We start from the raw sequence: 111,863 nt of genomic DNA, 5'->3' as shown, positions 1-111,863 counted from the left end.
CATAGTCAATAAAGCAGAAATAGATGCTTTTCTGGAACTCTCTTGCTTTTTCCATGATCCAGCAGATGTTGGCAGTTTGATCTCTGGTTCCTCTGCCTTTTCTAAAACCAGCTTGAATATCAAGAAGTTCACGGTTCACATATGCTGAAGCCTGGCTTGGAGAATTTTGAGCATTACTGTACTAGCGTGTGAGATGAGTGCAATTGTGCGGTAGTTTGAGCATCTGCTCTCATGGGTCTAGTTCAAGTTTTTTGAGTGAGGATAATTTAAAAAGCTGATATTTTCTTTGAGTGAAGGGAAGTGAAGTGAAGTCGCTCAGTCATGTCTGACTCTTTGTGACCCCATGGACTGTAGCCTACTACGCTCCTCTGTCCATGGGATTTTCCAGGCAAGAGTACTGGAGTGGGTTGCCATTTCCTTCTCCAGAGGATCTTCCTGACCCAGAGATCGAACCCAGGTCTCCCACACTGTAGGCAGATGCTTTACCATTTGAGCCACCAGGGAAGTCCCATTTTTTTTGAGTATTCACTACATATCAGACATTGATAAGTAATTTACATGCATCATCTTATTTAATCCTCACAGCAATCCTGTGAGATAAACACTGTGTTATCTTTTGCACATGAAGAATCTGAGGCTCAGAGAGGTTAAGTCACGTATTGAACAGAACCCAACAGTTTGGCTCCAGAGGCCAAGAGGTTAACCTGCAAATCTCTTCCTGGAGTGTCAATTTTATTAGGATGTTTAGGGGAAGGCCAAAGGAACATTTCATGCAAAGAGTGGCGCAGTAAAGGACAGAAATGGTATGGACCTAACAGAAGCAGAAGATATTAAGAAGAGGTGGCAAGAATACACAGAAGAACTGTGCAAAAAAGATCTTCACGACCCAGATAATCACGATGGTGTGATCACTGACCTAGAGCCAGACATCCTAGAATGTGAAGTCAAGTGGGCCCTAGAAAGCATCACTACGAACAAAGCTAGTGGAGGTGATGGAATTCCAGTTGAGCTATTCCAAATCCTGAAAGATGATGCTGTGAAAGTGCTGCACTCAATATGCCAGCAACTTTGGAAAACTCAGCAGTGGCCACAGGACTGGAAAAGGTCAGTTTTCATTCCAATCCCAAAGAAAGGCAATGCCAAAGAATGCTCAAACTACCGCACAAGTGCACTCATCTCACACGCTAGTACAGTAATGCTCAAAATTCTCCAAGCCAGGCTTCAGCAATATGTGAACCGTGAACTTCCTGATGTTCAAGCTGGTTTTAGAAAAGGCAGAGGAACCAGAGATCAAACTGCCAACATCCGCTGGATCATGGAAAAAACAAGAGAGTTCCAGAAAAGCATCTATTTCTGCTTTATTGACTATGTCAAAGCCTTTGACTGTGTGGATCACAATAAACTGTGGGAAATTCTGAAAGAGATGGGAATACCAGACCACCTGACCTGCCTCTTGAGAAATCTGTATGCAGGTCAGGAAGCAACAGTTAGAACTGGACATGGAACAACAGACTGGTTCCAAATAGGAAAAGGAGTTCATCAAGGCTGTATATTGTCACCCTGTTTATTTAACTTATATGCAGAGTACATCATGAGAAACGCTGGACTGGAAGAAACACAAGCTGGAATCAAGATTGCTGGGAGAAATATCAATAACCTCAGATATGCAGATGACACCACCCTTATGGCAGAAAGTGAAGAGGAACTAAAAAGCCTCTTGATGAAAGTGAAAGTGGAGAGTGAAAAAGTTGGCTTAAAGCTCAACATTCAGAAAACGAAGATCATGGCATCCGGTCCCATCACTTCATGGGAAATAGATGGGGAAACAGTGTCAGACTTTATTTTTCTGGGCTCCAAAATCACTGCAGATGGTGACTGCAGCCATGAAATTAAAAGACGCTTACTCCTTGGAAGGAAAGTTATGACCAACCTAGATAGCATATTCAAAAGCAGAGACATTACTTTGTCAACAAAGGTTCGTCTAGTCAAGGCTATGGTTTTTCCTGTGGTCATGTATGGATGTGAGAGTTGGACTGTGAAGAAGGCTGAGCACTGAAGAATTGATGCTTTTGAACTGTGGTGTTGGAGAAGACTCTTGAGAGTCCCTTGGACTGCAAGGAGATCCAACCAGTCCATTCTGAAGGAGATCAGCCCTGGGATTTCTTTGGAAGGAATGATGCTAAAGCTGAAACTCCAGTACTTTGGCCACCTCATGCGAAGAGTTGACCCATTGGAAAAGACTCTGATGCTGGAAGGGATTGGGGGCAGGAGGAGAAGGGGATGACAGAGAATGAGATGGCTGGATGACATCATTGACTCGATGGACGTGAGTCTGGGTGAACTCCGGGAGTTGGTGATGGACTCGGAGGCCTGGCGTGCTGCGATTCATGGGGTTGCAAAGAGTCGGACACGACTGAGCGACTGATCTGATCTGATCTTAGGGGAAGACATTGTATATGAAAACATATACTTTATAGTGGGTCGAATGCAAGTTTTATACTAAGATAAATTAGAAGTTTCCAGGTGTTTTAGGCTTTGCCCCAGAACCCTGGCAGACCCTCTCACGCTCCCCGTTGATGGCAAAACTGGACAGGCTAAGCAACAAGTACTGTTTTACAAGTAGACTGTTCTTGGCACCCAAGTTCTCAAAAGCCCCCCAAAACTGACAATAGAGTTGTCGAGTTCAGCTTTACAAATAAGCAATATGAGGTAGGAAGAATTTAACAAATTGCCCAAGTTCACATGGCTACTAAGTGACCCAGTCACATTAAAAGTAGCTGTTTTGACATCATGTAGCCTTTCCCCGCCTACCTACAAGGTTCCAGCATCTGAATCTTATTTTACTTACACAGTCCGTTTTACACCCAACCAGCATTTTGCACCGCCCCCAAACATGCCGCTACTTTCAGATCCACACCTTTGCTCCAGCCCTGCCCTTTTACCTTTTCCAAGCCCCGCCCTTTCCCTTCAGCCTCGCGTGTTTTTTCCCAGTTCTATCCTCTCCCCAGCCCAGCTCCAAGTTCCAGGCCCATCCAAAGCCCCGCCCTTTCTTTTCTGAGGCCCCCTCTTCTGTTTAGTCCCACCCCTCACCCCCGGTTGAGTCCCTATTCTCCTTACTGGGGCCTGCTTTACAGATAGCCCCGCCCACTCCCCGCAAACCCCGCCCCATAGATTGGATTATTCTCTTCCAGCCCCGCCCCGCCACTACCCATAACTCCCAGTGCCCCTTAGGCTGCAGTCCGCGTCCCTCTTGCTCCTGGCCCTGCCCCCAGCCCCGCCCCGAGGCTCCGGCCCCGCCTCGCCGCCTTCCTCGGAGACCAAGGCCAGGTCCCTACCGCAGCCGCGGCGCCAGCAGGAGGGAGGGAGGCGGGGGGAGAGGCAGAGGGGGAAGGGAGAAGGGCGGGCTCCTTACGCCCAGTCCCGCGCTCATCGTCCGTGTCGGCAGATTCGCTACAAACGGCCCGACAACTCCGGATCCCGAGTATCATAACTTCTGTATCCAGAAACCCAACTCTAGATGGAGGCGCTAGAAAAGCCCTGTAAGGTGTCCAGGGGCCCTTCCGAATCCCAGAGAATGGCCTCTAGAGCCTCAGCGGGCGGGCGGGGATCTGTGGCGAAAGTGCAGCTCGGCAGTGCCGCGGCGCCGAGTTTACCCTGCGCAGACGCCGTCGCCGCTGCTGCTGCCGCCGCCGCTGCCACTGCCTTTGCCGCCACCGTCTCCGCCGCCGCCGTCCCCGCGCTGCCTCCAGGAGCCTCCATTGTTCCGGTGGCGCCGGGTCCCGAGACTCGGCAACCTAGGGGCCTTCGAAAGGGGCGGCGGCCGCCGGAATTGAGACGCTCGGGCGCCGGCGGGACTGGGAGCGGCAGGGGTCAGCGCGGGAATCCCAGGGAGCCGGGCCAGAGCGTGGGGCGGCAGGGGGTCGGGGTGGCGTGGTCTGCAGTCTCCGGAATTGGGGCTCTCCCTCCCCGACCCGTCTTTCCCCGCCGGCCTCCCTAAGTGGGGTCGGAGCCCCGGCGGGCGTCCCCGGCGATGAGCCCGGACTCGAGGTGGCCGGTGAGTGCGGGCCAGGGACCAGGGCGGGAGTGGCAAGCCGGGAAGGGGTAGGCTAGTTTCGTGGGGCACGCACTGAAACTGCCCGGCCCGAGGGTCGGGCCACCCCAGCCGGAAGAACTGACAGTGCATTCGCCCCCAGCCCGCATCCCTGGGCTACAGTGTATCCCTTCGGGGCTGCCTGGGTCAATGGCAGGAGGAGAGCCTTGTTCAACTTGTACACTTTGATCAAGGGGAAACGTCGCCGCATCCGGGAGAGGGCTGCGGGCACCGCCTGGGCCTGGCCTGATCCCTCTGGCCTCCGCCCCCTACTTCCTCCAGTCCCCTGAGAGCCTTGGGCAGATGCGGTCGTCATACCCCAGGGCCTGGGGCCCTCCCCACGGACTTTCAGGTCTAAGTTTCCGTGTCTCTTCTCTGTGCATCTGCTGCTGAGTCCCAGCGGAACATTTGCCGGGGGCTCTGTGCTGCTTAGGGAGCTAGGGCAGCAGAGCTGCAGCCTTCACCAGGGACTCATTGAAACAGAGTTTGTGCTTCTGATTGGTTTGTTTAAAGATAGCCACAGGTAGGAAGTAAGGGCAGTTTAAGTAGTTTTAATGAAATGGCAATCTGGGGCTTGGACAGAGTGGCTGGAGCAGTTCACTGGCTGGGTTAAGTCACAGGAGAAGAACTCTTGTTAGTTAGGGAGCTCAGGGTGGCTTTGCTTGGAATGGTGCCCAGCCCATAGTTAAATTGTTGAATCCAGCTAGGCCTGGAGAAATTGGGGCAGTCTCTGACCAAGCTGGGCTTCCTGGGGGCTGGTGCCATCTGCTGTCTCCACTCACCCAGGAACACTGGAGAGAAGGAAGGGAGGGCTCTAAGGACCAGCATGGAGCTGAGTGTGCTGCACTGCCATGTTCCTGTTTATACTCTTAAGGCCTGGTGGCATCCCCAGAGCCAGGGCATAGGCTTACCCCAGAGGCCTTAGAAAGTCACCGATTTTTTCTGTCATCCATTTATTTCTGCTGGAGTCCAGGACCAAATCATTTTGGCCACCGATTCAAACTTCTGCATGGGCTGACATTAGCCTTCATCCGTCTCAGTCCCTAATCTTCTTTTAGCTATTATTCAACAAATTATGTATTCATTTGCCAAAACAATATTGCATGCCAGGTTCTGGGGCTATGGAAGTGGGTAGGCTCTGGTGTCTGCACTGTACAGCTCCCAGTCTAGTGGAAGGAGACAGAGAACTTTCAGTGTGGTGAGTGCTGTGGTGGAGGTGAGGATGAAATGCTGTGGAAACACAGCTTTCTGTGAGATAGACGGAGAAATCATAACAGAAGTGACATTTGAGCCATGTTTTGAAGAATGAGTAGGAGCTCACTAATCAGGGAGGGTGGAAGGCATTCTAAATAGAGATCATTTTGCGGGAATGAGAGTTGGTAACATTCAGGGAATGGCAAGTTGCCCTGGTTAGACAGAAATATAGCTATAATTGGTGAAAAGAAGGATCTAGAAAGGAAGACTAAGGCCACAGAATGAAAGGAACACCATGACTGTCATCATAAGGAATGTGGATATTATCCTGAAATCAGTGGGGGGCATCAGGAGGGTTCCAATCAAAACACTGATATGAATAATTCTACTTGGTAGAAAGATCATTCTGGACACATTTATATGAGAAAAAGCTAGAACTGAGACATAGGGCAGGATGATCAGACAAGAGGTAATAATACCAAGACCATGGCCATGGTGTGGAGGAGATGGCATTTGGATCTGCTGTAGAGGTTGGCTGGCCAGGACCCTTGGGGAGAGGGAGGGCTGGAGAGAGTGGAGTGGGTGGCCCGGGCCTACGCTAACTGATCTGTACATTCTAGATGTGACAGCATGGGGGTGGACTTTGACGTGAAGACTTTCTGCCACAACCTGCGGGCAACTAAGCCACCCTATGAGTGCCCCGTGGAGACCTGCCGCAAGGTCTACAAGAGTTACAGTGGTATCGAGTACCATCTGTACCACTATGACCATGACAACCCACCGCCCCCACAGCAGACTCCACTCCGAAAGCACAAGAAGAAGGGGCGCCAGTCACGCCCAGCCAACAAGCAGTCACCCAGCCCCTCAGAGGTATCCCAGTCACCCAGCCGTGAGGTGATGAGTTACGCACAGGCCCAGCGCATGGTGGAAGTGGACTTGCACGGCCGCGTGCACCGCATCAGCATCTTTGACAACCTGGATGTGGTGTCTGAGGATGAGGAGGCCCCCGAGGAGGCGCCTGAGAACGGCAGCAATAAGGAGAACACTGAGACACCGGCCGCTACTCCCAAGTCAGGCAAGCATAAGAACAAGGAGAAACGCAAGGACTCCAACCATCACCACCACCACAATGCTTCTGCGAGCACCACTCCCAAGCTGCCAGAGGTGGTCTACCGGGAGTTGGAGCAAGATACCCCTGATGCCCCGCCCCGGCCGACCTCCTATTACCGGTAAGGCCACCTCCGCCTCCCAACTCTGGAAAACTGGTCAAGCAGGGCTTAGGAGCCAAAAACAGGTGACAAGCAACAGATAGGAAATGGCAGAGGTAAAGCATAGCAGCAACACACTGGCCCTGCCAAGGCAGACGTGTCCCAGCTAGCGGTGATGGCAGTTCCTGTACACTGCCACATGCCGGACCCTCACTGGCGCTTTATAGCCATTCCCTTGTCTTATTCTCACAACTCGCTCAGGTAGGTTTTGTTCATGGGTGAGGAAACCACAGTCCAGAAGAAGGACCAGACTTATGAGCAGTCACATGCCAGTAGATAGCTGAACTGGGATTCAAACCCATATTCCTCTGACTCCAAAGCGGCACTATTTCTACAGTATCAAAGGGTCCCATCTGTTGATCTTGACCCTTTCTACTCCATCACCGTGACCTTGGGAAAGGCATCTGTCTGGCTTTTGGTGTTCCAGTGACCCCATCTGCAGTGCAGATATAATATTCCTCTGCTAGCCTCAATGTGGAAGACTAGGGACACTGACTTCATAGAGTCCTAAAAGCTGTTTGTAAATCTGCATAAGTAATTTCCCCATTGCTTATCCAGTTACTGTCACCCATCCTTTGGCATGCAGAAGCAGTGTTTTCATCACCAATGTTTCATACTCCTCTGAGAACCCTTTTATTTGATTTAACTGTTTCTTAGTATCTGCTTCCTTCCAAAAATTTGTCACAGTGGCTCCTAATAAAAATCACAGTCAAAAGGCTAAATTCCTTCAACATGAGGTAAAAAAATGGAGTGGGGGAAGTATGGTGGTAACCACATTCAGAAACCCAAGCTAAAGGATGAAACAAACACCAAGCGTGAGACTTCTTTCTGAGAGTCTTGGCATCCAAGTCAAAGAGGGCACTTGGGTGAGTTAGTTAAGGAGCTATCTTTGGTATCAGCTAATCAGAAGGCCTGATCTCCGACAAGGACTTCTTAGAAAGGTTTTTATGTGAAAGGTAGTTTTTACCAAAAGTGCAATAGTAGGTACTAAATCTCAGTTCTTTACAAGCAAATTTGGGGAACTCAAGTGATTTTCGTTCCTCTCACCCCTGTTGACATGCCAGCCTGTCTTTTCCTCCTCTCTTCCATCCTTCCATCTGTCCAGTCCAGCTCCATGTCCTTCTGGCTTTTCACTGTCTCTCTTATCTGTTAGTGCTCACTGCCATGCCCACCTCCCAACACATAGACCCCTCTTCGGGCCCGCCCTCTCCCCTCATGATTCTTCAGCACTCTCTGCTCCCTTAGGTAGCACAGCTTAGCTCCTGCTCATTTTCTTCATCCTTCCACTCAGAGTCACTCTTTGCTCCTGTGGATCAGATCTGTTCTCCAGGCAGCAGCTCTCAGCTGGTCCCCTGCAATCAGTTGGGAGGTGTGTTGCATGTAATTTGTTACTACTCTTAGCAGAACTGCCTGTTTTGGAAATGATTTACTTTTTATGTAAATGTGAGAAGATTCGAGGTCATCTCTTTAACAACAGCACTGGCTCTTGCTCCCATCTGATAAACTTTCTTGAGGGGGAGAGGGAGGGTGGAGTGTCAGCTGGCGTGTCAGGAATCGCACATGACACGCAGCCTACCTTATCTGCACCACAGCCTGTAATCTGAGTGTGCTGTGGGAGTGTGCTGCGCACCATCACATAATGTTACGCGTGTCATGGCAGAAAAAGGTTGAGAGCTGGTGCCAAGGCCTGGAATGGGCCAGATGGTTCACACTAGCCCTGAGCCACACCCTTTTTCAAGGATGAAGATGTTGCAGTCACCCTGGGGACAAGGTGAAGGGCTAAGCAAGAAGCTGCTTCTGACAGACACAGTACTTTAGTCTCTCCTCCCTTCCACTCTCAAAATGTCTTTCAGATGAACAACACTGACTGCCTCTTTCTGTGTGGTTAATCAGATATGGTCCTTGCCTCTATCCACGTAGTGCAGGGGTTAAGACACGAAAACAGTTATAATGCAAGACATGGTCGGGCAGAGCTATACCAAAGCTAATAATCAAGCTAACATTTATTGAGTTACTTGCTCCAGGTGCTGTTCTGAGCACTTTACCTATATTAACTCATCTAATGTTTCCAACAGCTGTGTGAAAGAGGTTCAAGTTAGGATCACCACTTTACACATGTGGAAACCAAGGCCCTGAGAGGTTCGCTCACTTGCCTGCTGTCACCCAGAGCACAGCTCCAGAGCCTATGCTTGCCTGGCCTGCTGCAGCTCGCAGAGTCGCATTTTCCTTGTGGAGAGCAGAGTGGAGGCCCAGGAACTAACATATATCTAGGGCCTGCTATGTACCACTTGATTTAGCCCATTCATTTTTAATTAATTGCATTTAATCCTGACGTCTTAGAAAATGAAAGGTATTATCCTCATTCTCTCATCCATAAACCTGAAGTTTAGAAAAGAGCAGGGATGTCCTGGATATCCCACAGTAACAGAGCCAGGACCTAACTGGCTGTTAGGTGTGTGTCCAGGTGTGTTAGAGGCCAAAGCCGTGTGCTTTTCCGTCGTTGCTCCCTGTAGCTTTACAATAGCAGAGTCAGGCCACCTGGAGTGTGCACGTCAGGGGAGTGGGGAGCCTGCTCTGTACCCCAGGCGCCTAGAGCCGCCCCTGGCTGCAGTCATGCGGGCCCAGTGAGTGCTGTGGAGTGGAGTTTGAATCCTAGCTCTGCCACTTCCTGGTTGTGTGAACCACCTGTGTGGGGCACTTAACTTCCCAAAGCATCCGGTTTCCTCCTCTATAAAGTGAGGGCAAGAAGAACATTGACCCAAGGACTGTGAGGAAGATAACTGTGATAACTTAGCACAATGCCCGGTCATAGTAAATGCTCAGTAAATATTAGCTATCCTGACTGTTATCTCCCAAGGCTTTCCAGAGAGCAAAGAGTACCTAGATTCTGAGGGAGCCCTGAGCTGCTGCTGCACCAGCTGAGAGAAGACCTACAGCAGCTCCGTTCAGGATACAGCCGGCTGGTACTCAAACAAATGTAAATTGGCAAGTGAAAACTGAGGACCTTCCTGCCCCCGACTCTTTGTACCATCACCCAGACCACTGCAATCAGGGGTCCTAGCCGCCCCATCCTTCTCCCTTCAGGATCTTGCTGAGCCTCTGCATCTCAAAGGAGGCAGTGTGGCAGCTAGGACGTGAGCTTTGAGCTCGGCATGCCTGGGTTCATATCCCAGCTCTTCCACTTTCTCACAAGAGAGCCGGCCCAGGTGAATTCACTGCCCCAAACGTTAGGTTTCCTTTTCGGCACAACAAGAATGATGACAGGCCTTACGGTGCCTGGAGTAAAGGTGAGGCTAGAATGAGACCACGTATACATCAAGGCACGGGCCTGGAACAGGGTGAGTGCTCCACAGATGTAACCCACGTTCTTTAAGGGAGGGAAATCTCAACCTTCTGATGCCGAGCTGCCTGTGTGCACTGCAGGTATATTGAGAAGTCGGCGGAGGAGCTGGATGAGGAGGTTGAGTACGACATGGATGAGGAGGACTACATCTGGCTAGATATCATGAACGAGCGGCGGAAGACGGAGGGTGTGAGTCCCATTCCGCAGGAGATCTTTGAGTACTTAATGGACCGGCTGGAGAAGGAGTCGTACTTTGAGAGCCACAATAAAGGCGACCCCAATGCTCTAGTAGATGAGGATGCTGTGTGCTGTATTTGCAATGACGGCGAGTGCCAGAACAGCAATGTCATCCTTTTCTGTGACATGTGCAACCTGGCTGTGCACCAGGAGTGCTACGGTGTCCCCTACATCCCTGAGGGCCAGTGGCTGTGCCGCCGCTGCCTGCAGTCACCCTCCCGCGCTGTGGACTGCGCCCTGTGCCCCAACAAGGGTGGTGCCTTCAAGCAGACAGATGATGGGCGCTGGGCCCATGTGGTGTGTGCCCTCTGGATCCCCGAGGTCTGCTTTGCCAACACAGTCTTCCTGGAGCCCATTGACAGCATTGAGCACATCCCGCCCGCACGCTGGAAGCTGACCTGCTACATTTGCAAACAGCGGGGCTCAGGGGCCTGCATCCAGTGCCATAAGGCCAACTGCTACACAGCCTTCCACGTGACGTGTGCCCAACAGGCTGGCCTTTACATGAAGATGGAGCCTGTGCGGGAGACAGGGGCCAATGGCACCTCCTTCAGCGTCCGCAAGACTGCCTACTGCGACATCCACACACCCCCAGGTTCAGCGCGCCGCCTGCCTGCCCTGTCCCACAGTGAAGGCGAGGAGGATGAGGAGGAGGAGGAAGATGAGGGTAAGAGTTGGAGCTCAGAGAAGGTCAAGAAGGCCAAGGCCAAGTCCCGGATCAAGATGAAGAAGGCGCGGAAGATCCTGGCAGAGAAACGGGCAGCGGCCCCTGTGGTGTCTGTGCCTTGCATTCCACCACACAGGTACGGGGGAGCAGATGGGCGGGCCAGGGAGGGAAGAAGCCCTGTTGGAGACTGACAGTCCCCTGAGTGGAGTGACAGGCTTGGGTTTTCTTCTTCCTATCAGGAGCTACCTAGAGGTGGTGATGGTTTTTAATATCAAAAGAGATTAGCTCTAGCAGGTCACCTGACTTTTATGTTAGGAACCAGAGACTTCAGCTCTTCTCTGGCCAACTTGGCAGGTGTATTTGAAACTGCCCTTCATGTTGCTGGGGTGGTGTAAGTTAGGAAGTAAGACAATGGAGTAGCCACCAGCCACAGTGGAAGAAACAGTCTGACTCTGAAGGGAGAACAGAATGGAAAAGAGGGAAGGAAATGCTCAAGGAATTGTGTTATGGCCACAGATGAGGGCTGTGAGGATCAGTTACTTTTTACTCTTGTGCTACCTAGACAATTTCCAGTAGTTGACTGCTATGTTGTAGTACTTCATCTTAAAACCTTCCCAGACTCAGTCCAAGTTGGGTGTCCCAGGGTCAGTTAGTACTCAGGGCTGCAGTGACAATAAGCAGTCTTAGGGGCCAGGCTCACTCACCCCCCTGGTGAACAGAGTTAGCACTCGGAGCTTGGCTTCCTGTCTCCTGAGGTGCCCTTGACAGCCAGCTGTGTTTGCTCTTCTTTGCCCTAGCCCAGTGTCACAGGCCTTCTTGACAATAGATTTATTCCCTATTCAGCCCCACTCGGAAACTCATGGACCAAAGACCCCTGTTCTCTGTGAGAAAATCAAGGCCCACGAGGTTTTTCCTCTCTTTGCTCTCCTGTTTCCCAGGCTCAGTAAAATCACTAACCGCCTGACCATCCAAAGGAAGAGCCAATTCATGCAGAGGCTGCACAGCTATTGGACGCTGAAGAGGCAGTCACGGAATGGGGTCCCGCTGCTGCGTCGCCTGCAGACCCACCTGCAATCTCAGAGGAACTGTGACCAAGTCGGGGTACTATGTCAGATTCCCTGTGGGCTCTGGGAACTAATGCCAGGGGGATGAGGACAGAGACTTATCATTGGCTTGTTTTTCTGTACCACCCAGCATGTGGGATCTTAGTTCCCCAACCAGGGATCGAACCCATGCTCCCTGCACTGGAAGCATGAAGTCTTAACCACTGGACCACCAGGGAGGTCCCAAGAACAGATTTGTGACTGCAGTTTCCAATGCCTGAGGGCTTGGGCTGTTTGTTCCTTTAAACTAGACCTCAAATCAGGCTAAGGATGAAATCCTTACACATTATCCTTCATGCATTATTCCTTGTGTTCATCCTTTCATTCACAACAAGCATATACCGAGCACCAACTCTACTGGGCTCAACAGCCACAGTGGGTTGCAGAGCTTCCACTTTAGCTGGCAAGCCTACCAAGAGATCACTGCTCCCAGCTTTGGTTTTCCTGCCTTTGACCCAAGTTTCCTGGGCTCTCGTTCCCTCTGGCTCTCTCATCATCTCCTGATCCCCCTTTTGCCTCTTCAGAGAGATTCCGAGGATAAGAACTGGGCCCTCAAAGAACAGCTTAAGTCCTGGCAGCGGCTTCGGCATGACCTGGAGCGAGCACGGCTGCTGGTGGAGCTGATTCGCAAGCGGGAGAAACTCAAAAGGGAGACGGTGAGTGCTCCCAGACCAGCTTTTTTTTATAGTGGAGAAAACAGACCCAGGAAAACAGAAAACCCAGAAAAGTGTGCGTCCCCTGGCCGGGAAGCGGCAAAGCTAATTGAGAGTCAGGTAACCTGGAGCTCAGTTTGCTGTCAGGCTCCTCAGAAGCAGAATGTCACAGGAGCGTTTTATGAATGGACTCCTGAATGATGTGATGCAGGTAGCTGGTGCTAGGAGTTCAAGGAAGGGGCAGTCCACAGTAGTGAAGTGCACCCAGCAGTGTGGGGTAGGAAGGAAGGCGAGTTCCCACACCAGCTACAGCCACCTCCCCAGACCTCTCCTCAAGGGACCAGCCTAGGCCTGGCTGATGGAGCCTTTATGTGTGGCAGATCAAGGTCCAGCAGATCGCCATGGAGATGCAGCTGACCCCCTTCCTCATCCTCCTTCGAAAAACCTTGGAGCAGCTCCAAGAGAAGGACACAGGCAACATCTTCAGCGAGCCGGTCCCTCTGTCTGAGGTAACCGAATTGGACGAAGTAAGAATCCCTTCCCCTCACTCCACCTTCTTTCTGTTCCTCTCCCAGATGGACCCTTGCCGCAGGTCTGGGCCAGGGGCTAGGAGGGGACCATGAAGAGAGGGGCTGGTGGCTCTGGGGCTCCGGGATGAACCGGAACCACAGGCATCACCTGGACTCTGTCTTGTCCCTGTCGTACCTCAAGGGCCCAGAATGGGAGGCAGTCTGCACTCCTTCCCCAGAGGCAGGGACTGAGTCTGCCAAGTGAATAAGCCCAGGGCAGGAAGACACTTTCCGGGTGCTGAACCCTAGAACGGAGAATTTAGAAGGCTCAGCACCTAAAGAACCATCTCTGAAGCCCTAGGTCCTGACTGGCAGACTCTTCTCTCTAAAAGGTATAAAATGAGAGACCTGAGGCAGCAGCCTCCTTACATGGCTTACTGATAAGTAAAAAGAGCTATAGGAATGCAGGGTGGTGTTACTTCCAGAGGCTCCCCCTAGCCATTTGCTTATTAAAACCTCATGTGGCTCTAGGATTCGGCTGTAATTGCATTACTGTTTTCCAAGCAAGGAAAAGAAAGCCCAGAGAGGCTAAGAGGCTTGCCAAGGTCACACAGCTTGTGACTAGAAAAGTCCAGACTAGAATCCAGCTTTCTTTTCCCCTGTGCTGTATGCCTGCCTCTGACTGTAGGAGCAGGAGATTGCTGGATGCATTTCAAGGGAGGTTGTTAGGAACAGGGGTTCAGGGGGGATGGGGAACATACCTCCACTGAGCTACACCTCCCGTGTTCTCCCAGGTACCCGACTACCTCGACCACATCAAAAAGCCTATGGACTTTTTCACCATGAAGCAGAACTTGGAGGCTTACCGCTACCTGAACTTTGATGATTTTGAGGAGGACTTCAACCTCATCGTCAGCAACTGCCTCAAGTATAATGCCAAGGATACCATCTTCTACCGGGCAGCAGTGCGGCTCCGTGAGCAGGGTGGCGCGGTGCTCCGCCAGGCCCGGCGCCAGGCAGAAAAAATGGGCATTGACTTTGAGACGGGCATGCATATTCCCCCCAGCGTGACTGGAGACGAGGCCCCACACCACACCGAAGATGGTGGGTGATAAGTCACACATACACGTAGAGGCCAATGCCAGGGATGAACAGCTTTCCAAAAGTCCCCTCCTGGGAGCAGGCAGTGTAGGCAGGAAGCAGCTAGTCTGAGCAGTGGCACGCTAGCCCCAGGAATGCTCTCGAAGCCAGACTGGGTGAATGGAGAGCAATCCCCGCCTTTCTGCATCTCGGTGCTACTATTTTACAGCTGCTCCTGGTGAGAAGTGGAAGGGAAAAGAGTGACTTTCTGGTTGCCTGCCCAGGTTCACGGGGCCCAGAGGGCTGCCCTGAGACTGACCTCTCATCCCCTGTTCCCACCCCCTGCAGCAGAGGAAGAGCGGCTGGTCCTGCTAGAGAACCAGAAGCACCTGCCAGTGGAAGAGCAGCTCAAGTTGCTGCTTGAACGGCTGGATGAGGTGAACGCCAGCAAGCAGAGCGTGGGCCGCTCTCGGCGCGCCAAGATGATCAAGAAAGAGATGACGGCACTGCGGAGGAAGCTTGCCCACCAGCGGGAGACTGGACGGGATGGGCCTGAACGACACGGCCCCTCCAGCCGGGGCGGCATGACACCCCACCCAGCAGCCTGTGACAAGGACGGGCAGACAGACAGTGCCGCCGAGGAGAGCAGCAGCCAGGAGACAAGCAAAGGTCTGAACCCCATGGCATGATGGACCCCAAGGCCAGCCAGACTGAGACTCTGCTGCACACACTCAGCCCCTGCCAGACCCCCAGGCAGAGGTCCCTCCTGCTCAGCTAGCTGCACTTTCTCCCTCCTTCCCCCTTCAGGGGCCTCTTAGCTGCCTCTCTCTGGCTATTTGTGTGAGAGACAGTGTTCCCAACTCCCTGCCCCCAAAACTATCTCCCCTACTCTAGCTGAAGTTATGTCCTATATCCCCAGGGTCTACCGTAGACAGACTCCCTTCCCACTTCAGGCCCCTCACCGACTCTCCTTCTCTCTTTCTCTGCTCCAGGCCTGGGTCCCAACATGTCCTCAACCCCCGCACTTGAGGTGGGCAGGAGAACCTCAGTTCTGTTCTCCAAAAAGAACCCGAAGACAGCTGGACCGCCCAAGAGGCCGGGCCGGCCCCCCAAAAACCGGGAGAGCCAGATGACCCCCAGCCACGGAGGCAGTCCTGTGGGGCCCCCCCAGCTCCCCATCATGGGCTCCCTACGTCAGCGCAAGCGGGGTAGGAGCCCTCGGCCCAGTTCGAGTTCAGACAGCGACAGTGATAAATCCACAGAAGACCCCCCAATGGGTGAGCCTCACCATCACCCAGCCCCTCCAATAGAGTGAGCGAAGCTGCCATCCTTCCCAGTATAACTCCCACCTAGCCCTTCATTTGCCCGTAATATATCAGAGCTAGAAGGGCCCTTAGGAAGCCTGTCATTCAATCCCCTCACTTTATAGATGGGGAAACTGAAGCCCAGAGCCACTAACCCAACCAGATTCCCATCCAGGGTGCCCTTCATTTTATCACTTCACCTTTTCTCTTCTCATTCTCCTTGGGGAATCTCCTTTAAGCCACTGTGTCCTAAGGCTAGTAACTGCCAAGGGAAGTGCAAGGGGTGGGGCAGGGCTGTGGCCAGCTGTGGTGGACACTGCCCAGAGCTGGCTCTGCTGGCTGAGGTTGGAGGAATTTTCCAGCACAGAACGTAAAGCCAAGCTCTGAGTCCCTCTTACCCCCAGTAGATCTCTGATCTGCATCTTACTGACTGATTCCTTCCTTCCCCCCACCACCCCCAACCAAGACTTACCAGCCAATGGCTTCAGCGGTGGAAACCAGCCAGTAAAGAAGAGTTTCTTGGTGTATCGTAATGACTGCAGCCTTCCTCGGAGCAGCTCAGACTCGGAATCCAGCAGCAGTAGCAGCAGCAGTGCTGCCTCCGACCGGACCAGGTACCAGCCCTCTTGGTTTAAACCTGCCTCCAGGATGGCCTTCCAAATTTCCCTGTGGGGAGTGTGGTGGCAGCCATCTCCACCTAGATTAAGAGGGCTCAGACCAAAGGTTCTCTGCAAAATAAATAGAATGGATGAGACTGTCACCATAATGAATTAGAGGGGACCATCCTTGGTTAAGTTCATGTTTTAGAACAGAGGGCTTCCCTGGTAGCTCAGATGGTAAAGAATCCACCTGCAATGTGAGAGACCTGGGTTCGATCCCTGGGTCAGAAAGATCCCCTGGAGAAGGAAATGGCAACCCACTCCAGTATTCTTGTGTAGGAAATCCCATTGACAGAGAAGCCTGGCAGACTACAGTCGGTGGGGTTGCAAAGAATTGGACATGATTGAGCAACTAACACTTTCACTTTTCACGTAGAACAGAGTACATAAACTGATTCATGGTGACCTGGATTTGGCCTACAGACATATTTTGTTTGGCCAGCATGATATTTAAAAAAACAAACCCAGAAGTGCCACATAAAATTCCCAGTTTCTGTATTCCCTTTAAAAATCAGACCTAGCAGTTCTGACCACTGTTGCCTTAAGATAGGGCATACACTCATCACTACTGCTGTATCCAGCCCACTTCAGTCAGATCACCCCCAAATCCCTAAGGGCACTTGAGTCTGAAATTATTCAATTAGCCTCTGCTTTCCAAAAGTCTTAGACCTTAGGGGCCAAAAGAAGACACCCACCATGCCATTTCCCACTCTCGCCCTCCTCTTGAGTTGAGCATCCCTTTTGTCCACAGCACAACGCCTTCAAAACAAGGCCGGGGCAAGCCCTCCTTCTCTCGGGGCACATTCCCAGAGGACAGCAGCGAAGATACCTCAGGCACTGAGAATGAGGCCTACTCCGTGGGCACTGGCCGCGGCGTGGGCCACAGCAGTAAGTACGCCCGCCCAAAGCCAGGGATGCTGGGGGCCTGGTGTCAGGGCCTTGCCAGACCCCTGGCTGCTGATCCGTCCCCTCTCTCCCATTCCTGTGAAGTTGTAAGGAAGAGTCTGGGCCGGGGAGCTGGCTGGCTATCAGAGGATGAGGACTCCCCCCTGGACGCTCTGGACCTGGTGTGGGCCAAATGCCGAGGGTATCCATCGTACCCAGCTCTGGTAGGCTTCTGCTTTTCTCGTCATACCCCTTGTCTTCCAGCCCCAAGACATACACTCAAAAGCAGCAGACCTCCTACTGTCTGCTGAGCTGCAGAGCACACGAGTCTTTAGCAGATAGTCACTTAGAGGTCCCTCATTAGTTTCTCCATCTGTCCCTTTCTCTTCCCTTTACCTCTTGGGCTCTGAAATAGTTCAGCATGGGAAGAAGCTGAGGGTCAGGATTGCAACCCTAGTTAGACGATTATGTTTTTCTGTCCCCACTTTAGAGGTAGTCTCCAAATTTTTGGATAGGGTAAGCCTGGGCGAAGGAGGAGACTGAACTAACCAAGATCTTATTACACCCTTAGATCATTGATCCAAAGATGCCCCGGGAAGGTATGTTCCACCATGGGGTTCCCATCCCTGTGCCCCCATTGGAGGTGCTGAAACTTGGGGAACAGATGACCCAAGAAGCCCGAGAGCATCTCTACCTCGTCCTCTTCTTTGACAACAAGAGAACCTGGTAAGGGAGGAGGGGAGCAGTCGATGTGACTCAGAGCCACAGACGCAGCCCCAGCCACTGGGGGCAGGCTGCCAGGAAACTCCAGCACTGCCGCCTGGGCGATCATAAATCAGTGGGGGAGGGACTTAGATCGCTGAGCAAAAGGGTTGTGTTGACCAAGAGTCTGAGAGACTGAGTGGGTAGCAGCTGACAAACAGCTGTAGCTAGAAAACAGGACCACAAGTGACTGTGAAAAATGTAGGGGCGGCTCTGCACCCAGACTAAGGTGGCTTCTAGATTTAGTTTTCCCACCTCTGCCTCCATGGTAACAAGATGTGGGGGATAAAGCAGACATAATCATTGGGTCTCTGAACCCCTGTTCTGTCACACTTACAAGCGTAGTCGATTGTTGTTGTTAATTGTCTGCGGAAGATATCTAATGTCAGTTAAGTCTGCCTGTAGCCCATGGGACAAGGTATCTATTTCAGGCTAGGTCAGGGCTCCTTTTTGCACTCATAAATGCCCTGTAGTTATCCCCTGGTGTGACTGTCAACTGGGCTATTTTCATCACTAGCCTGTGAGCAGTTCCTGGAGGGCAGGGACTGCATCTCTCGGTTTCTGTAACTCCCACCAGAGCCTGGCCCAGAATGGGCACTTAGGAGTTTCAGAAGGAAGCAACAAGTAAGGGAGGCTGGTGCTTGTTGCCCTCCCAGAGATAAGAGATGACTTACTTGATCCTCGTCTCATCCTACAGGCAGTGGCTACCCAGGACTAAGCTAGTTCCTCTGGGCGTGAACCAGGACCTTGACAAGGAGAAGATGCTGGAGGGCCGGAAATCTAACATCCGCAAGTCAGTACAGATAGCCTACCACAGGGCCCTGCAGCACCGCAGCAAGGTGCAGGGCGAGCAGAGCAGCGAGACCAGCGACAGCGACTGACGCTGCCCAGCACGGCCCAGCCTTCAGTGCCCTGCCGCCTCTCTCCTCCCCTTGGCTCACTGTCCTGGAGTGGCACCGGCCTCTGCACTGACTCATTCCTGGTCTTGGGGCCAGTCTCAGGGGAAGCTGGGTGGGGGAGGTCCCTCCCGCCCTGAGTGCAGCTGGACTGTACAGAACACTCCAAGGGCCCCTGGGGGCTCTGCGCAATGAGAGGGGAGGTCCCACAGGCCAGAAAGCTCCAGAGACCTCACGGCATTGTAGCGCAGGGTGGTGGGCCAAGGTTAGGACACTGTGTAAAACAGGCCATCCCACCACCTCTGCCTACTCGTGCCGGGAGAATCCCTAACTGCCTAGTGGCCTAAGGCCTCTGAGGTGGTGTGGTGAGCGGGCATCCGCCCAGCCTAGCAGTGGGACTGATGTCTGTCCAGCCCGGAAGAGGGGCACTAGGTGACCCCCTCCCCTGCTGTTGTAAATACTGTAATTAGCGGAGAATTTAAATTATTCTCATTTGTAACTGCGTTTCCGGGTCGCGCCAGAGTCATTTGGTACTAAAAAAAAAAGACTGGGGCCTGTCCCCACTTCCCTTCTTCCCATAGATTCCCCGACCTTTCAAACTGGTTTGTATTTATTTCAAAGGAAGAAAATATATTGATTCTTAGAAAATAAATGGTCTGTTTGGAATTCTTGGTTCTTGCCTTCTGCCAGGGCAAAGGGATGAAAAGGGAGGCTCTATCCCTCAGGGATGGGAAATAATTGGGCTCAAGTGGTTGCTGGCTGTTGCATTTGTAAGACAAAGATAATATGACAGCTCCCATTCCCCATGTATTTCACTGAGTGGTAGACTCTGTGCTGAAACACCTTTAGATCCACACTTTTGTATAACCCTTACAATAACTATGGGGAAAGTTAATAGGATAGTTAATTCCATAAAGACACCAAAGTTTAGAAAAATTAAGTAACTTGCCTAAGTTCCCACAACTAGGAAGTTGCAGAGCTAGACTCTGAATAAAAGCCTGTCTGCAAAGCAAGTTCTGTAACCAGTATGCCAAACTGCTGGAAGGGAAGAGTTTAGTGCCCATGCCTTCTTGAACTGCAGATGCTTCAAGTCCTCTGCCAGTTGGATGGTCCAAGTACTTCTTCAGAGTCACTATAGCTGTGACCTTCCCCTGTTTAGCTAGGGACTGAGCAGGAGTACAGAGTGACTCTTCATTCATTCCCCACTTTGACACCTTCTCTTCTGATTGAAACATTTACTGGAGGAATGCCCTTTTAGGTGCTAGGCGTCTGAGGGCTGGTGTCCTACAGAAGAGACAAGCACAGGAAGCAGCCCCAGGGTCTTTCGACTACTGAGCTGTGGGCTGAGATGCTACCAGGTTTCCAGCCCTCTGCTAGATACTGTGTGGGAGAGACAGATAAATCAGCTGCCAGTCTGTCCCTTAAGGAATCTGCTGGCTGATCATTCAGATACAGTAACCGAGAGTCACTATGCTAGAAGGGGAGAAACCGTCCAAATACAGTTCTTGTCTCTGTGGTTTTGGTGTCTTTCTCCAGGAGGGAGGTTTGGCTGCATCTTCCCTGGACTAGACAGCCGGCCCTGGCAACGGGGGTGCCCTGGGGCCACAGAGTTGGTGGTCCTGAGGCCTCTCTGGGTCGCTGGGCGCAGTCCTGGAGGGGGCCTACAGAGGCCCCTTTCGGTAGGGTTTTCAATTGGCGGGTGACGCCAGATGGGGCAGTCCGCGCAGAATCCCAGGAGGCAGGCCTCTGATGAGGAAGTCAGTGAGGCCTAAGGTTGCTCGGTGTCGAACTCTGGGACAAGCCCTTGGAGGGCAGAAACTCAGAGAGCGAGGGAGTAGGCAGATTCCTCGGGATCCAGACGCTGTAGAGACGTTTCGGTTTCGGCTGGCCCGGAGTTGCGATCCGGGCACGATTCTCGGTGAGGGGGGTTCAGGGTAGCCAGACTGATAAAGGCGAAGATCAGCCCGAAGAGGCTCGTTGAGAAAGGCCCCAAGGATGCCGGGGGACAGCACTTGGTTCTGCGGGCGGGCAGGCCCTGAGGCATCACAGGGCTCTGAGGAAATCAGGCGGTGAGGACTGTGGCTTGAGGGCGCCCTGTGCGTCTTGGCCGCTGAGCGCGGGGATGGGACGCGCCGGCGTGCGGAGTGCAGACAAATCCCACAGAGGAAAGGCCAACAGCGGGCACCGAGCCCAGCGCGCGCCAACCGCTGCGGCGCCTAGAAAGGCCCGCCCACTCGCCGCCACGCCCGATTCTCATTGGCGCCTCCTAACTCTCCGCGGATTGGTTACCTCTGGGTCCAATCAGCCTGGCCTGAGCCCTCCTTCCGGTGAGAGAGAGGTCGGCCCCCAGAGAAAGCGGAAGAGCGCGTTAGCGCGCGCTTCACAAAGTCCCGGTAGCTTGAGGGACTAGTTTGCGTGCCCAAAGGCTGTGAAGGGCGGGAGGGTCAAGACAGAGTGAAAGGGCAGAAGCGTTGAGAGAGCAGGGCCTGCGGGGAGTGGAGAAATTAAATAAAACTGCGGATCCAAATTAAGAGGCTAGGATCTGGTGGGTGAGGCCTTGAGGGGCGTGGTCTTTGGGGCCAGGTCTTTTGACAGGTAGAGCCCCTTCCGAGTGGGCAGGACCATCGCCGGGCGGGGTCTGAATGGAAATGTCAGTGGTCTCCCTTCTTCGGGGTAGCATGGGGCATCGCACTCTAGCCTCCTTCCCGGCCCTATGGGCCTCCATCCCCTGTCCACGATCTGAACTGCGCCTGGACCTGGTTCTGGCTTCTGGACAGTCTTTCCGGTGAGTGACCCTGAGTCTTGGCTCCTCAGCACCGCAGGCCCTGGGTGCAAAGGAACGTTGGGGGTGAAGGAAGGGTACAAAAGAGACCGAAGCACCAGTAGTGACCTTGTTAACTCCTTTATAAGGTGGAAAAGCCTGCGCGGTGCTGTTGCGAGGATTACATTGTATAATTGATGTAAAAGAAAGCACTTGTGTTTTGCAGTTCGTGAGTTAGTTTTGTATGTGAAGCAGTTATAGGATAGGAGGGCCCCAAAGGGTGTAGAAAGGGGCACTGAGTGCTAGGGCTGCCATATGCCTGGAAGCGCAGGTGGAGGGAGCAAAGCCCTGCGCACTGGAGTGGCGTGCTGGCCGACCAGGTATGGACCCTGACCCAGACTGAGGAGCATCTTTACTGCACTGTGTACCGAGGGGACAAGGGCAGGGTTGGCAGGCCCACACTGGAAGAGCTAAAGGCCGTGCAACAGTACTTCCAGCTGGATGTCAGCCTTGCTCCACTGTATCACCATTGGAGTTCCGTGGACCCCCACTTTCAAGAGGTGGCTCAGAAATTCAAGGGTGAGTACAGAGCCTGAGGCAGAGGTTGGGTTGCTTGTGATTTGGTTAAGTTACTCGGTTTCACCATATGTAAAATGGGGATTATATCTATCTCAGAATTTTATGAGGATTAAAGAAGCTAATACAAATAAAGTGCCTAGAATAGTGCCTGACACACAGTAGTTATTATTACTGTTAATGACATTACTACTGTTAATGTCCTGCTGACCACCGTAGTGAAGTGACAGGGATATTGAGCCAAATCCTGGCTGTGTGATCTGGGGCTGGTGACATCGTTCATTCTGTAAATGTTGCAGAGCATCATCTATGTGACTGGGAATACCACAGTGAACAAAACAAATCCCCAACCTCGTAGTGGTTACACCGTGCGTTCTTTGTGGAATGGGATGATAACATGGACCTCACAAGATGCTACAAAGAATGAGAGCTCCAGGGTTACTGTCTTTAACAACGCTGTCCCTCATTCCCTTAGGATCCCCTTGGAGCCTAGGATCTGAGGGTAAGAAGAGGTCACTACCAACAGCAGGTGATTTCTCATTTCCCTACCTTTCTGGTCCCCAGGTGTGCGACTCCTGCAACTGGACCCCATCGAATGCCTTTTCTCTTTCATCTGTTCCTCCAACAACAACATTGCGCGCATCACTGGCATGGTGGAAAGGCTCTGCCAGACCTTTGGACCTCGGCTCATCCAGCTTGATGATGTCACCTACCATGGCTTCCCCAGCTTGCAGGCCCTGGCTGGTGAGTAGCTGGGTCCCTGCCTCCAGGCCTTACGACAGCTTTCAGGGCCTGTTGAGTTCTCCTCTGATGCCTTTCTTCCATCCCAAAGCTACCTGCCTTTTTAAATACTGCCCTCATCCAGAACCACCCTGCCTGGTCTGGTCAGCCCCAGTTATACGTCATCTTCCTTGTCCCTGAAATGTCAGCACTTCAGTGGTCTGTGCTTTTTGCCCAGAGTTCAATGGCTCATCAGAAGACATTTGTGTACAGTGTACAGTAGTTTGGGCTTAAGATGCATGTTCTAGAGATAGCCTGCCTGGGTCTGAATTTCAACTCTGGCACTTGACTTCTGTCTATATGATCTTGAGCTCATTATGTAGCCTCTCTGTGCCTCAGGTTCTTAATCCATTGAATGGGATAACAATAGCTCCAATGGGATAACAATAGCTCCAATAGGCCCTGTCAGAGTTTCAAGAGGGTTGAGTAAAGGAATGCACATAGCTCACCTTGCATAGTGTTTGGCATATATGAAGTAAGCAGCAAATTCAAATTGCTATCTCTGCTGTGAACCCAACAATTCTGCATCCAAAAACACACATGTTCTTCATGGGAGCACTGTGAGGGAAGTATTTACAGAGGCAAGTACCTCAGTTGGCAGATGTGAGAACCAAGCTGGAGGAAGTGCTTCGTGCCTGCATAGCAAAGACACAGCCCTCGCTGGAGAAAACAGAATGTTTTGGGTGCTTAGAAAACCCGTCTTGGGTCTCAGCTCCCAGCTTAGTAGTCATAATACCTCTGGGAATTCATTCACTTCTCCAAGCTTCTCTTGTTTGTGGAATAGGAATGACAATTTCTATCCAGAAGGGTTTGAGGCATGAATAAGGCAGTCATGAGGTAGCGCAGTGCAATGGGTTAAGAGCACCGGCTTGGTGTCCTAGACCTCAGTGCAAGGTCCCACCTCTGTCATGTCCTTTCTTGAGCGAGTTACTTAACCTCCTCTAAGCACTCATTTTCTTCATCTGTAAAGTGGGAAGAACAGTAGTATTGTCATCAAGGTCCTTGAGAAAAGCATGATAATAGAAACTGCTACTGTTATTATGACTATTATTTATTTTTTAGATTATTTATCTTTGTCTGCTCTGGGTCTTCATTGCTGTGCATGGGCTTTCTCTAGTTGTGGCAAGCAGGACCTACTCTTCATTGGGGTGGTTGGGCTTCTCATTGCTGTGGCTTCTCTTGTGGAGCACAGCCTGTAGGACTTGTGGGCTTCGGTAGCTGCAGCTCTAGAGCACAGGCTCAGTAGTGTGGCACACAGGTTTAGTTGCTCTGCGGCATGTGGGATCTTTCAGGACCAGGGATTGAACCCATGTCCCCTGCATTGGCAGGTAGACTCTCAACCACTAGACCACCAGGAAAGCCCTGTGTATTATTTTAGATCATAAATGTGAATTCATGAATTCACACCCTTTGGGAAGGTTAAAGAACTCAACTGAGGAGTTCCTCCATGACAGCAAGTCCTTCTCAATCTCTGCTCCAGTGCACAGCACATAGTGCTCAGAAAACATTTGTAGAGGGGCAGAACCCAGGCTTAACCCTTTCCTTTGTATGTGCAAGTGTCCTGGGGTCTCCCAGAGAACGGCAAGGTAGGAGAAGGGTACTTAGGAAAAGCATACGTGTCGTATGCAGGGCTCACGCACTAGCCTGATGACAGGAAGGATTTGAGAATGTCTGACCCCTGTTCTCCTCCTCACTCCCCCACAGGGCCAGAGGTGGAAGCTCAGCTTAGGAATCTGGGCCTGGGGTACCGTGCCCGCTTTGTGAGTGCCAGTGCCCGAGCCATCCTAGAAGAACGGGGCGGACTTCCCTGGCTGCAGCAGCTGCGCAAGGCCCCCTATGAGGAGGCTCACAAGGCCCTCTGCACCCTGCCTGGAGTAGGCACCAAGGTGAGGCCCGGGGTTGAAGGGAAGGAAGGAAGCAGGAAGAAGCTACTCTCACTTTTCATGCAGAGAATAGCAGAGGAGGAGACAAGGCAGTCAGAGAGCTGGGTGTGGGCTTGGCTTCTGGAGGCAGAGTGGGAGGGAGAAAGGATACCAGCAGATGTTTTATTAGAGAATATGTAGAATGCAGAAAGGGTATAAAAGACATTGCTCTTTGAATGCATTTTTAGAAAAACCATTTGTTCAGGTACATACATACACTGCCGTATGTGTGCAGAAACTTCTGGAAGGAATCATAGGAAACTCAATAGTGGTTACCTTTGGGAAGACAAATAAGATGTTTCCAACTTTTTTTTTTTTAAAACACTGTCAATGTGACATGCAAGATCTTAATTCCCTGACCAGGATTGAACCCATTCCCCCTGGATTGGGAGCTCAGAGTCTTAACCACTGGATCACCAGGGAAGCCTTCCACTTTTCATTTTGTTCTTCCCTTAAAATTATATATACTTACAGAACTTTTTAAAAAATTTTCTTATTAAAGGATAATTGCTTTACAGAATTTAAAAATTTTTTTTATTAAAGGCTAATAGACCTCTTGTTCAATATCAAGAATGGTTAGGTATCAGAAAGATGACTGGGAATTTGGTATTTATTGTTTTCTTTTTTATATTTCTCTGTACTTTAAAAATGAGTTTTTATTTAAATTACCCTTTTTAATGGGCTCTGAACTCTAGCCTAACATTAAATCTTGATTCTGAGTCTCCCTATCTGTGTAACTTCAGCCAAATCACTTCACCTTCAGGACCTGTTTTCTTGTCTACAATAAACCTTCTTTTCAGGTTATGATGAAACTGGCACACATAAGATGTTTACCCAGTAGCACTCTCGTCACAGCTGTTTTTTAAATTATTAATAGAAAATACAGTAAGAGTGTCCTCAGAGTGGAGAAGGAAGCATCTGGCTTTGGAACTAGAAGCAGGTTGCTGACTAGACCCTGCCATTCCTCTGTGGCTTACTCTCTGTCTGTCAAAGGTGGCTGACTGCATCTGCCTGATGGCGCTAGACAAACCCCAGGCTGTGCCCGTGGACGTCCATGTGTGGCAGATTGCCCAACGTGACTACAGCTGGCACCCCACCACCAGCCAGGCCAAGGGCCCGAGCCCCCAGGCCAACAAGGAACTGGGTAAGGAGAGAGAGTGGGATGTCAGGGCTGGGATGTGTGGGCTGAGGTGGTAGAAATACACCTCTCCCTAAAACCCCACCCTTGTGGACAGGGAGCACAAGGGGCCATTTAACGTCACCTCACCACTTCTGGTTTAGGTAATTTTTTTTTTTTTTGGTTTAGGTAACTTTTTCCGGAACCTGTGGGGACCTTATGCTGGCTGGGCCCAAGCAGTGAGTGTACCTAGGCTTCCCCTCCATCTCCAGCCCAGACCCCATAGGACTTCTCCCTGGCCCTGACCTATTTTCTTCTACCTCCATTGCTGTCCCATTTGAGCCTAAAGGACTCTCTATCCACCCCAGCCCTGCCACCCATGAGCCCTTCCAGCTCCCCACACTGCCCCACCAGTCCTGACTGCCATGTGCCCTCTCCCCACTCAGACTCCCACCCCTCTTGCCCCAGGTGCTGTTCAGTGCTGACTTGCGCCAACTCCAGCAAGCTCAGGAGCCACCAGCAAAGCGCAGAAAGAGGTGCACAGGGCCGGAAGGCTAGGTGGGGGCATGGAAAAAGGGATTCCCCAAACACCCCTCCCTACTGCTCCCTCCTACTCTCCCCCATCCAGTCTCATGTTGGAAAGGGGACTTCCTGCAGCTAACTCAAGGACCAGGCACCCTCAAATCAAGCAGTTTGCACAACCATGTTGGGTATAGGTTGTCTGAGGAGACAGAGCTGCCTGTGGGTTTAATCTCTTCCCTTTATTATAAGAAGGAACAATAAAATAGAAATATTTGTATGGAAAATGCAGTGGAGGGGTGATACAGAAAGGGGTGTGGAGGGAGTGGGGCAGGGTACCTCCCCAGTTCAGGGAGGGAGGGGGAGTAGGCCATCCCCAACCCTTCCTGCATAGCAGATCCTGACCCTGGATCCAGGCCCCTAGAGCTGGGGGTGCAGAGAGGGGGACAGTTTCGGGCTGGGCTCCACACAGCAGTCGCGACAGCAGCAGCCAGCCACCGGCCCTACATAGGAAGAGAGAGCAGAGCTGATCACAGGAGCAGACTCTCCACTCCAGCCTGGGCCGCTCTCCACGGACCTCCCATGCCCTGGCACAGAGCCCTGTTCTCACCCCCTGCTGCTGGTGCCAGGAGCTCCCCACGACTCGCTGTCTGTCCCTGCCCCTCCTGGCTGGTGCCCAGCTGTAGCTTCCTCATGTGCCGCACCACGGCTGTAGCATTGAAGGCTTGCTGTGGAGAAAGGCAGAAGGGACTTTTGAGAGAGTAGGAGATCGTGGGGCAGGGTCTGGCAGTAGAATTCTTAATAGCAGTTCTGTTATTTTCATTCAAGTGATATTGGTTGATCCCCAAAACTCCCTGAAACCTCTACAAGACTTCATTAAATTATGTTCAGTCATATTATACAGTTAAACACACATACACACACATGTATATAATATATGTAGACATGTATAATTTCTCATATAATTCACATTCACATAATAGTAAACACTTTGTATAGCATTGTGTGTACTTATCGTAATAGATCATTTAATCTTCCTGAAAGTCTTTGAGGTGGGCACTATTTCAGCCTTGTTAAAGGAGGAAAACAGGCACAGAGAGGTTAAATGCCTTGTGCAACTGTGTGTGTATCATTCTCTACTCAACCTGTCCACTGAAATGTCCCTCGAATTTACCATGTCCTAAATCAAAACCTCCCCAAAAACAAGTTTCTGGCCCCAGGATCTCCATCTAAGTGATGGTACCATCACCCAGCTTGTCCCCAACCAAAATCTTGGGTGAGCCCTGGACATCTCCTCCTCTCTCTTCCAGTATCCATTCTAACATCACTTCTTGTCAGTTCTGCCTCCCAAACAACTCCTGGTCCAGTGTCCTCTGTTCCCACTGTCACTATTCTGATTCAAGCCCTCACTGTCTCCTGACCACATCTCTGCCACAGTCCCCTAGAGGGCCTCCCAGCCTTCACTCTGCCTTTCAGCATCTTGAGAGCCCCTTGTAAAGGTCAGGTTTCAGCTGAAAATCCTTCCGGAGCTCCTCAGCATCAAGTCAGCCCTCTACTGTGGGACCCAAGCCGCCAGGCAGCCTGGCCCCGACCTGTCTTCAGCCTGGTTTCCTTCCTGCAGCCCCTTCAGTCCTGCCAGGCACTGCCCAAACGGCTATACTCTCTTCTCCTGGCCCTTTGCACCCTAGTTCCCTCTGCCTCAGACCTTATCCTGCTGTGCTAGGCTAATTCCTACTTGGCTCTCAGGCCTGACCAGTCTGTCAGGCCATGACCACTTTAGGCCCCTTCCAGGACCCCATAACTTGGATTATGTCTCCTTGAAAAGCATACACTGTTATACCTCTAGTCTTGAAGATCAGAGACCATCACTGGAATACAGTGGGTATCACAGCATTGCATGAATGAATGAGACCCTTCAGTACGCATCCCTGAGCATTTACTGTGTGCCCCACTTGGTGTGAGCTGGAGGCTAGATGGGGGTCGTGGGCTCACCTTCCACTTGCTTTTGGCGAAGTTCTTCTTGATCTGCTCACTCACCGACTGGTGAATATTCTTATCTAGGGCAGTATCTCCTGCAATCCTAGGATAGGTGTGTATCGAGGGCTGTCGGTGAAGGGAGAGGCAGGCCTAGGGGCCCCAGACCCCATCGTAGCCCGAGGCTTGTGGGAGCTCTCACCAGGGGTGCTGCAAGGCCTGCTCACAGGTGAACCTCTTCTCTGGATCCTTCTCCATCAAGTGCCGGATGAAGTCTTTGGCTGAGCCCCCCAGACAAGAGCAAAGACAGCATGGTGGTGCCTGAGAACACCCCCAAGATAGAACCCACCCCCTCAGGTCTCACCTGGCATCAAAGCCAGATCTGTCCATGCACTGCCCCACCCCACCTGTACTCTTTCTCTAAGCCCCCCGACCCAACCTAGCTCTCCAGCTTTCTCCCTTAATAATAACTTGTTCTTAGAGAAGATTCACACTGACATGTAAATGATCAATAATGCCTTCACAAGCTTTGCCGCCTAACTGGAGGCACAAAAGGACAGATGAAAACATTAATGGTGTTGTTTTAGGTACTAGGAAGTCAGTGTGGGGAGGTAGTCTGAAATATACTATGTCTGACCAGGGGCCAGGCAGAGAAAAGCACCCAGGGTGAGGTGTCTGGTCTAAAGACAGTGCTTAATCTGGGGCTGGGGAACCTGGTGAAGTGAGGAGACCTTCCCCCACCCCCAACCCAAGCAGATGAAGCAGGGACTGGAGGTAGGATCAGGGGAAGAAAGGAAAGCCCCAAATACCAGAGTCAGAGATGTCGTCCCAGTAAGGAGAGTCAAACTCGTACTCGGCTTTCAAAATCTGTTCAAAGAGTTTGGCATCATTCTCGTCATAGAAGGGAGGATAACCACAGAGCCTGGGCAGGGAGAAACTCATTCTCATTTCTACCGTCAGTGTACACACTGGCTCCCAGATGCAGCTTTGGTGCGATGCTGAGGTTCAGACAGGACCCCCAGGAAGGAGTTCCCCTTCTACAAAGTGGGGAAATCTAGCTCTCTGCCTTGCTCACTCCTGTCCGACTCCACCAGCGTTCAATTCCGTATTGTGCCACCATCTGTCCTTCCTCAGGGCCTTTGCGCTTGCTCTGTGCTCTAAGTCACTCTCCCCGAACACTTTTGAGTGTCTGGCTCCCTCACTTCATGCTGGATGCCACTCATGTGCCACCTCCTCAGAGAGGCTCCTGACCTGCTTATCTAAAACAGCATCCATCCCATCTCCCTACCCTGCTTGATTTTTCTTCATACATGTCTCACTGCCTGCCATTATTGTACAGGTTTATTTACTTGTTTATTTTCTGTGTCCCCTACTACTAGCATGTCTGCTCCCTGAGGGCAAGCACTTTGTCGTTTTTATCCTCTGCTAAATCCCCAGTGCTTGGCCACAGTGGCCAGAAACATAGTCTCTATTGAGTGAAATAATACAGTCATTAACTGGTAGAGATAAATATGGATGGCAGGAAGGAAGAAATAGCACAGAGGAAGAAGAGAGCAAAGTAGGGGAGAGGAGAAGTCTGGAGTCACATCTGTAACAGCCAGGCCCCACTCACAGGATATAGGCGATGACCCCAATGGACCAGCAATCCACAGCCTTGCTGTAGGGCTTCTGGGCCAGCACTTCAGGGGCTGTGGAGGGAATGGGACATGGTGTTGACAAATCTCTGCCCTGCAGCTCCCACTTCTTCCCTGCCCACAGCTCCAGACCAGGGCCCTCCGCACCCACGTATCCTGGGGTCCCACAGGCCGTGGAGAGCACACTGCTGGGGTCTTCCATCTTGGAGAGGCCAAAGTCGGAGATCATGATCTTAGAGTCTTCATCCAGGCTGTAGTACAGCAGATTCTCTGGCTTGGAGGGCGGGAGGGAGGGAAAGGAGAATTGGAAATAGCCAGAGGCTAGCAGAAGCTTCTGCCTCTGCAAACACCCCAATGAGCCCCACTTCCCCAAAGCTACTGTAGTTTTACAGCTGCCATCTTGGTTGGAGGCACAAGAAACTCAAGCAGTTCTCAAGAAGTCAGAAGTTCCCAAAAGGACAAGGACCTCAGGGTATGGGGGCGGAATTTCCTATAAACCTCAGGTGTGTATTGTGAAGCCCTGAAGAATTTTTGAGCACCTACTGTGTGCCAGATCCTGTGCTGTGCTTCATTTCAGTTCATCCTTACCACATCCCTGCCAGGCCACTGTGAATAATCGCTCTTTACAGATGAGTAAACGGATGCCTTGAGAGGCAAAGTGACTTGCAGTTGGGGATCTATAGTCAGGGAGTGGCTAGGCCAGAATTCAGAGTCAGCTCTGTTTCACCCTGGTGCTCTCCTCCTACAGCAGAGTGTGATGGACCACCAAACATGCGCCTCATCATCATCTCTGAGGTGGAGGGCTTTGGGGATTTCTGGCTGTCTTCTTTGTGTTTTGCTGTCATCCAAGTTTTCTACAAAGAGCAAGTGGGAGTTTTATTATCAGAAAAAACCTAAGATGTTACTGGGATAATCACCTTTGTGTTCGAGTTTCAGAACTGGAATGGGGAGGAAGCAGTTTAGGGCTTACAAGGTCAGACAGAAAGGCAAGGCTCAGCAAGTGGGTGAGAGGTACCCAAGGTCACAGTGGGGAGTTTGCGGAGGCCCCACCCTTGGATGCCCTAGCTTCCCACACACCCACCTTGAGGTCTCGGTGTACGATGCCCAGGTCATGCAGGTACTTGACGGCATCCAGGACCTGGAAGATGAGGCGGCTGGCATCCCGTTCTGTGTAGAAGCCTTTTTCCACAATTCGGTCAAACAGCTCACCGCCTGACACCCTGCAGCCAGGGACAGGGCAGTCTGGCCAAGACAGCATTGGATGCAGAGAGACCAGGGAGGGGGAAGCAGGGACGGGTGTGAGAAAGGGGTTGACACAGGGCCACTCACAGCTGCATGATAAGATAGAGGTGTCCCCCACTCTCGTAGATGTCATCCAGGGCTACGATGTTGGGGTGCTTGATCCTGAAAGGAGAAATGAGGTGGTTCAGAGTCGAGGACAGTTCAGCCACCTCCCTACCCTCATCTTAAGGAGCCACTGCCTGCAAACCTGGGTAGGATGAGCCAAAGATCTGGGTCCCAAAGGGAACAGCTGCTTTACCATGATGTGTTATAGTGTCACGGAGGTTAACACTGGGCTCTGGCATTGCACAGACCTGAGTCCTCATCTGCCTCTGCCACGTGCTGTTGAGGGCATGTCTTCTCACCTCACAGTGCTGACTGCTATAGGATTTTAACACTTGTCTGGGTTTATAAATTTGCCAGCCTCTCCCACCAGCATATCATCTCTACAAGACCAGCAGCTTTATCTTGCTGACCACTGTGCCTCCACACCTGGTGCAGACTGAGTGCTCACTAATATTCATTGAATTGAGTATAACCTCTCCGGGCCTGTTTTTTTAAATCTGTAACATGAAGCCAGTGATAGTACTTCCCTCCAAGTATTGAGGTGAGGATCACGTGAAGAAATGCAGGGAAGAATCTTGGCACAGTGCCTGGCACACATTAAACACTCCAGAAATGAACCAATGATGGCGAGTGAGTTTGATGGAAGGCTTGGCTCTGCCACAGACTTGCTGTGTGACCTTAGGCAAGTCCTTTGTCCTCTCTGGGCCTCAGTATTCCCGACCCAGTGGTAGAAATGATTATTTCATCCCTGCTCAGGGTGATGGGAAAGCTCAGGTGGGAGGCTGGAAGTGGAGATTCTATATGAGCTTTCCAGTGAGAACAGCAGGTTTCCCATCAGCATTAGCAGTTCAGAGACCATCTCGTTGTTGTCAGGGTATCAGCAGATGGGTGTTTTTAAACTTGTGAGGTGGTGTAATACGTAGGGCAACTTGAGGTAGGTCTAGAGATAGCATCAGCAGAGGTACATGGGTTCAAGACATGTTCAAGGATTGACCTTTAGATATGACTGGACATTAAACCATTGTAAAGAAGCAGTGGCATCTTAATCACATCAGTCATGTTTGCTCTCGTGCCAGGCACTTGAAGTAAAGGATGTCTGATGCTCCCCACATCCTACCAAGTGGAGATAATTACCCCCATTTACAAATGAGCAGTTTGAGGCTCAGAGAGGTTAGGTGATTTGCCCAAAGCAGAGAGAGGAGGGGCATGGGACAGGTCAAGGCAGGGTTGACCCAGAGCAGGGACAGAATCTGCTCCACGCACTTGTGTAGGACAGCAATCTCATTCTCCATGCTACCCTCCTTGCCCTCCAGAGCCTTCTTGGCGATACATTTGATGGCCACCATCTTCTGAGTCCTCTTATCTTCTGCCAGGATGACCTCAGAGAAGGCTCCTCTGCAGGGAGAGGGGATTCATGAGACGGAGAACCAGAACCTCAGCTTCCCTCCAGCCTCTCCTCCATCCCACTATGGGTTACATGACCATCCCCAGGACAAGGAAGTGGAATGAGCCTCCCTCTATCACCCATTCACCTCTTTGGTGCCAGAGGTGCCCCAGCCTAGCCAATAAGAGTCGTCTATCCCCTGGCCACGGTAACTGGGTCCTGTGATGTAAGCCAGGTTACTGGCACTTTGAGAATGAGGTGTTCTTTCCTGCTAAGTTGGTAGGATGTAAGCCTGGAGCTAATGGTGGTCATCTTTGCCACCACTTGGGGAGAGCCTGCTTGAGAATGAAGCCAACACAAAGGAAATCAGAGCTGAGAAACAAAGACAGTTTCCTAATAACATCATGTGAGCCCCTGTATCCCACACCTGAAGTTTACCCCCTAGGCTTTTTGATTATGTGCATGACTGATTCATTCCTTTTTCTGCAAAAGCCAATTTGAGTCATGGCTTATTTAACACCCTTTAGAACCATGAAGAACATCAGCATCACTTGGTAGCTCTTCAGAACTGTGGAATCTTGGGCCCCACCTTAGACCTACTAAAATCAGAAGCTGCATTTTAACCAGATCCAATACTTAGGCCACCTAATGCGCAGAGCCAACTCTCTGGAAAAGACCCTGATGCTGGGAAAGGATTGAAGGCAAAAGGAGAAGGGGGCAGTGGAGGATGAGATGGTTCGACAACATCACCAACTCAATGGAGGTGAATTTGAGCAAACTCCAGGAGATAGTGGAGGACAGAGGAGCCTGGCAGGCTACATACAGTCCATAGGGTCACAAAGAATCGGACATGACTTAGAAACTGAACAACCAGTGATATGTATGCTCACTGGAGAAGCAGTGCTTTCGAACAGTCTTAGAAAGGAGCATACTCATTTTCACTAAAGTTCACTGGTTAAGGAATGAGTGTTGACTAGTGCTCTCTAGAACTATTTGCTTTTCCTGGGATCATAAGTCATAGTCAATGAACAGCATCTCATGGTGAAATCTCAATCATCAGACTAACTAGTGACTATGATAGCCCATTGCTGGCTTCCAGTCTTGTCCCTCTTCAATGTACCCTCTATACCGTGGCCAGAATGACCATCCTGAATTGCACATCTGCCAAAAAGTCTTAAATGTTATCCTGTGGCTCATGAGATTACTTCCAGCCTCTATAGCTTGGCTTCGAGGCCTTACCTGACCTGTTCCTCTCTTTCCTCAGTGTCTTCCACTCTTCTCCCCAGCCTCTGATTATAAGCTCTACCAGACTCTGTCTCTTTCCACACATAACATATCTCTGAGCCTTTGTTTATGCTATTCCTCCTGCCTAGAATGCCTTCTCCCCGTCTGACAAGTACTCTCCTGCCCATCCTTCAATCCCCAGCTCTAATGCCCCCTTCTCCAGAAAGTTATTCCCCATACAGAAGCCGCTGCTCTCTGGGCTCAACAAAGTCCTCATTCGCGAAATTAGCTAGAGCACCATACACGCCCGGTTGTCATTTTCCGTGGGTCTGTCTCCCTCACATGTTTGGGATCAACTTGAGGGGCAGAGATCAGGTTTGAGTTATTTCTGGATTCTCACCATGGAGAACAGAGCCATGCCCAGCTTCAGTTCCAAAACCTAGGCCAGAACCCCCAGTTCTTGGCAGTCAGTTTAAAAAACTGGCTCCTTCATTCTCGCCTACTTTCTTCTTGTCACAGGAACCCAGAGCAAGAGCAGCCTCTGTTCCACCCCCTGTCAGCCAGAAGTGAAAACTCCCGGCCACTCGGGCCATACAAGGCCACCACAGGGCCTGGGATGTAGGAAACAGGAAGCAGTGATCAACTGGCCAGAGGAAGCACCACCCTGGACCCAGCCTCCCCAGCCAGCCAGGCCCACGAGTGAGGACCCTCCCCACCCTTCCCCCCAGCTCAGGGACAGCTCCCCCTTCTCTCCTGCCACGGAGACTCACGTTCCCAGAACATCTCGGAAGTCGTAAATGTCTCTAATGTCCTCTGCCTGCTTCCAGCTGGGGCGTTCCACTGCCCCCGGCATGGCCCACTGCCCCCTGGCCACAGCCAGGGCTCCTGGGAAAGGGAATGGAAGAAGACTCAGCAGGGCTCAGACTTCCTTGTGGGAACTTAGTGAGGGCCCCACTGAGCATGCATTTATTCATCCTTGATTCATTCATTTGACAAAATCATCCAACATTCATTCACAGGCCATTTGTTCATTCAGCAACATCCATTCATTATATCCTTAAGCCTAGAGGAAAATCCTTCAGGTGGCAGCAAAATTCTTTATTCAATAAAGTCACTCATTCATTCATTCAGCTCACCTCCCAATTTCTCCCTCTCTAAATCCAAACACACGAGGGGACACTGAACTCTAGGAGGACAGCAAAGAAGACCCCAGAACAATCTGTAGAAACACACAGCCCCAGAGAATCACCCTGTCCCCAGAACCAGCGATGTTGCTGCCCGACCCTGGGAATCGCTGGGGTGTCTCCTCTCCCTCCTCCTCCTCCCTTGCCAAGCCTCTCGGAAATCAGGTTTCCGGCAGCCTGGGCTTCCAGCAATATCTCAGCCACGTTTTTAAATAGCTCCTTCTGCACTGTTACCACAGCAACAGCAGGCACAGCTGGAACTGCCCAGGCCTCCTGTTACCCCTCTCAGTCCTGACTCCCCATTTGGGTCCCAGCAGCTTGAGAAAGGGTCCCCCCCGCCAACCTGTCCCCTACTGGCTTCATCTCACCCTGATCCAGCCTATACTTTTACTCTGTTGAGCCCTCTGTCGCAACCAGCAGTAGCAGGTGAGCACTCTCTCCCCAGTTATCAGATGGGGAATGGGGAGCTGAAGTTGGAGATGGATACGATTTGGTTGGAGATGGATAGCTGCCCAATGAGGCCCCAGCTAAGCTTGCTGAAAGCAAAGGCCTTGGAGGGCACTGCAGCCAGACTAGGACCCATCCAGAAAACACAGCCTCTCAATGCCATCATAAGCCCACGGAAAGGGAGGTCAAAACACAGCCCAGTGTGCTGTGTGACCTCAGGGAGGGCACTTTCCTTCTCTGTTTCTTCTGCTGGAAAAAGGGGGGAAGGTGCCCTAACTAGAGCCCATGGCGTGAGAATCCACTCTTTGGATGGGACTTTGTTCCTGGGAGGCCTGACCACCCATCCCAGGGGCAGAAACTTCTAGGAAAAGAGAATTGATGGTAAGCTCCAGAGGGCAGAATTTTAAAATCCATCTGGGGCCTGGCAAAAAAAAAAAAACAAACTCACAGTTCCATACATATCCCTGCACCAAGACCCACACACAACCCTGAAACCAGACGCCTGCCCCCAGATCTGCACACTCCATCTCCAGATGAGTCTCTGATCTCACATGTACACCCAGACATCAGCCCACATCAACTCACCCCCCAGACACCCTCACACCCAGACATCTCTCCCACACCCCAAAACAAATCCACACACACCAGGACAAGATGACACCTAGACAGAACAGATACACACACACACACCTACCTCACCTGTGTACCAGACATCCTGGATTCCTCACACCTGTCACCCTGCAGCTCCTGCACACCCTGTTCAGTGGCTCAAATCATGTCTGACTCTTGTGACCCCATGGACTGTAGCCCACCCGGCTCCTCTCTCCATGGGATTTCCCATCCAAGAATACTTGAGTGGGTTGCCATTTCCTTCTCAGGGGATCTTTCCCACCCAGGGATCGATCCTGTGTCTCCTGCTTGGCAGGTGAATTCTTTACCACTAAGCCACCACAGAAGCCCTCCTATACACCCTAGAAGCTCTTAAACTCCAAATCCTTATATCTAACTCCAAACATCCTCAGGACACAATTATATACCCCCCAACTCTGACTTACTACCCTTTGAGCCAGACCCCAGCACACACACTTGGATACAGTCTGCAACAAAAACACGGATTCCCAGACATCGCCACCCAGACGGATACCCTTACACACCAACATACCTGCAACTTCACATTTGATCCACTTGCCTGTGCTAAGACATTCGCACACCTCAATACGGCCGCCACACAGCTATACCTCCAAATGCCCAGTCCTTCCACACTCAGGCCCAGCTGAAGGCAGACACATACACACACATCCCTCCTCACCTTCCTCTTTTACCCGCTCAGTTTCCCACTGGCCACCTGGCACCTGCTGGGCCTGGGGCAGAGCTGGGGGAGAAAGGCCCTACCCTGCTCAAGTAGAGTCCAGCACGCCCAGGCACCCCCTCCCATCTTTGGGAGAGGGTACCTAGCGGATGGGGGGTCCCGCCGCCCTCCGGCGCCCAGGGTCGTGGGCGGGGCGGCTCCCGGGCGGTACCTGCGGCTGCCCCGCCGCGGGGCTGGCTGGGAGGCCCGACTTGGCTGGGGCCGAGCTCCGGCCGCCGTCCGCCGCTGCTGCGCTCCTGGCCCGCCAGCCCGCTCTCTCGCTGGGGCTCGGTTCGGGCTCCTCTGGCTCCCTCCGCCCGCCTGCGGCTCTGATGTCAGTGGAGGAGGAGCCTGCGGCGGAGGGACTGGGGAGGTGAGGCCCCGCTCCGGGGCTGGGGAAGGGGCGCCCGGGACGGGGTGGGTGCGCGGAGGAACCCCTCTGTTCAGTCAGAGCATTCGCTGGACTCGTTCTATCTTTCGTTTCCCGCCGGGGTCCCCGTTTCGCAAAAGGAACCACTGAGGCATAGAGAGACGAAGGGTTCAGAATCAGCAATTGGTCAGAAGCAGAGTTGAATTCGAACCCAAGTCTGTCCGATGCCGGAAGCTGACCTTTTTCACCCTATCTCTAGAAGTTTCTTTCAGACCAGTTCTGTGAGCTTCCTTAGGGTTGAGCTCTGTCCACCTCCCCTCCCCGCCCCTCCCCACCCCGCCCCGGGAATTTAGTCCCTGGGAAGGGCTTTGGAGACTGATGGGGGTGGAGGAATGGGGCCGTAGGGAAAGGCCAACGCAAAAGTAAGCAATGAAGGGAATAGAGGCAATCGTAGGGTGGGGGCCGCATTCTACTGGCGGGAAAACTAAAAGGTCCTTCTCTGAGGAAGAGCAGATGCTCTAATTCCCTACACCTGCCAGGCAGAACAGGTGTGGTGCCCGAAGGGCCTGGGGTAGGGAGGGAAGCGGGAGGAGGGAGAGTTAAATCAGGATCCTGGGGGAAGTCGGCCAAAGAGGATCACGTGACGGGGCCGGCGCCTGGGGCCCGTGGATCAGGGCCAGGTTGGGGAGGGGAAGCCCGAAACCGCTCCGGGCCGGCAGGCTGGGGGCCAAAGGACCTGACTGACGTCATCTTGTGCCAGGCCTTCCTTGGGAAGATGGTGGGGCGGGGAGGAGCAACTCCCAGGAAGTAGGGGTGGGCCTGGACTGGAGCCAGCCAGAGGAGCCAGCCTGAAGGCCCCCGACTCCACCTCCATCACGACCGAGTACTGCCCCCAACTTTTGAATTCCCACTTTTTCCACGTGGAAATGGGGAGTTGTGCTTTTTCCATGTGGAAATGGGGAGTTAGTCACTCAGTCAGTCGTGTCCGACTCTTTTTGACTGTAGCCCGCTAGGCCCCTCTGTCCATGGAATTCTCCAAAGAATACTGAAGTTGGTAGTCATTCCCTTCTCCAGGGGATCTTTGCCACCCAGAGATGGAAGCCAGGTCTCCCGCATTGCAGGCAGATTCTTTACTGTCTCAACCATGGGGAGAGGATGAGGCTTAACCCCAAGTCAGTTTCAACTGGCTTTTCCCTCTCTTATCCTCAAGACTGTGTTCTAGGGTAGTCAGTTTGTTATGCCTATTTTACAGGTGAGAGAGGAAGATGGCTGAGGTTTCTAGGACGACTTAACCTGGGTCACACTTTGTCTCCCTGAGTCTCAGTTTCTTCATTTGGAATATGGGAATAGTGATGACTGACTCAGAGTTCTCCCGAGAATTCTATGAGCTGATGAATGTGAAGTGCCTGGAATACCATTGGGATTTAAAATATGACAGCTAAAATTTACTTTTACTTTAGTATAAACAGAAGTATAAAAGAAGAAGGCTGAGTGCCGAAGAATTGATGCTTTTGAACTGTGGTGTTGGAGAAGACTCTTGAGAGTCCCTTAGACTGCAAGGAGATCCGACCAGTCCATTCTGAAGGAGATCAGCCCTGGAATTTCTTTGGAAGGAATGATGCTAAAGCTGAAACTCCAGTATTTTGGCCACCTCATGCGAAGAGTTGACTTATTGGAAAAGACTCTGATGCTGGGAGGGATTGGGGGCAGGAGGAGAAGGGGACGACAGAGGATGAGATGGCTGGATGGCATCACTGACTTGATGGATGTGAGTCTGGGTGAACTCCGGGAGTTGGTGATGGACAGGGAGGCCTGGCATGCTGCGATTCATGGGGTCGCAGAGTCGGACACGACTGAGTGACTGATCTGAACTGAAGTGAACTTAGTATAAACAGAGGCTCAGAGAAGGGACCTGATTTGTCTGTGAATAGGGGGCTAAGCGGCAATTTCCTTCCCCCACACCTCCTTTCCACTGGTTAGATTCTTTTACTTGTCAAGTGACAGAATACCCAATTAAGCCAGCTTCACCAGAGAGAAACCTAGGGCTTAACATAGCTGAAGCAAGACAGAAGGAAGAACACCATGGCTCAGCGTCTGAGACTGGAACTGGAGACACAGTACTTGTAGAATTTGCTTCCTCTCATCTCTCCTTGTCTTGATTTTTCTTTACACTTCAGTTTCCTTTCCTCTGCAGAGTGATCTCCTCTACCTGGCAGCAAGCATGGTGTGAGAGCCCCAGCTTTCCAACTGAACCCAGCAAAAGAGGAGCTACACCCGGTTTCGTACATCAGTCTCAGGGAAGGACTATGATGGGCTCTGCTGAACTGACACGCCTATGCCTTTACCCCTGTACCTGTTGGCAGAGGATTAAGGTATTATAAAGGGCAAATGTACTGTCACGGGCAACCCCACCAGAGCCACAAGGAGTGAAGACGGCTGTATTGCCCAAAGGAATAGCAGTGCTGGGCAGGCACAACCAAAATCCATCCCAGTCCTGCTCCCATCAGAAAAAAAAAATCAGTTAATATGTTTTGTTTCTTACTCTTCCAGACTTTTTATAATGTGTATACATATACCCATTTCCTCCTATAGCCCCCTTCTCCAATGAGCCCCCATCTTCAATGAGCATATTTCAAGGTACTAAAAAAGTAAGTCAAGGAAAGTCAAAATACATGGAAACAAGAAAAGAAAAAAGTAAAGGAAGTAATTCCCTTTTCTCCTTTGTAATTAAAAAAGGACTAAACAGCTCAGACATCGCTATCAGTTCTTGAATCCAACAGAAAATTAACCATTAGATGTGTGGTCTTCTGAGATTAGAGAAAAATGGAAGAAATCACAAGGAAAAGATGGACAGGCTTATATACAAACATAAAAACCTTTTTTATTGAGGTATAGTTGATTTACAGTGTGTTCATTTCTGCTGTACAGCAAAGTGATTCAGTTCCGTTCAGCTGCTCAGTCATGTCCAACTCTTTGCAACCCCATGGATTGCAGCACACCAGGCTTCCCTGTCCATCACCAACTCCTGGAGCTTACTCAAACTCATGTTCATCGAGTCGGTGATGCCATCCAACCATCTCATCCTCTGTTGTCTCCTTCTCCTCCCGCCTTCAATCTATCCCAGCATCAGGGTCTTTTCCAGTGAGTCAGTTCTTTGCATCAGGTGGCCAAAGTATTGGAGTTTCAGCTTCAGTGTCAGTCCTTCCAATGAATATTCAGGACTGATTTTTCCTTTAGGATGGACTGGTTGGATCTCCTTGCAGTCCAAGGGACTCTCAAGAGTCTTCTCCAACACTATAGTTCAAAAGCATCAATTCTTCAGCACTCAGCTTTCTTTGTAGTCTAACTCTCACATACACACATGACTACTGGGAAAACTGTATATATATATATATATTCTTTTTATATCCTTTTCCATCGTTCTTTTTATATTCTTACCATTTTATCATAGGATACTAAATACAGTTCTCTGTGCTATACAGTAGGACCTTGCTGTTTATCCATTCCATATATAATAACTTACATCTGCTAACCCCAGCCTCCACTCCACCCCTCCCCTCCCTGCCTCCCACTTGGCAATCACGTCTGTACCCTGTGTCCGTGAATCTGTTTCTTAGACAGGTTCATTTGTGCCATATTTTATTTATTTATTTATTTATTGGCTGTGCTGTGGCACAGTTTGCATGACTTTAGTCCCGGACCAGGGTTTGAACCTGAGCCACAGCAGTGAAAGTGCCAGTTCCTAACCACTGGACCAGGGAATGACCAGGAAATAAAGGACAGAAATGGTATGGACCTAACAGAACCAGAAGATATTAAGAAGAGGTGGCAAGAAAACACAGAAGAACTGTACAAAAAGATCTTCACGACCCAGATAATCACGATGGTGTGATCACTGACCTAGAGCCAGACATCCTAGAATGTGAAGTCAAGTGGGCCTTAGAAAGCATCACTACGAACAAAGCTAGTGGAGGTGATGGAATTCCAGTTGAGCTATTCCAAATCCTGAAAGATGATGCTGTGAAAGTGCTGCACTCAATATGCCAGCAACTTTGGAAAACTCAGCAGTGGCCACAGGACTGGAAAAGGTCAGTTTTCATTCCAATCCCAAAGAAAGGCAATGCCAAAGAATGCTCAAACTACCGCACAATTGCACTCATCTCACACACTAGTAAAGTAATGCTCAAAATTCTCCAAGCCAGGCTTCAGCAATATGTGAACTGTGAACTTCCTGATGTTCAAGCTGGTTTTAGAAAAGGCAGAAGAACCAGAGATCAAATTGCCAACATCCGCTGGATCATAGAAAAAGCAAGAGAGTTCCAGAAAAGCATCTATTTCTGCTTTATTGACTATGCCAAAGCTTTTGACTGTGTGGATCACAATAAACTGTGGGAAATTCTGAAAGAGATGGGAATACCAGACCACCTGACCTGCCTCTTGAGAAATTTGTATGCAGGTCAGGAAGCAACAGTTAGAACTGGACATGGAACAACAGACTGGTTCCACATAGGAAAAGGAGTTCGTCAAGGCTGTATATTGTCACCCTGTTTATTTAACTTATATGCAGAGTACATCATGAGAAACGCTGGACTGGAAGAAACACAAACTGGAATCAAGATTGCCTGGAGAAATATCAATAACCTCAGATATGCAGATGACACCACCCTTATGGCAGAAAGTGAAGAGGAACTAAAAAGCCTCTTGATGAAAGTGAAAGTGGAGAGTGGAAAAGTTGGATTAAAGCTCAACATTCAGAAAACGAAGATCATGGCATCCGGTCCCACCACTTCATGGGAAATAGATGGGGAAACAGTGGAAACAGTGTCAGACTTTATTTTTCTGGGCTCCAAAATCACTGCAGATGGTGACTGCAGCCATGAAATTAAAAGACGCTTACTCCTTGGAAGGAAAGTTATGACCAACCTAGATAGCATATTCAAAAGCAGAGACATTACTTTGCCAACAAAGGTTCGTCTAGTCAAGGCTATGGTTTTTCCTGTGGTCATGTATGGATGTGAGAGTTGGACTGTGAAGAAGGCTGAGCGCCGAAGAATTGATGCTTTTGAACTGTGGTGTTGGAGAAGACTCTTGAGAGTTCCTTGGACTGCACGGAGATCCAACTAGTCCATTCTGAAGGAGATCAGCCCTGGGATTTCTTTGGAAGGAATGATGCTAAAGCTGAAACTCCAGTACTTTGGCCACCTCATGTGAAGAGTTGACTTATTGGAAAAGACTCTGATGCTGGGAGGGATTGGGGGCAGGAGGAGAAGGGGATGACAGAGGATGAGATGGCTGGATGGCATCACTGACTCGATGTATGTGAGTCTGGGTGAACTCTGGGAGTTGGTGATGGACAGGGAGGCCTGGCATGCTGCGATTCATGGGGTCACAAAGAGTCAGACACGACTGAGCGACTGATCTGATCTGATGGCTAAATAGTATTCCATTGTATATATGTACCATGTCTTCTTTATCCGTTCATCTGTAGTTGGACATTTAGATTGTTTTCATGTCTTGGCTATTGTGAATGGTGACATAGGAGTGCATGTGTCTTTTTGGATTAGCTTTTCATCTGGGTATATGCTCAGGAGTGGGATTTCTGCATCTTATGGTAATTCTATTTTTAGTTATTCTGAGGACCTTCCATATTTTTTTCCATAGTGGCTGTACCAACTTATTTTGGAGGTTCACTCTTGTCCACATCCTCTCCAAAATTTGTTATTTGTAGAGTTTTAATGATGGACATTCTGACCAGAATGAGGTGGTACCTTGTAGTTTTGATTGTATTTCTCCAATAATAAGAGATGTTGAGCATCTTTTCATGTGCCTGTTGACCATTTGAATTTCTTTTTTGGGAAAATGTCTATTTAGGCCTTCTGCTCATTTTTTGATTGGATTGTTTTCTGTTGTTGAGTTGCATGAGCTGTTTGTATATTTTGGAAATTAAGCCCTTGTCGGTTGCATCACAATTACAAAAACATTCTTAACCTCTGTTGTTGGAAACAAACAGACAAACCCAAAACTCTACCTTATTCCAAGATCATAGCTAACAGTAAAAGGCAAACTTCTGACTGAGGAAATGTTTTAGTGACAATGGGTTAATATTTCTATTATGTAAAGAATACATAAAATTGATAACTAAGAACCAATAAATGGTCAAAGGAGACAGACAAAACACAATGAACATGGAATATTCTCTACCTTGAAAGTAGTCAAGGAAGTACAAATTAAAAGAAGAAACCATTTATAGCTGATGTTAGTGTGAGCAATGGGTACTTCAGTATTTCTGGTGGAAAAATGACTTGCTAAAAATCTTTCTTTTGGAAAGCAATTTGGCAGTACGCATCAAAAGCTTAAATAATGTCCAGCCTTTTGACCCAGGAATTTCTCTTCTGGGAATCAATTTCAGGGAAATAATCCTAAATTAGGGCAATGGCAACCCATCCAGTACTCTTGCCTGGAAAATCCCATGGATGGAGGAGCCTGGTATGCTGCAGTCCGTGGGATTGTGAAGAATCGGGCACGACTGAGCAAGTTCACTTTCACTTTTCGCTTTCATGCATTGGAGAAGGAAATGGCAACCCACTCCAGTGTTCTTGCCTGGAGAATCCCAGGGACAGGGGAGCCTGGTGGGCTCCATCTATGGGGTCGCACAGAGTCAGACATGACTGAAGTGACTTAGCAGCAGCAGCAGCAGCCTATTTAAGAGAGTTTTCCTCTCCTTTTCCAGACATTAGGTCCCCAAGGATAGCACTTTCAATATTATTTCTCCTTCCATTCTTGAAGGTCCACAAGTTCTAGTCGAGCCCCACATTTGGGGTTTTCCCTCTGCCTCTGTGGTGCCTACCCCTACTTTCTCACCTAGGAACAGCCTATCTTTAGAGGCTCAGAGGTCCCTCTGCTGTTTACCAGATCTCACTAATTTCTCTTGGCTAACCCAGGCATATTCTAGGGCACATATTCTTGGCCTTTCGCTGATTCTCATCCCACAGTACCTACAATTTTGTATATGATGGTGCTGGCCAGCCCAGAGAGGGACGTTTAGAATAAGGCCTCTAAGGTCTAAGACCTGGCTTACAACACTGGCTCACCACCAGCTATCTGATCTGGCCCTTCCCCTTTCTGTAGCCTAGTTTCCTCATCTGTAAAATAAGGGTAATAGTATTGCCTGCTCTGACATAGGGTTGTTGAAAGGAGCAAATTCACGTACAGTGCTTGGCACCACCCTAGCTTGGGGGTCCCTTGCATAACCATTCTTCCAGAGTTGTTTTAACAATATGTCCTGAGCTTTCATCAGAGGTTGTGATAAGAAATCACCATGTGAAACTCAGTCTCCTTTTCCTGTCAAATTTATGGAGAATATTATCTACATATGACTCCAGTTGAGAAATTTCGCCAGCACGACAAATTATTAGAATTTTTGTCAGTAAAACTGGGAGATGCCCTTTACTCTGATATCAAATGTTCTGAGACTGATGCATCATATTTCCATTTTGCACTGTAGCTTCCAGGAAGCTTAGAGCTAAATCTAATGGTTAATGACCATGACTCCATTAAACCAGATGGGCTTAACTTTATGAAACTCATTAGACACACCCTCAGTTATGTTTTCCCAAATTCTTTTGAAAAAGAAAGAGACGAAGGGAAGAGAAGGAAGCAGGTATAGTTTGAAAAGAGGGCTTGGCGTGCCACTTACTTTATCAACTAGAACATAGGTTTGTTTCTCTAGGAGACACCCAAAATAATTGTGACTTAAAATAGAAATGTATAACAATCTGTTACAGCAGTCTCAGGCTGGTACAATGACTACAAGGTAAGAAGAATCCTAACTTTTTGTCTTTTTACTCACCTGTTTCTATGGTGTCTTGGACCACATGTTTTGAGAAGCGTGGCCACCATGCCTCATCCCAGCAATGGGGAGAAGAGAACATGGAGGGCACAGCCCTTGAGACTCAAGACCTCATAGTAACACACATCTCTTCCACTCACATCTGTCAGCTGAAACTTGATCACATGATCATACCTAATTGCAAAGGAAGCTAGGATATTTAGTCTTTCAGACGCACATGTCCAGCTAAAAATCAGGAGTTCTATTACTATAGAAGAAAGGGAGCATATATTTGGGAGGACATCTGCCAGTTTCTGCAACATCCTCCATCTCAGATGTGTTCCTTTGCACATGATTGCACTCCTGTCTGATGCAGTTTCACCCTCACCCCCTCTTTTCAGTGCAGCCTCCCTGCTGCTATCAGAGTACTTCCCATTTTAGGGTGCTGTTATGGCACTCCCCTGTTCACAAACCACCCCTGACTCCCTAATGCCTAGAAGAATGATGCCCAGACTATAAAATGCATCAGGAATTGCCTTAGGGCCTGCTGAAACAGACATCTGGCCCCCCACCCCTGGAGCCCTGCTGATTGGGTAGATCTGGGCCCTGAGAATTTGCATCATTATTAAGTTCCCAGATGATGCTGATGTTGCTGGTTCAGGAATCACACTTTGAGAACAACCACTGACCTTAGGAATAAAACTAGCGAACCTTAACCTGCCATTCAAAGCCTGTCCCAGCCTGGTCTCAACCTACTTTCGGCCTCACATCTCATCCTGCCCTCCCCCTCCACACGTCCAGGGCTCCAGTCACACTGAAGTTCTCACCCCTCTCTAAGCAAAACAGCTGTTCGCACCTCTGTGCCTTGCTGTTCCTTTTGTTTGGAATGTCTTCTGACCTGCAACTTCTTTTCCACATTCTCCCCGAAGTCTTTCCTGACCCTCTAAATGAAATGGAAGTGTTAATGGCTCAGTTGTGTCCGAGTCTTTGTGCCCTCTTGGACTGTAACCTGCCAGGCTCCTCTGTCCATGGAATTCTCCAGGCAAGAATACTGGAGAGGGTAGCTGTTCCCTTCTCCAGGGGATCTTCCCTGACCCAGGGATCAAACCTGGGTCTCCCAACATGGCAGGCAGATTCTTTACTGTCTGAGCCACCAGGGAAGCCCTCTAACCCTCTGGGCTGTTATAAACCAGTCTCTGTCCCAAGTCTGTGCATATTTTATACATTCTTCTATCTGCTTTTATTGCCTTGTGTTTTGGTTGTCTGCTCAGCTGCCTCCCATTGTCACCCACATAGCTTTTAGCCAGGGTAACAGGATCACTGAGTAAGGAAACAAAAGTATGAATGAGGAAATAAAGGCAAGTAGATGGAGCAATCCGAGAAGGCAATGGCACCCCACTTCAGTACTCTTGCCTGGAAAATCCCATGGACGGAGGAGCCTGGTAGGCTGCAGTCCATGGGGTTGCGAAGAGTCGGTCACGACTGAGCGACTTCACTTTCACTTTTCACTTTCCTACATTGGAGAAGGAAATGGCAACCCACTCCAGTGTTCTTGCCTGGAGAATCCCAGGGACGGAGGATCCTGGTGGGCTTCCGTCTATGGGGTCAAACAGAGTCGGACACGACTGAAGCGACTTAGCAGCAGCAGCAGCAGCAGATGGAGCGATAAATGTTTTTATGAAGTGAATAAAGGGAAAAAGCAATGAGTGAATTAATACATGAACAAGTGAATTTTGGTCTGTTTATGCTTAGTTCTCTCCTTTGAGTCCTGAGCCACTCATCAGGAAAGGAATTTATTCTCTGACCATTTTTCCATAAACTTCCAGCCATTGCTTCCTTCTTTTTTTTGTTTAGCTACACCCTGTGGCTTGCAAGATCTCTGTTCCCCTGCCAGCAATTGAACCCAGGGGTCACAGCTATGAAAGCTCAGAATCCTAACCACTAGGCCACCAGGGAATTCCTCATTGCTTCCTTAGCAGAAGTCATGTGTGACCTTGCATCCCCCAGTTAGTTCCCAAGAGTGCTGGGGAGGCCTGGGGACCCATGCTAGGTCATGGATGGGTCAAGCCCACCTACTCCACTTCTACCCAATCCTGTTCTCACTCACTCTGGTGTTTCTGAAAGTTAGTTGTAAGGCACTGGGGACTCAGGGTAAACAATGTTAGTGGATGATTTTCAGGGCCAACACACAAAAGACTTTTTTTTTTTTTACCAAATTGGTGATAAGGGATCAATATCCTTTCCAATTAAAACTGTAGCCTAGGGAATTCCCTGGCAGTCCAATGGTTAGAATTCCACACTTTCACTGCTGGGGCCTGGGTTCAGTTCCTAGTCGGGGAACTAAGATCCCACAAAAAATAAAAACATTGGAGCCTTGAGGTGCCAAAACGAATCTCCCCCTCCTCAAAGGGAACCCAGCTTTCCCCAGCCCCATAAAGGAGGCCTTCTTCGGCTCTAATGGACATGGGTGGCCATAAGAGGGACTCCCTGTCCTGTTGTCGTTGTCACCTCTGTCAGGGATCGTACTAGCAGAGCTGTGACCGTTCTTGCACTGAGGCTGTGCAACCTTCTTGAGCCTGGATGTCCTCCTCTGCAAGGTAAATGTTACTCCTCGCCTTGTAGGTGTGTAATGAGCATCATATAAGACATGGAGCAAAGGGCCAGCACAGTACCAGGCAGAAGGTAGATGTGCAATAGAGAATAACTAGAATTCTCACAACCAATCCTTGAAAGTTCCGTTTTTTCCCTCGTGAACTAGGCCCAGTCAGTCTTCTAGGGTTTTTCCTTCTACTTATAATGTCTACCTTCCTCTCTCACAATTCTACCTCATCTCGGGACCTCGGCTGCCATCCTTCCTCCTCCACAAAATCGTTGCTGTTCCTGGAACACTGTGCTAATGACGCCTACTATACTTATGGTAACGGACATGGAAACGAGCAGTAACTAAGAACAGGGGGTCTGTAGGCAGGGCTTGCGTGTATTGCTGTAGAGGTTGCGCACCACCTAAACCTGAAGTACCACACGCAGACTCTAAGGAAGTGGGGCCCTAATGTGCTGCGTCATAAAGAGACTCTGCAAGTCAAACTGAGCTTGAAACCATGCTCAACCACTAATCCGCTACTTGAGCAGGCAAGGTATATCAATTCCTAAGACTTAAGTTTCCTCATCTGTGACTGGGATATTGTTAGTACCTACATGCGGGATGTTTGAGAAGATTCAATAGCTTAAAAAGTTTAGCAGTGCCTTGTACAAGGCCGAATTTATTGAGCACTTAATTTTAGAAATTAAGTGTGGGTGTTTCTCTCTGAGAAGCCTGCACAGAACCGCAGGGCAGTGAATCACTGAAAATCTGCAGCAGCACCTCCCCCGCCCCTCCACTGCCACACAGCAGGAGGCAGAGCCTCCCTCACACTGTCCTTTCTCTCAGGACCGCACGCCACCCTTCTTTTTGCCAAAATACACTTTTATTAGTCACATCTTTTCTAGTTGACAAATGACAAAGCTCCAAAGTAGACTAGCGTAAGCTGAAATAAACATTTGTGGGCGAATATAACTGAACTCCAGTGGAGGATCCAGGGCATCAGCTATATCGTTCGAGAGCTCTGTCTTCCATCTCCTGGCTCTGCTTCCTGAATTGGCTGTATTCTCCGGCAGACTTTTCCATGTGGCCAGAAAATGGGTTACTGGGTGGTTCAAGCTTATATTCTGTGGTTTTTTCTCTCAAAAGAGAAGTCCTCCTTTCTTTCAGCATCCATAGAGCAGTCTTACGGAAGGCCTCTGATTAGCCCAGCTTGAGTCACTTGCCCACTCTTTGGACCAATCATTGTGGCTAGAGGGATGGCAGACTGAGATTGGCCGTTCTGGTGTCACATGTCCACCCTCTTTTGACAGCCCACAGAGCTAGGTGGAATGGGAAAAAGGCAGTTCTCTAACAGGAGAGGTGTTGGCCATATAAGAATGTTGGCCATCCTGGCCATCCTCCTTTAAGGCTCAGTTCATAGGTCACTTCCTTAGGGAATCTCTGCCCCCCCACACCTCCATGTGGACCTCAACCTTCCCACAGTAAATTGCAAATTATTCTCCGACTCTCTGACATCATAGTTTAGGAACAATTGGAGACAGAGACAAGAGTCTGTTTATTCATCTGTTCTACCCTGTCTCCTCACTACCTTAGGCTTAGTGGGGAAGCAGACTCCTTTCTCATAGAGAGTGGTTTAAACCCATTAGAGTCATCCCAGGTCATTCATTCAGGGAGAACTTTCTGAAGATATCTGTGGCCACAGGTAACAACATCTCAGCTCAGGGTGGTTTGACAATAAGGACATTGTGTTAGCTAGGGGTTTGGTGCTCCGGGGGCAGGGTGGCATCCACCAGGGTTCAAGAATGGGCATGTAGGACCGAGATTGGGCTGGTGAGACCTAATGGTGTCTGGGAAAGGCTTCTTGCTCTTCGGGGTGGGCCGTGGAAGCCAGCTGATGCCTTCCTGCCCTCTTGTGCTGGACAGAAATAAGGAAGCATTTGGCCTCCATCAGCTGCTACTGGCTGCCACTGCACAGCAGGAAGGGAACCTACTTCAGACAAAAGCTGACACCATGGGAGTGTGGAGATCCCTGGCCCTTTGGTCAACCCTGGTGGATGCCACCCTGCCCCCGGAGCACCAAACCCCTAGCTAACACAATGTCCTTATTGTCAAACCACCCTGAGCTGAGATGTTGTTACCTGTGGTCACAGATATCTTCAGAAAGTTCTCCCTGAATGAATGACCTGGGTGAGTGGCCACAGGCTGAGAGCCATCGAGCATGCCCTAGTCAACTCTGCCACTCCACCAGTTCCTTTCTACCCCACAGTAACAGACATGCAGAGATTCTGGATGCTTTTTAAAAAAACCATGTTTCAGTCGCTTTATTCTTAAGTCTGCACTTTACAAAACCACAATGGAGAAGTCCTTGAGGGTGAGGGGTGGAGAGGGTAGGGGGTGAGGAAGACCCAGAAATGAAGCCCCTCCTCATCTGGGGGACCAAGCAGAGACTGGGCCCCAGGCCAGCCCAGCAGGGCCTCTCATGTCCTGGCTATACAGACTTATGCCAGAACATGTCAGGGAAGGGCCCAGCCTCTAGAGACCGCTGCCATTTGACATTAGCTAGGCAGCCACAGGCCAAACTTCTGGAAGCCGGAAGGAAGTGGGCCTCCCGTCCCAGGCCAGGGGAAGGTGGCCTGAGCAGGGGTGAGAGCTACCCGTCCAGCAGCTTCAGGATGCTCTCGCGCTCCTTCAGAGTCTTCCAAGCCTGGTCTTTCTCCTTCTTGGTGGGGGTCCGTTTCTTCTGCCGGGCAGCCATGATCTTGCGGAAGGCATCCATGACCTCATTGTCTGCCATGCGGACCCGCTGCCTCAGCTCCTGTCGGCTCACCTCCTCCTTCGCCAGCCTATGGGAACCAGCCAACCAGATGCTATGGGAAGCCCACCAGGACAGGGGCTCCTCCCTCTTCCAGACTGAGCCCATCTGCTACCCGGGGACCGTGGACCTTTCCATACCAAAAAGCAAAGTTACTGAGCCACACTTAGGTGGTGCCCTGTGTCAAGTACTGCCTCTTCAAAAACAGTAATTCAATCAATCCTCATAACAACCTTGTGAGGTAGGTACTACTAATATTCTTGTTACCACTGAGGGAACTGAGGCTCAAGGAGGGAAAGAAATGCCCCAGGATCCCACAGCTAGTGAGCAGAAATCTGAATCGAAGCAGGCTGGCTCCCAACTATCTTTAAAAGGTGTCCCGGTGCCAGCAAAAGACCTGCTTACTTCAGCATCCAAATTCCAGAGCCATCTAAGGGTCCAGGCAGCCTGAGGTCTACAGGAGGCAAGTGAGACGCCAAATTGATGCCTCTGAATGGAACCTGACCTATCAATTCAATTGATGGTGGAGCTGGAAGGTCACTAAAGAGATCCACATAGTTTAACATGTTGATTTTTCAGAAGGGGAAGCTGCTGCTCGGGGCAGGACATGCCTTGCAGCCTGTCCATGCAGGGCTGAGGGGTACATGCGGGCCTTCTGACAGTCAATCTAGTTCCTTCACTGCCCCTGACTTCCACATCTGCACAGCCCTACTTCTCTCTCCCCCTCTGCCCTTGCCCTCCCTTCCTCCATACTCTTTTATCTGTATTTTCCTCTTCTTGCCCTTGAGAGGGAACTAGAATGAGGCTTTGGACTCAGCCTTGGGCTTGAGTCACAGCTTGGCTGTTTGCTGGCTGTGTGGCCTTCAGCAGAGCACTCATTTCACTGGGCCTTTATTTCCTCATTTGGTGCACAGGGAAAAAACTACCAGCTACTCTCTGGGCTGTACAGGAGATTAAGTAAGAGGGCAGACATAAAACCCGTGGTACATGGTAGACACTCAGTACACCCTCATCCTTAAATACCCCAGCAGCTCGTCAGCAACTTTCTTTCCTAATGGTGCATGTCTTTGCCAACCACTCATGCAATGACTGTAAGCCCTTTGCCCTGCCTCTTCTCCTAACCCACAGCACCAGGTCTAAGAGATAGGCAACCTGGCCAAATGGATGAGTGTGCCCTGCTCTGTTGGGGCTCTGTGAGGTGAAGACACAGCACCTGCCTATAAGAAGCAAGGGGACTTAGTTGGGCTGTTTGTCTATCTCCCCAATAAAATGGCAGTGCCTCCCGTGATCTGCCTCTGGTTTCCACCTGCATCCTTGTTGTGACCAATGCAGGGCAAGATGCATGGAAATGAATACAAAATGAATGACATTGCACTTCAACACTGGTCAATTCCTGGTGAGAGGCTGATAATCACAGATGCCCAACTAAATGTTAACAGTTGATAATCTGAGGTAGAGAGTATATTGGTGTTTACTGTGCTAGTATGTCAGATTTTCTACATGTATGAAATTTTCACTATAAAACTTGGGGGGAACAAAAGGTCCCTGGTTCAATCCTGAGTTTTGGCACCAAAAACAAAGAACAAGAATCAAGAAAAAAAAAAAGCACACTTTGGGAGAAAAAGAAAATCAGCATGGAGAGGATTAAAAACTAAGCCACACAACAATGTGAATATAATTAACACTACTAAACTGTACACTTGAAAACGGTTTAGAGGGTAAAATTTTCTATTATTTGTTTTTACCACAGTTTGAGGTAAATAAATAACTCACAGATGCCTCAGCTCTAGTCAGGGGAATTAGAATGTTTGAGATATAACCAGTGGGGTGGTGCCCAGCAATGACTTTTTTTTCAAAGCTCCTCAGGTCTTCAGAGGCCCTGCCAGGTTTGAAAAGCCTGCCGTCAAGCTCCCAGAAGGTGACCATTGCGGCCGAGGCCTCCATCCACACTCACCTCAGCAGGTCATGCTTCTTGGTGCGGTTGTGGGCACTGAGCGCCTTCAGCTCAGCCTGCCGCTTTGCGCAGCTCCGCCAGAACCTCGTCCTCTGAGTCCTCTGCAGGGCGGTCCTCAGACTCCAGCAGGCCCTGGGCGATCAGCTCCTCCTTAATGCGGCTCTCCAGGGACTTCGTATGCGGCACACTGCAGGGGAGGGCAGTGCTCAGCTCAAGGCCAGCCTGTAGGGGGGCCCCTCTGAGGCACCCAAGCTAGCAAACACCTTCCCTTCTCTTTGGGACACCCTCTCTGTCTATCTACATATCAAAATACAGAGACAGACACATTTGATCTTGTTTCAGACACAAGCAACAGATATCAATATATTATTTAATATAAAATACAGGAAAACCTATAATGCTAACAACCTAGAGAGAATTATTATGTTATCTGTTATTATTACACACCATTTTTTTCCCATATGGTATATACATAAAAATATGTATTTTATGTTACTATTATATAAATACTATACATACTCTAGATTGTGTTAAATATTAGTCTCACTTTTTTTTTAATCTTTTGGCTACACTCATGGCCCTGTGGGATCTTAGTTCTCTGACCAGGGATTGAACCCGCACCCCCTGCATTGGCAGTGTGGAGTCTTAACCACTGGACAACCTGGGAAGTCCCTCTTCCCACTTTTATTATGTATTATTTTAGCTTGTTACCTGCTATGTATACACATTTAAATACATCTTAAGTAAAAACAGGGTCATACTGTTCATATTGTGCTACAACTAATGTTTTCCACTTATCACTCTACTGATCCCATCTTTTCATATCAATTAATTATATTTCTCTAATATGATTGATAGTTGCAAGTTATTTCATCATATGGAGTTACAACGAGTTAGCCACCCAGTCCCCTCCAGTTGGACATTTAGGTTTACAGTGAGAACAGGGCCATAATGAAAACCCTGAACTAACTCTGTGTATGTGGAAGTGCTTGGCCAGCACGCACATGTGACTTCTATTGGACTTTATAAAAATGTTCTCAGTCTCTCTATGAATATAAAGACCACCCCAGGCTGGGATTGACAGAAGTCAACAGAAGCAGAGGCCAGACTGTGGAGTGTGGACATGATGTCACTCACCTGAAGGGCTTGTTCTGATTGCGGGGAGAGGTGCTTGCCCCATCCGCCCCCGATTCTTTCCCAGACATGTCTGGAATAGGAGAGTCCTCCATGGGGGAAATAATATTTTCCTAGAAGAGCACAGAGATGGTCAGAAGAAGAAAGAGCTGTAGTATTATCATTTTCCTGCTTCCCTCTGACCTACATGGACAGTCTTCACATACCAGAAATAATCTTTTCTTCTTTGCATTCCACCCACTCTGGGAAGTCTTCCCAAACTGGCTCCAAAAAGCTTTCATCATTTTATAAATTCTTGTTTTTGTACTGATACAAAAGGGAGCACAGAAGAGTGATGGTAACATTCAACAGCAGTAATGAGAAGAACTAGGGCTCGTTAAGCATTTGCAGTGCACCAGGGGCTGTGCTGAGCACAGGGGCTGTACCGTGGCAGAGGTGGCTGGCTGTCCAAAAGCCATTCTCGTCTTCCCTCCACAGGAGCTGGGCTAATGGCTACCCAGATACACCCCACTTCCCAGCCTCCCCTGTGGTCAGGGTGGTCATGTGACAGATACTCTCCAATGGAAAGTGATTAGACGAGATAAGAGCCACAGCCAGTGGGACCTTCACACACTCCTCCTTGCTCTTTTTCTGTGGGCTGGAGTGCCAGTCACATTTGGAATGACCCTGTGCAGAGCTCATGTTTACGACAGCAAAGTGGGCTTCCCTGGTGGCTCTGTGGAATGCAGCAGACATAGGTTTGATCCCTGAACCAGGAAGATCCCACATGCCGCAGAGCAACTGAGCCTGGGCACCACAACTACTGAGCCTGTGCTCTAGAGGCCAGGAGCTGCTACTACTGAGCCTGTGCACCCCAGAGCCCGTGCTCCACAACAAAAGAAGCCACTGCAATTACAAGCCCGAGCACCCCAACTACAGAGTAGCCCCTGATCGCCACAACTAGAGAAAAACCTAAGCAGCAACGAAGACCCAGCACAGCCAAAGATACATATATGCATTTTTTTAAACAATTCAAAAGCCAGCAAACCTGGGGTCCCTGTCTGATGATGTGGAACAGAGATCTCCCCCAAGCTCAATTGATCTGGAACACGTGCCCAGAATACTACATGGGAGAGAAAAATGCTATTGTGTTTGAGCCAGAGGGAAAACTGAGGCTCATAAGGTGACGAGACATGCCTTGGGATAGTCAGTGGGCATAAAGAAAGGGACGCTGAATCTGGTGTTTGAAACCTGCTTCCGCTTATTAGCTGTGTGATGTCAAGCAAACAGTTCCCTTTTTTGAGCCTCAACCTTGTTCGGTGTAATGTGGGTTAACCACTATCTGCCTCTAACAAGAGGATGTGTAGAAAGCCCTTTGCACAGGGCCTTTCACTAATGCTCCACAAAAGTAACTGTGGAGTAGTGGCTACCCTGGAGGTGGGGGAGGTTAAACACTGGGAGGGGCACGAGAGGGCCTTCAGGGATGCCAATGATGTTTTATTTTGTGATCTTGGGACTAGTTGCACAAGGGTGCTCATTTGTGAAAATCAATCAAGCTGTACATTTATGACTTACGTACCTTTCTAAATATACACTTCAATAAACAATTAAACATTGAAATAGAGTGATAGTGGTTCCTGTTTTGCACTGGGGGTACTCACCTCCACCAAGGCCTGCAGCAGGCGCTGTGTCAGGGCACCAAAGGGACACCCGTCTTCTGGCTGCTCATGCTGGGCCTCAGACTTCTTCAGCAGGGCATCCACATCTGCATTGGGCAGAAACATGGTAGACTGGTGGGCTGAAGTTCTGGGAACTCAAGTCCTAGCCTGGGGTGGGCGGGGAGGTGAGGGACTTAACTTTAGTGTCCAGTTCGGTCAGGGGCCCCATGAGGCCTTTCTTCTTGTCAGCCACGGCTGCTGCCCGGGCCCCGTCCTTCTGCTCCTCCAGCAGGTCCTCCTGTGCCCAGCGCTGGGAGTAGTGCTTCCCCAAGGGCGGGATCTGTGGGAGACATCCCACCCAGCCCCAAAGAGATAAATACAGGCCAGCGATGCCTGGGGTGTGGCATGGTCTCTCTGTGCACTTGGAACTGCTAACAGGCTCTTAGTTCACCCTCATTCCTTCATTTATCTGTCTCCCAAGTATCTAGCCCAGGGCTGAGGCCTGAGCCTCAGGTGAGAAGAGATACAGGAGATAAAAATCTTTACACTCACAGTTTAGAAAAGAAGCCAGGTACATAAACAACTAAAACACACAGAAGGCAGTACAGGAAAATTTCCACGATGTAAGGTGCACAATGGTGTGTGTACACAGACAATTTCAGTTGACAGCTATTATCTCTCGAGAGAACTACAGGCCTTAAGGTCAGAAATGAGAGAGAAATAGCTTATGCACTGCTTAAACTTGTGACTGCCTGTACAGATTACCTTTTCAAATAAGCTTTTTAAAAATTCAGACAAGTGGAGTGACAGAGTAGGTTAGGGTGTTGTGGCAGTGCAAAAGACAGACCAACCTTCTGCTGGGAAACCTGCAAAACCATTTTGGTGCAGGTAACGTACAATACGGGACTTGAAGGGTGTTAGTTTGCCAAGAGGAGATGGGCATGTGCAGAGGCCCAGAGACCAGAAAGGACCTTGTGTGAGCCTGGAGTGAGGGTAAGGTGCTTGGTGGGGCTGGCAAATAACAGCAGTAAAGAGGTGGTGTGGCCAAGGACACTGGAGAGGGGCACCTGGGCTGTGCTACCAAAGACTGAGGCTTGGACCTGAGTCTGTGGGCAGTGGGAGCCACACGAGGCTGTGTTTTAAGCACCTCTAATCATGACAGCAGACCTATGGGAGAATTCCCCTCCAACATTTTTCTGTATTTTCTAAATTTTCTTTAACGGAACCTCTTTTATTTTCATCATAAAGACTAAAAATAAAAAAAACTTCTATACATTAAAAAAATAAAAAAGAGAGAGAGGAACTTCCATGGTGGTTCAATGCTGAAGACTGCTCACTTCTACTGCAAGGGGTGCAGGATCGATCCCTGGTCAGGGAACTAAGATCCCACATGCCATCTGGTGCATCCAATAAAAAGGGAGAGAGAATCCCTCTAGAGGGAAGCAAGTGTTAAGAGGCTGTAAAGGTAAAAGCTGATGAATTTTTGAGCCAAAGCAAAGGGGATGACAGAGACAAAGGGAGGACCTCACTGAAGAAGATGCCTTAGGATGTAGCGGGGTGGAAGGGAGGAAGCTGAGAGCTAGAACCTGGGTGTCTGAGTGGGTTAATGGAACTGTCAGGAGGCTGGGGAGAGAGAAAAAGAAGATGATATATAGCTCTGTGATCTTTGATTCTGAGGCATCTCTGAGCCCTCTTGTTCTCCATCATGTCTATCTAGGCCTGGGGTCTTCACCTTGTAATGTTCAGCCTCATCTTCTGGGGGTTTCAGTAGCTCCTCTAGCGTGCGCACTTCCTCACTGGTGATATCAGCACAGTATGGCTCCACCGAAGCCCAGAATCTGCAGGGAGAAGCAGAGCCTGAGGGGGTGCCCCTGCCCCACCAGCCTCAGCCCCAGGCCCCTCCACAGCCTCCAGTGCCCAAATCCCAAGGCCCATCTATGTTCCTGGGCCCAGAACCTGTTGGGGGCATCATTCTTGGGGATACGTGGCACATCAATTGGGTCATCGGTGAATTCATATTCCTGGATCTTGGGCTGAAGGTTTTTGGATTTGGGTCGCCCAGGGCCAGGGCCGGGCCCATGTCCCGCCTTCCCTTCCAGTTTCTGCTTCTTGGGCTTCCCATGTTTGGGGGGAGCTCCAAGCTCATGGTCTCGACCCAGCTTCAGGAATCGTCGGTCACCTTTCTTATCCTGCCAGTCAGTGAGGATCTGAAATTCAAAGACTGTCACTGAGGTTGAGAAGGGAAGACACAGGACAACTCCATCTCCCCATGAAAAATTAGGATCTGGAACTCAAGAAGGCTCTAAGTTTCTCCCCTTCCTTTTTTTATCTAGCAAACTCCTAATCATACTGCAAAACTCAGCTCCTTTTCTGTGCCCAGCTCACAAGATGTTTTCATATACTTGTCTTCATTCCATTCACTTGTCTGTATTGATTCACCTCTGCAGCACCCACCCTGGTCACACAGTGTTTAGCAGGTCCAACGAGTAGATGACAATGCAGTGCATATTAGCCCGAGGAAAACATGCTGGCAGTAACTTTCTACTGAAGGCACGTATGGCTCCCAGCAAACCTTCACTTTAAATGTTACCATGACTAGAAAGCCTTTCCTGTATCAGCTCTCTACTTCTTAGATGCTAAAAGACTGTGCCACAGCCCCACCCGAAAAGCTTCCATGGGTTCCCAGGGACCACAAGTTAATTTTATTCATCTTGGAGGTTCAGTTAAAATGCCATCTTCTTTCTACAGGAGTCTCTGGTACCTCGCACCCCTAGGCCCGATCATGTCATCTGGTCATAACTAGAATAAACGGAGTACCTTGTCTCTTCAACAGGATTATAAGCTATTGGGGACCAGGAAGTTCATCTCAGCCATCTCTGGTCCCCAGGTCCTGGCAGAGCACCTGGCACACAGGGCTCAGAGGATGTTTATGCCATAAATAGAAATAATGAGAGTCAGACCAATAAATAACATTTGACATGCTTACTTAAGTGTCAGACGTTGGGCTGAGCCTTTGTAAAAATCTCTCTTAATCCTCACAAAAGCTGAGGGTAGGTCCTATTATCCAGCCCACTTTGCAGACAGAGGACTGATCTGCAGAAGCAGGTGGTAAGTTTTGCAACATCACACAGCTCAGAAACAGCAGGATTCAAATCCAGGCCTCCCATTCCAGTTCCCCCAGTACTCCTAATCAGAACAGCAATTCACCTGATACGTGTCTGACCTCCCCTTCCCTTTAGTTGGCACACTCCCCAAAGGCTGGAATTGTCCTAATTAACTCTACAGACCCAGAACATTGTGGAGTGGCGGGGGTCCCTAGATGCTTAGTGAATAAGAAATCTCACATTTTAGAAGGAGCATGCACATTCTTGCATATTTTATGTGTCACACGAGCAATGTTTGGGTCTCTCTCTTCACCCCTGAGATCCTGTAACCTGGGCCTCAGCAGCTGAGGCTAACTCAATGACACATCCCATAACTTGTCACAGTCCATCCCTGTAGTGGACTGTAGTGATGTCCCTGTAGTGACATCCCTGTAGTGATGTCCCCTCTGTAGGGTATAACCTGGGTTTCAGCCTCAAGCACCCGCAGGCGTCGGCTGGCAGAGGAAAGCAGGGTCTCAAGCTCCAGCTGCAATGTGTCCAGCTCCTCGATACCGATGCCGTCATCCTCAGAGCGGGCCAACACCGCTGTGTAGCGGGGACAGACCTTCAGGTGGTCCACAGACTTGAAGTCGTGGAACTGCAAGGGGCAGTCCTTCAGCTCACTCATGGCTCAGGATAGGGGACCCTGTGGAGCTGGAGAGGAAAGGACCATTGATGGGGGGAAAAGTGGCACTAGAAGAGTCCAAGGGCTCCTTCCATCCACCGACACTTCGGGGAGTCAGGTTTCAGCGCCCTATTGACAAGGATGATGGCTTAGCTCCTATTCTCCAGCACCTACTGTGTGCGGGGACAGACCTTCAGGTGGTCCACAGACTTGAAGTCGTGGAACTGCAAGGGGCAGTCCTTCAGCTCACTCATGGCTCAGGATAGGGGACCCTGTGGAGCTGGAGAGGAAAGGACCATTGATGGGGGGAAAAGTGGCACTAGAAGAGTCCAAGGGCTCCTTCCATCCACCGACACTTCGGGGAGTCAGGTTTCAGCGCCCTATTGACAAGAATGATGGCTTAGCTCCTATTCTCCAGCACCTACTGTGTGCCAAGTGAGGGGCAGACATTTTACTGGTTGCTCACTGAATTCCTCACTCAACCCTAAGAGCAGGGACCATGCTCATCTTCATTTTACAGATGAGGAAACAGACTTTGTAAGGATGGTGCAGGTCCAAGCTTACCAACATGCAATTTGAATCCAGGTGGTTTTGAATTTGATCACCTAACTGCCATGATATACTACTATACTACTATGCTTGTCTTTCTGATGCTCTTCCCTTCACTTCCACTCTTCCTGGGTTCTGCTGAGCCCAGAGTTCCAAGCATCCGGTACTTATGCTAATGTTCTTCGTGCCTCCCAGCCTCTTCTTGTCTCACCCCTCCCCACCTCTGCCCCTTCTCTTTGCCCCAGATAGTAAAGAGATACCTGGATCTCTGGACAGCCAGATATACCTGGATTCAAGCCCAGGCTTGACCTATGTCTATGTAGCCCTGAACATGTTAATTAACTCTGAGTCTGTTTTCCCTTAAGTCTGAATCTGTAAAAATGGGGGTAATAATGGTACCTACCTCCCTGGGATGTTCTGAGGATTTAGAGTTGATGCCAGTCAAGAGCTCAGTTCAGTGCCTGGCACAGGAAAAGTGGGGCTGGTTAATGGCTGGCCCCACCCATGGATCGCCCCAATGTCCCGCCTTCAGGGTCCCAGTCCTCTAAGGACACCCTATGGCGGCCCCCGCCCCCTCTACCTACTCCTCGCTGCCTCCAGCGGCCCCGGGGCCGCGGGAGGGGCGGACAGTTCCGGTCGGTGAGAGCAACCGCCCCGGAACTAGCTATGTGAGGGCCCCCTGCAGTTGACAAGGGGACGGGAAGACGGGAGTACCAACCCCAGTCTTTAGAGGGGGGAGGGTTGCGGGCAGCGAGCTAGCCCGCTGCAGGTGGGGTGCAGAAGGTATGCCACGGGCGTACCCTAGGGAACAGCCCGGCGCAGGAGGGCGGGGCTCGGCAGCCAGGTTTTCGGCCCGGCAGTTAGTTTCGCCGAGCCCCAAAGGCTGCAGGTAGGAAGGGCCTGAAGATAGGATGGGGCTCAGAACCGGAAGGATCGAAAAGCTCCTCCGCCTTGCTTTGCCCTAATATGGTGCCCAACCTGAGGTCGGGCTGCACCATTGCATGACTATGAGGGAAGACGGCGGAAAAAAAGATGAGAAAGCCAAAGTCACAAGCAAGAGCTCCATGGGGAACGGGAGAAGCTTGAGTACTGATTTTAAGCTTCAGGAGCCTAAAGCTACTAAGACAGTCCTAACGGGAAAACTTCCGAGGGACCAAATGTTCTTAGCTTCCCCCTCCCCCGCTCGGAACACAGATGGTACGGTCCGGACGTCCGGGCGGACACTGCGGCTGCGCTTCTGGAGAAAGGGCAGGCGTCGCGGGGCTGGCCACTTCCGCACTTCCGCTTTCCGGCCCAGCCAGCGCCCGCGATGGTGAGAGAGCCGGGCCTCGGGCCAGGGACCCCCGCTCTTCTGTCTCTAGGCTCTGGGTCTCGGGGAGATGCGACTTTGCAACGGAGAGGCCCTGGGCCGAGGGATGCTGGGGGTGCGGGGGTACCCTGAGGCTGGGAGAAAGAGGGCGGGGCAGGGGCTGAGGTGAGGAAGGGGCGAGCGGGGGACGCGTTCGTAAGAAGCAGGCTTTGAGGCGTCCTATTCTGTCCTTTGAAGCTGGTGGGGGATACTGAGGCAAGAAGGGAAGCCGGAAGTGACTCCTCCTCGGTTTGTGGTAGCGCTTCGAAGGCACGTAGTAACCTTATAGCCCGTAGTAGGGCCGCTGAGGCATGTAGTAGGGATACCTCTCTACGCAGAGTAGACCTTCACTAAATACACTGTTTTCTTTCTCGCTTGCTTGATCCCACAGTTCTCTGAGGGAAGCCTCCGTACTTCCTTATCCCACTCCTCATGTTGCCACCAGCTCATACTTTTACCTCACTGAAGGATCTCTCTTTTGCTGCCTCCACGCAGACCCTTTCCTGGTCAGAATTCAACCGTATTAGCCTTAATATGGAATGTTAAGCTCTGATGCCGCTGACCTTTCCCTTTCAGGAAGTCATCCCTTTTGATAATTGTGGGTGTTTCTGAACGTCAATTGAGAGTTTGGCTCACTGCCTTCCCCTTCTTTATCCTCTTCCTGTCGATACCTATTTAATGTACAGGTCTTCATGAGCATATAATTTATGATAACTTCTAAATCTGCCTTCCTAGCTCTCTTTGAAGGTTCACCTGGATATCTTGAAGACACCTTGAAATTAGGCGTCTGGATTAAAACTCACCTCTCCCTAAATTTGCTTGTTCTCTTGTATTCCTTATTCTTGCTCTGTGTTTTCTTACCTCAACTAGAAACCTGGGATCTTCTTTTTGTTTTTGTTGTTTAACTGAGGGGATGCCTCTTGATTTTTTTAAACAGCATACTTGTTGAAGTATTACACAAGGTGCTTATTCCATTTGTGAAAGGGCAGACGTCATAGGGTTGACCACCTAAAATGTACCTTTTTCAGATTTGCTATGACCTTTGACAGATACAATCTTGCTTGTCCCTCATTGCCCCAGGCCAGGCTCTCATTACCCGACTTAAATAACCCTCTCTGCTGGCTCTGTCACTTCCCTCTCCTCCAATCCATTCTCCACAAAGTCTCCATGCAGCTGTAGTTGTGTAACTTCCTCCTCAGAAAGCCCCAGAAGTTCCTTATGACTTTTAAGAGAAGAGCTAAACTCAGTAGCCTGGCATTTGAGATTCCTCATGAATCTGTGGACCACCATTTGCAACCTCATCCATTGAATCTAAAATGCTTCCTGGCAACATTGTACTCATTTCTACTTTAATGCCCCTATTTGTTACTCTAATCTTGTTATTTTTTCATTCATTCACTTATTGTACAGAAACTGAGTAAGAGTGTATAGGAAAGGTACTGACTGAGCAAGTTGCAGGGTATGTAAATTTGAATAGAATAGATATGGTCTGTTAACCATGGAGCTTTCAGTTTAGTAAAGGAGAAAATTACTTTTCTTGGAGCTATTTGAAGGGTGTATTATCGTAAATTATAATAAGTGCTATGAAAAGGGAAGTCAAGAAGGACCTCTGAGGAAAGAAGAGGCCTTCTCTGAATAAGCCAAGATCTAAAGGATGACTTAGGCAAAGAAGGGGGAGAGAAACCTGCAAGATAGATGGTTCAGCATGTGTGAAGGCCTGGGGTGAGAAAGAACTTTTAGCTAATACAAGGAATTGAAGATAGTCCTTTGTTACTAGATGGCATTTCCTCTACCGGGAATATCATTTTTGTTTTTATCATTGTAAAATCCTCCTAATGCTATTTCCATCTTCAAATCAAAACCAGTTTCTTCTGCAAATATGATTTGTAAATCTTAACTATTTCACATTTTACCCATTGTATCATAGTTAACTGTCTGTCTCCCTGACCCGGTTGAACTATGTAAGGGTAGAAACGGTCTTAGTCATTGAATTCCCAACCCCTCGTGTGCCTGGCACACTATAGATATATACATTTGTTGACTCAAAGGGCAGATTGAAGACAGTCATTCACCTGTGTGCCTCTAGACCACAGTTTCTCAACTTCAGCACTATTTGGAGCTGAATAATTCTGTTGTACATTGTAAGCTATGTAGCAGTATCCTGACTTCTGTCTATTCAATGCCAGTAACTCCTACCCAACCTCAGTTGTGAAAATGAAGACTGTCTTGCCATTGCCGTATGTCCCCTAGTAGGCAAAATGGTCTCCTTTTGAGAACCACTGTTCTAGACTTAAAATGAAAGACATCTTGAAGGCCTAGTCTGTTCTGTTCACTGTAGTGTCTGAGAGCCAAGGACCTCAGTACTGCCTGGCTCCTGTGTAGCTGGACTATGGGATCAGTGGATTTTGTGAGACAGAGTTTGATTGTCCCTTGGGGTTTTCCTCCAGACTGCCACTCTCCGCCCCTACCTGAGTGCCGTGCGGGCCACACTGCAGGCTGCCCTCTGCCTGGAGAATTTCTCCTCCCAGGTCGTGGAACGACACAACAAGCCGGAAGTAGAAGTCAGGTATGGGAGGAAAGGGGGTAGGGGGTGATGGATGCAGCACCCAGAGATGACTGTTGTCAGAGGGGGCCATGAACTTCCATCCTGGAGTTGTCACAACAACTACAATTCACATTTTTTGTCTTGCTGCCAGGTAAATGATGGTTCCCAATTTGAAGTTCAGAAAATTGGGTCTCAGTGGGTTGACAGGACAAAACTCGGGAGAAGCTACTCTGGAGCCAAGATTTGCTTGACACAAGTTGTGACTTCTCAACATAGGGCCATTTGGGAAATATCTCCCAAGGAGGTACTGAACCCTCCAGCAATTTAAGGAGAAGACTTGAGAATTGAGTTATCTGAGATGCCATCTCTGCTCTTCTCAAATTTGAAGATCAAGGATCCCTCCCCTCAAAAAACAAACAAACAACTGGACTCCCATCCCCTACTACAAATATTCTATACTTTGGATTATTTTATCTGATTTATGTTTTGTAAGTAAATTTTTTTTCCCCATTGACGTTTAATCTGGTACATATACAACTGAGATAAGGATTGTTACCACAGTAAATTGATATGATTTGAATGTAAGAAAACTGACATGATGTTAAAATGTGCCCTGTTATGCTACTTAACATATATGGTTTCCACTAGGCATTTTTAAAGGATAATAGCTCACAGACACCACCAATACAGTTAACTACCGTCAGAGGGATCCAGAGGCATCAAAATGGGAACTGAATTGAGAGGGGTCATAATTTTGAATAAGTGAATTATTCTGGATTGATTATTAGAGGAGGCCAAACTGTTTGATTTTAGCTTGTCCTTATCTCTAAGGGGCAGGCTCTCTCATTCCCTAAACAGGGTATGGGTTTGCCCATAGTTAAGAAAATAGGAGCTGTCATTTGTAAAGCTCCTACAATGTGCCGGGCTCACTTGTTACACACTTGACCCTTTTTGATGTGTTTCAAATGAGGAAGTTGAGATTCCAACAGATAACTTGCCCAACGGAAGTAACAAAGGAGGCTGAATTTCAGAACCTTTTCACCCTGACTCTAGAGCCTGTGCTCTTCTGCTGGAGAACATGCTCTCTGGCCCCCATCTTGGAGCACCCTTGCTTGTGAGTCTCTTATTCCTTGGACTCTGTGGTCCCAGATAGTGATTCTAGAACCTGCCATGGAGTCTCCCTGACCATTCTGTTCTTTTATAGTACAGAGACCTCTGTCATTTTGTGTTCTCAGGAGTAGCAAAGAGCTCCTGCTACAACCCGTGACCATCAGCAGGAATGAAAAGGAAAAGGTTCTGATTGAAGGCTCCATCAACTCTGTCAGGGTCAGCATTGCTGTGAAACAGGTAAGCTCACCCTAGATCCCCTGCCTCCCTGGGGAGGCCAGGGACCCCTTCTGTAAGAGGTCAACATGCCAGATTCAGGGTGCAATGAAACCCAGGTTCTCTTTCCAGGAAATGATTTGCTAAACTTACCAGATCAGTAGAATAAAGGGAAAGCCTTATCTTCTAGGCTTTGCTCTGGATTAGACAGCAGGTAATGTAGCAGCCAGGGCTATGGGCCAGTTTGGTGTCAGGTCATAAAACTCTTCCTAATGAATGAAGAATAAGTTCAGTTCAGACAAATAAGTAGTAATGGTATCCATTTGATAGCCATAAACTCCAAAAGTGAGATTTAGGGTAAGAAAATGAAGTGTAGTTTCATGTTTCTTCATTGTTTCACAAATGTCTGACATTCCCACTACCCCCATTATTTCTTCCATGTTTATGGACCACTTGGCTACTTCTTTACTTAATAGATTTCTTTCAATTAACTTATTTTCTTTTACTTAAATTTACCATAAAAAGAAAAACAATATGCCTTGCCGAATTGAGGACAACACTAAAATACAAGCACATTGAAAACAAAGCAGAGTTAGAATTTTGCCTCCGGAAAGCTCTATCCCTAGTGCCTGCTCTTTGTTAAAAGAGGAGATTAATAAATATTGGGAGCTTTTAAGGTCTTGCCAGCCTGTAATACAAAATTCTTTCATCAGAAATGTTGAGAGTTCATCCGGGAAAAACTTTGGGGATTGTTTGATGTTCATTGTTATTAAAGTGGAGAGCATCTAAGGTTATCTGACATTCTTCATAGTGTGTATCACTGACTGGAAGATGTAGCATTAGTGAAATGAGACTGGAAAAGGGCAGATTTGAATATAGATGTGGATTCTGGAAGGATTGGATAAAAGATTGGGGCTTGCCAGGACCTCCCTAGTGGTTCAGTGGTTAAGACTCTGGGCTTCTACTACAGGGGACTTGGGTTCGATCCCTGGTCTGGGACCTAAGATCCTGCATGCCACATGGTGTGGCCAAAATGTGTTTTTAAGTTAAAAAAAAATAAGATTTGGGTTTGTTAGAGTTACCTTTCTGGAATGGGTAAAGGCAAGATCATGATAATGCCCCATTAAGTTGGAGAGCTCTAATGTAGTGGACCTTCCTTTTAGCTGGCAACCAGTTACTGCATGATTCAGACTTCAATACCCAACCCCAGTGTCTCCAGTGAATGTGGGGGAAATTGGGGTCAGAAGACCAGGCTACAAATTTCTGTTGGCCTTTAGGGAATGACTTTAGGGAAACACATTTCTTCTTTGCTTTTACCAGGCTGATGAAATCGAGAAGATTCTATGTCACAAGTTCATGCGCTTCATGATGATGCGAGCAGAGAACTTCTTTATCCTCCGAAGGAAACCAGTGGAGGTGTGTGATCCATGTGTTGGTAATACCCAGAATTCACTACTGAGTCCACTGCTAGTGGCCTGGGATTGTTTCTAAAACTGAGATTGCTTGCTCCTCAAGCTGTAGGGTACCCACAGCCTGAGTTGAGTATTGGTCTTCATTTTGGCTGGAGTAAGAATAAGGGGAATCAGCTTAGGAGGTTGAGTCTGTCTCAGCTGTGGAAAAGGCAAAAAAAGATGAGGTGCATTGCTCACCTTCCCAGAGCCTATAGTGTAGTGGCAGAAAGGGCATGACGAATCAGAATTCTAAATTCTGCCACCAACTGAGTCAGTCTCTCAAGGCCACAGTTAATATGGGGTCAGTTGTTGCCTGACTTTGTACTTGAGCGCTCACTACAGATTCTCTGCCTACTCAACTCCCTGCCGGTCAGTGACTAAGCAACTACCACACAGAGCAGCGGACACCATTGTCAGACACATTAGTTGTTGGCCAAACTCGCCCTTATCCTGAGCTAAAATCTCTCCTGTTCCTAGATCTAACCTCCAGGGCCACCAAGAATAAATAAAATTGCTGTTCTACACAGTTTGACCTATAGTTAAAAACCTCAATCCGTCCTCCCACAGCATTTTCTTTTCTCTCTGGACTAAATGTTCCTGTTGTTTGATGAGATTTTTCTGTAACAAGATTTCAAGTCCTTTCACTCTGCCTTGATTCATTCTGAACACAATTGTTTATACCACAGATAGTCTGCCAGACAAAATTCTCAATTGGGATCAGTTGATCCACCTGTTAGTTCCTTGGATCCAGCATACACATCGCCACCAGAGCAGATGGGCTGCTGCCTGAAGGGTGTGTAGCTTGGGAGGTCAGCTGGAAGCATGTGGCTGAGTGACATAGAGGGCCTGGCCAGTGAAGTGCCCCAGGATGTTGATTCTCTCCCTCCTCTCCACTGTCTTCCTTCCCTAGGGGTATGACATCAGCTTTCTGATCACCAACTTCCACACAGAACAGATGTATAAGCACAAGTTGGTGGACTTTGTGATCCACTTCATGGAGGAAATTGACAAAGAAATCAGTGAGATGAAGCTGTCTGTCAATGCCCGTGCACGCATTGTGGCTGAGGAGTTCCTTAAGAATGTAAGTGAAGTGGCCTTCCTGGTTTCCTTACAGAAGTAGAAAGACCTAAAGGTTGTGCTGAGAACTTAGCATCTGGTGGGGAAATGGTGCCAACTGTGCATAAATATTTTCTGAGGCCTCTAGGAACCCTGGTGGGCAGCAGGTCAGCCCCATGCTTTGGTGTGGGAGGGCCCCAAGGTTCATCTTGGAGAGCTATAGAGCATCTCCAGGGCCCTGGGTAGTGCCTCTCTTAGTCGTTCATTTCTACGTCTCAGAATATATAGAGTCCTTCCATGTATCTTGTTCATCCCCGAGTGAGTCAAGTTAAAGCCACATGTGAATTTTCTGGGAATATAGGGCGGTTAATCATAGTATAATTCCACTTCTCAAACAGACTCGAATAGTTTCCTTCAGCATCTGTTTCTCAGGCTTAAAGTCATGATTTCTTCACTCTGTTTTCCATCATTTTCATGGCTTAAGTCCTACAGATCCCTCTTCAGTTGTTTGTGCCTTCCTGACAGAAAGGACTGCAGCCCTCTGAGGAGGACAGATTGTTTACATTAATGAACTGATGACACAGTTCTTTTTTAGACATTCACAGCATGCCACCTTTTTTTTTTTTTCCTTCTTTTTCCAAACAGTCTTTGGTTTGTTGACATGTTCCACTCAGAATTGACTATGATCCCTAGATGGTAGAAGTAGTGTTTACTCCTACCAGTGCATACAGGTCCAGCCCAGAAGGAGCTCAGGCTCCTAAAAATGGAAATTAAACCCACTTCCCCTGGGCTTTAATTATACCGAGGGCAGCCAGTGTACAGAGTAGCTGTGCTGTGCACCCAGGGGAGCACGCTTGTTCAGGTCACACAGGTGGCAGGGTCAGACCACCTTTGTGTGCATCCGGGTCCACTGCCTCCTCAGGCATCTTACAGAACTTCTTGACAAAGCCTCAGTTTCCTCAACCCTGAAATGAGACTGTTAATTAGTATATACCTTTTCAGTGTAGTTGAGCATTAAATGAGGAAATGTGTATAAAGCATATCACTTGGTACATAGTAAACTCTCCCTGTATTATAGCACAAAGGTTATGTGGCCAGGGCATGGGCAGGCCTCTGAATTCAACTGAAGAAAATGAAAAATAGTTTTTGTCCCAATTTAGTATTGGCTCATTCATTCAGTAGTCATTTAGTTGTTACAGTAATTGCATTTCTATAGTAACACAGCTGAAAAAGTACATATGAGTATTTCAGGGGGAAAAAAAAGACTTCCCATGTGGTCCACTGGTTAAGACCCTGCACTTTCAATGCAGGGGGCACGGGTTCCATCCCTGATCAGGGAACCAAGATTCCACATGCCACATGCATGGCCAAAAGAAACATCCAAAAAGCCAAGTATCAGCAATATCTCATTTAATATCTAAAACAGTCTTTGAATCTTTATCCTCATTTCATGGATGTATCAGCTGGGCTCTTGAAGTTGTCACATATTTAAAGTGCCTCAGCCAGTAAGTGAAGGTGCCAGGACTCAGTTTTTCTGACTCACAGATCTGAGATAGTATCATGGCATCTGGCAGGGTGACACACTCAGGTGCATGTAAGGCTCAGGCCATTATGTGCATGAGTGAGGTGGGTTCTGTGGGGACCTAGGGAGCACATGCCTCACCCTAGGAGGGTCACCACCACACAGCTCCAGCCCTCTGGCTTCATCAAAATAATTTCAGAATCTGGATTTGTGTGCAGTGTCTTCTGTTTTTTCAAGGTTGTCTAATTCATATTCATAGCAACTAGTTCATAATCTTTGAAACACTGTGAGCCAGACAGTGCTCATCTTTGGGCTGAGTTTAGCAAGTGGGCCAGAAGTCCACAGCATCTGGTCTATAAAATGTCCAGGGCGGGTCTGGGCACTGTGGGGGATATTTGAGGGCACAAAGCATATCCAGGGCCTCTCCTGCTTGGCGGACCCCTCAGAGCTTGATGCAAAGCACCAGCTCCTGGGTCCCTTTCTGAATCCCCAGGCATTTGCACATGAGCCCCCATTTCTACAGAAGGCAACCTCAGTTCAGCAAGCAAGGCACTGTGACAAGGCTTTTTGGTGTCTCCACGGCAAAATGAAGGGGAGCTGTGGAAGAGCCCATGTCACCCATAATTTTTCTGCCTTGTCTAATGCTAAGTTTTAGGGCCAGTGCCTGCTGATTTGGGACCAACTAGTGCATGCCCACAGTGTGTCCTCAGACCTAGTCCTGCCCCACAGAAATGTGAGTATAGTTACAGCTCACAGATCAGCCCCCCTCCCCAGAACAGGCCTGCCAGGATACAGTAATAACCATCATTCACTGCCTCTTGGTTCTCTTGACAGTTTTAAACCACCTGGCTGGATCTCGTGGCCTTCCCCCTCAGGATCCCCCGTGTCTCTGTGAAGTCGTCCTGGAGTTAACTTCCCAGAGCAGTGCAGCGACAGCAGCGGCAGCAGCAGCGGAGGGGAGCTGGGTCAGGGTGGGCATTAGATGCGGGAGGGGGGTGGTGTGCTTGCTCGCTGGGCCACAAAGCAGCAGTGGACCTGCCCCGAGGCCACATGTGCCTGGTCAGGCTGGCTTCTGATGTTCAGTCCCCTGGGCCGGGACAGATTTTTTTTTTTAATGTCTTGAAACTTAAAACTCTGTGCTTGTAGGAGACTGTAACCTTTTTTTTTTTTTTTTTTTTTTAAAAAACAATCTCCACCTCCAGTGGCTGTGACTGGTCCCAGTGATTGTACCTTATTGGTCGCTGTGGGTCTGGGCGGGCCTGGAGCCAAAAGGCGACTACTGTTCCTCCCCGGAGCCATTCCAGGTGGGGAGGGAGGGGGGTTTCAGACTTGTGTTCCTCTCCCTCGTCCTCCTGTCTCCTTAGGCTCAGTAGAAGCGGTGGGGACCCTCTACCAGCTTCCTGAGCCCTGCCTGCAGTTGGCCACCCAGCACTGATTGGGGACAAGGGCTGAACTGCTGGCCACCAGCCACACCTAGGAAGGAGCTGGGGCCTAGAAGCTAGGCAGCCTTCGGCCTCAGGGGCCGCTTCGTGCCCTCGCAGCTGGGAGGGGTCGCTGTTTCGCCTTGTCTGTCAGTGCAGTGCCTGTGCTAGAGGTGGAGAGGTGAGTCCTCCAGAGCATCCCTGCCAGGACCTCCTGCCTGCTCTGGCTCCTCTGCTCCCCCGCTCGCTGTACCTTTTCTTATTCTGGTGGGTCCTCCCTCCCCCAATTAAAGTCTCTTTTTGCCCCTCTGGGGCTGCATGAGGTCTGTGCTCTGTGTGTATATGTGATGAAAGGAGGTGGAGCTGTTCCTTAAGACCATGTGGCAGGCACTTGGGCCTGGGGGTCCCCACCAGAGACAGCCTTGTGATTGGCCTCTGACAGTAGCCCTGCTGGAAGGCCCTAATCCGAGAGACCCATTACAGTCCAGGCTGTACCCATTTCTGAAACTGCTCTCTACCTGTATAGAGTTTTGACCCTTTTCACATAGTGAGCTCATGTGGGCTAGAATGTAACAGAGAAATAATCCCATTTCATGGCTAAGAAACCTGAGGTATCATGAGATACAGCAGCTTGCCCCAAATCTCCCAGCTAGTGAGCAAGAGGGTGGAATTCAGATGTAAGACATCTGCCTCTACCTGTGCTGTGATACTGATCACTAGCCACATGTGGCTATTTAAATTATTACAGTTAAAATTTAAAATTTATTGCCTCAGTCCCGCCAGTGCTCAACACTTACATGGCTGCTAATGCTTACCACATCACACGGTCGTAGATAAAACATTTCCATCATTGCAGAAAATTCTGTTGGACAGGATTAAAGCCTCTTACACCTTGGAGTAAAAAAAAAACCAAAAACTTATGTTTGAGTCCTATTCTTAAGAATTTGAGCAAGTTATTTATATTCTGTGCCTCAGTTTCTTAAATCTATAAAGTGGAGATAATGTCAGTCTGACACAGTACCTGCCATTACAAGTAGTGAATAAACAATGACTGATCTTTCCACCAGCCCAGTATCCAAGCTGTTGGTAACTTCCATTGTGCTGGTTGTGGGGGGTGACATCCCTGTTTCAGACTTGGGGGCCAGTGGAAGTGTTGCATATGTAAATAAAGAGGTGCATTGAAGTGTTTCATGTTCACTAATGGAAGTCAGTGGGAGCCCACAGGGGGTTATCTTTATGGAAGAGGATGCCAAGAAAAGTTTGAGAAGAGTTGGGCTCTGCTGAGTTTTGAAAAGAGTCTTCCATATGGCCAAAATGGGTCTCTTGAAACAGGACAAGGTACTGTTTAAAGCAAGGAGGGGTTGGGGGTGGGGACTGCTCTCATCCCCTTTATGACATTACCTCTGTGACCTCCCCCTCCTGTCTTGCAGAATTAGGTGTGCCCTTCTGTGGGGCACACGGCCATGGCCTAGCTTTGCAGTGATTGTTGCTCACGTGAAGGTGCAGTGAAGCTGGACATCCACTAGAGTATGGCAGCTGCTCACTCAACCCTCACAGGACAGCAATGCCTGGGTGAGCCAGCCAGAATTCTAGTTTGTCACGGATCCATCTCCCAGGGTTCAGAGCTAAAACCAAATTTGCTGGCTGATCAGAACAGACTGGATGGTCTCCAATCAGCCAGTCCTCTCCTGAGGGCATACCTTTTGGGAAGCCCAGTCATTAGCCGCAGGGTTGAGAAAGGGTGATCTTAGTGGTTGGGGTTGACTAGAGAGGTCTGTGGAGGACCCACCTTCACTTGTGTGAGCCAATCTATCAGTGATTGACAGAGCTGGGTTCCTGGAATCTGCTTGAGAGGGCATTGCTAGAGTTTGCCTCTCACACTGTCCATTTGGTACTTGCATGACTGATAGGCAACCCTTACAGACTTGTGTTTAAGAGTGGGGCTTTGGAGTCAGACCTGGGTTCCAGGGCTCTGCTATGCGATTTAAGGCAAATTATTTAACATCTTGGAACCTTATTTTTCTCACCTGTGACATTTGAGGGTGTAACAGTTTTCATACTGTTTCATACAATCCAAAAAGGTTGCTTACCGTCTTGTCTTGAGGGCTGTTGGATAACTTGTTTTTTTGGTAGATTAAAACGATACTTATTTTCTATTTCCAAGTGCTGTTTTTTTTTTTTTTTTTTTTTTTTTGGGGGGGGGGGGGGAGGGTCTGGGGGTTCTGCCCTTTTATTTTCCCCATAATACTGCCCTGGCTTTCAAATCTACCCCCAAGGACCTTACCCAAGCTCCATCTGCCAGGAGCTGCAGGTCTGGTCGGCTTCCTTTTAGTTCCCCCAGAAAAGTTCTTACCCTCTCAGGGCTGTTGCAGAGACCCCTCTCCCTGGAATGCTATTCCTCCCTTGGCCAACTCCTCACCAATTTGCATTCAGTAGGTTTCAGTTTAAATGTCACCCCTTCAGAAAGGACATCATTGACCACTTTAGCTAAAGTATAAAACACCTGTGTTATTCCTCTGTTGCTTGCTTTTTGTTTCCTCTCCACCGGGCAGTAAGCGCCATGAAATCAGGGGCCATGTGTAGTTTGTTCTTCTGATCCCCAGCACCTAGCCCACTACCTAGCACGTGGTCTTCGCTGACTACTGTGGAATAACTGAAGCCCCAGGAAGCGCTGGATAAGGAATCAGGACCCTGTTAGAAACTGGTGGGGCAGCCAGTGCTCTATGCTTCCAGCTTCAGTGCCCCATTCATGAAGGGTCTGGGGCAGGCAAGGCCCCGAGTTTGGCCCCGCTGGAAGTAGACCCCCGAACCGCCACCCGAGGCCTGATTGTGCCAGGGGAATCGTTTCTAAGGCGACAAAAAACAGAGGGCGGGGCTTCAGAACGGAGGGTTCAGCTCAGGCCCCCGCAGGACGCTCCCGCGAGACGCGGCTGCGCGCGGAGGGGAGGCGGGCTCTGGGGCCCAGGGAATGCGCGCGCGCGCGGCGAGGGTCTCATGCAGGGGCCCACCGCGGCGCTGCTCCTGAGGGCGGGGGAGCTGGGGGCCGCACAGCCGGACTCCACCGCCTGGTACCGCCAGGAGCGGGGCCCCGTGTGCAGCTGGCCACGGAAGCCGCAGCCGCTCGAGCGCCGCGCCACTTCCCCCGCCCCATGGCCCAGGGCGCGCCACTCCGAGTTCCGGCTTCCAGAGAAGGGTCCGGCGCACGGCCAAGACTGGGTCTGCAGCCCAGCCTCAGCGCGCCGCCTAGACTGCGCCCTCCGGCCCTCGGCCCACGACAGCCACGCCCAGGGCGCTGAGAATCCCCGCCTCCCTGGGCCCTCGCCTACCCCGGCCCAGGAGGACGCCCCGCCCCTGGACGGTGAGGCCACTTGCGGCTCGCCCCTCCTGGCCCAGGGCTGAGTCTTGGGGCGGACATGAGAATCCCGGGAACCGGAGAGGAGCGGTAGAGGATAGGCATCGGATGAAGGGTGGAGAAAGAAGGGGTGCCTACCCCACCCCTACTCCGCATCTTTCTGCAGGTTCTCTTGTCCTTTGGCGAGGATTCTCCAAGGCGTCTCAACACATGGGCCGGCTCAGAAACGCCAAGATCCACGTGGAGAGAGCTGTCAAGGTTGGAGGGGGTTGGGGGAGGGGCTAGAAAAAGCCTGGAGGGTGGCTCACCCTGCCTCCTTGCACTATATTCTCCCCTCCTTAGAAAATAAAGAAGAAAAAACCCTGATCCCACGCCTGTCTTCAAATACTTCTCCAGTTTTCAACACCCCGTTCACAACCAAAATTCTTGGCAGAATTCAACTTCTTTGTCTGGGTTTCAGTCCTCAGGCCCCACCACTCTGGGTCCCTGTCCTTCACCACTCTCATCAGGAACCTCTCTAGTTAAGGTCACTGGTGACCGCTAAGGAGCCAGATCCACCTTTTCTGTCCTGACCTTGGTTTGGCACCTTGTGTCATTCTGCACCAACACACCTTTCCTCTTGGCTGTCTGCACACTTGCTTTTCCTTTCTCCCTCCCAGGCAGCTACTTTTCAGTTGCCTCTGAAGACTTCTCAGGACATTCCTGTTTCCCTGGACCCCTCTCTACATTTGTCTCCTTGGCTGTGAGTTCAATCCATCCTGCACTCTTTTCATTCCCTCTCCAGCCCAGCCTGGCTTCTGACTGCACCGCTCTGTGGATCCAGTCCCCCACTTGACATCTCCATCGAGGGAGCATCAAAGCATTTCAAACCCATGTCTTAAACCATACTCTTCATTTTCCTGCCCAGACCCATTCTTCTCCCTGCTCTTGGGTCTTTTCCATCTCCCAGTTGCTCGAGCCAGGAAATTGATCTTTCTGTTCCCTCACCCACACATCTAATCCTAATAGCAAAACTTCTCTCTATTTCCAAAAGGAATCTCAACTCCCACCTTGTTCCCATCTCTGCTGGAGGCACCTAGAGAAACTGCAACAGCCTTCTCACTAGTCTCCTTCCCCCCATCTGTTTTCCATAGGACAGCAAGCCACACTTAACAGCCTCCAACCATGTCACTCCCTTCCTTCACCTTATTGCTTCACACTGCTCTTAATATAAAATCCAAGTTCATTCCAAGGCCGTCAGTGCCTTCCACACACCTCCTAGGAGGTCTCCCCTCATTTTCCACACTCCATATACCCTGGCTCCCTTCCAGTTCCTTCTGACCCCTCCAGCCTCAAGGCCTTTGCACGTGCTTTTCCCTCTGCCTTAACTGCCATTTGCCCAGCTCGGTACATTTCTGGCTCCTTCTCAGCTTCCCGATTGATTCTCTGGATCCCCATTAAAATCCTATTTCTTGAGCTTCCCAGCCTGGATGTTAATTCCTGCTCTTTCACTTAACCACTGGGTGGCTAAGCTACTCAGTGTCTCCACGCCTCTGTTTCATAACCAGTTAAGTAGAGATTGGTTGCATGCGGGTGCTCAGTCGTGTCTGACTCTTTTGTGATCCCATGGACTGCAGCCAGCCAGGCTTCTCTGTCCATGGGATTCCCAGGCAAGAATACTGGGAGTGGGTTGCCATTTCCTCCTCCAGGAGGTCTTCTCAACCCAAGATTTGAACCCGTTTCTCTAGCATCTCCTGCATTGGCAGGCGGGTTCTTTACCACTTCACCACCTTGGAATCCCCAAGTGGGAATAACAGTGTCTTAAAAATATACATTGTTGTTAGTAATGTATTTAAGTGCTTAAAACATAGTAAACGCTCAATAAATATTAGAAAATATAGTTGCTAATATGATTATGCAGATTATTTTTCTGCTTGTTTACAGTCTGTCTCTCCTACTAGAATATATAAATTTCATGAAGGCAGAGACCATAGCTGTCTGGCTCACTATTATCTCCCCTGTGACCAGCACTTAGGCTATACTTAACTGAAAAAGTATTCTTCTGTCACCTTATAGCAGAAGAAGATCTTTATGATCCAAGGTCGCTACCCTGTGATCCGGTGCCTCTTGCGCCAAAGGGGCTGGGTGGAGAAGAAGATGGTCCATCACTTGGGTACCACTTTGCCACAACCACATAAGGATCTGGACAGCTCGGTAATGGGTGACAGTGACACAGCTGAGGATGGTGAGATATCCCTCCCTTCCCACAAGCTGCCTGAGTCCCTTTGCTTTGCTTCTCACTGTCTCAAAGTTGAGGCTTTGATGTGGGGCTGAGGGGCGGGGACCGGGGCCTTTCCACACATGGGCTGTACATTTACAGAGGATGAAGATGAGGAGGAGGCATTCCGGCCACCACAGCTGTTTGACTTCGATGAGTTATTGGAATTTGATGACCTACATGGGACACACGCTCTGATGGTGAGGACCCAGCGGGCTGGATAGGGGGCTGCTTCTTTCAGGAGAAAGCACTAGAGTCCAGCTTGGTGACCCCAGACAAGCCGTTTTCTAATCTCAGTTTCCCTGTCTGCGGTAAAAACGATCGGTTCTCTAAAGCCTAGGTAGGCCAGTGGAGTGGTGAGTGACACAGAGGAGGCTGGCCTGGGAATTCCCCCTTCCAAATAAAACCCCATAGTTCATCTTCCTCCATTCTTGGCAAGTGAAGGTTAGAAGGAAGGACTTAAACATTTTTGAAAGAGGCTGATATGATTTGGGGAGGATATGTGTGTTGAGATCAAGACACTTGGCTTTGAATCTTCGTACCACCACTTTCTGAATTGAACTATGCCAAACTGCCATTTTTGTCTGTCAGATGAGGTTGAGGACTGGCAGTTCCACACGGCCCAACATTGTGAACCTGGGACAAGTCCCTGAGCCTCAGTTCCCTCATCTGTGAAATGGGGATAATGGTAGCACCTACCACATAGGGTTATGGTGAGGATTAAATGAATTGACATGAAAAAATAAATAAATGAATGAATTGACATGGAAAGCTTAAGCACAGGGCCTGGCACCTGGTGTTACTGGTTATCAGTAATCCTTCCTCCCAGAGTTCTGGGAAGGTTGGGGAGAAGTGGAGCTCATGAGAAAACCTTTGTAACATGCTCTGTGACCATCAGCTTAGAGTCACTGCCCTGCCACTGAGTAAGTCACTAACGGCCAAGACCCAGAACAAGGTGTGGCATTCAGTTGTGGGGTTTAGTCACAGCCTAGGGGCACCTTGAAAGAGCTGCAAGCCTGCCTGCTCTCTGCTCACCAGTGTGTGCCCGAAAGGGAAGAGATGTCTTTTCTTAACTTAAAAAAGATGACATGTGAGCTAGAGGCCCCCTTGGGAGGATCCTTTCCCTCCATTCACCCACCTTGCTCAGCATGGTGGGGAGAAGCTTCCTCAGGCCTCGTGGTGCCCCCATCAACCTTCCCTGTCTCCTCCCCTCTCCCCAGTCACGTATGGTTCGGAACGAGATCCCCTACTTCATCTGGACTACTCGTCGGGACATCCTGGACTGTCGCTTCCTCTCCAAGGATCAGATGATAAACCACTATGCTCGGGCAGGCTCCTTTACCACAAAGGTGAGCTCTTCAGAGCGCAGGCATGCAGCTGCCAACCCCCCAGCTCTTGGGCTGGCAGTCCCTTTTTCTGTTCTCCTTGTCAGTAAGAGTTCTCCGGAGGTGGGGAAGTACGTGATTCAGTGGGAGTTGGACACACCTGGGTTCAAATCCAACCTGTGCAGCATGTCTGGCACATATAGACATGGTGACTGTAAATAGACTCCAGGAGCCAATCAGGGTCTGGAGTAAGAACAAATACCATGGCCAATGATTGTGAGCAGGAGGACCCTTCTCTCCTAAGTAGAAACTGTCTGGCTGATGGTTCTATTATATCTTGTCTTGGTTAAGTGACTTCACCTCTCTGAGCCTCAGGCTCCTCTTCTTTAAATAAGAATTCCAGTAAGACCTATCCTCTAGGGTTATGGCAAGAATGATAGGCTTTATAATTGGGACCTGCTGGTCTATTGTTAGTGTGGATTGGGAAGGATTCCTCAAAGAGGCAGGTTTTTAAGGATGCAAAAGGGTGGCTTGGAAGGATGCGGGGCATTCTGGGCAAAGGGAACCACATGAGCGTCATGTGGAGTTGGATATGAGCCTAGCAAGTGGGGCAGAGGCTCTGAGCCTGTCCACACAGCATCCCCTTGAGCTCTCTGGGTGGGTGCCCAGTGTGGAGAGTCCCTTGGAGGCCCCCTGGGCAAGTCCCACCCTGCCTCCTCAGCGGCTGACTCCATAGGTGGGTCTGTGTCTCAATCTCCGGAATTTGCCGTGGTTCGATGAGGCTGATGCCGACTCCTTCTTCCCACGCTGCTACCGCCTGGGGGCTGAGGATGACAAAAAGGCCTTCATAGGTAAGGAGATACCAGCCCCATGCCTAGCCCCTCAAGCCGAAGGAGGAGGGCTAAAGCCCTGGCTGGTGTTGGAGAGCAAAGGGCCTCTCTCATGCCCTCATCTGCCCCAGCAGATTTCCTTCTCCATCCCCAACCCTCATCTTTCCCTTATGTGCCTCCCTTAATGAGCCCCCCGACCTTGGTCACCCCAGACCTCCAGAAGAGCTGACATAGTTTATCTTATTTTCTAGAGCAGATTCTAAAAGTTGGTCACCTAGTTGAGTTTGGAATCCAGAATAAGTTCCAGCCCCCTGTCAGATTCCACTGACTAGATCTGGTTCCAAGTCTAGTTCCAAGAAAAGTTTCTAGACTTTGGGGCTCACGGACAGAGTAGGCTCCAACTCCAGCACACGCTGTAAATTCAGGTCAGAATTTGGATCCACATTAGACGCTAGGTTTAAATTAGTCTCCAAATCCTATATAGATTTGGGGCAAGGTCTGCTTCTCAGGCTAGAATTAAGTATCAAAAGTGGATCAGGACATTGTAAATCGACTATACTTCAAATAAAAAAAAATAGAAAATCACACACATGCACAATAAAAAAAAAAAAAAAGTGGATCAGGAACAGAGGAGGAGAAATCAGACAGCAGAACCAAGCAAGATTCTGAAGGTGGAATATGAGCCAAGTCAGGTCAGATTCAGGGGCTCGTTCCACAGTTGAAACAGAAGCCAGGTTCTAAGTGGGATTCTAGAGCCAGAAACGGTAGTCAGGTTCCGGATCCAGAGTGGGGCAGGTCATGATCAGGTTCCGGAACCAGAACAGGCCTGGAGCCTAGGGGCTGAGGAGGGTATCCCCTGCCCCGGGAGCAGAGGACTTCTGGCTGACAGCTGCCCGCAACGTTCTCAAGCTGGTGGTAAAGTGCGAGTGGAAGTCAAACTCTGTCGAAGAAGAGGAGGCCCCAAGTAAGTACTGTGGTCACCTCTGCCCCCCTAACCATTTATCCTCCCACCCAGCACACCTCACCCATCTGTCATGGTATTTTTCTCATCCGTCTGCCCATCCACCACCCCTTCCTACCCACTCTTCCATACATCTCCCCTTCTTTCTGTCCACAGTCTATTCATCCATCTGCTTACCTACTTACCCACCCATCTCACATTCACCTACCCATCCACCCATCCATCCATTCATCCTTCCCCGCACTGTCGATCTGTTCATTCACCTACTTCTGTCAACTCCATACTGCCTATCCACCCACTCCACCTTCCTGCCTATCTACCTACTTATGCTTCCACAGACCCGCCTCCCCATCCGTGTACTTCTTTTCCATCCTGCCATCCACCACTTAATCTATCTTCTGGCCCATCTACTCATCATTCTTCTGTCCCACCCACCCACTTACCCACATGTCTTCCTATCTGTTAATTGACCCACTGCCTCGCTCAGTCCTCCGATGGGCCTAGCGTGTGGCAGAGTGCTCTAGAGAGGACAGACTTAAGAGGACATGGTCCGTCCCTGCCTGTGGGGAGCTCAGATCTGTGAGGAGAGGCAGCAGTAAAACCATGTAGTTGCATATAGTCTGAGGACCCCTCGTGCCGTGTGAAGGGGGACCCAGAGAGTCTCTCCCTACTTGTCGGCTCAACCAGTTGCTGGCCCTTTCCCTTTCTGGACTTAGCTCCTACCTCACAGCTTCCATCCTGTAGCCAGAGGCCCATCAGCCAGAGTTCCCAGAATTCCTCAGGGATTTGAACGGAGAGGTAGCTCTGCTGTGAGAAGAAAGTCCCTGGCTCTTCAAGAGGGACACCTCCCCATGGCTGTCTCCTGGGTGTGTCAGGAGCAGGGGCTCAAGGGGCCTCAGGTGTGTCAGAGCTCCCAAGCACAGAGAGGCTACAGGTGTGTCTGCTGGGACTCTAGGTGCTGAGATGCTTTGGGGTCATTTAGGATGGAGCCTCAAATGAATGACAGGTCCTGCACAGTGAGGGGCAAGGATGCACACTGAGACCACAGGTGAATTTAGAACAAAGCCCCAGGTGAGTGGCAGGTCCCACAGCAGTAGGGACTGCAGGTGTGTTTCTGGTGAAGTCACGAGTAAGTGACAGGCCTTGGGGCAGTGGGAGCTGTGGAGCGTGGGATAGTGACAGCCCCCACCTCTACCCCATCTCTACAGGAGACAAGCAGCCAAAGAAACAGGAGAAGAAGCCAGTGTCGGTGTCCCCAGAGTTTGTGGATGAGGCTCTGTGTGCCTGCGAGGAGCACCTTAACAACCTGGCGCATCTGGACATCGACAAGGACGTGGCGACCCCGCCCTGCCTGGGCCCTGAAGGCTGGTCCCTCTTCCTCCAGCGCTACTACCAAGTGGTCCAGTGAGTGCCTCTGCAGCCCGGGCCATGGGGCGTGCTCTCGGGCAGCTTTCATGTTCCCAGCTGATGGTCAGGGACAGAACCTCTCTGTCGAATGCCCACGGCCCCCAGCTCCTCCCCAAGTCTCCCTGTTTTCATTCACCCTACTATTCTCCTCCAGAACCCTCAGGAGTTCTCACTGGCTTCATATTAGGGTCCAAACTACTCTTCCCCAGATCTCGGTGTAGCATGGCCTGTGCTGTCAGACAGATCTGAGTTCAAGTTCTGCCTTTGCTCTTTCCAAGCTCTGTGACCTTGGGAATCTCACTAACCTATCTGATCTTTGCTTTTCTCAAGTGCAGAATAGGTTTAAAAATAATGTTCTGCCTCAAAGGTAGGATTAGACAGGGTAATTTTTATGATGTGCTCAGCACTGACTCATAGTATTCATTCACAAAGTAAGACTCTGTTAGGTCATTTAGATTTTATCCTGGAAACCAGCATTTTGCAAAGCCTATTATATAGCATGCTAGTTCTATATGCTGAAATGGAGTTTGTGAAAAAAGGGGTTTGTGGCCAGTCACATTTGGAAAACACTGGGTTGAACAAAGTTAAAATAGGTTTCCTTGATAGAGGACTTTTCAGAAGATGGTGTAAACTCCCAAGAGAGACAGAGTGTGCAGTGTATCCTGTACTTATGTGACCCCAGTCCCCTGCCCCAAGAATCTTTAGTGGTTGTATTTTCAGGACACATTGTGGGGAAAGATTCTTGAGCAGAGGAAAGGAGTATTGAGATGGGCCTGGGCCTGTTGTAGGGAGATGCTGTTCAGCACAGTGTGCAGGAAAAACTGGCAGGAAGAGGGCCTGAAGGCAAGAAAACTACTCAGCATTTACTGAGCCCTTCCTATGTGCCAGGCATTGTGCAAGACCCCAGAAATGAAGCAAAATCCGTGCCCTCACGAGCAGACAGCTCAAGCGAGGAGACTTGGAGCAAGTCAGGGGGAGGGCTAAAGGCCTCAGGTGGCGTGGTGTTAGAATAGAAAGAAACAGACAGATTTAATGATTGATAGGGAAGACTGAAGAACTAGTACATGAACTTTGAACAAATGACTTAGCCAGCAAACCCACATCATTGATGAATAATTCATTTGTATCTTTTTTTTAAACATTAGAGAAGGAAAACTAGGTGATCCCATACTTTCCCCTTAGCTGCCAGAAAACATAAAGCTGCCCTTCTGAAATTAAGAATCACTGGGGGTCTTCCCTGGTGATTCAGTGGCTAAGACTCCAAGCTCCTGATACACGGGGCCATGGTTCAGTCCCTGGTTAGGGAACTAGATTCCACATGCTGCCACTAAAAGAGCCTACATGCCACAAAGAAAGCAAGTAAAACCGAGTACAGCCAAATAAATTAAAAATATTTAAAAAAAGAAAGAAAAAGAATCGTCAGGACTGAGTTAGAATAGTTGGTGGAAATAATGTCAGTCCTTTACATTTCTGGATGTGGGGCAGGTCGAGGGCTGAAGGAACCTCTCAAAAGCAGGATTAGGAAATTTCCCTGGTCATCCAGTGGTTAAAACTCTGCTTCCAGTGCATGGGGTGCAGGTTCAATCCTTGCTCGGGGAACTAAGATTCCACATGCTACATGAAGCAGTCCAAAAAAAAAAGTTAATTAAAAAAAAAATCAGGATTACATAAAATATTACCTCATGTAACATTGCACTGAATTGTTAGATAATTAACATTAATTAAGTCAATATTTATTGCTGCTTCTCAGCTTTTAAAAACAAATCTACAACTCACCAACCAGGCTTTTTTTTTCCCCATCCCCTGACCATCAGGTCCACTTTCCACAGAACTAATTTTTTTTTTTTTAACTAAATATAAAATCATACTGTCATGTTGAATATGCTTTTTCAGATTGCATGTGTCCCTGCCACTGCCATGTGACACTTTCCTGGGCCAGATCACAGATTTGCTCAGTATATTCTTTATGCCATGGCCACAGAAACGTTTCCAGCAAACCTTGTGGAAATAGAAGGGCCAGGATTCGTGTGTGAAAAGGAGGCCTTGCCAAGACCCCTCCATTTGATTGTCCTTGTTCCCAGCACTGCCCAGCTGCCACTGCTATGCCAGCCTTAGTAACAGAGATAAGTTCTCTGTGGCTGGAGATATCCAAGAGGCTCCAGCCTCTTTAACATCCAAGAGATGTTAAAAGAGAGGTTACCATCTAGCGGAGGCTTCCTTCCTGTTCAGTCAAAAGAAAAGAAGTGGGAGAGTTTGGCTGAGGCCGCCATCTGGGATGTTTTGTGACTTGGTTTAGTTGAGGACATTTCGTGTCCTGTAGGAATCAGGTTCCTCTTTGTCCCCGAACTCTTATCCATACAGCCCAGTCGCTGCCAGAGACTTCCTTATCCAACCATTCATTCATTTAACAAATTTCTAGGGAGTACCTGATAAGTGCTGGGGTACTACTTGGGGACGGGAGTCTAACAGAGAATAACGACTACAGAAAGTTGGTCTCATAGAGGTTACATTCGAGTGAGCAGAGACAGGCAGTCACCAAATAAGTGTAGGTGTCAGGTGGTAAGTGATGGGAAGAGAAATAAATCTAGGAGATGTATGATATAGTTGTGCAAGAAAAGAATTAGATGAGGAAAGGGCCTGCCTATCTACCAGTGTTAGGTTAAAGATTAGGAGAGGAGTGAACCTCCAAAAACAGTTGTGGATGAAAGATTCAGGCAGGCTAGAGTTTGCATCCTGGCTCAGCCTCTTAACTCAGTGTGTGGCCTTGGGCACATCCCTTAACCCTGCAAGCTTCAGTTTATACTTCTCTAAGATGGGACCAATAACATCTCCCCGAAGATGGATTAGTGATAATGTATGTAAAGCCCTTGGCACAGTGCCTGGCATGTAGAGGTGCCTCATCATTTGATGCTGGTATGATTAAATTCTGCCAAAGAGCAGTTTTAATATAATAGAGAGAGAGGTGGCAGAAGGTGGAGTATTGGAGTGGGAGGGGATACGGTAGGTAGAAGTCCCATTCCAGCAGTTGGGGACGATGCCCTGGGCAGGGTGGATCGGGGGCACAGCCTGAAGGTGGGGGTGGAGGATTGGGAGAGCCCTGTCTGGGTCTCGAGGGGAAGGGTGTGACCAAAGCTGGTGGGACCATGGCCAGGGGGCTTGTGTCTCCCCTTGCCTTGTTCACCAGGATGCCCCCAGGCCCAGCCCTGCCCAAGTCCCATCATCTCCCCACAGCGAGGGGGCAGAACTCAGGTACCTCGACACTCAGGTCCAGCGCTGTGAGGACATCCTGCAGCAGCTGCGGGCTGTGGTGCCCCAGATGGACATGGAAGGAGATCGCAACATCTGGATCGTGAAGCCGGGAGCCAAGTCCCGTGGACGAGGTGGGGGTCTGCCCCTGCTTCCTGTACCAGCACCCTACACCCTCCCCAACCAGAGGCACAGGAAGTTAATAGTATAGCCTCTGTTGGAGCCAAACTGCCTAGGTTCGAATCCCAGCTCTGCTCCTGATGTGCTGTGTGACCTTGAGGAAGTTATATCACCTCTTTGAACCTCAGTTCCCTCATCTGTGAGAGTTGATGATAATACCTCCTTTGAGGCCAGGATTAAATGAGGTAGTGCATGTACCGCTCAGCACAGTGCCAGACACAATAGCCACCCCATGAGTGTTGGCTGCTGTAATGACGATAGGGCTTCCCTAGCAGCTCAGCAGTAAAGAATCCGCTCACCGATTCAGAAGATATGGGTTCAATCCTTGGGTCGGGGAAATCTACTGGAGAAGGAAATGGCAACCCACTCCAGTATTCTTGCCTGGGAAATCCCATGGACAGAGAAGCCTGGCGGGCTACAGTTCATGGCTTCGCAAAAGAGTTCGGACACGACTTAGCAACTAAACAACATCATGATGATACCAGCGCCTCATCTCCTGCCCTGAGAGTGTAGGTTAATGATTTAGGCAGGCCTGGTGGTACTCACTGCAGTTACTTGTCATCTAAGGGCTCTCCGATTAGTGGTTAAGGGTGTGGATGCTGAGAGTCAGACTTCTTGGTTCAAACCCAAGCCCTGCTCCCTAATATTCGAAAGACCTGGGGCAGGTTAGTTAACCTCTTCTGTGCCTCATTTTCATCCTTGGTAAAATGAAGCCAATAATACCTACCCAAGAGGATTACATAAGTACAATATGCAAAGTGCTTCGATCCTATACTGTCAGAGTAACTGCTATGTAAGTGCTATAGTTTTTAGTCACTATTATGACTGCTCAGCACGAATGGAATTTGAACAGGGCACCCAGCAGGCTGGGATGGTGCGTTAGCCCAGCCTTTAAAAGATCGTTAAGGACTTCTAAGATGTAAAAAACAGACTTTTGGCAGCGGATCGCCCCACATACTGCCCTTGGGAGAATTTGTTCATGTCCTAGTGAAGCTGCCGCAGCTCCACACACTGTGGGACACTCTTGGGATGTCTCTCTAAAACTAGCATCATAGTCTTGTCTTCTTCTACCTTGGAAATCGTTTTGTTGGTCTTTTCTAGGTTTGAAAATACATATTTGTTATTAAAAAAAAGATCAGACAGTACAGAAACGTGGAAGAAACTGAGGGCACCTTTGATTTCACTGAGATAACTGCTGTTTATCTTGTGGTGTGTTTCTGTACTCTGGTCTATGCATGTTGGCTGTATGTGTGTTTTATTCTAAATAAGAGCATACTACTCTGTAGCTTCCTCTTTGCATTATTTATCTTTCCATATCAGTGAGTATTACTTACTTTTTTTCACCTTTATTTTTTCTTAATAGATCTTAGAAGTCACTCCATTTCTGTACATCTAGATCTGCTTCCCCCTGGCCCCCATTTTTAGTTTATTGTTAGTCACTTTCAAACATACACAAAAGCAAAGAGAACAGTACAGTGAATTCCAGTGTATTTCAACATTTTCTCTCCATTTTTAGTAAAACTTAATTGAAATATGTATACAGTCCACTTCATTGACAAGGCTACACTTTGTGAATATACAACTCAGTGAATTGTCACATAGGGAACACACTCGTGGAAACACAGCACCCAGATTACAAAATAAAACATTACCTTTACCCTAGAGGGCCCCGTACTACCTCCTGGTCTCTACCTCCCTGCAGTGGAAGCCCTTATTCTGACTTATAATACCATAGATTAGTGTTGCCTGTTTTTAAATTTTATATAAAAGTACGGTATATACTTTCCTACCTCATTCTGTCTTACAGCTGCACAGTCTAATCTTGTGTATATGTACTCTTGTGGTTTTACTTAATCCTTTTCTGATGGATATTTAGATGGCCATCAGTTTTTCCCCTATTTATTTGATTATTGATTGGTTAATTGCTGTTAGCAACACTGATGAATATCTTGTGCAGATATCTTTCCATTTATAGTAGTTTTTCCACTTATTTCTTTAGGATAAATTCCTAAAAATGAAATTGCTGGGTCAGAGGTCGTGAACAGTCTCAATCTGTGGCTATACAAGTCATCATGATATTGGCAATCTTAGTAATCAGTCTGGGCTTTTGAGAAAGTATCTGGCCTGGGAACCAAGCACAAGTTGTTCTGTGCCATTGGCAGGCAGTCAGACTGTTTGGAGGACCAAGCAGTGAAGAAATGACTGATTTGTGAGTGTAGGTGTTTGTTTGCAGTGTGATTCTTACTGTAGACCCTTGAACAACATGAATGAACTGCATGGGTCCACATATATGCAGATTCTTTCACTTTGTATCTACTTTAGTACTACATGATCTATAGTTGAATCTGTGGATGCAGAACCAGGGATATAGAGGACCTACTGTAAAGTTATACAATAATTTTCAACTGTTCAGAGGGTTGGCACTCCTAATCCCTGCATTGTTCAATGGTCAGCTGTATTTATCAGCATTAAAACACCTTATTAGCATAAGATGCTTAACGTCACTTGTTATAAAACAGATAAAATTAAAAGATACCATTCTACCTAGGAGAATGGCAAAAATAAATCATCAACAGTGTTGGTAGTATGTGGGCAAACACACAATCTCATACACTCTTACTCGGAGTGCAAGTTGTTAGAACATCTTTGTTCTGTAAACTGAAAAAATGCACATACCCTTTGAGCCAGCAAATCTATAACTAGAGATGTTTTTCACAGGTAACTAGTAATTAGGATGAGTTAACATTTACTTAATGCTCACCAAGTGCCAGGCACTGTTCCAGTTCCTTAGGATGTTTAAATGCATAGAACGCTGTGCAGCTGAGGCACACACAGACTCTCCCATAACTTGAGTGCCCATCCATAGGACCTGGAAGCAGCACCTGGCTTCTTTGGAGCAGGAGATGTGTGTTGTTGCTTTTTTCTTAATTGTGTACCCTTTTGTACTGCCTACTTTTTGCCTCTGCTCTTTTATATTCTGTTATTATGAAAAACGAATCAAAGTCATATATGTATATGGTTTTAAAAAGACCCAATACTGTTTAAATTTTTATATGTGCATATATGCCTTTCCATCATCAAAATTGGTTAATTAAAAAAAAAATCCTTGGCAGATTCTCAGCTTTCCCAAAGGGAACATGGAGAAAGGCAGGCTTACCCACTCGGGCCTGTCCTTAGGGGATGAGGGCTTAGGATGAACTGTTCATAGTCCCCTAGCCCATCTCCCAGCCAAAGCCTGGCCCGATCCCTAACCAGCCCTGTTTCCCCCTTTAGGTATCATGTGCATGGACCACCTGGAGGAAATGCTGAAGCTGGTGGACTGCAACCCCATGATGATGAAGGACGGCAAGTGGGTGGTGCAGAAGTATATCGAGCGGCCCTTGCTCATCTTTGGCACCAAATTTGATCTGAGGCAGTGGTTCCTGGTGACCGACTGGAACCCACTTACTGTATGGTTCTACCGTGACAGCTACATCCGCTTCTCCACACAGCCCTTCTCCCTGAAGAACCTGGACAAGTGAGCCCCCCCACCCTCAGCCCCCTCAGTCCCATGGGCTCCTAATCTAATTGCGGAGCTGGCAAGGAATAGTGCTTCCAGTGCGGTGCTGGGCTCTGAACACAGCCTCTGCAGGCAGGCAGGTGTCATCCATCCACCCATCCTTCCACCCAGCAGATGCCTATGGCACGTGTACCCTGAGCCATTCACCGTTCTAGGCACTTGGGACACAGTAGTGAATGAAATGAACCCAGCCCTCAAGAGTTCACATTCCAGCAGGGAGAAACAGACAAGCCGTGAACATAATCAGTAAAATCATCAATGGGTTAAAAGGTGATACGTGTTATGAGAGAAAAGATGTAGAGCAGGGTAGAGGGGGATCAGGAGAAATAGAGAGGCAGCATTCACTTGGAGGTGAGAGGAAGCCTGTGGAGCCCTGGATTCAAATTCCTTTTTTGCAGCTTCCAAGCTCTGTGACTTGGGTCAAGTGGAACTCTGTTTAAGCATCAGTCACCACCATCTGTAGAATGGAGCCAGTAACATGGAGCTCATAGCTGTTGGTTAACTGAGTGCTTGCATGTGACGACTGCCAAGCACTTCATGTATATTATCTCTGACGTTCATGAAAACCTGGCCAAGTGGGTACTGTTACTACCCCTATCTTTTACATGTTGAAAGGAGCACGCAGGTTAAATGAGTTATATGAGATTTCACCAGTCAGCGATGAAGACAGGACTTGAGCACACGTCTTGGTGATTACAAGCCCTGTACTCTGAGCTGCCTTCTTCCAGGCATTGGGAGAGTTAACTGTGACACTGTCACGAAGCACTTGGCACTGTGGCCCCATACTTAGTACCCTCAGAGAGGTCCTGAGCACAGACTGGTAGAGGCCCTAGAAGATGGTGATGAGCATTTTGTCAACTCAGCTGCACAGTTCAGTGTATGCAGGACTGGTTCTGGGGTTTGCCTGCCCTCCCCACGTTTGAGTGGCTGGGGCACAGGGAGCCAGTCCTCAGCTTCCTGCTCTCTGTCCCAGCTCCGTGCACCTGTGCAACAACTCCATCCAGAAGCACCTGGAGAATTCATGCCACCGGCACCCACTGCTGCCCCCAGACAACATGTGGTCAAGCCAGAAATTCCAGGCCCACCTGCAGGAGACGGGGGCCCCGAACGCCTGGTCCACTGTCATCGTGCCTGGCATGAAGGCCGCAGTGATCCACGCCCTGCAGACCTCCCAGGACACCGTGCAGTGTCGGAAGGCCAGCTTCGAGCTCTATGGTGCTGACTTTGTGTTTGGTGAGGACTTCCAGCCCTGGCTGATCGAGATCAACGCCAGCCCCACCATGGCACCCTCCACGGCTGTCACCGCCAGGCTCTGTGCCGGCGTGCAGGCCGACACCCTGCGTGTGGTCATCGACCGGCGACTGGACCGCAACTGTGACACGGGGGCCTTTGAGCTCATCTACAAGCAGGTGAGGTGGCCAGGCCCAGGCAGGACCCAGGGAGGCCTCCCTGTAGTAAAGCTTAGGGCTCTGCAGTCACACAAACCCAGTTTGGGTCCTGGTCTTGCTGCAGTGACTGGGTACAGCCACTCCACCCTCTTGAGCCTCCATTTCCCTGTCTGTAAGATGGACATGCTGTTACCATCTTTCTCCTGGGGTTTAGGGGATGAAATGAGTTAGTGTGTTGGATAATACTTCTAGAGGCTGGTAGCATACTGTTACAAGCATAGACTCTGAAACCTCCCTGGGTTCAAATCCCTGCTCAAATAAATAACTCCTCTTCCATGAGGTTCCAGTAAAACAGCAGCCCTCAAAATTATAGAAGCTCTGCTACTGCTACTGCTAAGTCACTTCAGTCGTGTCTGACTCTGTGTGACCCCATAGATGGCAGCCCACCAGGCTCCCCCATCCCTGGGATTCTCCAGGCAAGAACACTGGAATGGGTTGCCGTTTCCTTCTCCAATGCATGAAAGTGAAAAGTGAAAGGGAAGTCGCTCAGTCGTGTCCGACTCTTAGCGACCCCATGGACTGCAGCCTACCAGGCTCCTCCGCCCATGGGATTTTCCAGGCAAGAGTACTGGAGTGGGGTGCCACTCTACTGTTAACCAAAAGGCCATGCAGCTCTGTCTTTTCACTCAAAATGTGTTCAAGACTGAATCTTGAGACCTATAGGTATACTCTTGGGATGCTTAAAAGATGTGTAGCTGCCTTAAAGAGCCTAATAGGCATGGCTTGGGTTTCTCTGAAGTTTTCTGTTTGTTTTTGTCTTTTTAGATATCACTGACATACAACATTGTTAATTTCAGATGTACAACATAACAGTATTTGTATATATTGTGAAAAGATCACCACCATAGGTCTAGTTAACATAGATCATCAAATAGTTACAAAAATTTTTTTCTTGCATGAGAACTTTTAAGATCTACTTTCTCAGCAACTTTCAAATATACAACATTATTAACTATAGTCATGATTCTATACATGACTTATATATTTGTAACTGAAAGTTTGTAATTTTTTATTCCCTTCACCCATTTTGCCCACCAATCAGCTATCTGTTCTCTGTATCAGTGAGTTGTTTGTTTTTTATTTTAGATTCTGCATATAATTGAGATCATATGATATTTGTCTTTCGCTGACTTATTTAACTTAGCATAATATATCCATGGTCTGTCCACGTTGTCACAAATGTCAAGATTTCATTATTTTTATTTTTTTGGCTGCACCTCATGGGATCTTAGTTCCCCAAACAGGGACCAAACCAGTGCCCCTGCAGTTCCCCAACCAGGGGCCAAATCTGTGCTCCCTGTAGTGGAAGCGTGGAGTCTTAACCACTGGCCTGACAGGGAAGTCCTGAGATTTTGTTCTTTTTAATGGCTGAGTAATATTCCGTAATATATTTACATGTACACATTTTCTCTGTTCATCTGTCAGTGGATGCTTAGGCCACTTCCATATGTTGGTTATTATAAATAGAGCTGCCATGAACATGGGCTTGCAGATATCTTTTCAAATGGTTTTTCATTTCCTTTAGGTAAATACCCAGAAGTGGAATTGCTGGATTGTATGGTAGCTCTAACATTAACTTTCTGAAGAACATCCATACTGTTTTCCATAGTGGGCACACCAATTTACCTTCCCACCAACCTGCAAAAAAGTTCCCTTTTCTTTACATCCTTGCCAACCCTTGTAATTTTTTGTCTTTTGGACGATAGCCATTCTGCCAGGTGAGAGGTGGTATCTCATTGTGGTTTTGATTTGCATTTCCCTGATGATTAGTGATGTTGAGCACCTTTTCATGCCCCTGTTTCATGTATCTGTATGTCTTCTTTTGAAAAATGTCTATTCAGATCCTCTGTCCATTTTTTAATCAGATTGTCCTTATATATTTTGGGGACCTCCCTGGCAATCCAGTGGTTAAGACTTCACACTTCCATGCAGGGTATGTGGGTTCGATCCCTAATTGGGAAAACTAAGATCCTGCATGAAAAAAAGATTGTCTTTATATCTTTGTATGTTATTAACCTCTTACAAGTGATTTGCATTTTCTCCCATTTGCTGGGTTGTCTTTTGATTTTGTTGATTTCCTTTGCTGTTAGAAGATTTTTAGTTTCTTTATTTGTGCTTTTGTTGCAAAATCCAAAAAATCATTGCCAAGACTGAGTTAAGGAACTTCCTGGCTGATTTCTTCTAGAAGTTTTATGGTTTAAGGTCTTATGTTCAAGTCTTCAATCCATTTGAGTTGATTTTTCTATATGGTATAAGATAGTGGTTCAGGTTCTTTCTTTTGCATGTGGCCGTCCCATTTTCCCAACACCACTTATTAAGAGATTGTATATTCATGCCTCGTTTATCATGACTTAATTGACCACAAATGTATGGATTGATTTCTGGGGTTTTAGTTTTGTTCCACTGATCTGTGTGTCTGTTTTTATGCCAGTATCATACTGTTTTGATCACTATAACTGTGTAATACATTGGTTTGGCCAAAAAGTTCATTTGAGTTTCCATATGTGCTTGGGGGGGTGTGGGGGGGGGGCGGGGGGACACCGAATGAACTTTTTGGCCAACTCAATAGTTTGAAATCAGGAAGTGTGATGCTCCCAGCTTTGTGCTTTCTCAAGATTTCTTCAGCTATTCGGAAGTCTTAAGTGATTCTGTACATCTTTGGGGATTGATTTTTCTATTTTTGTGAAAAATGTCATTGAAATTTTGATAGGGATTGCATTGAGTCTATAGATTCCTTTGGGTGCTATAGACATTTTAATAATATTAATTCTTCCATTCTATGAGTACAGAATATTTTTCTATTTATTTGTGTCATCTTCAGTTTCTTTCATCAGCAGTGTACAGGTTTTTCACCTCCTTGGTTAAATTTATTCCTGGTATTTTATTTTCTTTGATGTTCTTTAATCTCTTTAAGTTAGAACAGCCCCACTGCTTTTTTTCCCACCCATGTTTGGATCTTTTGAAGGCACCAGACTGGTTGTTTTATGGAACTGTCCCACATTCTGGAGTTATCTGATTGTTTCCTCATGGTGGTGTTTAACTTCTGTTATCTGAATGTCCTATAAACTAGAAGTTAGGTCACACAGCTTGATGAGGTTCACATTACACATTTTTGTCAAGAACACTTGAGAGGTGATACTGGGTGCCTCATACAGCTTCACAAGACACCCATTGTCAGAGTGTCTCGTGATTGGTGATGCTAAGTCTGATCACGCGGTTAAGGTCATGCTACCAGATCTCTGCATGGTAAGTTGCATCCTTCACTTTGCAGCGATCATTTTCTTTGTAAGGTGATTCTTTGGCAGTGTGCAGATGACACAATTTCCTGTCATCCTTTTCACCTACTTGTTTTGATATCCAGTTTTGATTCTTGCCTGTTCTGTTAGTGTTGCAGAATGGTACATTGCTATTTCTATCATTCTTTCTGCATTTATGAGCTGAGATTCTTCCATAAAGATGAGTTTTTCTGTATCAACTGGGCTTCCCATGAGCTCTGATATCTGTTTTTTTAATTGAAATATAGCTGATTTACAGTTGTATTAATTTATATAAATTATAGTTGTATTAATTTTTCTATAGAGTGATTCGGTTATACATATACATATTCTTTTTCATATTCTTTTCCTTTATGATTTATCCAAGGATATTGAATGTAATTCCCTGTGCTATACAGTAGGATGTTAATATCTGTAAATTTTTAAAATATTTATTTATTAGGCTGCATCACATCTTAGTTGTGGTATGTAGGATCTTCATTATCTTCATTACGTCTTGCGGATCTTTTGCTGCAGGGCACGGATTCTCTAGTTGTGGCGTGAAGGCTCAGTAGCTGCGGTGCAGGGGCTTAGTTGTTCCATGGCATGTGGAATCTTAATTCCTTGAGCAGGGATTGGACCCGCGTCCCCTGAATTGCAAAGCAGATTCTTAACCACTGGACCACCAGGGAAGTCTCTTGATATCTGTATTTTTAACAAGCTCCAAATGACACTGATGTTTAGATAGGTTTTAATCAGGATCTGTTGATGACATGGAAAACCCCTCAGCCTAGCCCTAGGTTAACAGGAGTGTTCCTAGCAATATGCAGGGGCTCTTCTGTGTCCATTGCAGGAAGTACAGCTCAGCTTAATAAGAACTGAACATGGCCCAGGAGCTCCTTTCTTGGATCTTTCTCTCTGTCTCCCTCTGTATATTTGCAACATTATTCTCTCCACAGAATGCCTTCTTTAAGGTTCTGCTTCCCTTGGTTCAAATGAGAATTTAGGCAGGCTCCAGGCCTCTTATCTGTCTGGGTGTTGTAACTCACATGCTCTCAGCAGAGAATCTGGCTCATCTCAGGAAGCTGTCCATTGACAGCAGCTGGTGGAGGAGAACACACACATTCCTGGCCAGGGAGTTGAGGAGGGCAGGTGGATGGAAGGGTGGATGTGGGGGCCTGGCTAAGACTGCCTCCCACTCCGCTGGTTTATTTATCTCAGGGGCTCTGTGACCCTCCAGGTACTGATTCAGACCCCTTAGAGGACAGAGACGGGCTTTGCATTTCTCAGCCCAGAAATGTCTCCTGACCAGGTGCCCCAGAAGTTAATTCCATCTACCCTGCCCTAAGTCTTTCTAGACCTAGGATTCTAGCACCATGGTCTGAGCAGGCCTTGTCTCCCCTTCTTCCCGACAGCCTGCCGTGGAGGTGCCCCAGTATGTGGGTATCCGGCTTCTAGTAGAGGGCTCCACCATCAAGAAGCCCCTGGCGATGAGTCACCGGCGGATGGCCGTCCGCCCAGCCCTCCCTCACCTGCTGGCCCCGAGAGGCTCTGGGGAAAGCAAGGACTCAGGAAGCCCCATCCACAGGTCAGCTTCTAGGAAAGTTGCTGGGGCCAGAAGTCTGGGGCACACTGAGAAGCCAGATTCCACTGCCACCACCTCAGCCCCTGGAAAGGGGAAGAAAGGCAAGGCGAAAAGTGCCATAGCCCAGGTCCATCCCAATCTCCGGAAGTGGGACACCCCCAGCACGAGGATGGGCTGCATTTTTACCATGACCTTAGCTAGCAGGGACAGGCATCCCTACTCTTTGAACAGATTGCCACTGAGTCTGAAGAACTCCCAGGCCCTGGGTAAGACCCTTCCCCCCAAACACCCCAGGGCCTCAAGACAACTTCTTCCTGTTCTCCAAGCCCCTCCTAACCACCTGGGTTTGCCCCCACCCACAGCCCCACCAGAGAGTCACCGGTAGTAAGTAAAAGCCACCACTTACAAAGTATTTTTAAAAACTGCATGACTGAATGACTGTGATCCACCCCCCTGCAAAGTAGTCACGTGGTGAGGCAGTTGTACTCATTTTGAAGATGCCAGGACTCAGTCCCAGGTTGATCTCACTCCAGAGCCCCGACTTTTCCTGCTGTAGTATTCTGTCTTTGCTGCCATGCAAAGTTGCCTCTGGGGGAAAGAACTAATATCTGTACAGCACGTAACAGTTTAAACTGTGTCACTACCTGACCAGCTCCTTTAGTTCTCACAGCCTAGCGAGGGAGGTGCTATGATCCCCATTTTCCAGCCGAGGTATCAGGAAGTGTAAGGAAGTTGCTCGAGGTTGCACAGCTCAGAAGGGGCAGAGCTGGGATGCAGACCCAGGTCTGTTGGACTTCAAACCCTGTGTCCTTCCCATGGTCTCTGGAGAAGGAACTGGGTGGGCTCCATCTGCCCTCATCTCCCCCTGCCTCCCCACCTTCCACGCACACCTTGAGGGGCAGCTGGTCAGCCTTAGCCCCTCCCCAGCCCCTCACGGCCCCTCTTGCTCCCACAGACCCTTACCACTTCCCAAGCCTCCACAGCAAGCCCCGGCTGCCTTCTCCCCATGTGCCCTGGCCCCAGGGGCAGGTCCTCAGACTACAGCACAGCAAGCTGGTGGGCACCAAGGCCCTGTCGACCACAGACAAGGCCTTGATGACTCTACCAACCGCCAAGGTTTTGATTTCCCTCCCACCTACCCCTGAGCTCAAGCTGGCACCCAACGCCCTGAAACCAAAAAAGGTGGGCCTCAAACTGTGACCAGTACCCCGCTGGGTAGTGCTGACTATCGGGGTCCGGGCTGGAGGGCACAGGTAGAGGGTAGCCCCCAGGCTGGCCTGTGCCCCAAGGGAAGGGCTTGCACCCCTCAGGACCCCGTTCCTGAACAGATTCCTGATCATCTCTCCTCCTTCTCCCCTCCTTTCACACGGAGGCTCTTGCTCCCCAGCACCTTCATGGTCCCTACTTTGGAAGTAATGTGTGGTCTCAGCCCTTTGAAGACGGAAATCTTCCTAGCATCTACAGGAAGAGCAAGACCAAAGGCAAATGCAAGGCCAGACTCTGTGACAGACCAAAGGCCGAGACACACCTCGTGACGACACTGAGCCTTCCAGGACCTCTGACCCTTGTCACAGACCGGGGTTTGGAGGGCACAAGGGACAGGTGGCCACCGAAGCCCTTGCTTCCATCACCATCACCCTTATCCTGGATGCAGCGCCAAATAAAAAAGAGCAAATGAGGTCTTCGAGGCTCGGCTCCTTTTCTCTTGGAGGGTGAAGAGAGGGTATAGTGTGACCCTGTACTCCAGGGCCCAGGACAAGAGCCAGAGGCTGTCAGCAACTCCCCCCCAAAGCACAGCCCCGCACTCCCACCCAGCAACAACAGGAGACTCAGCGGAGAAGAGTGGACCTGGCTAAACCCCAGCCCTCTCCTGAGGGAGTGGGCCCGTCCCTTCCTCTGCAAGGGGCCAAGGTCACCTCAAAAGGAAATATCCAACAAGCCCCTCTCATCTGAAAAAAGCTCAACATTCCTTAGTTATAATGGGTTGAATGTTGGTATGTCTTCCTAGAACCTGTGGATATGTCTATTTGGAAAAAAAGGTCTTTGCAGATATAAGTTAAAGTTCAGATTTTGAGATGAGATCATCCAGATGGGGCCTCAATCCAATAACAATTGTCCTTACAAGGGACTGAAGAGAAGACAATCGAGGAGGAGGCTGTGTAGAGACAGAGGCAGAGGTTGGCATGATACGGCCACAAGTCAGAGGGTGCTTAAGCCACCAGAAGTTGGAAGAGGTAAGGAAAGATTCTCCCGTAGAGCCTTTGGGTAGAGCACAGCCCTGTCAACACCTTGATTTTGGACTTCCAGCCTCTAAAACGGAGAGAGAATCCATTTTGTGCTATTTTAAACCATTTAGGTTGTGGTAATTTTTTTTTTTCCCTATTTTTTGGCCGCGCCATGTGGCACATGGGATCTTAGTTCCCCAGCCAGGAATTGAACCCATGCCCCCTGCCATGGAAGTGCAGTGTCTTAACCACTGAGCCTCCAGGGAAGGCCCCAGGTTGTGGTAATTCATTGCAGCGGCCCTAGGAAACAAACACACTAGTCAAATCAAGATAAATACACTCTGATCCAGAAATTATTGCACAGCTGAATGAGAAAACGCAGACAGGCAGACCCACAGCAGCACTGTGGTCACAGCCGATGACCTAAGTGTCCATTAACGTTGGGTGGATAGACTGCAAGCCCCAGCATTCCAACTCCATGCCACACAACAGATGCATTTCCCAGGGTGGAGTGAGAACAAGTCACAAAAGGATATATACAGCACAGTTCCATTCCACAGGAGTTTGAGAAACAAGCAAAACAAAATACATTGTTTAGGGATGCATGTATATGTGGTAACACTTAAAAAAAACAGACAAGGAAAGAATTCTCTCAAGTCAGGGGAGTGGTTTCCAATTGTGACTTTACACTAGTGCCCGTTCTGGAGCTTTTAAAAAAGATGTCTCTATCCAAGACTGGTAAAAGTATCTTAGGGGTGCAGTCAGGGGAGGCATGGGGATTTTTTTTTAAGCTTTCTGAGGGGGCAGGGTAGGGGGTTCTAATATGGGGCCAGGGTTGAGAACAGCTTTGTTCTAAGACAGGAGAAGGATGCTTCTATTTTGTGCCAAGTGGTGGTTACGTGAGTGTCACCTTACAGTTATTCTTTAAGTCACACAGATGTTTTATGCACTCTGTATGTTTGATATGTTACATGGTTTTTTAAAGTAAAATATCTAACATCTAAATGAGTAGTCAAATTCTTGGAGACAGGAAACAGTGGCTACTGGGGCTGAGATGGGTAGGGGATGGGCAGTTGGTGTTTAATGAGAACAGAGTTTCAGTTTGGGTGGATGAGAAAGTTCTGGAGTTGGATGCAGAAGATGGCTACACCACCGTGTGAATGTACTTAATGCCACTGAACTATACACTTAAAAACAGTGAAGATCGTAAAGTCTACGAAGTGTATTTTAGCACAAATTAAAGAAAAAAAAAACTCTTAACATTTTCTCTCAGCTAGAATTAGGCCAGAAACAGCCAAACATAAAGACTATGTGTTGAACTCAGCAGAAAGCACAGTCCGTGATAAACATTTTCTTTCTCAGCAAATCCTGAAAACGATCCTGTGAGGTAGGTACTTTTATTATTTAAAGCCCAGAGAGGTGAGGTAATTTGGCCAACACCACACAGCAAATGGCCTTAGGATGCGATCTCAGGTCTATCCCACTAGAGCGCCCAGCATTTTACACGGTGGCCTGACTGCATGCTGAGCACTGACCACACTCTTCTGGGCACTGACCACAGCCCATTCGCCTCCCACCCCAACCGCTTTCCAGCAGGACTATTGGTAGTGGAGCCCCAGGCACTGCAGGGTCCTGGAGAAGTAAGAGGGCAGAGGAGCCAGAAGCTCAATGGGTGGGTCCCTGGGCCTGGCGCCTGGGAGGCGAAGACAGTGCAAATGGAGGTGCAGGGGCAACCGGGCAGCCTGGGAGGCGGTCAGGCAGAGGCGGCCGAGGAGGGCTTCATCCAGGACCTGGGGTGGAGACGTGCCAGCATTCAGCCAGGGGAGTTCCCAGCAGCGCTCAGCGAAAGAGGAGCAAGGTAAATACTTTGTCCTCCCTCTGCATCCATGTTCTGCATGCCTCTGCACACGTAAATACCTTCACATTCACACACACACACACTACACCATAGACCAGCTAGGAGTCACCAAATCAGCTTCCTAGGCATTTCGCTAAACTGCATTCCCCAGCACCTCCTGCAGGTTGGGGAGGCCGTGATTGAGCCCCACTCAGCACAACAGGAGTGTTGAGTATGTGTCCCGCTTCCTGACCTGGCCCGAGAAACCAACCCCCACCTCCACGAACCTGCCCTGTCTCCTCTGCTGATGAGATGGCAGCAGCCAGGGGCCCCCCAAGTGACTTGTTTGGAGCAAAGCCTGCCCCTACCCCATCCCATTAACTGGACTTCATACAGAAGGAAATTGTTGTGTTAATACTCTGGTACTTGAGGTTTTTCTGTTAAAGCAGTGTTACCAGAATACACAACCTCTTACACCCATTACAGAATGGCAGACTTAGAAGGACCTTTAGAAATCGGCTGGTTTGATTTCCTTACTGAACAGAAGAGACCCATAAGAGAGGGTGTCACTTAGTCCCACACAGCAAGACAGGGCTACTGGTAGCTTTGGAAGCCAGAGTTGCGTAGCGGACGTCTGGAGATGCTATCCATCCCTCCACCCCAACAAGCCCCAGCCCACCCCAGAAGGCTGCAGGCAGGTGGACTTGGGTACCTGTCTTTGGGGCTTGGTGCTCTCGACTGGCAGAAGAAAGCGCTGGCCGAGGACAGTGCCCACGCGGGCAGAGTATGTGTGATCCCCAAGCACAGGGCAGAGCTGCAGGGCCATGTGTGCCTGTAGCTGGCTGGGAAACACTAGAAGACAGGAGATGGGACAGATGGCAGGCAAGCAGTTCATTCTGTCCCAGCCAGTACTGCCGTGCCCCCTGCCCCCCATTCTCAGATGGTGTGGTTTCAGTGAGGTGGACACTACCACCCCAGCCTCTGGAGCAAGGTCGGGGCAGGTAGAGCTGTCAAGCCACCAGCCTTGCGGGACTCATCCATGAAGAGACGCAACCCTGAATTTTTTGTGATGCTTCTGGGAATGAAGAGCACTCTTTCCTGCTGTAGAGTGAGCCTGGAGCTGCTGGAGCACCTGCATCTCTGCCTCCATGGGGGATAACTGCTGCTCCTATGGGAGGAAGAAGCCAGCACGCGGGAGGTGGAAAGAGAGGGAGAAATGGCTTTCTGATGACATCTTCCAAGCCTGGATGCAGCCAAGCCCGAACTATATTTTTTTTTGGCTGCACTGGGTCTTCATTGCTGCATGCGGGCTTTCTCTAGTTGTGGAGAGTGGGGGCTACTCTCTAGTTGCAGTGTATGGGCTTCTCATTGTGGTGGCTTCTGTTGTGGAGCACAGGCTCTAGGGTGTGCAGGCTTTCAGGAGCTGCAGCACGCAGGCTCGGTAGTTGCAACTTGCTGGCTCCAAGGGGCGAGGGCTTCAATAGTTGCAGCACAGGGGCTCATTAGTTGTGGCTGGTGGGCCCCAGAGCGTGCACAAGCCTGAACTCAGAAGTTATATGAGTCATTAAATTGCTCTTTTGGGTGACACCAACTTGAACTTGTTTTGGGGAAACGTAATGGGTATGAAATAGTTCATATATGTAAACTTATTAATACTCCTGAAAACCCTATAATGTGAGACCCAGCATCATTCCACCTTATAGACAGGAAAATCTCAGCTCAAGAAGTAACCAGCCCACCACAGACTGGGATTCAAACCCAGGAGCTGTCTGTCTACTTTCATGTCTAGCAATATGGTAGACTGGGTAATCTAAATACCCATCTTTTATTAACCACCTAGAAACACTGGAAAACTGTAACAATCATCCTTTTAAATACACAGCGGGACACAGGGGAAAGTAAAGTCCCCTGGATGAAAATACAAAAGGAAAACAAATCCAGAGCACAAGAGAGTCAACATTTCACCTCTTCTAGGGGTATTTCCAATCTTGGGGCTAAGGGGGCTTGGGTTTAAGTAGTGACAAGGGGCCAGGGATGAGGTTGTGCCCAAATGAAATCTGAGAGGCTACATCTTCCATGCAAGGGTGGACTAGGAGAAAAAGCCAGCCATCAAGGAAGGCAGATGAACTCTGTAGGTATGGATGAGGGGAAGGAAGATGAATTCCCAACTGTGAGCTGCTCTCACACAGGCTTGAGGTTCTAATACCACCTGAGTGATCTGTGAACTTCCAACTGAGGTGTTAATCTCTAGGTCCTGAAGCAGTGATGTGAGCCCACTCAGCAGAAGCAAGGCAGAACCCCTCAAGTCCCCACCGCCAATGAGGCAGTAAAGGATTTCCATAGATGAAGACCCAGCACAACCTGAACCCCAGAGCAATAAGGAGACATTCCACCAAGGGGAGCAAGTCTGCAGAAATCACAACAGAATCAGACCCTTAGAATCTCCAGACAAAAGAATTATAGAAACACCATATAGGTGTGCTTTAAATGAGTAAAAACAAACAAGAACAAGTAATGAGAGAAAAAAACAGATGCCATCGCTAATTGGGTTCAAGGCTAGGAGAATGGATGGACGACAAGCACAGGGAAGGAGGTGATCAACAAAGAGGCTTGCCCAGAGCATGGACCGTCAGTTGATGTGTGTTCTTGGCCATTTGGGATTTATAGGTAAAGAAAAAGCTGACAGATCAGCAAGAGAAGGTGCGAAGCAATCTGAAGACTGACCAGGTCATATAATTCTTAGAAAAACTTGAATCAGTGGCTGTTGGTCACCTTTACTTACTGGTGTGAAAAATAAAACCACAGGATGGACCACAGCAATTGGTGAGCAGACAAAACTTTAAATCAGAAAGGCAGGGTGGTGGTCCACGGTATGTGCAGTAAAGGTGGTTAGAGGTATAATAACTTGAATATCCTTTGAGAGCTGAGATTTTAGCATCATGCTTTATTGGGTTTGAATACTGTTCTCATTAGTTTTATTGAAGTCTAGACAAAAATGTTAGGACTTTGGGAGTTCCCTGGCGGTCTAGTGGTTAGGACTCTGCTCTTCCATTTCTGTGGGCCCAGTAATTCCTGGTCAGGGAACTATCCCTCAAGCCATGCCATGCAGCCAGAAAAAAAACTGATTTAATAAGAATGAGTAAAACATTGGTTAAAAAACGCAGGCAAGGGCTTCCCTGGTGGTCCAGTGGTTAAGAATCTGCCTTGCAATGCAATGGACACAGCTTCCTGGTCAGGGAAGATCCCACATGCGCAGAGCAACTAAGCCCGTGTGTCACAACTACTGAGCTACAACTAGAGCGCATGCTCTACAACGAGAAGCCACCGTAACGAGACTCGACCACCACAACAGAGAAGCCCTCACTGCGCAACAGGAGAAGCCCACGCGCAGCAACAAGACCCACCGCAGCCAAAAACTAAAAGAAATCTTAAAAAAAAATGCAGGCAACAAGTCTAGAAGTATTCTTTTTTTTTTCAGAAGTATTATAAAAGTTCATTTACCTTGCAGTTGGCAGGACTGAGTCACGATTTTCAGGCTGACTTGGCCTTCGTGTGGACTGGAGGAAAGCACTGCTCCCTTGCTGGGTGCAGTCCTGCCAGGGCCCACACCTCAGCAGTGAGAATATGGGCTGCTCTGTAACAGAGCTACGTGCACATGGGCAGCCCTGGCTGCTTGACTGTTGGATAGGAACACTCACAGCTTTTGAAGACCAAAGATTGTAAATAAGTGTTTTAAAATTTTTTGGGGGAAGCTATTTTTGTTAAAAGCATTATGCAAATTAAAAAGTTTGATGGGAAAGAAAAAAACAGATGCCTTATTTTTTTTTAAAGGCCATCTGTATTTGTAAAACAACCAACTTGAATTTGTAGATGTAAACAATACAATCAATGGGTAGGTTAAACTAGCAGGTTAGATCCAACTGAAGAGAAAATTACTCAGCTGGAAGGTACGTCTGAAGATTACCCAGAATGCGGCAAAGATAAAGATGTGAAAAATGTGTTAGAAAAGTTGAGACATAGCAGGTGAATGAGAAACTCAGATGCTATCAGGCATTCAAAAGGGAGGATGCAAGAGGCACAATATTTGAAGAACTTTTCAGGATGGATTAAACAGGTTAATCTTCAGATTCAGCAAACACACTGAATCCTGAGAAATAAAACTAAACCCACACACCTTGATTCATCACAGTGAAACTAGAGAACATCGAAGGTAAAGAGATGCTGAGAGCAGTAAGAAAAAAAATAGGTGAGTTGCAAAGGGGTGACCATCAGACTGACAGGAGAAGCACTGCCCCCTCCAGGTGGAGCTGGTCACATACACCCTTACAGTCCATCAAAGACTCCCCAGGCCGCCAGTGAAACTACCACCTTCCTCCCATTCCCTGCCTCCCCAACCAAATACAGTTTGTCAAGTCTAGCTGGGGCTCCAGACCCACCTGTCAGTGGCTGCAGCTGGACCAGGGCACAGCCAGAGCCCGTGGCAACCACACGGAAGTGGCTAAGGGTCCTCTTGACACCTTCCATGATGTCCTTTCGGGATGGGGACTGCACTGGAACAACCTGTGGTGTCAGCCCCCAAGGGTGAACAAGCTTCACACACACCTGGGAGCTGCCCCCAAACCCTCCCTGTTCCCACCAGACCGAGGACAAGGGCCACAGTATAGGCCGTGGTCACTCACCTGTTTTAGGGGAATGAAGGGCCAGCCACCCCATATCTACACCCTTGACTCTTCTTGAGGGGTATGTCTGAGGGTCCCGTCTTCCCCACCCAGGCCCTGACTCACGAGATTGACCCCATCAATGTGTTCCAGTTTCAGAGCTGCTTGTATCTTCCCTTCAGAAGTAACTGGGATCCCATCAGTGACAGCACTGAGAAAGAGGCAGGAGGAGGTCACAGAGTTGTTTGCTGGGACCTCCCCGCTGCCCTGGAGCCTCCCAGCCCTTCTCACCAGTACGTGGCTGTGGGTTTCCTGGCTCTCCGTGAGTGAGTGAAGAACTTCTGGAGGCGGCTTGCTGTCTGGGGACAACTGGAGAGGAGCACAAGGCCCGAGGCCTCCCTGGAGAAAGGAGACAAATCACAGAAGTTAAAATCCCCTGGGACCACCGGCAAAAGAAGGAGACCCTGAGGAAGAAACACGGACCTGCTGAAGGCCAAGGAGTAACATCTGGACTACAACGCAGACCTCCTCCTGAGAAACAAGTAAGTCTTCCCCGTGTTTGATAATAAAGAGTACATAGCTTAAACGTGTTTCTCATTTTGCTCTGGCTCCCAGGGAGCTCAGAGCCAAACATCATAACAATTACCACCAACTGCTGACTGTCTACCAGTAGGCACTCTACTAGGAATTTCACATATATTAGCTATTAAATGGGCTTCCCTGGTGGCTCAGATGGTAAAGAATCTGCCTGTAATGTCAGAGATCTGGGTCTGATTCCTGGGTTGGGAAGATCCCTTGGAGAAGGGAATGGCTCAATTCCCCACAAACAAGCTTATGAGTTTGTGGAATTGCAGAAACATCTCATCTCAAGCACCATCTCTACCGATGGCTATGAGGAAAGAGTATCACAGATCAGTTAACAATACTGGCCTGGAGAAGTGACTATACACTGAGCTGTTTTATGATTAAAGAAACTAAGGCTCAGTGACACCTAAGATCAGTTTGTGCATAAAGATTTGACCCCAGATCTGTCCACTTCCTCCTCTTTTTCCTTGTTTCCTACCTCTGTGATCCCAAAGCAGCCAGTGGAAAATGTTTATTCCTAAGTGGCTCTGCCCCCATCCCAAATAGATGCTTATCTTCCTACCTTTCTATCACCTCCACCACTTACTTCCCAGATGCTCGGACAACCTGGACCTCCTGCTCCCCGAGCCCCAGGGACCGGCTCAGTTCTGGCAGCACTGACAACAACGTCAGCTCTCCTGGTTTTCCTAGGTGAAAAAAAAAGGAAGAGTACAAGTTGCTCTCAGAGGCAACATCCCTTCTCTTTGATATTGTCTGCTCTCACACATATCAAAACCCCTTTCACTGCATCTCTTTTCCCTGCCCATACCTGTCACTGGCAGACCCTGTGGCTTGTTCAATGTCACCAGAGGTCCTGAAACATGTAATAGATAAACGTGAGCAACAGCAAAAACAGTTTACAAAGACTTTCTCAATTCGTATTATCATGTGGTCCCAGTACAACTCTCATACAGGAGTTATCAACCACTCCCTGAAATGAACTTCTTTCTGAACCTTGCATATGCTCAGCTTGCTGCCTCAACCTCAGGACCTTTGCACCTGTTGCTTTCCATGTCTCAGATTTTCACGTGGCTTGCTCCTTATATCATCATCACATCATCAAATGTGATCATCACAAAGAGGCCTGAGTCTCCAATCTGATGTCTGCTCCTTTCTTGCAGATCCTTACCACTGCTGTTTTATTAATAGTACTGATCACTAGTAAGTACTTTTTTCATTTATTTTCTCCCACTGAAATGTTGGCTCCATGAAGGCAGGAACCATATTTATTTTGTTCAGCACTGGACAGCTATGTTCTAGAGCAGTGCCTGGAACACAACCTGGGCTCAATAAATAGCTGAGAAAATTCATAAGTCACTGGAGACTGAGGCACAGAGACATTGTTATTTTCCTAAAGCCACACAGCAAGCTGATTACAGAGCTAGATATGACTCCAAAGCCCGTTTTGTCCCTCAATATATTAACACTTTACTGAGAGCCTACTAGTGCAAAGCTCTCTGGTTATTTACACTCTCGCTCTCCACAGCTGCATCCCATGATGCTGAGGCAGAGAGTACGTGGCTGGTCGCAGCTAGTGAGGTTCGTGAGTGGGAGAACCAGGATTTGACCTCACAGGTTTTAGTAAAGTACCGAACCAGATCCTCAGAAGGCTCGGGTGAAGACTCCTCCCCTTCCGGGTCTCTCGGCACCTGTCCCTCCCACCCCTCACCTTTACGGTCCACCACAGCCGCCCTCAATACATCGACCAGTTCTTCCCGACTGAAGGTCCCCGGTCTCAGCAGTCCTGGGAAAGGCTGGTCACCCGGGGGATCCGACGGTTTGCTGGCGCCTCGACGTTGCAGCTGATGCCTGGGAACGGTTTTGTAAACAACAGGGGAATTACTGCTTCCAGAGGTGCTGCCCATTCTTATCTCCACACCCATCTTCCCAAACCCTGCGGCTTCTTATGAATGCTTCAGGAAGCCTGGATTGAGCTTCCCGAAATCTCAGGTTCTACTGGCCCCAATGTACAGAAGAGAGAACTGAGGCTCAGAGAGGTCTACGACTAGTTTAGGGTCACACAGCAGAGATGAATTAGAACCCATATCTACCTAACTCCAGATCCCGCACACACCCTCCCCCGGCCCCAGTCTCCTCCCTCTACACAAAGCGGGGCGGGGGTTGTGTAATCACCGGGCCTTGGTGCCAAAGCCTGTGGCTGTGGACGTTGCACGGATCCCCAGACCCCGCCGCCAGCCACCCGAGGCCTGACCCAAAACCCGCCAGCCACCCATCTCCGGAACGAAGACACGCGCTTGTGTCCGGAAGGACTGCCCCGGGATCTCCCACAGCACGCTGATTGGTCAGATTGACCGTCAATCTGAATAGCGAGGCTCCGAGTGGTGAGAAAGCGGAGCTTTGCTTTTGCCCCGGAAGGAAATGCAGAAGTTCACGATCTGTGATTTTGAGGAAACCGAAGCACAGAGCCGAGGAGGTATTTACTGCAGGTCAGAGGACCGGTGTTAGGACAAAGTCAGGTTTTCTGCTCCTCACTGCAATTATTTGGAGTCTTTTGACTTAAAAAAAAAAAAAAACAAAACAAAAAACCGCCCCTGTGCACAATTTTATAAGGCAAATTGGAAAAAACAAAATCCACACTCATTTGTCCCGTGAACCTGCTTCAAAGAATACAGCCTGGTGCATAATCCAAAAGGGAAAAAAAAAAGGCCAAAGGCAGAAACAGGTTCTCTACAGCATTATTTATAAAGGTAAAAATAAATCTCAAAACTGTAAACAAATTGTCCTGTGATTAGATGCATAAGGACATAAATTCACCCATTCAACATGTTTTGAATGCTAACTCTATGCTATGCCTTGGCATCTGTGAATGGAAACAGATTAACAAAGAGGCAACTAAGATCCCTCATGCCAGGGCACGCAGCCAAAACAAAAACAAAAAAAACTAAGCCAAAATATAAACGACTATGATTCATAAAACAAAAAAAAATTAAATAATAAAAATAAGTAGAAGTAAAAGATTTTAAAAGACTGATTTTAGTTACATGACCTTTTGGGAAAGTCAGTGGTTGACAATGACAAGGGCTGGAGTGGGTGAGGGAATGAGAATCTACTAAAAATGGGCATAAGGGAACTTTTTGGTATACAATGATTACATATCTGTATGAATCTGCCAAAAACTTACTGAACTATATACCTTAAAAGGGTAGATTTTATTGTATGTAAATTATGCCTCAAAAAACTTAATTTTTTAAATTCAAAGATTTAAGTAGTCAATTTTTAAAAATAATTTTTAAGTTGATGTGTTTTGAAATGAAGTATTTTCATTTTCATTCAGTTCAAGAAGTTTTCTTTTTTTTTCCTTTGGCACTACGGAATGAAGGATCTTAGTTCCCTGAGCAGGGATCAAACACACCCCATTGCAGTGGAAGTGTGGAGTCTTTTAATCACTGGACTGCTGGGGAAGTTCCTAAATAGTCAATTTTTAAATAAATCTGCACAAATTCAGACAGACAAGAAATTTAGCAAGGATGCAAGTTTGGGATCACGGATATCTTGTTTGGGGCTCAGACATGAGTGTGCTGTGTCAAAAGGCCCTACGGTATTTTATTTTAGTGTCAAAAGGCCCTATGGTATTTTAGAACCTCTCTTCTGAAAGATCTCCTGTGCATTCATAATTTTCAGCCTGAATAAAGACGGAGGGACAGGACACAACTACTTTGCCAACAGCAGACCTCTCCTCCACTGGCCCAGCTTGGCCCCAGGAAGGGCACTTCCCCACTTGGACTGGCCCCTGGCCCTGCTTGAGGCTTGAGCTCCCTTGCTCTTTGGAATTTTCCCTCCACACGCCCCAGCCTCATCAAAGTCTGCCCTCTACTGTTCACTGCCTAAAACTGATGTGACTCTGTTAATCTCCAAGCTTCCAGAAGGAAAGAAAGAAACCTAATTTTCTCTAGGCTGAGAGGGCTCACTGCAAAGAAACAGTGATCAGCCATTTAAGACTCATATGTGAAACTCAGATTGTCAGGAGGAAGGTAAGTTGGGACAAATTCCAAACTTTAGCCATCCCCAGCCCAACTCAGTTTATGATTAACTTCACAAGAAGAGCAGGGAGGCCACAGCCTCAGCAAGAGTTCAAAGGGAATGGTTTCTGTGCTGATGTAAACATCATGCCTCATGCCAAAGGCCCACCTCATGGACCCAGGACAGCACTGAGCCAGCCTCCTACCATAAATGCAAGAGCAGGAAAGCCCAGAATAGAAATGTTCTTTGCTAGCTCTGGCAGCTTCTCCTACACATGGCTGCAAGGTATGGGTTGGCTTCAGGGAATGGGTCAGCTGCCAGAAATAACCCTTTACACTTTAACTTTGGTAACATAGGCCTTTGTCTTAGTATTTAATACTAAATACTGTGTCTGAGAAACACAGACTAAAGCACATTCACCTACAAACCTAGTCTTTCATGCTTGTCTTGTTTGAGTTTCCCAATACTGAAAAACACCAGCTTACACTTGAGAAATTAATACTTTGTGGCTGCCCAAGAGTGCATTTTGAAATCCTAAGATTGAGCGTTCTGAACATGAAAGAAAAACTGTCTAGCAAGGTAGGGAAGGCTTCGATGGAGAGTTGCATTGCAGCTTGACTAGTCCTGTCCCACTTACATACTTAAAAGATTGTAATAAAATGTAACATTGAGAAATTAGAAGAGTACCTTCATCCCACCCTCCCAATCAAAGCCCTTCTTTTTAAATTTTTTTTTAAACTTGAAGTATAGTTGATTTCCAGGTGGCTCAGTGGTAAAGAATCTGGTTGCCAATGCAGGAGACAAGAGTTTTATCCCTGAGTGGGAAAGATCTCCTGGAGCAGGAAATGGCCACCCACTCCAGTATTCACACCTGGAAAATTCCATGGACAGAGGAGCCTGGGGGCCCTCTAGGGCCCACAGGATCACAAAGATTTGGACACGATTGAGCACAAGCACATAGTTGATTTACAGTGTTTGTTAGATTCTGCTGTATAGCAAAATTATTCAATTATATATATTTTGAAGAATACATATCTAATATATATATATATATATATATATATCGGATTCTTTTCCATTGTATATTATTACAAGATATTGAATATAGTTCCCTGTGCAGTAGGACCTTGTCATTTATCTATTTTATATATCTGTATATAAGTATCTGTTAATCCCAAACTTTCCATTTATCCCTTCCCGCCTTTACCTTAACCGTAAATGGGTTTTCTTTTTTAAAATGTCATTTATTTCTTTTTGGCTACACTGGGTCTTTGTTGCTGTGTGCCGTCTTTCTCTAGTTGCAGTGCAAGGTGTTCTGACTGCGGTGGCTTCTCTTGTTGCAGGGCACAGGCTGGAGGGTGCCCTGGCTCAGTAGTTTCAGCTCTTGGTCTCTAGAGGGCTGGCTCAGTAGTTGTGGCACAGGGGCTTAGTTGCCCCTAGCCTGTGGAATCTTCCTGAACCAGATTCCAGGCCTTGTCCCCTGCATTGGCAGGCGGATCCTTAACCCCTGGATCACCAGGCAAGTCCATAAGTGTGTTTTCCATGCCTGTAGATCTGTTTCTGTTTTGTAAATAAGTTCATTTATATTATGTTTTTAGATTTCACATATAAGTGATATCATAATATTTGTTTTTCTCTGTCTGATTTACTTCACTTAGTATGGTAATCTCTAGGTCCATCCATGTGGCTACAAATGGCATTATTTCATTCTTTTGTATGGCTGAGTAGTATTCCATTTTATGTATATACCACATCTTTATCCATTCATCTACTGATGGTTACTTAGGTTGCCTCCATCCCTTGGCTATTGTAAACAGTGCTGTTATGAACATAGGGGTACATGTATCTTTTCAAATTTTCTATCTTTTCCAGATATATGCCCAAGTGGGATTGCTGGATGATACGGTAACTTTATTTTTAGTTTTTTAAAGTGAAGTGAAGTGAAAGTTGCTCAGTCGTGTCCAGCTCTTTGCGACCCCATGAACTATACAGTCCATGGAATTCTCCAAGCCAAAATACTGGAGTGGATAGCCTTTGCCTTCTCCAGAGGATCTTCCCAATCCAGGGATCAAACCCAGGACTCCGGCATTGCAGGCAGATTATTTATCAGCTGAGCCACAAGGGAAGCCCAAGAATACTGGAGTGGGTAGCCTATCCCTTCTCCAGCGGCTCTTCCTGACCCAGGAATCGAACCCTGGGAATCCCTTAGAAAGGAAACCTCCATACCTTTCTCCATAATGGCTGCACAATTTACATTCCCACCAACAGTGTAGGAGGGTTCCCTTTTCTCCATACTCTCTCCAGCATTTATATTTGTAAACTTTTTGATGATGGCTGTTCTGATTGGTGTGAGGTGATACCTCACTGTAGTTTTGATTTGCATTTCTCTAATAGTTAGCGATGTTGAGCATCTTTTCATGTGCCTATTTGCCATATGTATGACTTCTTTGGAGAAATATTTGTTTAGATCTTCTCAATTTTTTATTTTTTTTATATTGAGCTGTATGAACTGTTTGTATATTTTGGAGATTAAGCCTTTGTTGGCCTCATTGTTTGCAAATATTTTCTCCCATTCCAGAGGTTGTCTTTTCATTTTGTTTATTGTTTCCTTTACTGTGCAAAAGCTTTTGAGTTTAATTAGGTCCCATTTGTTTATTTTTGCTTTTATTTTTGTTACTCTAGGAGATAGATCCAAAGAAAATATTGCTGTGTTTTATGTCAAGGAGTGTCCTGCCTATGTTCTCCTCTAGAAGTTTTATAATGTCCAGTCTTATATTTAGGTCTTTAATCCATTTTGAGTTGACTTTTGGGTATAGTATTAGAGAATGCTCGAATTTTGTTTTACATGGAGCTGTCTAGTTTTCCTAGCACCACTTAATGAAGACACAGTCTTTTCTCCATTGTATATTCTTACTTCCTTTGTTAAGGATTAATTGACTGTAGGTGTGCAGGTTTATTTCTGGGCTTTTTATTCTGTTCCATTGATCCCTGTGTCTGTTTTTGTGCCAGTGCTGTGCTGTTTTGATTACTGTAGCTTTGTGGCATTGTCTGAAGTCTGGGAGGGTTATGCCTCCAGACTTTATTCTTTTATTGCTTTGGCAATTCTAGGTCTTTGGTTGTTCCCAATCAAAGTCCTCTGGTAGGCAAATTTGTTTGGAAACTGTCACTTACCATCTTGCTTACACAGTCTACTTAAGTCTAGCACTAGTTTCAGAATTAACTGCGATTTTGTTTTTGTTTCGTATAACCCCACATTATGGAGAATGGTTTGACAACAGAGTTCTCTCTTCCCTTAGACCTTTCCAGACAGAACCCTACTCTGACCTTGCAAAGAACAGAAGCACAGAAAAAGTATCAGCATATATAGTTTATTGTGACCTCTCTAATATCTTACAGCAGTGGGTTGATGGTTCACTCAGGAGCATTTGGGATGGGAGGCCGGGAGTCAGGCAGTGTAATGAAAGTGTAGCACATGAAGACAGCTTGCTGAGGGGCAGCCTTCCTGCCATTGCCTGCTGGTGACTAGTCTTAGTCCGCTAAGCTACTTGGGGCAGGAAGGAGCCAGGCCAGGCCAAGAGCCCTCTGTTCTCTTTCGGCTGGCCCAACCCAGGTTTCAGGCCCTTCCCCCCACTTCCTCATTCATGGTCCCCTAGAGCTGAGGGAGATGTAGGAAGGTAAGAAGCTCTCTAGCTGCCATGCTTGTGGGTGCTACCGGCTGAGCACGGGCTCCCCAGTCTGGTCCTTGGCTGGGCTTTCACTGCAGCATCTTCAGACTGGTTGGGATGAGGGATGCGGCTTTGCTCTTGGGGGGCTGTCCCCGCTCTGTGGCATCCAGGAGCTGCTGCAGGTAACAGGAGGTGCCGAGCAGCATGTGGCCTGTGGCCCGCATGCTGAAGAGGGCCCAGCGGAGAGCTTCCCTGGGTGGAATGTGAAGGCATTAGGGTCAAAACACCAAGAAAACCCCTTCCTGCCTCTTCTAAATGCCTGCTCCCCCAGGCTCCGTTTCATAAACTGTAGAGTGAGGTGCAAATGGAACAGATGTTGCCTTCCCTCAGCAGATGGGACAGGGTCTGCCTTAACTGAGATGTCTGCGTATTCTGCAAAATTCAAGCTCCTTTAGTCTTTCTAATACTGTTGATAACTTTGGATCAGCCAGATGGATCTGCGTCACATGACTCTGCCCATTCACCACCTCTGTTCTAGACGGAAGTGTTACCAAGACGTTTGCAATCTAGGTAGTTTTCAGAGTGCTGGATGTGAAGATCTCCCTGCCTGGTGCTGTAGTGCACTGAGAGCAGAACCCCAGTCACACAGGCTTGAGTTCTCATCCAGTCTCATTAGCTGTGACAAGCTTGGCAAACTGCTATAGCTCTGAGCTGCAGCACCCTCGTCTGTGTCACACCACTTTGATCGCACACAGGGCTAAGGAGGTTGAAATAATATAAATCATTTAATACAGGGCCTGATGTGTAGAAGAACAGGGGAGACATGGGGTCAAGACTAGGTGGTTGATTGTTTGACTAACCAAATTCTTATCCAAATCTGTTTGAAAGAGGGTCATACGGGTGTCTAGTCCTAGCGGGGAGAAGAAAACAAAAGGAAAATGAATTCTTACTGGCTGATATTAAAATCTGTCTTCTGTTAACCTTCATTCAATAAATGAACTTATGATTGAGGTGGAGTGGGACGGAAAGTTCAAACCATGAACATCTGCACCTGAAAATCCTTCAGAAATTTAAAGGCTGTACCTGAGAAGAATACCTATTTCTCAGATTAGAGATCTGAGGCTTCCAACTAGCCATCTGGACATAGATAGGAATGAAATTCTGACACATGCTACAATATGGACTTTGAAAACATGATGCTAAGTGAAATAAGCCAGACACCAAAGGGCAAGTATTGTATGATCCCACTTACATGAGTTACCTAGAATAAGAAAATTAACAGAGACAGGAGAACAGAGCTAAG

The 111,863-nt window shown here is 48.6% G+C and overlaps 8 protein-coding genes across 30 annotated transcripts in view; 4 read left to right on the top strand and 4 right to left on the bottom strand.

Moving 5' to 3' along the window:
* The first annotated feature begins 3,700 nt into the window (after window positions 1-3,700).
* BRPF1 (bromodomain and PHD finger containing 1) lies at window positions 3,701-19,299 on the top strand. 5 transcript variants are annotated; one of them, XM_070360116.1, is made up of 14 exons: window positions 3,703-4,054; window positions 5,905-6,513; window positions 9,976-10,935; window positions 11,738-11,900; window positions 12,427-12,558; window positions 12,936-13,082; window positions 13,859-14,168; window positions 14,493-14,813; window positions 15,137-15,421; window positions 15,915-16,062; window positions 16,859-16,995; window positions 17,098-17,216; window positions 17,564-17,718; window positions 18,452-19,298. In XM_070360116.1, exons 2-14 carry the CDS (start codon window positions 5,915-5,917, stop codon window positions 18,633-18,635), a joined length of 3,660 nt encoding a protein of 1,219 aa, XP_070216217.1. In that variant the 5' UTR covers window positions 3,703-4,054; window positions 5,905-5,914; the 3' UTR covers window positions 18,636-19,298. The 5 variants fall into 5 exon arrangements, with proteins under 5 accessions (XP_070216220.1, XP_070216221.1, XP_070216216.1 ...); XM_070360117.1 differs by having other exon boundaries at window positions 3,704-4,054; window positions 12,936-13,064; window positions 18,452-19,297; XM_070360119.1 differs by lacking the exon at window positions 15,137-15,421 and having other exon boundaries at window positions 3,701-4,054; window positions 18,452-19,299.
* Window positions 19,300-20,405: 1,106 nt separating this feature from the next.
* On the top strand, window positions 20,406-26,512 carry OGG1 (8-oxoguanine DNA glycosylase). 2 transcript variants are annotated; one of them, XM_070360122.1, is made up of 8 exons: window positions 20,406-20,568; window positions 21,328-21,435; window positions 21,743-21,990; window positions 22,552-22,731; window positions 24,472-24,653; window positions 25,683-25,833; window positions 25,996-26,045; window positions 26,275-26,512. In XM_070360122.1, exons 2-8 carry the CDS (start codon window positions 21,329-21,331, stop codon window positions 26,362-26,364), a joined length of 1,008 nt encoding a protein of 335 aa, XP_070216223.1. In that variant the 5' UTR covers window positions 20,406-20,568; window position 21,328; the 3' UTR covers window positions 26,365-26,512. The 2 variants fall into 2 exon arrangements, with proteins under 2 accessions (XP_070216223.1, XP_005907132.1); XM_005907070.2 differs by lacking the exon at window positions 20,406-20,568 and having other exon boundaries at window positions 20,602-21,435.
* A 36-nt stretch (window positions 26,513-26,548) lies between these two features.
* Window positions 26,549-37,534, bottom strand: CAMK1 (calcium/calmodulin dependent protein kinase I). 2 transcript variants are annotated; one of them, XM_070360121.1, is made up of 12 exons: window positions 37,040-37,534; window positions 34,659-34,773; window positions 32,544-32,675; window positions 31,263-31,337; window positions 31,015-31,153; window positions 30,081-30,207; window positions 29,912-29,987; window positions 29,109-29,221; window positions 28,502-28,580; window positions 28,318-28,405; window positions 26,936-27,053; window positions 26,549-26,828 (listed from the first exon to the last, which is right to left on the bottom strand). In XM_070360121.1, exons 2-12 carry the CDS (start codon window positions 34,739-34,741, stop codon window positions 26,746-26,748), a joined length of 1,113 nt encoding a protein of 370 aa, XP_070216222.1. In that variant the 5' UTR covers window positions 34,742-34,773; window positions 37,040-37,534; the 3' UTR covers window positions 26,549-26,745. The 2 variants fall into 2 exon arrangements, with proteins under 2 accessions (XP_070216222.1, XP_005907134.1); XM_005907072.3 differs by lacking the exon at window positions 37,040-37,534 and adding an exon at window positions 36,912-36,936.
* Window positions 37,535-49,936: 12,402 nt separating this feature from the next.
* TADA3 (transcriptional adaptor 3) lies at window positions 49,937-59,000 on the bottom strand. The gene is given in 9 exon segments (XM_070359263.1): window positions 49,937-50,489; window positions 52,413-52,477; window positions 52,479-52,599; window positions 53,550-53,659; window positions 55,187-55,292; window positions 55,384-55,523; window positions 56,916-57,021; window positions 57,140-57,390; window positions 58,748-59,000. Coding segments are annotated over 9 exon segments (1,299 nt in total). The 5' UTR covers window positions 58,955-59,000; the 3' UTR covers window positions 49,937-50,296.
* A 1,629-nt stretch (window positions 59,001-60,629) lies between these two features.
* On the top strand, window positions 60,630-70,488 carry ARPC4 (actin related protein 2/3 complex subunit 4). Its single transcript, XM_005907068.3, has 6 exons — window positions 60,630-60,812; window positions 63,296-63,414; window positions 64,629-64,740; window positions 66,037-66,132; window positions 67,078-67,248; window positions 69,580-70,488. Exons 1-6 carry the CDS (start codon window positions 60,810-60,812, stop codon window positions 69,583-69,585), a joined length of 507 nt encoding a protein of 168 aa, XP_005907130.2. The 5' UTR covers window positions 60,630-60,809; the 3' UTR covers window positions 69,586-70,488.
* Window positions 70,489-73,087: 2,599 nt separating this feature from the next.
* TTLL3 (tubulin tyrosine ligase like 3) lies at window positions 73,088-95,140 on the top strand. 7 transcript variants are annotated; one of them, XM_070359258.1, is made up of 14 exons: window positions 73,088-73,524; window positions 73,685-73,776; window positions 75,574-75,742; window positions 75,878-75,975; window positions 76,996-77,124; window positions 77,837-77,951; window positions 78,802-78,894; window positions 80,100-80,295; window positions 83,530-83,678; window positions 86,998-87,241; window positions 88,257-88,692; window positions 93,401-93,573; window positions 94,277-94,752; window positions 94,958-95,095. In XM_070359258.1, exons 1-13 carry the CDS (start codon window positions 73,161-73,163, stop codon window positions 94,713-94,715), a joined length of 2,697 nt encoding a protein of 898 aa, XP_070215359.1. In that variant the 5' UTR covers window positions 73,088-73,160; the 3' UTR covers window positions 94,716-94,752; window positions 94,958-95,095. The 7 variants fall into 7 exon arrangements, with proteins under 7 accessions (XP_070215359.1, XP_070215358.1, XP_070215360.1 ...); XM_070359257.1 differs by having other exon boundaries at window positions 94,943-95,079; XM_070359259.1 differs by lacking the exon at window positions 94,958-95,095 and having other exon boundaries at window positions 94,277-94,353; window positions 94,526-94,855.
* RPUSD3 (RNA pseudouridine synthase D3) lies at window positions 77,173-105,187 on the bottom strand. Of its 6 annotated transcripts, none has more exons than XM_005907066.3 (9): window positions 105,048-105,187; window positions 104,584-104,723; window positions 103,684-103,728; window positions 103,462-103,561; window positions 102,582-102,689; window positions 102,417-102,501; window positions 102,069-102,192; window positions 98,345-98,484; window positions 95,117-97,585 (listed from the first exon to the last, which is right to left on the bottom strand). In XM_005907066.3, exons 1-9 carry the CDS (start codon window positions 105,146-105,148, stop codon window positions 97,394-97,396), a joined length of 1,035 nt encoding a protein of 344 aa, XP_005907128.2. In that variant the 5' UTR covers window positions 105,149-105,187; the 3' UTR covers window positions 95,117-97,393. The 6 variants fall into 6 exon arrangements, with proteins under 6 accessions (XP_070215369.1, XP_070215367.1, XP_005907128.2 ...); XM_070359264.1 differs by lacking the exons at window positions 95,117-97,585; window positions 98,345-98,484 and adding exons at window positions 98,491-98,800; window positions 101,134-101,332; XM_070359268.1 differs by lacking the exons at window positions 95,117-97,585; window positions 98,345-98,484 and adding an exon at window positions 77,173-77,924.
* A 5,062-nt stretch (window positions 105,188-110,249) lies between these two features.
* Window positions 110,250-111,863, bottom strand: part of CIDEC (cell death inducing DFFA like effector c) — a 10,431-nt gene continuing 8,817 nt past the window's right edge. For 4 of the 6 annotated variants that reach the window (XM_070359654.1, XM_070359653.1, XM_070359656.1 and 1 more), the window contains one exon: window positions 110,820-111,863. This exon is cut by the window's right edge and continues 1,114 nt beyond it. Coding sequence is in view for 2 of the 6 variants with exons in the window: in XM_014481939.2 (XP_014337425.1) it covers window positions 110,650-110,812 (163 nt within the window). In the remaining 4 variants the exon portion in view is untranslated. The other 2 variants (XM_014481939.2, XM_005907065.2) reach the window with 1 other exon arrangement.

The sequence above is a fragment of the Bos mutus genome, chromosome 22, assembly GCF_027580195.1.
Source record: "Bos mutus isolate GX-2022 chromosome 22, NWIPB_WYAK_1.1, whole genome shotgun sequence".
Classification (NCBI taxonomy): Eukaryota; Metazoa; Chordata; class Mammalia; order Artiodactyla; family Bovidae; genus Bos; species Bos mutus.
The sequence above is the reverse complement of the archived record's forward strand: the minus strand, read 5'-3'. Positions and strand labels throughout refer to the sequence as shown.

Bases quoted from the DNA above. Each gene is read 5' to 3' on its own strand.
- OGG1 (XM_005907070.2), top strand. From the start codon at position 21,293: ATGGAAATGTCAGTGGTCTCCCTTCTTCGGGGTAGCATGGGGCATCGC. The intron at 21,991-22,551 runs GTGAGTACAGAG...TCTGGTCCCCAG, and splicing joins GGTGGCTCAGAAATTCAAGG to GTGTGCGACTCCTGCAACTG. The intron at 26,046-26,274 runs GTGAGTGTACCT...CTCTTGCCCCAG, and splicing joins ATGCTGGCTGGGCCCAAGCA to GTGCTGTTCAGTGCTGACTT.
- BRPF1 (XM_070360115.1), top strand. From the start codon at position 5,915: ATGGGGGTGGACTTTGACGTGAAGACTTTCTGCCACAACCTGCGGGCA. The intron at 11,901-12,426 runs GTACTATGTCAG...TTGCCTCTTCAG, and splicing joins GGAACTGTGACCAAGTCGGG to AGAGATTCCGAGGATAAGAA. The intron at 17,719-18,451 runs GTAAGGGAGGAG...CTCATCCTACAG, and splicing joins TTTGACAACAAGAGAACCTG to GCAGTGGCTACCCAGGACTA.
- ARPC4 (XM_005907068.3), top strand. The intron at 63,415-64,628 runs GTATGGGAGGAA...TTGTGTTCTCAG, and splicing joins AAGCCGGAAGTAGAAGTCAG to GAGTAGCAAAGAGCTCCTGC. The intron at 66,133-67,077 runs GTGTGTGATCCA...TTCCTTCCCTAG, and splicing joins TCCGAAGGAAACCAGTGGAG to GGGTATGACATCAGCTTTCT.
- CAMK1 (XM_070360121.1), bottom strand. From the start codon at position 34,741: ATGCCGGGGGCAGTGGAACGCCCCAGCTGGAAGCAGGCAGAGGACATT. The intron at 32,676-34,658 runs GTGAGTCTCCGT...CTCTCCCTGCAG, and splicing joins TTCCGAGATGTTCTGGGAAC to AGGAGCCTTCTCTGAGGTCA. The intron at 29,222-29,911 runs GTGAGTGGGGCC...CTCCCTGCCCAG, and splicing joins GGGGTCATCGCCTATATCCT to GCTCTGTGGTTATCCTCCCT.
- RPUSD3 (XM_070359264.1), bottom strand. From the start codon at position 105,148: ATGGGTGGCTGGCGGGTTTTGGGTCAGGCCTCGGGTGGCTGGCGGCGG. The intron at 102,502-102,581 runs GTGAGAAGGGCT...CCTCTTTCTCAG, and splicing joins AAACCCACAGCCACGTACTG to TGCTGTCACTGATGGGATCC. The intron at 101,333-102,068 runs GTGGGTCTGGAG...GGTCTTCAAAAG, and splicing joins CCAGCTGCAGCCACTGACAG to CTGTGAGTGTTCCTATCCAA.
- TTLL3 (XM_070359258.1), top strand. From the start codon at position 73,161: ATGCAGGGGCCCACCGCGGCGCTGCTCCTGAGGGCGGGGGAGCTGGGG. The intron at 83,679-86,997 runs GTGGGGGTCTGC...TTCCCCCTTTAG, and splicing joins AGCCAAGTCCCGTGGACGAG to GTATCATGTGCATGGACCAC. The intron at 93,574-94,276 runs GTCAGCTTCTAG...CCCATTTTCCAG, and splicing joins TCAGGAAGCCCCATCCACAG to CCGAGGTATCAGGAAGTGTA.